This window comes from Hyperoodon ampullatus, assembly GCF_949752795.1.
Source record: "Hyperoodon ampullatus genome assembly, chromosome: 5".
Classification (NCBI taxonomy): Eukaryota; Metazoa; Chordata; class Mammalia; order Artiodactyla; family Ziphiidae; genus Hyperoodon; species Hyperoodon ampullatus.
This window is the reverse complement of record NC_136918.1, coordinates 36,061,707-36,193,379: the sequence shown is the minus strand read 5'-3', so window position 1 is coordinate 36,193,379 and position 131,673 is coordinate 36,061,707. Positions and strand designations below refer to the sequence as shown.

The following is a 131,673-nucleotide window of genomic DNA, read 5'->3' as shown; positions in this document are numbered from 1 at the left end:
GTGGCTTCTTTTGTTGCGGACCTTGGGCTCTAGGCGCTCGGGCTTCAGTAGCTGTGGCTTGCAGGCTCCAGAGCGCAGGCTCAGTAGTTGTGGTGCACCGGCATAGTTGCTCCGCAGCATGTGGGATCTTCCCGGACCAGGGCTTGAACCTGTGTCCCCTGCATTGGCAGGTGGATTCTTTTTTTTCTTTTTAATCAATTTATTTTATTTTATTTTTATTTGTGGCTGCGTTGGGTCTTCATTGCTGCATGTGGGCTTTTCTCTGGTTGCGGCGAGCGGGGGCTACTCTTTGTCGCGATGCGCAGACTTTTCATTGCAGTGGCTTCTCTTGTTTCAGAGCACGGGCTGTAGGTGCATGGGCTTCAGTAGTTGTGGCACGCAGGCTCAGTAGTTGTGGCTCACGGGCTTAGTTGCTCCGTGGCATGTGGGATCTTCCCAGACCAGGGCTCGAACCTGTGTCCGCTGTATTATCAGGCGGATTCTTAACCACTGCACCACCAGGAAAGTCCTCTCATCTCCCTTAATACAGGCTCTGTACCTTGAAGAGCAACAATCAGTTCATTGCCTTAGAACTCTACTCCTCAGGAACGACTGTAGGGTTCCTGAAAACTATTCTGCTTTTATTGCCTGGCCCCCAGCCTGTAGCTGAGTTCCTGGCATGGAACAGGGCCTCAGTAAGGGAATGATTGCTGAATGGAGACAATGCAGGGGGCAGTGAGCAGGAAGGGCAGGAGGGCAACAACTTTGCTTGTCAGAGCTGCATGTGTTCCCCAGGGATCTCCCCAGGCAGAGGTGTCCACAGCCCCCCTTGGCACCTCCCTGTCCTGGCCCCACCTCTGTTCCTAACCACAGGTCTTCCACTGCCCAGTGGATCTGACGTCACACCCTGAAGGCCCTGACCAGCCCCGGGGAAGAGAGAGGGTTCTCAGTGAGAGGAAGCTGGATGGCCACCTCCCTTCCTGAGTTCTTTCCCTCCAAGTTTACAACACCTGCACTGCCTCTTATGCCCTGTCAGCAGGAGCCCAACTCAGCGGTGATAATCCTGTTCTCAAGGGAGTACACAAAGCTTCCCTTCATGATGTAAATTACTGGGCAGATTTGCCTGGTTCCTGCTTGGGCCCAGCAGTCATCTCCCTGGACCTAACCATGACTGGGCTCTAAATTAAGTACTGTCTTGCCTTGAGACACTAATGAAAAGGGCTAGCAGAGTATGACATAATGTGTTTTATTACAGTTAATAAAATAAAAAGCATTGGAACAGGGAGTGGTAAAGAGTTCTCTGGAGAATTTTGAAAAAAAAATTTCCATCATCAAAAGTCAAACTGTTGCCACTTGTATTATTTTTTCCACTCCAAACACCACTAAAAGTGAATGTAGATGAAGAGGACTTTCTTAGTGTGTAAAAATACTAATGAAGCATTAGTTTGACTGCAAGATGAGTGCCAGTACAGCTTTTCTTTAAATTTTAGAATAATTGAACCACTTTACTCCTTAGTGTGGCCCAAAGGAGATTTCCAAATGCTTCTAAACAGAGCTCTCCTTCTACTGAGATACTCTCTTGTGGGAAGTCATCTGGACCAAACAGCCCAAGCACTGAATTTGGCTGCATTCGTGTTACATTTCCTGTGTGTTGAGGGTTTGGCTGCCAAGAGATGGATTGTGGATGGAATCTTCCATTCTTGTTTCAGTTTCTGAAGGTAGCTCTTGAGATCAAGACAAATCATGTATTTAAAAATATATACATGTTAGGGACTTCCCTCGTGGTGCAGTGGTTAAGAATCCGCCTGCCAATGCAGGGGACGTGGGTTTGATCCCTGGTCCGGGAAGATTCCACATGCCACGGAGCAACTAAGCCCGTGCACCGCAACTACTGAGCCTGTACTCTAGAGCCCATGAGCCACAACTACTGAGCCCGTGTGCCACAACCACCGAAGCCCGCATGCCTAGAGCCTGTGCTCTGCAAGAAGAGAAGCCACCACAGTGAGAAGCCCATGCACCGCAACGAGGAGTAGCCCCTGCTCGCCGCAACTAGAGAATGCCCATGTGCAGCAATGAAGACTCAATGCAGCCAAAAATAAAAATTAATTAATTAATTAAAAAAATATATATATACATGTTTAAGAATTATCTGACAATTACCAATATTTCTGCTCTCCTTTTGAAGACTTCATCATGGTTGCCTGATTCAATGCTATGTGTAGAGAGGAAGAGAGGAGACAGGTTGAATGTACCTCCTTACATGGCTGAGCCAGTTGGCTCTCATTGGAGTAGGCAACTGAGACCAACACCACTTGGTTTCTCACCAGAAACAGAATTCCAAAGCTATAAATGGCTTCTGTGACTGACCTGTCTAAGTCATCAGCCAGGGCTCACTGAGCAGAGAAGCAATAGTGCCCACCCCTAACCTCTGGAAAAATACCCAAGGGTTGGGACTTAATGACCACTGAGTCAGCAGCAGCTCTTTGCTTGTCAAGAATAGCTATTGTTCTTTTCCTTTTCAGGTAAGCTCTCCATGGGACAAGAAAAATCACAGATTTTATAGTGCATGGAAAAATTCATGGTAGCAGGGGCAAGATTATTTAAGCAAAAATACAAAAGTATTCAAAAGAGGGAGAGAAAGCCAAGGACAAATATTAATCATTTTTTGCTTAAAAAATGGCTTTGATTTGCAACTCTCCACTGTTTCTCTTCTCTTCAAAGATACCTACCAAAAGAATTCCTTACCCTCACCACAAAATACTGCCAAAATACTTTTCTGAGAAGACCCACACAGCATAGGTACACCTGTCAAGTATACAAAGGTTTCATTAGTTCCTAGATGTTTCCTGACCCATTAAAAACTAGTTAAATTGAGGAAATCCAGAGAAGTACCTACTTTTTTCAAAAACCTATAAGACAAAAAAAAATGGAAAGAAAAAAGAAGGCAGGATAAGAAGTGTGAAGATCCTTGGAATGGTAAGTAGGAAATGTGAATTATTTTCTTGGCTAAGCTACAAATTTATCCTGGGCCTGCCAGAAATCTCTCAACTTTTTATGACTGTAAATTTTCCGTAAGTGTCATTGAGTCTGGTTTGTAAATTACTGCAAATAGTAAGCAAGCAATGACGCATATTTTAATTCCATTGTGCTAATATTTCCAGATTCTTTTTTAAGTTTTTTTTTTCACTTTGACATCTAATGACTTTTTTATTTTTTTTTTTATTTTTGGCTGCATTGGGTCTTCGTTGCTGCGTGCAGGCTTTCTCTAGTTGTGGTGAGCGGGGGCTACTCTTTGTTGCAGTGCATGGGCTTCTCATTGCGGTGGCTTCTCTTGTTGCAGAGCATTGGCTTCTCTTGTTGCAGAGCATTGGCTTCTCTTGTTGCAGAGCATTGGCCCTAGGCGAGCGGGCTTCAGTAGCTGTGGCATGCGGGCTCAGTAGTTGTGGCTCGCAGGCTTAGTTGCTCCGTGGCATGTGAGATCCTCCTGGACCAGGGCTGGAACCCCTGTCCCCTGCGTTGGCAGGCAGATTCTTAACCACTGCACCACCAGGGAAGTCCATATTGCCAGATTCTATTGCATTTTATTATTCTGTGAACTCATAACAGAGTAAGGAGTATAGACTTTGATTCAGAATACATGTGATGTTGGTATAAATACTTCATGGAAAATCCTAAATATATTTTGAAGCCTATAGTCATTGTTTACAATGAGAAGACTTCTTATTTTAAAAACTGTATTTATGCTCACTTGCATTTGTTCTACTTTGATATTTCTCAACTATGTAACCTTATTATTTTTATTTGACTCTTGTAACAGTTCTAGATTGATCTAGCGACCAATCTCCATTTTTCCTTACTGTCCATTCATCTTCATACTGCTCTCATACTAAAAAAAAATAAATTGTGTTATGTAATGAAATGTAATTTATAAAATCAACTCTGCTTTTGGCATGGAGCAAACAATTGATTAGACCCTTACCCCACTTTCGTCTTTTACTCAAGGACCTCAGCCTTCAGTGACTGCTTATTGCATAGAATAAAGTCCAAACTCCTTGGGCCTTCACAATCTGGCCCTGTCTGTTTTTCTAGGCTCCCTGTCTTTTCCCATCCACTTTCTTTCTCCCCATGTTCTTCAGACCAATCTTACTACCATTCTCAAGGTGCCAGAAAGAAACCGTGGGCAATGAGTCAAATCCATTTCCCCTGCCTTCACTAATCAAGGTTGTTTTAAGACTGGTGTGTCCTCCACGCAGCATGTAGCCTAAGCAATAAGATGTTTGCTAGAGCTGTTTTCCAGGAACTTTGAGTCAGCTGTGTCTAGTTGGAGCTGAGCTGGTTGAGACTGGATAGGACCACTGACCCTCCAACCGGACATGAGTGAGCATCCACTCGGTGACCTTTTGACGTCACAGGGCCAAAAACTCCGCCCTCAAATGATGCTAAGTGCCTCCATTTTTGAATGCGCAGAGACCCATAGCTTATTTACACCTGCACGGAATGACAGTTACCACACCTTTTCCCAATCACCTTCCCCCACGCTCCTTACACCTCAAGACACCTTGCTGTTTTATGCCATAAATGCCCTGAGCCCCAAGCATTTGGTAGGCGGATTTGAGACTTGTTCCCCTCTCTTAGCTGCCTTGTGAATAAACTCTCTGTGCTGCAAACCTCATCGTCTCAGTGTTTGGGCTTGCTGCACGTCAGGCAAAACAAATGTGGTTCTGTAACAAGAGCACCCCATGTCCCTTCACTTTTTCGTGCTCTACTAGTTTGTGTGAAATGCTGTCCCCCATTCTTGCCCTGGAATCATCCCAGTTCAAAGGTCACCTCCTTCCCACTCCACTCAGGCAGAGTTAGTCTTTGCCTCTGTCGGGATCCTGAGGAACTGTTTGCATCCCTCTGTCTCGTGGTATCATAATTCTCTAAGTGTCTGTCTCTCCCACAGTGGCCTCTTTGGGAGCAGGTGCATTTCTCTTCTCAGCTTCCCAGCAGTATAACTTAATGAATGCAGTGTCTGTCCATGAGAAGCACCTGATGAGTATTGGTCGAATCAGTGAATAAATGAATAAACGCTTCTGAAATTCTTCCCCAATCAAACAATGGTTCCCTTAACAACATCAATTTCTTGGAAAACTATCTGATTACATATCTTGTTCTACATGGCAGAGTGAGTTATTAACCAGCTATAATGCTGGAAAGGGAATAGTAGAGATAAGAAAGCCTGCTGAATAAGGCAGAGAAGGCGTTAAAGGTGGGGGAGTGGTTGTCTGTCAACACAGTCTGTCAAAAATCTTTATCGAGGACTTATGTGCTGGGCCCTTTTCTAGGTGCCACCGATTGCTTGGTTTCATAAATTGAACTATGGCAGCTATTCTTTTTACATTTTAGGTTCAGAACCCTTTCTAAAAAAAATTCTTTGTTCTCTCTCTCTCTCTCTCTCTCTCTCACACACACACACACACACACATCCAGTTTTAATTAGTTCTCTCTGCGTTTCAGTCTGTGCTCTGTGAAAGCAGTGTTGCTGTTCTCACGAAGGTATGTCTTCCTATCTGCATCATCAGGCATTCTTATGAAGTGGGCCTGTGCTCTAGATGGGATTCCAGACCGTCTGTGTTCTCCTGTGGCTAAGGCAGGTTCCCCTCTAGGAACCACAAAGCTCTCACAGAAGCAACTGGTGCCTAGCTGTTTTCTCCCTCCTGGACTGGCAGTCAGGGGAAAGCAGGGGAGGGGAGACTGTGAGAAAAGCTCACACTTGGGAAACCAATGGCTGCGTAGGTGGGTGGTTTCAGGGTAAACATTCTCATCTGTGAAACATAAAGCAGGAAATGCTGAAGGTTTCCAATAATCTTTTTTTATAGCTCCTATCAAGAACATTCTAGGGCACGAAGGAATTTGCTCATCACATTTTCTCATATGTGGGGTTTTCTAGCCAGCATCTTGAACTGAATTGAACTCAAAATGAAGCCAAAGTGAATACTAGCTTTGTCCCTAGAAGTTTTTTTCTTTTTTGGCTGCACCACGTGGCATGTGGGATCTAACCCCCTCCAGGGATCGAACCCCCTCCAGGGATCGAACCCATGCCCTCTGCACTGGGAGCACAGAGTCTTAACTACTGGACCACCAGGGAAGTCCATCACTAGAATTTTTTTTTTAACTGTGGCACCTATACTGTTGTATTGTAGGTAACTAACTAGAATGTTCTTTCTAATTGCCTGTCATTAATGGTTTACCTACTTGGAAACCCAACTGTGTCCAAGATAGGCCCTCAGTAAACATTAATTTTATCTTAATTTTATGAAGGTCCACTGTACCCCTAATACTCCAGCATTCTTTTTTTTTTTTTTTTTTTTTGCAGTACCCGGGCCTCTCACTGTTGTGGCCTCTCCCGTTGCGGAGCACAGGCTCCGGACGCGCAGGCTCAGCGGCCATGGCTCACGGGCCCAGCCGCTCCGCGGCATGTGGGAGCTTCCCGGACCGGGGCACGAACCCACGTCCCCTGCATCAGCAGGCGGACTCTCAACCACTGCGCAACCAGGGAAGCCCCTCCAGCATTCTTAAATACACTGATCAGCTGTGCTTGTCAAAGGCAATGAATTGTATTTGCCACATCTCAGAGGAGAGTCCAGAAGCATATTTGATTCTGTGCTAAAATGGCTGCAGTGCAGGATTGTGGACCTTTATGGGTGACTATAGCTGAAACTCACTTTGATCTTGCTAAATCCCTCTGAATAGGAAACAATGAATTAAGGCTGCAGGATAAACTCCCTCCAACTCTTTCAAAGAGAACACATAAACACGTTAACTGCTTTTGTTTCATGTTTCTTCTCCTTCCATAGAGGGACATAGAAATAAAGAAAATTTATACAGAGTGGGCAGGAGTAAAGTCTTCTGGTTAATCACGTTAGCATACTTATTAAATACAAGATTATACTTCTTCAAGGATAAGAATGTAATAAAGTTGTCAATGCTAATTGACTTAAGTCAATAACTCTAAGTGGAATTTAGCATAAATGTCTTTTGCTCCCACCTCCCCTGCTCAGGCATCAAACTCCATTTCAATCTTTCCAGGCTCTGGGACCTGGCCAAGCCCTTTCTTCTGGGACAGCTGCTTCCAGGAGCCAAGTAGGCTAGCCATGCTTCTCTCCTAGTTCAGGCAGCTTTCAGAGAGTTCAAATGGCACCGTGGACCAGCCATTTCACACCCAAGGCCAGTTCTGCTCATTAGGCCCCCAACCCTGTCACCCTCAGCCTCCGTGGACATGTAACCTCTTCCCCACTGTCATCTTCAGGCATCTTAGTGCTCATTTTCTTCCTCAGCCCTTTCTGCTGGCACTCCAGCTTCCATTCCTCACAAACAAACTGCTCAGAATATTCGATAACCAAAACGGTGTGGGCTAGGTCCAAACAGTCAGAAAAATAGCCATGATGCAGGTGCGGGTTCATATAATTCATGGAGGCCTCTGCAGTACCAAGTGTTCCTCCTTTAGTTTCTGGGCTCACTGGGGGGCCCAAGGATGGCCAAGTGATGGGGAGTACTCTAGAGGCTCAGAAGAGTGGTTGCTTACCAAGTGGGACTGTTGTGATGGCCCACATACTGAGTATCAGCCTGAGACTCCAAATGACTTCCCAGAATGTTGCCTGCATTCCTCACCTTAGCAGAATTCTGGTTTTTCTCTCCCATGCAGCTCTTACAAATCATGGCTGGTAATTCATCCATGTGCCCTGGAGCCTGGGGTTAGGAAGTGGTGGGCCTTTCTCCTTTACTCTCAAGGCTGCTTCCTTCATCATCACTCCCCCTACCCTGACCCAGACCCCAAGATAAAAACTCCTGGAGGCTCATATCAGCTACTATGTATCCCTGTCTGCCCTTTCCAGCTGTGGCCATCTCACAAACTCCTGCCAATCTCTATATTTCCTCAAGAACTTTGGCTCATTTTTTTCTCATGTAAGAAATATTCGGGAATTCCCTGGAGGTCCAGTGGTTAGGACTCAGCACTTTCACTGTGGGGGGCCTGGGTTCAATCACTGGTCAGGGAACTTGGATCCTGCAGGCTGCGTGGCGTGGCCAGAAAGAAAAAAAAATTCATTATTAAGCATACATTGTGCCAGTGTGCAGTATGTACAGAGATGTGTAAGATGTGTAAGACTTCTTGTCCTTAAAGATAAGCTCATAGTTTAAAGAATAAATATAAAACAAAGACTCAGACTAGATGGTAAATGCCTGAGCAGTCGTAAAGCATTTATAGGTATGGAAACATGGGCACATGGAAATGGCTGGTATATTAGTTTTCTGTAGCTGCTGTAACAAAGTACCACCAAGCAGCTTAAAACAGCAGAAATTTATTCCCTCACAGTTCTAGAGGCTAGAAGTCTGAAATCAAGGTGTCAGCAGGGCTATGCTCCCTCTAAGACTCTGGGTGGAATCCTTCCTTGGCTCTTCCTAGCTTCTGGTGGTGGCCGGCAATCCTTAGACTTCCTTAATGGCCGCTGCGTCATTCTAATCTCTGCCTCTGTTGTCATGTGGTGTTCTCCCTGTGTATTTCTATCTTCACAGAGCATTTTCTTCTTCTTATAAGTACAGCAGTTGTATTGGATTAGGGTCTACCCTAATGGCCTCATCTTAATTTGATTAAATATGCAAAGACCTTATTTTCAAATAAAGTCACATTCACAGGTACTGATGGTTAGGATGTCAACATATCTTTTGGGTGGACACAATTCAACCCATAACAGCTGGGTAGGAAGGAAAGCAAGGGAAGGGCTGGAGAAGACTGGCTGGACAGAACTGGTGAGCTGGTAAGTTGGAGTCATCCAGGTAGAGCAGGAGAGTGAGATTGTGTCATGTCAGCTGGAGCAATGTGTACAAAGGGACTGAGGTCTGAGAGGATGGCACCTTTGGGAAACTGCAAGTGACCTAGTCTGGCAGGTGTAAAGGATCTATACTCAGTAGTGGCAAGAGATAATCCTAAAATGTGGCAGGAAGCAGGTCAGGAATCTCATTATCTTCCCACACAAACATGCCTTCACATCTTTACTCTCCCTCTTTGGCTCCTGGTAACCACTTATCTTAGACTCCTACTTCCCCATCACTTCCCACATCCAGTTGGTCCCTAAGTCCACCTGATCCTGCCTCCTAAGACTCTCCTAAATCTGTTTGTTTGTTTGTTTGTTTTTGCGGTACACGGGCCTCTCACTGCTGTGGCCTCTCCCGTTGCGGAGCACAGGCTCCAGACGCGCAGGCCCAGCGGCCATGGCTCACGGGCCCAGCCGCTCCGCCGCATATGGGATCTTCCCGGACCGGGGCAAGAACCCGTGTGCCCTGCATCGGCAGGCGGACTCTCAACCACTGCACCACCAGGGAAGCCCTCTCCTAAATCTCACTTGTCCTTTTCATCCCCACTGCCTTAGTTCAGTCCCTCATCATCACACACATTAGTACAACAGCCACCTCATGGATCTTCCTACTTTCAAGCTCACCTGTCCCTCACTATCTTCCTTTGCTGTCAGAGCCATCACTCAGCTCAGGACAGTGCCCTTCCCAGGAGGAAGGTGTCTGAGTAGGTGGTAGGTGGATGCCCAGTGTGTCATGAATGAGGTGGCCTTAGCCTGCTACCTGAGTTTCACCAACCCCTTCCTCATCAGACCCTGGCATCCTGTGCAGCCAACTGAAGGCAGAGCATTAGCTCCCAGAGGGCTCCAGCCTCTGATCTGCTCTTTAAGGACTTTTTTCACTGCAAGTTAAATTACTTCCTAGATTTAATCCTTCAGTCACTCCCCTTCACCTTCAAATTGACATCCGAACTCCTTGTCATGGTTTACAAGGCTGTGGGTAATCTGACCTTGGCTACTTAGCTAGCTTCATATTCCACTGCTCCTCCATAGACCCTGGACCCCACTTGCTACCGAATTCTTTGAGTTCTCTCATGTGACAGTCTTTCTTCTGCCTGGGATGCTGCCTCCTCACCCTTCTATTTCTGGCTAACTTCAACTTGTTCCTTCAAAGGCAGATCAGGATTTGCTCCTGAGAGAAACCTTCCCTGACTCTTCAGACTGGGGTCAGGTGCCCCTCCTTGGTGCTGCCCTAGTGCCCAATTCTAACCTAGATTCCAGCTCCTAATCCTTCGTGGCCTCTGAATCTTACATTGCAATGGTTGATCTTCTTGTTTATCTTTCTCTCTAGACTGTGAGCAACTCAAGCAGGCTCCAGATCTGTTCTCCAAAAGCAGTGTACTGTACCCACAGTACTGCCCTTTTGGCATCTGTGGAGGTATCTTGTGCTTTTTTTGCCTACTTTTTGTCGTTTTTATTTTGCCTTTTTTGATGGAATTCCTGGATTTACACAGACATTAGATGTGGACTCTAAAGCAACCCCCTTCAAACAGGTAATGTTGGCAGTTACCCATGATTGAGACTGAGCAGCAAAGCCCGAATGAGGTGGGGATGGAGCACACTGCAGGCAGCTGGAAGCATTGCTGCAGATGAGATGTGGAGATTATATGGAGACTCTGAAAACTGTTGTCTATGGGTGGATCCCAATTGTAAATTCTTGAAATAACTTGCTTTCAGTCACCCATAATATTTGGTACAAGTTAGTTTTTATAATTTATAGTATTTATAACTAGCATTTTAGAATCCAGAATATTATTTAGCGATTTTAAGGTCTTGATTCATAGTAAATAAAAGAAAAATAACAGCCACAAGGGAACTAACAACACCATCCTTCATAAATGTTGCAAATCTATTATAAGCTAATATGGAATACATAGTCTGAGGTGCTTTGTACGTCAAAATACTTTAAAAAGTCCTTCAAATGCCAAAAAGATAGGAAAAAAGAATAGAACAGATAAAATTATAAAAAATACTTTCAAGGGGATTGATTTTTGAGGCAGGCTCCACACCTACCCATGTATTAACTTCACTCCTCTGTACTAGAAGTGAGGGAAACAAAAATGAATGACAGCGTCCCTGCCCTAAGGCCCTCATCATCTAGTGGGAAAGGCAGGCTGGCCAACCAATAGCTAAGAATGAAGTAGATGGTTTAGGGTTGACACACTGGATTTGTCTTTGGAGGCAGTAATTCCAAGAACAAGAAGAGCTGCCTTCCTGCCAAAGGGAATATGTGAGCTGTTGGCATTCTTAGGCATAATTCAAATAATGAGTCAAACCAGTCCTCAGAGCAGAGAACTGAAAACATTGTGTGGGTTACCAGTCTTTGTCCCTCAGGCAGAAAACTATCACATTGTTTCTTGACCGTATTGAATTTGGTAGCCTCATATAATATTTTCTGGGATGTTCTGTGGATTCTGTTTTCACAGAGGTGCTCTACTACCTGAAGAGTTTCCTTTTAGTTTTCTTATATTACACTGAAATAAGAATTTTTCTTCATTTTAAATTGCTTTGTGATTTTTTTTTCAGTTTGTGTTTAGCATTTAGGGTACCATCATTCTGTACTGAAAATTGTCTCTCAACAAGCCATCCATTGGCTGTTCTTTGTGACTTTAAAGGGAGATGTCTTTCTTTAAGATGGTGGTAGAGGTGGTTGTTACGATACTATACATAATTAATAAACAATATCAGTTAATGGTGAGGTTTGTTTGAGAGCTAAGAAAGATTCTCTAAGTTAGGCTATTCTTTGGTAAAGCACACAACTTCATAGAGTCTCCCTTTACTGTGGTAATTCTTTTGCTGTCAGTTGGCAGTGAACTTACTTATAAGAAGATATGGTACCTCAGGGCTTTTATTTGTGTGCATGAAAAAAATTCTCCTTTCAATGACAGTCATACTTTTCTATCATAATTCAAAACGTTTCAGAATGGGTGACATTTTCAAAGAGAAAAAAGTAAGAAGGAAGGAATGAATGAGCTGGGGTATACTTTCTATAACACACAAAGGGACAACAAGAACTGGACACAGAGAAAGCATTCACACTTAGTAAGAAATTAGTAGTTTCTCAATTAACGTGTTAAGTACATGCAATCAGCATTTGTCCCTCAAATCAGAAGGAGGCAGCAGAGTCTCATGGGAGGAGGGGCGTTTGAAGCTCCTCTTCTTCATGCTTCCTGTGCTGTCCTTGTCCAGATGGCTCTAGATGCTGGGAAGGTCTCATAAAATCAGTCAGTCCCCTGCTTCCTGGTAGAGTTGCCCCTTAGCCATATGAAACCATATTCCTAATGCTAAAAATAACCAGAGTCTGAGTCCAAGATTTCCTTGTGACATCTCATGTGTCTGGTAGCCCTGGGGAGCAGGATGTCCTCCTCTCACTCATCTCTAATAACATAGAGTATCACCAAGCCTAGCCAAAATTACCTCCTTAGTAATTATTCCTTGACTATAGCCTCCTATGTAGAAGTTACTGACTTGCCAAATGTAACACTGACTTTGTACCATAGCTTTTTGTCTCATGGAGACAAAACTGAAACATTTTTCTCATAGGAGGTGTTTTGTTGTTGTTTGTGGGGAAAAGGAACAGGAAGAAGTAAAAAAATCCCAATTATCCCATGAGTAAATTACTTCTCTGATAGAAATTAGTGTCCAAGTTCAAGCCATCACTGTAACTAGCCAAATAGTTTTGTTCAAGTCATTTCACTTTGCTGGGCATCAGTTTCTCCATTTGGAGAATGCATATGCATATGAGGGGGATGATATTCCAGTGGTAAATTGTGGGAACGTAGCAAAAATAGCAAATTGGGAGGCAATCTTAGTTGAATATGTCGCGAAGCACATGAATATAGGATATTTACATTTATTTGCATTGTTTTCATTTCCACGACTGATTCTTTCTGGGCCCTAGGGCATTTATTCATTTGTTCATTCACTCATTCATTCTGTAAAAAATTATTGAGTGTCTGCTACATGTCAGGCATTATCCTAAGCTCTGAGGACACAAGAATGAACAAAACAAGTTTCCTGTCTTCAGAAAGCCTATATTCTAGTGGGACAAATAGACAATAAATACATAAGCAAATAAGTAAACAAGATAATTGCAGATTGTGAAAAGTGGTAAGAAAGAAATTTTAAAAAGTGTATGGGATAGGTGCTAATTGGGGCAATCAGTTTTAGGTAGATGCCTGTAGAGATGCCATCTGAGCTGAGAAATGAATGCCAAATGACATGCCAACAACCTTAGCCTCTACTTGCCAAGGTAGAGAGGCTGTTCATATCAGTAACTCATAGGTGCAAAAATGACCCATATAGACTGTTCCCCATGTACAGAACACTTTGTTGACATAATGCCCTTAGGCAGAATGCCAGAGATGTCAGTCCCAGTTTTGTAGATTTCCATAGCATCCAACAATAGGGCTGGTCCTGATCATTACCAACCACTCCCTCATTTGGGGAGGGAGTCCTCTGACTCTGTGTGCAGGCCCAGACCTCACCAGTCCTGCTCTGACCAGGCTGCAGGCAAGGAATGAACATGTGCTTAGTCACAGCTGAACTGTGCTGACGAAGGAGTGGGCACCTACTTTTCCAGTACTGCCCATTCTGGCTAGGGAGCTCCTGAGCCCATTTGTCACCTTCTGGGGACAGAGCAGATTCACAGAGCACTGGCAGCTCTTTTGACCTGGGAAGGGTTGGAGACAGAAGGCTTGGATTAAAAGCAGGTGAAGCTGGTGACTGCCTATGTAATATGACTGGAATTTTTCTCCTCTGACCTGTCCTCACCTCAATGCCTGAAATTCTACTGCTAGAAGTTAGCATCCAATCCACTCAGTTTTTGAAAGATTTTTGTTTGAAGACTAAATTTTGGGGGGAGGGGTCACTCTCTGAGCATTTTAATTTAACATCTTAAAAGAGACTCACAAATTTGTAGCAATTTGTTACAGCAGCTACAGGAAACTAATATAATTACCAATGCAATGGAAACTACCTATGTTACTGTATCCAATTGCAATCCCCGCTCTCCACCCTCTGGAGGTAACCTTGAATTTAGTGTTTAATATTCTCTGAATTTCATTATACTTTTATTGCATATGTATGTATCCTGGAATAATATGCCATTTTATATATAGAATCATACCGGGACTTCCCTGGTGGCACAGTGGTTAAGGATCTGCCTGCCAATGGAGGGGACATGGGTTTGATCCCTGGTCTGGGAAGATCTTACATGCCGTGGAGCAACTAAGCCCGTGTGCCACAACTACTGAGCCTGCGCATCACAACTACTGAAGCCCACGCACCTAGAGCCCGTGCTCTGCAACAAGAGAAGGCACCACAGTGAGAAGCCCACGCACCGCAACGAAGAGTAGTCCCCACTCGCCGCAACTAGAGAAAGCCCGCGTGCAGCAACAAAGACCCAACGCAGCTGAAGATAAATAATTTTTTTAAAAAAAGATTAAAAAAAAAATTCCATGAGCTATCACTCCCCTGGGTCTCTGAAGAGGCTGAAGAGTTGACTTAAGTTTGGCATTCTTATACTTGAGTTATAATTAGCAGCCTAGGAAAATTCAGGAAAGTTAAATATAATACTTCCAATGCATTTATAGAACATAACATGTTATGTGAGTAGTATGTGTTTATCCCTATGGAAAAATGTATACATCCAAATAATGTATAGTATGAAAAAAGATACACGTATTGATTAAAAAACAAAGTGTGTGTACGTGTGTGTGTGTGTGTGTATACACTGATAAGGATTAGGAAACAAAACAATTCAAAGAGTTGCTTATGTCTTTTAAGTTTATGGCTTCTTTTCTCTATAAAGGTACAGGTATCCCTTCCTTTGTAGAAAAAAAATTTAATTAATTTTGTACAAAACTATAATGCACAGAACTATAAACGTTTGACCTGGAAGAGTCCTTAGAGGTACCTCATCTAGTTCTTTTAATGACATAATGCGCAGGTGAGGAAACAGCCGGGAGGGGAGGGGAATGCTGGAGGACGCGGCTAAGTCGCTAAGTCGACTGAAGCAGGGACTGTCCTTGGATCCCATCCCAGTGTGCTTTCCACCACATCACCTCTCAGCACTCCCAACTAGTTCAGTTCACCTTGCTCTGCTGGAAAACCTTAGATCTGATGAACCTATTTTCATCTCATATTTGATATTTAGTCAAAATATTGATTTTAGCATAAAAGTTGGCCATATTTAACAAATATTCAAAATGTTAATAGTTTCTCATAATCACCAAGATTAAAGTGACTGCTTTGGGGGGAAACTTTTAAATAAAAGAACACAACGTTTAGACAACTGTGTAAACAAAAACTTTCTAAATTACTTATCTCCCTTCATGTCTCCTAGAAGTGTACAGAGGGCCTTGTTGGTAGTAAATAAAGATTGCTTTAATCACAGGTCCTATATTCACAAATCAAGCCACCATCTCAGGTGTAACGGAAATGCAGTGTGATAAGGGTAGAGTCCAGAAAGGTCTCGAAGCCTGAGGTAATTATTGGAAGAAGCCTGTTCCTTTGGGGTTTGGCACTCGACTTGCTCGAGGGCCAGGCTGAACTAGGAGGAAGATTTAGGGTCTAAAGTTTTAGGGCCTACATGACAAACACCAACAGCAAAAATAAAAAAGGAAAATAAATCATTCAGTAATTCCACCATTCTAACATATTAATTGTTTTCATTTCTCTGTTCACTTTTAGTCCTTGATTTTATGCCATCATTTTATGTAACTACAAGTACAACTTAGGTACAATGCTGCCTTCTTTCTTTCACTCAAAAAGTGAACACTTTTTTTTTTTTTTAAGATGTTGGGGGTAGGAATTTATTAATTAATTTATTTATTTTTGCTGTGTTGTGTCTTCGTTTCTGTGCGAGGGCTTTCTCCAGTTGTGGCAAGCGGGGGCCACTCTTCATCACGGTGCGTGGGCCTCTCACTATGGCGGCCTCTCTTGTTGCAGAGCACAGGCTCCAGACATGCAGGCTCAGCAGTTGTGGCTCACGGGCCTAGTTGCTCCGTGGCATGTGGGATCCTCCCAGACCAGGGCTCGAACCCGTGTCCCCTGCATTAGCAGGCAGATTCTCAACCACTGCGCCACCAGGGAAGCCCCAAAAGTGAACACTTTTGTCTTAGGGCTATTTGAGGTTGCAAGGAACATTCACTCAGTCAAGTTAAATTACCTCAAAAAAAAAGGTGTGTGTGTGTGTAGGTGTGTGTGTGAGCCTAATCTTAAAGAAATCCAAACTCAGGAACCTAAGACAGCTAAGCTCCACAGGAACTGGAGCTAGGACACAGACAGCAGTCAGCTACTGAAGCTGCTGGTGGGACTTTGGGTGGGGTCTGGGCTTATCTTTGCATTTCTGTTCTGCACTCTCATAACTTCAGTTGTGTGTCACCAAAAATGGCCACCCCAAACTACACGACCTTATGGTTATGACTTACAGAGTTTTCAGTTATCCTTTCTCTGGATCTCTTAAAGTCAGATTCTGATTAGATTGGCCTAATTTATCTTTTTCATCCAGGTAGGCCACAAAAATCAGAGGTTTCTGTTCAGCCTGTGGATTGGCTGTCATTAGCACTGGTGGACACACCTTGGTCTTATCGGATGTGGCTGGGTAAGCAGAGCACATGTTCCAGACTCTATCTCTGCAGGCAGCAAGGCCACATGTGGGACCCCTCCTCTTCCTCCCCTCCTCCACCTTTTTCCGCCCCCCCTACACACACACAAGTGGTAAGTGTGGGCCGGCAGGCACAGCTCCCATGTGGTCTTGTAGTCTTCATAACTATGAATTTTAATGAGTACACCACATTACAACACGTGTCTGTTCCATGATTTATGATCTCATTCCTCTGCTGTTTTAGTTTTAGTTTAGCTCATTTTAGTTTGGGGGCTGCTATGAGTAAAAGTATGATGAACATTTTTGTACATATATCTTCCCTTTCATCTGGATAATATAAAATAATCTTTAAATTACATATATTAAATTATATTCTCTGAGCACTTGCAGGATATAAAACGTAAACTTGTATTTTTTGTTGTTGTTTAAGAAATGTCTGTACCTGCCAGAGATTTATCCTTAGGTAGCTAACAGGCAAAATAATAGGATGTGCTCTTTAGGATTTGCTTCAAAACACTCTATGAAAAAAAATTGGGGGTGGGTGGGTGATAGCTGAAGCAAGATTGGTGGGATGTTGATGACTGTTGGAGCTGATGATGGTACATAGGCACAGGGGGATTTACTACTGTCTCTATTTTGCTGTTTACTTCCCATTTCCCTTCTCTTGCTCTCCCTTCTGGATTTTTTGTTGTTTTTCCCCATGTTTCCTCTAGATACGTGGTGCCCCCATGCTATCCTCTGAATTCCCCCCATTTTCTGAGGTTCAATCACCCCTGATACCTACACTGTAAAGGTGCAAAATGTAGCCATGTTCATTGTTTTAGATGCTACCAGACAGCTGTTAAGAGGAACACAATCAGCTTGTCTTGCACCATGAGTTAAGAGAGAGATAAGTAGCTTAACACTCTTGGGAAGAACTGTATTTTAGAAGAGGAGCCAGGTACCCTCTGGTGGGGTGGGCAGTGTGATAAACCACAGATGCAACAGCAGGCCGAGCTTGTGGGAAGAGGCTCTTCTTCAATACCTACCTCTCCATCGCCGCCTTTTTGTCCAGTGGTTTTCAGCCTTTAGGAATTTCAAATAGCAAGCTACATTTTATTTATTTATGTATTTTTTTTTTTTTTTTTTGCGGTATGCAGGCTTCTCACTGTTGTGGCCTCTCCCGTTGCGGCGCACAGGCTCCGGACGCGCAGGCTCAGCGGCCATGGTTCACGGGCGCAGCCGCTCCGCGGCATGTGGGATCCTCCCAGACTGGGGCACGAACCCGTGTCCCCTGCATCGGCAGGCGGACTCTCAACCACTTGCGCCACCAGGGAAGCCCGCAAGCTACATTTTGAGGTCATATTTATTTAGTAAAATTATACATATTAAGCTTTCTTGGAATTTTTATAACCTTTAATATAAAGCAGTGAAGCGTCTCAAGTGCTCAAGGAAATATTTTATATTCATGCTGAAAATGCAAAAAGCTAATCAAATGGCTATATTTTCTATTCATTTCCCAAAACATTAGTGGATTACAAATGTTATGTGACCTAAGAGTAATCGCAGGGTGATGATTTTGAGATTGTTCTGATTTTAATAGTAAAATGTGAAAAACAACAACAACAACAAACTCCTGGTTGTTCCTGACTCCTTGAAGCTGGGACACTCTGAGATGTGACTGTACAACCTTGTGGGTACCTATGCCTGGCAGGGGATGAGACCTCGGAGCTCCCATGGCTCCCTCCACATGCCTCTGCCTATGGACCCCTCAGCTTGGATTAAAATTGTGTCTTTACTTGTCAATCTCCCTCCCTAGTCTGTGAGCTGCTGTGGGAGGAGAGGGATTCTGTATTTTTCAATGCCTGGAATGCAGTTGGGTCCCAGTAAATATCAGTTGAATAAAAGGCCCAAAAATTATTTTCTTAAAAAAATTCCCATAGCTTCACCCTCATAGATTTTCTTCCTTGCACAGACCCAAGATGGTCCCATTCTTCACCTGACTCTGAAGACCTCCTGATAAGAAAGTAAATGCTTCCAGGAAACTGCCTGTCAGAGACTCAAAAACTCCAAATGATTCCCTGCTATGGACTGCCTACTGCAGGATGGGGCCACCTGGATTCAGGTCACCTGGTATGTGCCTTTGCCATCAGCTTTCCCTTTCTAGAAACAAGATTGTTACCTTTAAACTGTTCAGTGCTTCTTTTTTTTTTTTTCAACATAACTGCTTAAGGATTTCCAAACATAAGCTTAGAATTAAAAACTCCCAATAATTAGTCCAATTTGTAGTCTACTGTGAGCACAGCAGGTCAGCAGCAAGTTTATTATCAGGCTTGCAAGGTAACAGGATGGTGCATGGCTAAGTGTTTGGGCCAACTTGCCTTGAGTTCTCTCCACTAGCTTCTGCTGTCACATTTCCCTTCTGGTATTTGTAATAGTTTGCTGCGGTGGTTTGGTTTGTCTTTATGAGGGGTGGTGTAGGGGAAAAGCAAAGCAAAAGAAGGAACATGGAGTGAATGCAGCCTCCCTTTAGAGCCTGGTTATAGGAACTCGGGGCAGTTCACCTGATCTGTGACAGTTATTTTCTCAATGTCAATGTCATTAGCGGTCAGGATATCTTTGAGATAGGTCACTGTTTCTGGAGGGAGATAAGGGTTTCTTCCCAAGAGCCAAACATGATCCATGTGAAAAAGCCAGATGATTGTGGTACAGGAGTACACGAGGGCATAGTTCTCATAGTCGGTGGCCAGGACCCAGTATGGAGCTGATGGCATAACTGAAAACCAGAGAAAGGCAGTATTAGGAGGGGCCAGGGCAAGAGAAACCGTCACCTCTAGGACCCTGGAAGCCAGGCTCTGGGGTTCTAATTCTTCTACATCAGTGGTTCTTCATTGTGACTTCACATGGGAATCATGTGGGAACTTTGAAAAATACCAGGCCCACCTCCCCTCACCCTGGCTCCCAAATTCTGAACTGGAGGCTATTGGTACTTTGGAAAGCTCCCCAGTGATTCCAGTGTGCAGCCAGAGTTCAGAGTCATAATTCTGGATCCCCCCCACTCCCTGATTGCAGGTTGGTACCTGGAAGTCCATAATACCTGGGAGGTTTGGCTGTACCCCCTGGACCAACAGGCGGCATTTAGCACTAGTGCGTATGGAACAACCACTTAGCTAAACGGAGGCAAGAACATAAGGTCAGGGACGCCAGGCTGTCCAAGTTTGTACCACCCAGCTTCCTCTAGAACCCACCTACGGAAGGAGGTAGGGGCTAATGTTGGTCTGCTTGTTTTTCTTCTTGTGCGAACTTTGAAAATCCCACCATTCTTAAGAATACGGGGGCTTCCCTGGTGGCGCAGTGGTTGAGAATCTGCCTGCTAATGCAGGGGACACGGGTTCGAGCCTTGGTCTGGGAAGATCCCACATGCCACGGAGCAGCTGGGCCCGTGAGCCACAACTGCTGAGCCTGCGCGTCTGGAGCCTGTGCTCTGCAACAAGAGGCTGCCATAGTGAGAGGCCTGCGCACCGCGATGAAGAGTGGCCCCCGCTTGCCACAACTGGAGAAAGCCCTCGCACAGAAACGAAGATGCAACACAGCAAAAATAAATAAATTAAATTAATAAACTCCTACCCCCAACATCTTAAAAAAAAAAAAAAGAATACGGTAAATCAGGTGGTAACAGGTTATGAGTCACTGATTGACATCTGTATAGTGTTGAAAGCTCAACATTAAAATGGTCCTTAAGAGAGATGGAGGATTTACTTTCCCCATCTGAATCCAGAAACTTCCTCTGTGAACGTGACCTCCACAGCCAAGGTCCAAGTCAAGTGTGTGGCTGAACCACACTGGCTCCATTTTGTCAGCTCCATCTTAGGCCTGCGGTCCTACCCTCTCCCTTTTTTTGTGAGACTGAGTTTTAGCTTACTCAGGAATACACCCAAGCCAGATTAGTTCCCTATAAACTTCATCTGACATGAAAACTAGAAGAATGCCTTTTGCTGACACAGGTGGTTAATGGTCACGAGACCCCTGGGGTGAGAGTGCGGGGAGGAAAACCCCTCAGTTCCTGTCAATGTGGACATGCTTCTCTTTAGTAGTCATTCTATTTTTAGCTTTGGCTCCTTTAAGTGCCCCTGTACCCCTTTTAGCGGAATGCAGTGCAGCTGTGAATGCCTCTGAGGGTCGTCCACCTGATTCTACCCACAATAAACTTCTTAATTGTTCTTTATGGAGTTGTCTGCTTCGTTTCGAGTCTCAAAGTTCCTTTTCAGTTCAGAGGATATTATTCAGTAACTCCACTTCCAAACACCAAGGAAAACTCACTGCCCAGCCCAGCTTTTTAAAGTTAAGGGGAAGGTGGACCCAAATGAAACTCCAACAATTTGGCTAGAAAATGGCAGACGGAGCCAGGACTCCAACTTACCTTCACTCTTATCATCTCTTACCTCCAAGATTTCTCACATGTTAGTTGTTCTGCTAATAACTACTAATTTTTCAGTTATTAGTTTCCTCTGGGAAACAAGACTGGCTTGGGTCTCCTACGGCTCAAGCCCAGTGGCCTCCAATCTCTGCTTCCTCTGTTGACACACTTACTGTAGTTTTATAGTAAATCACCTGGGTGCTTGTCAGTATCCACACTGACATGTAAGCTTCTCAGGGATGAGGGCCAGCTCATCTTTGCATCTCCAGGGCCTAGCCCAGTGCATGATGGCAGGTAGGAGGTGCTCAACAAATAATTATGCATTGAATCAATATGGGTGACACTCAGATGTGACGGGAGTGCACTGACCCAGGGCTCTAGCCTTCCGTTTGCATATCTCCTGTCCCTGACACCTCCTGCGAGTGTATACTTACACCAGAAAAACTTAACTCCCAACTTGGCGGGCTCCGTGATGTTCTCCTGGGTGGCTTCACCTTCAATTTGATTCACAGTTCCATCAGCTCTGCAATGAGTTAAAAACCAAAACCAAAAAACCTGAACTCATTAAAAGCCCCAAATCAAGGAAAAGCAAGATTTGTGACACCAACAATCATGGTGGCCAACATTGCAAGTTCTGGGTAGGAGGTTCTTGAAAACAGGTTGGGTCCTAACTCCATTCCCTCCCCTTTGCTTTCTTGCTGTCTCTGAGATGGAGCAGAGGAAGACAGCTTTTGGGTGATAAGAATCAACACTTGCAATGCCCCCGGACTGGAAAATATGTGAGGCCCTGCTATTTCAACACTGTTTTTTGGAGCGTATGTAGTAGCCTGCAAGGCCATTTGCTGCTCCTGGGCTCCAAACCAAGAGGGAGGAAAAGGGAATGGAAAAACAAGCAAATAAAACAACCCAACACAGAACAAAGTTTCGTTTCTTTAAAACTGAGAAAGGAAAAAATAAAGACGGACTGGATTACTGAAAATCATGTAAAAAGTGGAATCTGGAGATCTGCAAAGTTTCCCCCTCTTTGGGCCTCACGTGATATCACGTGGCATCATTTGTCCCATAAAGGGGTTCATATGCCTGGGTTCATAGCTCTGAGATCCCATCCAGTTCAGCAAGCTTCTGATCGAGTGTGGGAGATTCTGACGTAGGCCAGGTCAAAGCAGACAGTGAGGAAACATTTACCTCACTTCAGGGATTCTACCAGGCATCCAGATCTCAGAGACATTAGATGTGAAGAAATGTGCGTCTTACAATTAATGCCACCTTACAATTGTTAGTGTCATTTCTTTTTTAGTGGTATATAAAATGGTGGTGTCTTAAAAGCGATGGTCTTTTTGCTTGGATGGATGAAATACTTTCACTCTTTTGAAGGGAGCTGGCCCCATTTCTGGATAACTTCCAATGACCCCCTGGATCTAAGGGAAAGGGGAAAGACCTAGGGATAGAGGCTATGAAGGAGGGTGCTCTTCCTAGCAGGCCAACAGAGGAGTTTCCTGTTCACCAGTTCTCAGAGGGGCAGACAAACTAAAATTGGAGCAATGGCATGTGTTAGAAAGTCAGTAGGCTATGGTTAGTGGGGATGGATATCCTAGAAACCAGACAATAAGCAGCAGGTAAGGGGGTTGGGGGTGCGAAATGTTCTCTGATGCTCCTGGATTGCATAGTCTGTTTATCACTGAGTAGGGCTGGAGACCATGCCCCGCTCTCACCTGGGAGTCAACCTGTAAGACGGAAGATGGTCCATTTCTATCTGCATGCAGTTGCTTAGCAACAAACCACTCTCTTCCCAACAGACTTTCTCCCTTTTCACCATCATTTATGTTTTGCTCCAGGACAGTTTTCAAAATACCAGTCTCTGATCATAAACTCACAATTTGTTCATAGGAAAAATGCATTTGTATTTTCAAGGGTAGCAGCATATTAGCAATAATAGGTACTATTAAATGATTACCACATGCTAAACACTGTTCTAAGTGCTTTACATGTGTTACCCCATTTAATGTTCACACAGCGTTATGGACAGATGTACTATGATTATTGCCAATTTACAGAGGAGGAAACTGAGGCCTAGAAAATTACCATAACTAACCTAAGATCACATCATTAGTAAGTAGTAGAACCAGGATTTGAAACTGGGCACCTAACCCCTTCAGCTCCCAGCCCTGAGCCAGCTGCTTTGGCCCCAGCATTCTGACACTGGCTAAGGGTATTTTGCTCAGGCTCCCTGCCATGCCCCCTGCTTGTTCTGCAGAATCTATATCATTTTTCTGACTAACAAACCTTTCTCCATATGCCTTTGCTCTTAAGTAGAAGTGACCCTAGAGGCAGAGTGACCTAATACTCCGGGTACAGTTAAAGATGATTCCTGGCCAACTCAGAAGGAGAGCTTGGGGCATCTGATGGGTTTTGGGATCTGTGTCATTGTCTGACTCTTGACCTTAGAATGGGACAAAATATTTCAAATAAAGTCATTGTTACTTTGGGACCTATAAAATTCCTGTGAGACCTTCTGGGGGTCTGCATCTCAATTCCTGTAGCCCTCACTGGGCTCTGAAATGAGTGGGATTTTTCTTTAGAGTTGCTCAAGATTCTTACTTTATTTCTTTGGTTTACGTGGGGTCAGAGAGTCAGCCCACTGTACTGTGGCTCACAGGAAGTTTAATGGGAATAGGATGGCCATGCAAAGCCTCTCTGAGCCTGAGTAACTTCCAGGCTGGGTGGTAGTTGTTTTCTTGCAGTTGAACACAGTTCTTAGACAACTTAGGAAACAGGAATGGCAACCATTCATGCCCCGCCTCTTTCATATATCTTCTGGTCTCTTCACCATTTCACTTCTCCCTGGTGTTGAATCTCAGCTTCATCACTTATAAGCTGTGTGACCTTTGGGCAAATTACTTTACCTCTCTGTACCTCATTTTCCTCATCCATAAAAAGAGGGTTAATAATAGTACCAACCTCAGGTTGCTATGGGGATTAAATGAATATCTATGCTCATTTACATGTACATACATAAATAGATGTATATATACACACATGTATATATACATACACATACAGAACAGTGCCTTGCACATAGGAAATGTTTAATTAATATTAGTTACCATTGTTTATTGTTATTCTTATCTTTGTTGATGGCAGGTAGGTAGGAGTTCTTCCTAGGTTTCTTTTTAAGTTTATATTTGCTTTCTAAAGGATGAATTTTGGGATCAAATATCAGTCTGTTAGAAGTAATAGAAAAATATCTTTCTGTAGGTTCTCCTGTTCACACAACCTAGAGTGTGACTATGTATGTATCTGATTCTTGCTTAATAAGAAAAGGAGTTTTCTAAGAGTTAAAGCTGTCTGGAGATGGGATAAATTGTCATGGAAGATGTTGAGCTCCCAGTTTCTGGAAGGATTCAAGCTATGCTGGATGCCCTCAATCAGCAGATGATATAGAAAGTGCTTCTCTCTTGGTTTGGAGGTCAGACAAGGGGGTCCTTTGCTGTCCTTTGCTACCAGAGGGTCTGTTTTGCAGTGAGAGCAGGAACCTTGCAGTTTGTGTTACCATTGAGTCCCTAGGACATCTCACAGGGTGTGGGACACAATAAGGTGCTCGGCAAGTGGTCATGGAAATGAATGAGTGACTTCTAGTCCCTAACATTCTGCCTGCCAAAAGCTTTCCTCTCAGGACCTGTCATGAGCAGGCAGCCCAGACCCAGCAATGTCTGCATCCTCCCCACACTAGACGGCAAGGACACCAGTCACCCCAGGACAGTCTCTGCAGGGCTCCCTCCCGGACGTGTGTTGCCTTTGAAAGCACAGCCTCTCACCTCAGCTCCTTGTTTATCACTTTGATGTTTCCATTTTCCATTAGTGAGTAGTTGGCTTGGATGCAACTTCCCTTCTCAAAGCTCACTGGGATCTTCTCAATTTCATACCATCTTCCAAGATACTGCAGAGACAATGACAAGCAGAGCAAACCCTGTGACTCTCTGGGGACCTGCAAACTCTTCCCCATTGTTGTCTTTCAGAGCAGAGCCCTTTCCTGGGGTAACCAGGCAAAATGGGCTGCATTGTTCCTAGTAGCCACTGAGCAAGATATTGACTCAAATGGTAATAAGTGAGTCGGATGTGTGGGCATTGGTTGAATGCCACAGTCCATTCCTAAAGTGCTTTTTATTTAGCTATGCTTTCGGTGTCCCCTTCAGTCAAAATCTATGTGAAATTCTAAACTCCGTAAAAGGAAGGCATTGGTTTAGATGATGTAAGGTGCCATCTCAAATATTTTATGATTCTTCAAGACATCTTTGAATTGTGTGCAAAGTCAGATGTGTTTACTGTGGGGAGCTGGGTCTCCAGAGTTGGTTAAATTCTCCTCATATAACCCCACACAGGGAGTTGGTCACAAAGGCTTTTGGCAGGTGGTCAAGATTTAGAAGACCTGTATCATTCCTCCCCTGGGGGCTTGCTCTCTGTCCATAATTTCAGTGCACAGAGTCATCTTTAAAGGAAGTGAGCAACTGCGTGGGTGAGGGTGAGGGGAGAGAGGCACGCTCCTGCTTCCATACATTGCTGGGCATAGAGACTGCTCCAATCTACAGCCTTCATGAGGGAGACTGCTCCAATCTACAGCCTTCATGAGGGCAACTTGGCAATATCTAGCAAAACTAAAACTACATATACTCTGGCCCAACAATTTCACCTCTGAGAAGGTATCCTCCTGAAATTAAGAAACGATGTATGCATAAGGTTATTCATTGCAATCCTATTTGTAATAACAAAAGACAGGAAATGGCGTAAGTGAGCATTAGTAGGGGACTGGGTAAATAAATGATGGCACATCCATACACTGGAATGTTATACACCCTCTTTTAAAAGAGCTATATGTAATTATCTCCAAGATACATTTAATGGAAAAAGAACCAGGTGCAAAATAGTGTACATATTAAACTAACTTTTATGTAAGAATGGGGGGAAAGGTTATTATTATCAGTTCTCTATTGCTGCTGTAACAAAGTACCACAAATTTAAAACACCACAAATTTATGGTCTCATAGTTTTGTACATCAGAAGTCCGACACGGGTCTCACTGGGTTAAAATCAAAGTGCTGGCAGTGCTACATTCCTTTCCAGAGGCTCTAGCGGAGAATCTGTCTTCTTGCCCTTTCCAGGATCTAGAGGCCGTTTGCGTTCCTTGGTTTGTGAATCCCTTCCTCCATCTTCAGAGGCAGCAAAAGCAGGTCAAATACCTCTCACACTGCATCTCTTTGACTCTTCTTCCATCATCACTTCTCTCTGATCACAGCTGGGTAAGGTCCTTTGCTTCTAATGATTATATTGGACCCACCTGATAATGCAGGATACTCTTGCCATCTCAAGCTCCATTACTTTAATCACATCTTCAAAATCCCCTTTTCCATGTAAAGAAACAATTTGCAGATTCTGGGGAATATGGCATGGACATCATTCTTCCTACTGCAGTTATGTATGTGCTTTTTTATATATGTACATATTATCTCCCAAAAGATACACCATAAGCTGTTTTTACTGGTTGCTACTGGGGAGGAAAACTGAGGCTGGGATATAGGGGTGGAAAGGAAAGTTTTCATTGTATGTCCTTTTGCATCTTTAGAATTTTGAACCATGTGAATATATTTACCTAGTCAAAATATTGATTGAAATTATTTTAGAAATTAAGAAATGTATTACTCTACAAAACAAAATCAAGGAGATGCAGTCACCTTCAAAAAAGTCAGAATTTGAAATGAGAGCATACTGCAAATAGGTAGCAGTATTGCTTCGGTCACCTGGCTCTCTGCTAAAATATCTACCCACATTTAGGGCATAAATTTTCCACTCATTTGTTAAAGGACATCTTTCAATTAAAAATCACTGAACTTAACAGGCATTTAAAGCACTGAAGAATAAGTTTAAAGGTCAGCTGGTTTCATAGGCATCCTCAGAAAATCTCCATTATATACAATGCATTTAAAATAGTTCTATTATTGCTAAGGTGACTTTAATGCTCCACAATTAAAAACGAGGACACACGATTTTCCAGAAAGGAAGAAACTCAGAGGTGGAAGGTTGCTTTTCATGTCATGTTCCCTCATGATCTCATAATATTTTTGTGAAGGTCTTTTTGTCTTTGGGGGTCTCTGTTTCTCTATCTCTATGAGGAGAATGCAGTGTTCAAAGATAATTATGAAAAGGAAGAAGTAAAACTATCTCCATTTCCAGATGACAGGGTTTTATATATAGAAAATCCTAAGGAATACACACACACACACACACACACACACACACAATTATTAGAACTAACAAATGAATTCAGCAAGGTTAAAGATACAAGAATTAATATATAGAAATAAAATGTATTTCTATACTTACAATGAGCAATCTGCAAATTAATTTAAGAAAATCCCATTTATAGTAGCATCAAAAGAACCAAATTCTTATGAAAAAATTTAACCAAAGAAGCATAAACATACTCTGAAAACTACAAAACATCGTTGAAATAAATTAAAGGAGACCTAAGTAAATGGAAAGACATCCTATGTTCATGGATAGGAAGACTTAAAATTGTTAAAATGGCAATACTCTCCAAATTGACCAACAGATTTAATACAGTCTCTATCAAAATTCCAACTTGCTTCTTTGCAGAAATTGACAAAATGAGCCTAAAATTTATACAGAAATACAAAGGGCCCAGAATAGCCAGAAGAACAAAGTTGAAGAACTCATACATTCTGAAGTCAAAACTTACTACAAAGCTACAGTAATCAAGACTATACTGTGCTGGTATAAGGATAGACATATAGATTAATAGAATAGAATTGAGGGTCCAAAAATAAACTCTTACACATACGGTCAACTGATTTTCAACAAGGGTATCAAGACTATCCAATGGCGAAAGAATAGTCTTCTCAACAAACCATCCTGGAACAACTGGATATCCTCATGCCAAAGAAAGAAGTTTGGCTCCTATATCACATGATATACAAAATTTAACTTAAAATGAATCAAAGACTTAAATGTAAGAACTACAACTGTAAATCGCTTAGAAGAAACTATAGTAGTAAATCTTTATAACCTTAGACTAGGCAATTTTTTTAGATATGCCACCAAAAGCACCAGCAACAAAAGAAAAAATAGATAAATTGGACGTCATTAATATTAAAAAGTTTTGTGCTCAAAAGACACATCAATAAGGTGAAAAGACAATCCTTACCATATATGGGGGAGTTGATTCTATCAATATCTTTTTAGTGCAGGTAACAAGAAAGCCCCTTGGGGGAGTGCTGCCCTCTCCTGGGCTCTGTTTGAGTAACCTGTGGGGGTCCTGCGCTCCTGGGAAGCCTAGTTTTGAATCCTACTCTGCATCTACTGGCTGTGTGAACTGAGTGGGTTGCAAGCTCTCTGATGTTCAGCTTCTTCAGCTGTAGAGTGAGGATAATATTTCTGCAGCAGCTACTGTCAATGCCCTGTCCCATGTCCTTTCAGCCCACCTCTGGGCTCACCTCCATCACAGCGGGCTTCCCTTACACACTGCCAGCTTCCCACCTGGAGCCCCTGGGTCTCCTTCTCTGCCACAGGCTTGGCCAGTGCCATGGGAGCTCCCACTGCCCACCTACATCCGTCCGTGGGACAACCTGAGGCACATTCTACATATTTCCTCAGAGGATCCCCAGCAGGATTGAACCCCATTGTTCACAGAGTAACCTGCTCATGAATTCACGCTTTACTGCTTTCCTGCCTTCTCTGTCTGTTTCCCCACATGCCCACTCAGGCTTCCTGGGCTCATCTTCTAAAACATCTCTGCTTCCCAGTTCTTGTCTCATGGTCTGCTTTGGGGGAGCTCCCAGTAAGATAAGTACCTACCCCAAGGCTTGCTGTGGCCATTAAAGCAGAAAAATAAAACCAAACTTGGTAGGATGCTTATGCAAACAGGAGACAGCAAAACAAGCGGGAGTTTAGCCTTTTACCACACCTTATTCACGTCGAAGTTCTCCTGCACTGGAGGATTTGGGCATTTCCCGAGATGGAAAGCTTGTCCCTCAGCTGCTCCGAAGAGTCCAGCCAGGGCAGGAAGCAGCAGCAGCAGAGCTGGGACCATCTTGGAGCTGGGTGGCTGGAGGTGGACCTGGAGTGGGGAGAACAAAGCAGCTGGAGGCGCTCAGATCTCCTGAGGGCACAGAGTCCCCAGAGGAAAATCTCTGGGCTGGCCGGTCCCTCTGTGCACAGCCTCCCACTCAGCCCAACTGAGCCCCTCATCCCCCAGGGTCACCTCAGTCATCAGTGTCACTGTGAGGCCCTCCACCCCTGTGAGCCTCTCTAGCAGCTTTTGTGCCACCATTAGAACACATTCTGCCTGGTATTAGAGTTTGTTGGATTTATTTTGCCAGCTCCCCCTGACCCTACACACCTAATTATGCATTTTCAAGGACGGGCATCGTTTTTGATTCTCCCTGGACTCACGCACAGAACCTCTCAGTGCCAGGTGCAGTAGGTACTTATTGTATGAACAGAAACAATGTGTGTGTATTGGGGATGGGTAGGCAAAGGAGGGAGAGTGAAGCCATCAAGTGAACCATGAGAGAAAAAACCAAAAACAAACCATTCGCTACATTTAGTGCCCTGTGAGATTCATCAAAGAAATGCCTCCCTGACTCCACTTCCCCACCCTGCCCCCATCTGCTTGGCTGTTTACCAACCCAAGAGTAGGCCTGGGAACTTTAACAGGGAGCAGCGTGCTGGGGACTCCAGGGTCACCCTGACTGGATTTGAATTCTGGCTCTACACATACTAAGTATAACTGTGTCCAATGGATGCTTTAGTTTCCTTGGCTATTAAGTGGGAATAATAATCATACCAACCTCATGAAGTTTCATGAGAATTAAATTAGAAAATATAAGGAGAGCATTTAGAGCAGTGTCTGACAGAGAAAATGCTCAATAAATGCTAGTTATTATTATGAAAAGCAGAAGCAAAATATTGTGTTTCCTGAATTTCTTTTCCTTCCTCCCTTCCTTCCTTCCTTCCTTCCTTTGACATGCTGTTGAGGGTATTTTTCATAGATGCTGTACATTTAACCAGAGAAGGACCCGTAGCTGACTTGTAATTGTGCAAAAAGCATTTGAGCCCAGCACCCTTGGGCGTGGAAGCTTCTTTGAGGAGGGGCAATGGGCAGGGGTGAGGGCTGCAGCGCTGTTGACAGGGTAGGAGCCTGGGCTGCTCCCTGCTTCTTTCACTGACTTGCTCTCAGTCTGTTCTCTTCCTTGCAACTCCCTGCCTGTAGCTGCACGGAGCTATTTCCAACGCTTTGACTTTCTCCCTGTGATGAAGAGGACTGAACCAATGCAAGCAAGATGTTCTCAGATCTGAATATTTAAAAGGATGTGTCATAACAGGAATAATTATAACCACTTTCTTATGAATCTCTAAACCTCCAAATAACCTTTAATAATCAATAGCTTTTCTTCTGGAAGTTTTGTTGCCCGTTTTTCAAAAGAACAGTTACCTAATGAGTAAAAGCTGATGCAAGGTTCGGGGGAGGAAGGGTGGTCCCTGAGTCCCTGCCTTGAGCACATCTGCTGTGGGGCCCTTTCCTTAGTCTCTGAGGCTCCACTTCCCGTCAGCCCCTACCACCAGGTAAACAACACTTGTCTTTTAACCTTTTGGGGGATGATGGATGCCAAAATCCAGCCTAAATCCACAAAAATTTGCATTTCTTTCCAAGAGGTTCTTAGAACCACTGAAGTTCTGCTCTTGGCCCCTAGTAGGCTCCAAGCTCAGTGCCTTGCCCAGGAATTGTAAGCCCAGAGGATGGCCACGCATTCTACACGTTCTACAGGCACCCCCTCCCGCAAACTGGACAGGACCTTAGAGGTCATTTATCCAACTCCACCCCTCAGGCGTACAGATGGGAAAGTTGAGGCCCAGAAGGGGCGGAGCGCTGGGACTCGGGGCCCCTTCTCCACTTGTCCATTCTGTCACACCCCTGAGCCATGCTTCCTTCTGTGCCCACCTTCGGTGGCTTCAATAAACACCTACCTCTGTACCTGATAAGTCTCATTTCACCACGTGACAGTCCCACCAAAAGTCAGCTCCCCGTCTTACTCTGACAAATATCTTGTTACAGAATGTTCTATTGTGGGCTGAAACATGTTCTTTAGCTCTGTAGGAGGATTTCAGAGCAAAACTAATTCCCCTTGCCTGCTACTCTTCTAAAGATGCCTCTTTATTGCAGTAGTTTTATTCCTATGATGAAAACTTTTTGTGAGAGAAAGAGTTGATAACATCCATCATTTCTTTGCAGTACCCCTCGCATTCTACTTCACCCAGTGCTTATTGAGCACCTTCTGAGGGTAAATCACATTATTAACATATATCTATGAACTTGGGTATGCATGACTTATTTTTGCATTGTCTCCTGATACTAATGGGAAGACTGTCCTAACGAAGAGAGTTTAAATACTTAAAAAAAGATATAATTTAAATATTATTTTATCTAAATATTAAATAATTAAAAAATAATTCTACTAAGTTATGGTGCATCCACACAGGGCCAGAATTGACTCTCTGGACCACTGCTCACACTCACTGAGCTTCTCCAGGGAGGAGCCCTGGCTTCAGTATTTTACATGTGCATTGAATCTTCACCACACCCTAACTGGAAGTGTCCTGTGCTGACAATTCTCTGTGTACTCAATGAGATTACTTCCTGACAAGCTGTGAAGCCAGAACTTAGGTCAGGTTTCCTAAGAGTCTACACACCTGCATGTTAGCCTGGGCCTGGTGCCTGGTCTCAAGGAGCTGCAGAATATTAAGGACTAGGCTTTTAGATTTCACATGACCAAGAAAAAAATACATTTCCACAAGTAAATGGGTCTTAAAAACCATTTCGCTATTGAATCTAACAAGAAAACGTATCTTCTGAAGAAAATATTTTTGCATTTTCTATTAATTTAATTTAATTTAATAATAATTAATTCTATTAATATTAAATGCATTTTCTATTCACATAGTGCATTCCAATTAACTTTTCGGTCAATTTTACTGTAATGCACAGTGGATAACAACCCCCTGAGAATTCATCTGTCACAGTATTGGTGTATGGAACAATTCCTCATTGTCTCATATAGTATAGAGGGGGGTGCGTAGTGCCAGCAGAACACTTTGAGGTGAGTCAGCACTGCGTTGGCACCCCAGTTCTGGCATTTGTTGGTGGTCTTACCTTAGGCCTGTTGCTTAGGATATCTGAACTTCAGTTTTCTCATCTGAAAAATGGCACTAACAATATCTTCTTTGTAAGGATGCTTATGGAAAAATGAGACTAAGTCTGCAAAGCAACTGGCCAAAGGCCCTCAGTTGTGTTAGTTACTATTTTTAGCTGAAAAGCGGCAATGAAAACTCAAGACGGTCTCTATTTTAAGCATTATTTATCATAAATGAAAATTAATACCACAGTACATACCTTTTTTATCAAGATGAAAGCAGTTTCCACATGCAAAATCATCCAATTTGAGATGCCTTCTCTTGGTGACTGGCTTCTCCCAAGCTATTTTATAAGCTTCTCAGGTCATTGATGTTTAATTTTAATGCATGCCACACCCCCTCCAGTTCAGGAAGGCTGGCCTAAAAGCTTCGCTCTGTATGAAACACAAAGATGGATGTTATGTTCATCTCCCTCCCCCAGTTTCCTTCACAGCTGCTCCCTGAAGAAGAAACAACGAGATATTGTTTGTGTGTGTGTGTGTGAGAGAGAGAGAAAGACAAAGTGCATTTCATTCAAAACATCTTTTTTGCTGTGTGGATTTTCTAATTTAATTTTCTCAGTCAGAATGCACTTTTAAGTTCCAGTAAGATGAGTTGCAACATGTATTCAAACATCTGTTATTTATTTTTCATTTTTGTGTAAATGAAAAAGCAACAGTCACATTTCCTGAAAATGGAGCCTGAATTCCACCCATGTGGTCCCTGGCCTGGAACACGACGCAGGCAACAGAGAGAAGGTTAGCAAACAGAGTTGGCTTTCTGTGTGATCCTGGGCAAGCCACCCACTTCTCTGAGCCTCATTCTCCCCACTGTGAAGGATAGACTGTCATTTCTGTCCCCACCAGAGTTGGGTGTGTAGGGGCTAAAAGCTGAGAACACCAACGGTGTCTTCTGGAGTTCCTCTCTCTTGAGTCTTGGATGACTCTCCCAGCTACATATTCTAGGCAGCTCGTTCTGCTTGGGGTGGGAGTGGGGACGGGGAGCAGATTTAAGCCCGGGGCACTTTTGGTTGGGCCTCGTCTCTCTCTGTGGAATGAACAACTTTGGAAAGACTCTTAGGCGTTGGATTCTGTGCCTTTGTGATAGGCAGAAGGTTTTTTAATTTTTAATTTTATTTTATTGAAGTATAGTTGATTTACAATGTTGTGTTAATTTCTGCTGTACAGCAACTTGGCTCAGTTATAAAAATATATATTCTTTTTCATATTCTTTTCCATTATGGTTTATCATGGATATTGAATATAGTTTCCCCTGCTATACAGTAGGACCTTGTTGTTTATCCATCCTGTATATAACAGTTTGCATCTGCTAATCCTGAACTCCCAGTCCTTCCCTCCTCCATCTCCCCTCCTCCTTGGCAACCCCAAGTCTGTTCTCTATGTCTGTGCGTCTATTTCTGTTTTGTAGATAAATTGGTATTTTAGATTCCACATATAAGTGATATCATATGGTATTTGTCTTTCTCTTTCTGACTTACTTCACTTAGTATGATAATCTCTAGGTCCATCCATGTTGCTGCAAATGGCAGTATTTCATTCTTTGTTATGGCTGAGTAATATTCCATTGTATATATATATACCACACTGGCAGAAGGTGACACATAGATAAGACAGTACTTTTGTACCAGACTTATATTCCTAAATAAAATTCATTCTCAAATTTGTAAGCAATAGAGAGAAATTTACAGCACTAGACCTTTAAACCTTATAACAACAGCAACAAGAGTGAAACCTTAACATACCAAACTTTGAGAGCTCTTTCTTTGGGATGTTCTTTACCTTTTCAGGAAAAGAAGGATTTCTTCTTCCTGTTCAGGGCACTGACTCTGACTGTACTCCTGTAATGCTTTCCCCTCAGAACTCTGCATGGCTCCCTCCTTCGTCCAGGTCTCTGATCTAATGTCCTTCCTTTAAGGGCCTTCCTGACCTTTCAAAAATAGCACTCTTGTCACTATCATTTTACTTGGTTCATTATATCCTCACTATATGTTTACCTGAAATTATATCCGTTATTTATGTTTTTTCTTGCTTGTGGTGTTTTCCCCACTGGGATCTAAGCTCCACAAGTACAGAGAATTTGTCTCATTTTCTTACTGCTGTACCCCTAGTGGCTAGAACACATCAGAAGTGCTCAGTAACTACTTTAAACTGAATGGAAGGGACCTATGTATTCAAAGAATTGACTGAGTATTCTAAGATATGCACAAGGACTAGAGGTAATATTCAAGAGACTTCTATTTGAATTGTTTTCTGGGGAAAGTACTGGCCTGTAACTATTACAATAACTTGTTGCACAGTTTTCCACAAAGCAATATTGCTAAGTTTCCAAATGTGTAAGTTAAGATTGATATATTTATATATTTGAATCCTCAGCATGAAATCAAGAACTGTGGAGCTGAAGGTAGTACTAGTCTAGGAGTCATAGTGTGAGAAAAATCACATTATCTTTCTGGGTCTCAGTTTATTTTTTTCTGCAAGTGTTAGCAAATGATATAATTTAGGGAAATCCTCTTTTTATATGTTCTGGAATGTAGAGACAAGCACAAGTTCGTAAGCATTATAAAACCAATCAGAACTGTGTTCTAAACAAGTCTTTATGTTTAAATTCCAAAATAGCGCAATTTGTTGTAAACAATTAAAATAGTACCAAAATATAGGCCTCAGAAAGTGTGTCTCATAATCCCACACCTCAGAGATTGTTACATTTGCACTTATTCTTCTTGGTAGTCCTAGACAGATCCCAACATAATAACAATAATAGCGACAATATCCAGTGTACTGAAGCTTTCTTGTCTTTATGTAATAATGTATCTCTTGATATCAATTCACATAGATCTACTTCATTCTTTCACTTGCTGTAAAACCTTGTTTTTACATGACAGCACATTTCTTCAAGGGGATGGCCTGTGGTTTTATAGGGAAGTAGTTCTTTAGTTGGGTAATCTTTCATCATGTAGGTAATTGCCTCAGTGGTTTTACCATAAGACCCTCAGGGAAGATGAAATTGTTTTGGTGGACTTTTTGTAGCAAGAAATAGAGAACTATCCCATCTTAAAAAAAAAGTTTCCCAGATGGAAATTTCTCTGTTTATTAATACGTGGTTCTTTCAACTACCAGAGTCATCCTGTATGCCTTTCTAAAGTGATTTTTCTTTTGTCAAGTAAAATGAAGGGGAAACACAACTGTACTTTTCATGTGAACACCCAGATTATGAGTTTTCGATAGCAGGTATTCACTCTTTAAGACTCAGTTCAAAAGTTCCACTCTCTGGTTGTCTTCCTGAATTCTTGCCCACTCCATGCAGTGTTCATCACTCTCTACTTTGTGTTTCCACAGCATCTGTTACTTTGTTCTCAGGCCCATCACACCATGTCAAGCACCACCACTAGGGCCACCGTCTCCTCCTGGAGACTGTCAGATCCTTCAGAGTATGTTTGTCTTTTTGTCCCTGGTAAATTGCCTAATGCCTGGTAGGTAATAAGTGTTTACTAAATGTAATTGGATGATTGAGTGTTTAATTCTCATTATTTTGGGGGATGACCACATACTTCATGATTTATTCAGATGCCCTCTTTCCTCTCCTTCCTGCTCCTTTGTGGCCATTTAGTTTATCACTAGGAGCTGGAACCAGCTGAGAGTTGAATGATGCCAAGCATCTGCTGAACAGCAAGAAAGCAATCAAACTGGTGAAAACTACAACTTGACATGGCATCAGGGAGGAATACGGAACTGGAAGGCAGGAGGCCTGGGTTCTTGTCCTAGCTCTGTTACTAACTCATTTATCCATTCATTCACTCTTTCGACAACAGATATCAAGCACTGCCATGTTCAGGCACTGTTCTAAGTCCTGCAGATATGTAATGGTGAAGAAGAAAGACAAGGTCCTAGCCCTTGTGGGACTTACCATCCAGAATAGAGTCAGACACACAGAGAGGAAAACATATATGAGAGAATAGGGTGATGTGATAGGGAGTGACTGGGTGGGCTACTTCAGTTTTGTGGTCAGGAAGGGCCTCTCTGAGTACTGACATTTCAGTGAGATGTTAATGACAGAAAGGAAACAGTCATTCAAGGATCAGGGGGAAGAGCATTCCAGGAAGAACAGCCAGTGCAAAGGTCCTAGGGTGGGAATAGATTTCAGGTTTTCAAGGGACAGAAAGACCAGTGTGGCTGGAGTGGAGAGATGAGGAGGAAAGTGATTCAAAGTGAGTTTGGAGAGGTAGGCAGAAGCCATGTTACATCTTGCTTTGAGGAATTTAGGTTTTATTTCAAGTACAATGGGAAGCCATGTACTTGTACATTCTACAAGAATTCTACATTCTACATTCTACAAGAATGTGACAAGATTTAGGCTTCCCTGTCAAGTGTGGATTGTAGAATGGTTCCAGATGGATCACCTGGGAAGCTATTGCAGTCATTCAGGTAATGGTGGCTTGGACCACAGTGACTGTGATGAAAATGGAGAGAAGTAGATGAATTTGGAATATGCTTTGGAGATAAAGTGGACAAGATTTGCTGATATATTGAATATAGATAATGAAGAAGAAAGGGAATCAAGACTGACTCCTAGATTTATAGATTGAACAACTGGGTGAATGTTCACGCTAATGACTAAAACTAGGAAGCCTGAGGAAGGAGAAAGTTTGGGAGGAAAACTCGAGCTCTTTCATGGATAAATTATATCTGAGTTGCCTGTTAGACACCCATGTGGAAATGTGAAGATGGAAGTTGGATAGTCAAGTCAAGATTTGGGGAAAAGTCAGGGCTGGAGGCAGAGATTTTGGAATCATAAGCACATAGATCAGTGGTCCCCAACCTTTTTGGCACCAGGGACTGGTTTCCTGGAAGGCAAGTTTTCCATGGACGGGAGGTTGGGGGGATGGTTCAGGCAGTAATACGAGTGATGGGGAGTGATGGGGAGCGATGGGGAGCAATGGGGAGCGGTGGAGAGCAATGGGGAGCAATGAGGAGCAATGGGGAGTGGTGGGGAGCAATGGGGAGCAGTGCAGAGCGATGAGGAGCAATGGGGAGCGGTGGGGAGTGATGGGGAGCGGCAGATGAAGCTTTACTCACTCACCCACCGCTCACCTCCTGCTGTGCGGCCCGGTTCCTAACAGGCTGCAGACCGGTAATGGTCCGAGACCGGGGGGTTGGGGATCCCAGAAGTAGATGGTCTTCAAAGTCATGGGACTCGATGGGGTTACAAAGGGAGAGCACACAGTAATGGGAGAAAAGGATGCTCAGGACAGATCCCTACTACGCTCTAACTTAGAGAGATTGACTAGAGGAGAAGGAGCCAATAAAGGAGACATAAGTAAAGGAGGACAGTGGGCTATCACAGAGCCAAGGGAAGAAAATGTTTTAAGAAGGAGGAAATATCAACTTTTACTGAAAGTTCAAAGAAGATAACGAAGAAGCGGCCCCTGGATTTAGCAAATGGTGGTCACTGGTGACCTTGACAATAGTAGTCTCTGTGGATAATGGGAATAGAAGTCCAATTTGAGTGTGTTGAGGAAGGGATGTGGAAACAGCAACTCAGTTTTGAAGTTGAAGGAAAATAGAGAAATGAGTTTAGTAGCTGACAGGAGACATGGAGGTTGAGGAAGATGCTCAGGGCATGCATATGGGGCTGATCCAGTAGAGGAGGAATATTGACTCTGTAGGAGAGGGAGGTGGAGACTGCAAGAGCAATCCTGAGCAGGAGAGAAGGAGTGGGATCCAGAGCACAGGTGGAGAGGCTGGCTTTTGAGAGGAGCAAGGGTTCTGGGCCCATAGAAACAGGAGGGGATGCAGAGGGGAGGCAACCAGATTCAGGGAGGCGTGTAGATCTGGTGGCAAGAAGATGTGGGGTTTTCTCTTTGTGTGCTGAGAAACTCAACAATTCTGCTCTGATCATGGTAAATGGGTTTCCTTGAACACAGTCACTCTGCTAATGACACCTGCCTTAACACCTGCTTCATTTATTAAGGGACAGAGTGGGGAAGGGGCAGGGTTCAACCTAGGATGAATTGTAATCATAGCTCCTGACTACTGAACACTGCAACACCAGGTCCTGTATAGGTGTTTTCCATATATTAGCTCTAATTGTTACATACCCTGCAAGGCAGGCATTAGTACTAGTCCCATTAGAGGGATGAAAAAACAGAGGTGGGAAGATGTGGTCCTTCAACTTTTCTAAAGTGATGAAGTGAGAATTTAAATCCTAACGTGTAACTCCAAACCCATACTTTTAACCATTATATTCTATTGCCCCAGCAACAGGAAGGGGTGAAAGGGTTCACTGAGAGATTGGCCAGGGGTTTAATACCTTCCAACCTTCTCATCAGAGAAGGATGATACCAACTGCTTACTAATTCCTGAGAAATGTTGAGGCAAGCAGGAGGGCAAGCACCAGGCTCAGAAACTAGTGTTCCAGACTCCTTGACAAAGCCCACCTGAAAGCAGAGGAATTGAACCCATCCATCTAGTCCATCATCCAACACTGTCACCCAACAAATTCCAGGAGCTGGGACATCTGCTACCAGTTACCTCAGTCAACTTACTGTGGCTTTAAGCTTTTCCAGATGTTTGCTGGGAAACAGTCTTTGTCGAGTTTTGTAATCCAAGATAGACTGAGGCCAGTTCTTATGAAGATATACAGGGCCGGCAGGGCCACCTCCAAGCCTTCCAATGGGACCAAAATTCAGGATTTTTTAATACAGAAGCAGTAAGAGCTCTGTTTTGATTTTTTAATTTTCTAAGATAATAAATAGATTGGTGGACAGAGCTCGGGTTTGGGAATAGGGCAATGGGATTCTTGCCTCGGCTCTCTTACCTCTTAGCTGGGTGACTTTGGAGAGTTTCCTGAGCTTTCAGTCCAGGGTTTGACTATCAGGTGTTTGTAATATGGAATCCATGGGTCTCCATGGGAGGTTGATAGAATCCCATTTCAATAAAATTGAATGCTTTTGCGATCCTGTTTTGTTTTACTCATTTATGGACATATTTGCTGAGTTGTCAGTGGGTCCATGGCACAAAAAGGGTAGGAACCTGAGAGAGGATGTCTGGGGTCCCTGCTTGATTCGACATAATTTCCATGAACATACCTTCTGGGAGAGAAATTTCTTTAATGAAGTCCAACTGAGTGTGCAGGAGTGAAGGGCAGTTTCCCAATGCTGGCGAGAGAGGTCAATAAATAGGAGGTGATGGAGCATCACATTTGGGCTGGGGCCCAGGTGACAGAGGGAGAGAGCCAGACTCCAGGCTCTCACATGCTATCTTCATCTGGGTAGAGGGGCTGAACCATCACACACTTAGATGTGTATTTGGGGCACGCCCCCGAGAGGCAGGAGCAGCCTGCAGACTTAGAGTCTCAGGTGCCACGTGCTGCCTTGAGGGAGAAGATAAGAGGGAGGGCGAGGGTGGCAGCAGGAGGAGAACCATGACCTGGCCCATCCTTCTACCTCTGTGTTACTTTTGCTCCTGTAACACAGTTTCCGATAATAAAGTGATGGTAGAACAAATAGAGAGTTTTCACTGACTGACAGCTCTCGGGTACTAGACACTTGTTATGCTGGGTACTCTACATATATTATCTCCTTTAAGCCAAGAGCAACCATGAAAGGTAGATATAATTATATCCATTTCGTGGAGCAGAGAACTTGCTCACAGGTTAGTACTTGCCCCACATGGTGCAGCGAGTGGCTGGACTGGGATTCATAACCACTTCTGAATTCATCTTCTCGTGAATGGGAGCTATTGGCCAGTCTCTTGGTCCAAGGAAGTCCCTCTTACAATGGGACATGCCCCAATTTGAAGAACAGGATTTCTATGTCTCCATCTAAGTCTTTAAGAAAATGACCATGTGATTTATTATGCACTTTGTCAAAAGTGTATTGTTGTACTGTGTCTGGAGTTTTGTGTTTGGCCTTGGAGCCTCCTTTTAAGTTTTCTGAAATACAAGTTGGTCCTCATTACAGCGATGAAGAGAGTATTATTGGATTTGAGAGCCACAGCATACTCCATTAAGAATGGCAAGTGGTTTTCCATGGGCTACATCTCCTGGAGGGAGCAAGTGGGTGTGGGGGAGAGGAGGTGACTGAGAACCACAGATTTCATTGGTTTCTGGATTTGGGTGGAGACTGTAGAGTAGATCTGTTACTGACTCGAGAATACATCAATGCATCCCTTGGTCTTACATGCTTTGCATGGGGTCTAAGAGCCTCTATTTTAGAATTATTGATGGAGTGAACTATTATAGTATTCTTTTGTGCTTTTTTCCCAAATGTCTTGTGTTAGTGACTCTTCCTTAGTCCAGTGGTCCTTAACTCTGGTCACATATACCTGGGGTGCATTTAATAAGACTGATTCCTGGGCCCTATCTCCAAAGATTCTGACTTAATAGATCTGTGTGAGGGCCTAGGCATCAGTAACTGTTAAAAGCTCTGCCAACATAGAAAACAAACTTATGTTACCAAAGGGGAAAGCAGCGGAGGAATAAATTAGGAGTTTGAGATTACCAGATACAAACTACCATATATAAAATAGATAAACAAGGTCCTACTGTGTAGCACAGGGAACTATATTCAATATCCTGTAATAAACCATAATAGAAAAGAATATGAAAAGGAATATATATATCTATATCTGAATCACTTTGCTGTACACCACAAACTAACACAACATGGTAAATCAACTATACTTCAATAAAAAATAAAAATAAGAAAATAAAAGCTCTGCCAACGATTTCAATGTGCAGGGAGGTGAGAACCACTGAGTCATTGTCTTGCTTGCCTTTGGCCATCCTGCTTGCTGCTCCCTTACCTGGAAGACCCCCCCTGCCCTCTTCACCTGGTCAACCCTTGCTGGTCCTCCAGGAACACTGAAACGCTGGTTGGGCTCTGTGGCCTCCTCTGTACTCCCAGGACTGTTTGCAAAATCTCTCTCTAACACATCCCCCAGTGTTCTAGTGTGTGGTTTGTCTGTCTTCCCTACAGGGCTGTACGTGGGAAGGGATGTGGCCTTATTTCTTTGAAGCTCCAGCTTCCAGCACGGTGCCTGGCACAAAGTAGGAGCTTGGTAAATGTTTGTTGAATAAGTGAGGGCATGAAAATATTTGGAGGGAAAGAATCAGAAATGTGGCCAGACATGTCTGGTCCTTTTCCGTTCTCTGGGGGCCCTGAAGACACATCAGGAGAGCTTAGGATGAGTGTGATTGGAGAGGCCTAAGGCTGCATGTGAACCTGACGTTCAGAAATACATGTATCTGGTTTTTAAAAAGGTCTCCCACACCTTGTCATAATATATACCACAACAAATATTGAAGTCTCAGGGGTTCAGCTCCAGCTACCCCTGTGTAGCTGTCACTCAGCCCATAGCGTCTGCTCGGCTTATGAGTCAAGCTGCCTCTTTGTCCTTTACAGAGATGTTGGTTCTATCTCAGAGCAACAAAGAAAACATTCTGACTGTGAGAGAATGGCTTTCAGGGTTTTCCTGACGCAGCCCTGGAGAGAAGACACTTTTATTTCTATCTGTTCAGTGGGGACCAGTAGAGGCACGGGTGTGTCCATGGCCTTCAGTCATGACATTCACATAAAGACACCGCTGGCAGAGCCTCCTTGGGGTGGGCACTCTGAGGTTTTCAGGTGGGATAGTCTGATCTTTAATGAAAATAGAGAGGGATGAGGAGGAGGAGAAAGCTCTTTCTATTAAGAACCTACCCAGGGCTTCCCTGGTGGTGCAGTAGTTGAGAGTCCGCCTGCGGATGCAGGGGACACGGGTTCGTGCCCTGGTCCAGGAAGATCCCACATGCCGCGGAGCGGCTGGGCCCGTGAACCATGGCCGCTGGACCTGCACGTCCGGAGCCTGTGCTCCGCAACAGGAGAGGCCACCACAGTGAGAGGCCCGCGTACCGCAAAAAAAAAAAAAAAAAAACCTACCCAGTGGCACTCAAATGCTATTCCAGAGACTCTGTGTGTTTATTCGTCTACTCCTTACAGTAACCCCATGAAGTAGATATTGTCTCTATATTATTTTTACCTTTGAGTCACTTTTCTTCAATACCTACATACTCTGTCTCCAAATATTCTCCACCCAGCCTCCTAAATTTCTATTTCATCCCTTCTCTGTTTCCCCAGTGGCAATACCTTACCTCAGGCTGCCATCTAATTTGACGTGAGAAGGTTCAAGTGTCACTAAGCTCATACCATATGTCACAACCATAGTGGGAGCTGCATTTGGACTTGGGTCTTGGAGTAAAGGGACTTCCTCTGTTGAGTCAATGATTCTGAGACTTACCAAGATTCCCTTGAGGTTTCTGACTAATCCCCTTAGACTTCCTTCTGTCTCCCCCACCCCAGGCCTAAATCTTTGACCTGTTCTCATAAATCAATAATTTATTAATTTAACAAATGTTTACGGAGCACGTCGTAAGGACTAGTCATTTTGCTAGGCACCAGGAAGATGAGGTGTACAAGATCAAATCCCTGTCCTTGTGGACTTTGCTATTCTGACTTCTTTCCCCTCTGAGTAGTTGCTCTGGTCACTTGTTTCTCAGCTTCCCTCACCTGGATTAGTGACCTTTGTAGCAGAAGCTGAACATGGCCATTAACCAGACAAACTCCTGAAGACTCAGGATCTCTGCACCCTGCTGTGAGGGGCCCTGGGCAGCTCTGTTCTGCCTGTCCAGGGGCTGCAAATTGTCTCTTACCTTCCCCTCCCACAGCCATATCCACTCGAGAGATGGGCAAAGCTTAGGTAATCTTAGCATCTCAGGGCTCAGCCTTGCAGGTACCACTCTGGGTAACTTGGGACCACAGGGGACCCTAGTCTCCAGGAAAAGAAGGCTGTTGACCTGTCAGCCAGAAATCCTTTTATCTTTGGTGTCATGAACTCTCAAGTAAACATGCCTTATATACATTTTGCCCTAAATGATCCAATGTCTGCTTTCCTAGCACATTCTATGTCTTTGGACTGGGCTGCTTTGATGTAGTTAGAATAACAAAAATTTAGGAAAACAAACTCAACTTTTAAAAGAAAAATATGTGAACGAAAGAGTTGGTTCATCAAATCTGCTTCAAATAGGGAGATTTCAATCATGACCAGAAGGCCCATGATTTTCTTAAAAGGGTCAAGGAAGGGCTCCCCTGAAGAAAGTCTGCTGGGCCTGAAGGAAGGTCCCACCTCACAACCCTAAGGGATGAACACACACACTTTGCCTTTTTTCTCTACATTTGGCCTGAGATGATCTTCAGGTTGTCATAACTATTCCAGGTTGAGAATTTCACTTCATTGAGATTCACCCTAACTCACTCAAAAGAACCCAACAGACGGTATAAAGATTTCGGCATCAACCTAATTCACCCCCTCCCCTTTTCTCCCACTAGCCAGGGCTCAGAGATGTGGAATTTTCCAGAAGCTGGTGCTTCCAGTTGAGGGGAAGTGACTGGATTTCCCAGGACCTTCCAACTTCAGGAGGGTTATTTGAAAAGATATCCATGGCCTGCTTAGGGAATAATTACAAGTTGTAGTGTGGGGATGTGCTTGGGCAGGGATGGCTTCAACTGAGGCCCTGAGGGACTGAGTTTGAAACAGGGTAGAAGGAAAAATTTAAAAAAACAACAACCAAAAAACAAAAAACCAAACAATGGTACAAAGGAAGCACTGTTCCCATGAACAGATGGAGTGGCGGGGTCAGCTGAGCCCAGGTCGCTGTACCAGGCCTCCCATAGCATTTGTGCTGGGCTGGGAGGAAGCACATCTCTGGTCCAGGGACAGAGTGGGCCAAGGAAATGGCCCAGGGGATAAATGGCTACATTAGGACGTCCTGCAGAGCAGAGGGATACCCTTAGGACTTTAGATTGGAAAACTGGATAAATGGAGGGGAATTTCTAGCTCTACTATAGGAGTCCTGCTGTGTAGACTGCCAAATAGAATAATGCAAGTGGCATAGTGAACATTCTGGCTTGAAATATACAGCTTAACTGCTACCTGTTCAGATTAACCAGATAACTGCCAGATCTTCAAGTCCCACAGGGATCGGTGGACACAGGCATAGGAGGCTGCCTTTAGACATGCAGCTGCTTCTAACATATGTGATACACGCAGACATGTGGTTATTCTGTATGCTCTTTAAGGCCTCTTCCTTTCCTGAGCATCTAAAATTTTAGAAACCTACAGCTAAACATGTTAGGGATGAGTCATGCTGTGAATGGTCACTGGGTGGACAGCAGAGGGAAGGAAGGATTCATGTGACCAACCTTGTCCTCCATGATACTAGACCCTACTCAGATCCCTGAGAGTGTCAGGGATGAGGGAGTTTGTAGTCTCCTCTCAATGATGTTGTAGCCAACTAAGGTTTATCCTATTTTGTGTATCTTGACAGGCCATTATTATTTACAGCCAAGAATCAGTGAGAATCTCCATAACAGCTCAGTTAAAGAATCCTCTTCACGTTAGGGCTTCTGGAAAAAGCACAGGTCTGTGAATCAAGACAGAAGGGTTCTAGGCCCAGCTTTGTCATCAATCTGTGGCTGACTTTGGCAAGGAACTTCCTCTGCCCAGATCAAAGTTCATCCTTTCTTGCCACTAACGTTCTATGACTGTGATTTGGTACCTAGTATGGGAAGAAGACAAGACCCCAGGCAGGTCAGGGGAGTCAGAAAGGGAAGTTGGGGGAAGGTTGTATTAGCTTAGGAACCATTAAAATCCTTGGATCCCTACATAACTCTGCTTGCATCTTTTAAGTCCACTGGCCTCACTCTACTTCCCAAAATGTCAGCTCTGATCAGGGCCTGTGGGCTTCCTCAGAAGCACCAAGACTCACGGGGTCCCCATTTCTTTTATGCACCCACCATGGGGGTAGAGAGTCAGAGAGATAGGCTGTGAGGTGAGAAAGGAGGCCATGTGGAGAGTGCAGATGGGGAAGATGCTTCCATTTTGAAACCATTTGCTGCAGGCCCTCCAGCTTCAGCACCAGGAGAGGACTATAGTCATGGATGAATAGCTTATGCTGTTGTCTTAGATGAAACTGTTTATATGAAACAGGAAATGCAAACACAGTTTCTGTTTTTCTGCACTGCATTTCTCTGATGGGGATAATAATAGTTGTGCAACCCAGAGTGTGGTTATTAAACCCATCCTATGGTCACAAAGAAGCTGTGAGAAAGCCAACAGGCACAGACTCCCCAAGGCAGGATTTGGAGATTTTGCAAATTTCAAACTATTTTCCTGATGAACTGTAGTAACCCACCACGAGACAGAAGAGATGGAGTCGAACTCCAAGTACATTTTGTCCTCACAGAGTTTGTTTTAACACCAGAATTTCTTCTGTGTGTTTTTCTCATGGTCTTACCTCTATGAACTTGTTTAGCACTCAGTCTAGTGGACACTTGGTGATTATGAAAGTCTCCAGCACAAAATAAGGGGTTGAGAATGGGAACATTCCAGGATTCCATGGGTTAGTTTATTTTCAGGACCCAAATGGTCTGGTTGGTTCTTCCACCAAATTGAAGAACTGATTATTTGAGGAGGGTTTATCATAGATATATTAATTATATATCTATGTGATTGTGTGTGGCTGAGAGCTGAGGTCCTTGGACTCCAGGAGAAAGGCAGACTCTTTATGATAAGTCTCTAGTGGTCAGATCAGAACCAGCCTTGCGAAGTTAGTGAGAGCCCTGAGCTGATCTGGAGAGCGTAGAACGAAGTGCCTGGCTGATTTTGGACAAGCGTTCTTTGTGGGAAAAAGAGGTCACTCTCTCATCTAGTGCAAACCAAACCTGGGACACAGACATGTACATACAGCGTTCCTGTAATTCTCTCCGTCCAAGAGGACTGCTCCTTTCCCTTCCACATGCTTCTCAGGCAGCCAGTTTCCCTTTGCTGACTCTCCCTCTGTCTCCATCCTTCACACCCTTCCCAAGACTGCCCTTGATGCTCATTTCACCCACTTTTGCCTGGATACAAATGATGGGAGATGGCAGTGAGCTTGTCCTCTATCCAATCCTTCAGTCCTCAGGAGGGCCCTGGGCCTTGCTTGGCTGAAGCACCAAACCTGGGGATAAAATAAGGAAGAAGTCTGAGAGAAGAGGAGAAGCAGAGGAAGACCAGGGCTGTGACCTGGGGACAGAAGTGAGTTTTCCTCTTATTGACTCACCTCTACCAAGAATTAGGGCAGAAGGAAACATAAAATTTAGCTCTCCAAAGTCTAGAATGATCTTAATCTTACATACCCACTTTACTGAGGACACCTCTAGTGATTTGTTTGGAGATATTTGGGTGAAGAAACTTTGATACTTTTTTATTGTCAATGGGTTTTAACCTGCTATGAAAATAGGGATGAATCATAAAACTTGGTCCTCAAATATGCCCCGGTTATAATTTTTTTAAAATAAATTTATTTTATTTTTGGCTGCGTTGGGTCTTCATTGCTGCGCGCGGACTTCTCATTGCAATGGCTTCTCTTCTTTTATTTTTTGCGGTACGCGGGCCTCTCACTGTTGTGGCCTCTCCCGCTGCGGAGCACAGGCTCTGGATGCGCAGGCTCAGTGGCCATGGCTCACGGGCCAAGCCGCTCCATGGCATGTGGGATCTTCCCAGACCGGGGCATGAACCCATGTCCCCTGCATCGGCAGGCGGATTCTTAACCACTGTGCCACCCGGGAAGCCCATGCCCTGGTTTGAATTTAAAGCCAAGTATTCAGTTCAGTTTACTTTTCTGTTTTTTTTTCTTTCATTATACTGCTTATTAAATCCATGACACAGTGGTAATGACATTTTTCATGTCCACTGACACCACTTATTGACATCTTTTCTTTTCTTTTTCTTAGAACATCTTAAAATTTTAATCCTATCTTTACAGGTTACCTAGACCACTTTTGATTATGAAAACTGTAGAAAATTAGTAACTGCCACAAGCGGATGCTGGGCGGTGGCATATGTCGATCTTCCACAGAGTCCTGCTTTTTGGGATATCTGAATGCACTGCTCAGGGTCTCTGCTCACACGCTGGAATCAGTTGTGGCAGATTTTAGTCCACAGGTCGCTTTTCCCCATATTTCTTTGTAAACTCTTCAACGTTCTTACAGAATTTTTTACTGTCCTTGTGCTGGGGGGTTCATTTGGTTGGTTTTGGTTGCTGGCTTCCAGTTTTCAGCACTAATTACCAGCAGACAGACCTGCCCCTTTTCATCCATGTCCCGGGTGATAGATCTTTGACTTAAATGTGATCTTTGGTAGCTTGAATGGGTAGTCTGCTGGAAAGTTGATTTCGATTCTGAAGGCCCCCTTATCAATATGGAGGGTTGTCAGGAACCATAAGCCCTTGCCAGGTCAACAAAGTAGCTTCATCAACGTAGATGTAAAGGAAGGTTTTCGTCTCACATTTGAGGATGTCTTCAAGCCCCTTCATAAGCCTCCTGCTGGCTGCCATCTTCAATCTGGTGCTGCTGCTGGCACCTTGACATCTTTTCTTTAATATTTAGGTCTGTAATTCTGCAGATACCACACATAATAAATGGAAAGTTATCTCATTTTCTTTATTTCATTTTTTGTGGACAAATAGAGAGTCTTTTAGTTTATATCAGGTATAAAGATCAAAGAAAGTCTAATTCAAGTTGAAAACCAACAACATTTGGCTGATCATAAACTTTCCCAGGGTGTTACATCTAGAAGAAATTCAGTACCAAGTACAAGTACCATATTGTTGCTATATCACAGGTATCTCACATATCAATGATATTGTAGCTTAGAAGCAGCATCTACACTTTAAGTTGCTCATGCTGAGATGTAAGATGCTGCTGGCAATATTTATTTTGAAAACATACAAACAATAGTTCTCTTTTTCATTGCTCCAGTTACCCTTAGTTATAGTACTTAAAAGTACTTTTATACTGTTTTGTGTGTGTGATTATAGAAGTAATTCATGTTCAAAAAAAGTGGAAAACACAGGAAAGCACAAAGAAGAAAAGCATATGAAAGCCAGTAATTCCACCAGCCAGAGAGAACCATGGTTACCATTTGGTATTTCTGATATATAGGGATAGGGTTGTAGAAGAGTTATAGAGAGGAGGCATGTATCTTTTGAAACAAAAATGAGATCATATGAGGGGCAGGGAGACAAAAAGGTGAAAGAGATGCTCCAATTGCATCAGAGTTCATGTGAGACCTTCCGACAGAGACCTTCCAACAGAGAAGTGGAATATTTGAGCTAAACCTTGAGCCCTCCCAGGACTAATTTCTAGGAGCCTGCCTAAGGGTATAGCCTGGTTGTAATTGAATGACTCTGGCCCTGGGGTATCTGTGGCCTGTCAGGCTTCACGGCAGGTCAAGGCCACTTCTAGGATTTACTCTGCTTTGTAGCTTCCCACCTGGACCTGGAGAAGGCTGTGAAGAAAATGTTTCTAACTCACTTTTCCTCTCCCCTCTCGTCGCCCTTAGCCAGGATCCTTGGCTCTTAGTAGCCAAGCTTCTCTACAACTGATATATCATTTATGATATTTGCTCCACTGTCACTACAACGATTTTATATTTTGCTCTCTTGAGATATGTTGTAAGAGAAGGAAATACGGTTTTGCCTTTGTTTCACATCATGCCCATTTATGCTAAATGTATAAAATGGCTCCTCATGCATTTCCCACACCCTGGACCAAAGAAAAATTTTCATTCTGTTGTGTCTTCTAGTGACTCCACACAAGTCCTTTTGACTTTGGGCCGGAACCATTCAATGTTCGTTCCACAAAATTTTCTCAAGCACCCACATGGGCCAGGTACCATTCCATGTATTGGGGATATAGCAATGAATGCAACCTGCAAAAATCCCATCCCTCACAGAGTGCTCATTCTGGTGAGACCAGATGGCCAAATGCCTCTTGCTGCCATGCCAGCTCATTCAATCATTCATTTGTTCAAGCATTCATTCATTCAGGCAGTCCTTCAACAAACAGTGAGTGCCTACTATAGTGGCTTTGTAATGTGTTAACTTGGCTAGGCTACATTACACTTTCCTTTCCTTCATGTTTTTGGATAGGGTGGGCCACCAGAAGGATTCTCATGTGAGATGTGGAGGGTGGAAGTGAAGCAGCAGTCATTTTGTAGCTCACACATATGGTCGTGTATCTGCTGGCCCACCTCCTCTGCATGAAGCAGTGACCAAGCCCATATCTGCCCTCACCTCCCCTAGGTCCTCCCTCAGCTTCCCTGACCCCTGGGCAGCTGTGGGCATTTACACCCACGATGACAGGTGCCTTTGTTTGACCCGTCAGCTCTGTTAGCTCCTATGTACTCTCCTCCACTCTCCAAAGACTCAATCCTGACAAAGCTGGCATTGCTTACCCTCCACTCTACTTCACCCTGCATTTCACTTTTAATTAGCTAAGGAAATTTATTTAAATTTGTTAAACTTATTTAAAATTAATTAGCTAAGTGATATATCACTTATTATGTACATTCTACTTTATTTATCCATTCAACAAATGTTCTAACAAGATTCTCCTACATGGCAGGCACTCTGCTAGGTGCTGGGGGTACATTGGAGAGCAGAACAGATGTGGTCTCTGCCCTCATAGAGCTTACAGCCCAGCAGGGGAGGACAGACCAAAAATTCAAGTAAACAAACAAAACTTGATTTTAAAAATGAGTGGGGCTGTATAAATAGAGAAAGGTAAGCCAGGGTGGACAGGAGGGTAGGACCTATTCCAGATAAGATAGATGGGGAAGGCCTTTGTATCCAAATGCATTTTTAAATATTAGAAAGTCAAAAGGATATGGACCCATCAAGAAAGCAGTTTTTGTTAGAAGTGTTCATCCGTTTGAAAAATACTCCACAGTGGTTAAATTTCTTAAGAAGAAATATGAGTAGAGATGGAAAGCTAGCAGTTTGAGAGACCCAGGTTCAGGAGGAAAGAGACAGTCATACAAGTTCACTGGGAGAACAGGAGATGGTGAGTCATCTTTTTCTTTCCTTTTCATCTGATGTTGAAAGGGGGAAATATATGGAAAGGAAGTCCTTCATTCTAACAGAGACGATTTACTAAGAATGAGTTATTGAGAGTGAGTCCAGGCTGTGGCATTAAAAACCTCTCCATTAAGATAGTAGTCAGGGGAAGGGATGGGACACAAGGTGGACCCTGAGAGAATATGCAGCACATGCTTGCAACAAACAACTGGGGTGTGTGTGTGTGTGTGTGTGTTTGTGTGTGTGTGTGTGATATGATGCACTTTTTCCTTGACAGAAAATCTTCTAGATTAGTCCATTCTGGGGAAACAAGTGGGGTGATGGCTCTGCATTTTCTTTGACGCTGCCCAAGAACCCAGGATGAAGCCACTCAGACTGGCTGTGAACACTAGGTATTACCTGAGTTGGAAATGCTACCCAGTTAGGGTCACTTCCCTGGTCAGGGCTTCCCAGTGATCCTGGAATAAGTCACATCTGTCACCAGAGGGTAAGGGTCATGACTTTAATCCTTTTGTATTCCCTCAGCGTGCTAAGCAATGTGCTATGCCCCCAGCAGGAGAATCGGTACTTATTGATGCCTTTATACAAAAGCTTCCCACCTGAGCCAAGTCAACTTTTAAAGCTTTTAGGGACTTCTCTGGTGGCACAGTGGTTAAGAATCCGCCTGTCAACGCGTGGGACATGGGTTCGAGCCCTGGTCCGGGAAGATCCCACATGCTGCGGAGCAGCTAAGCCCATGCGCTACAACTATTGAGCCTGCGCTCTAGAGCCCGTGAGCCAAACTACTGAGCCTGCGTGCCACAACTACTGAAGCCGGAGCGCCTAGAGCCCGTGCTCCACAACAAGAGGAGCCACCGCAGTGAGAAGCCCGCGCACTGCAACGAAGAGTAGCCCCCGCTCGCCGCAACTAGAGAAAGTCCGCGCACAGCAACAATGACCCAACGCAGCCAAAAATAAATAAATAAATAAATTTTAGAAAAAAAAAAAAAAAAGCTTTTAAAGGTTTGGGCCTGAAGTGTGGACTCAGGACACAGAGACCCCAGCAGGGAACTAGTGGTCTTCTAATGTTTCTCATGATGTTTCCAGGTAAAGTTACTGGTTTTGGATCCAGAGGAATGATGCTCCTCATGTTTGGAATTCTACAGAGGAGAGGAAGAACTCAAACAAAAAGCTAGGAGAGGAGCCAATGTGATGAGGAAGAGATTAAAGCCCCTTTCTTCTCAAATGAGGACATTGCTTTCAAAACAAGGATGAACACTGTGCTGGGAAATTTCAAGTTCTCCTTACTGTTTTGCTCTCAGGGCAATTTTAGTAAATAAAGCCCCACTGTTATTCACTGGATTTTCCAGATTTGCTTTAAGCTCCTTTAGCTTGGTGGTGGCAGGCTGATAGGTTATAAAGAAAACACAGCAAGAGAAATCCAGGTTACAATATTTATTTAAAAGTTAGTGCCTTTGAGGTTACCATTTGATTCAGCCTCTGCATATCTTTCCATATACTCTATTATTCCTGAACTCACTTTACCTATATGTCCTCAAAATACCCATGAATATCCACTCCTTCCTAGATGGCATTAAATTTCATTTTAGATTTTAAAAAAGAAAAAAAGTGCCTTGTCCTGGAATCTGACATTTTCTTCATGGGTCAGAATACCCAGAGTTTCTGTGGTTCATCAACACCAGGGAGACTAAGCACCAAACATTTCACAGATTTCTGTTATAAAGATTTTTACAAACATGGACCCGTGCAAAGGCTCAGTTGTCACCTCTAAAGACAATGGTGTTCCTCAGCCTTACTGTCTGGCCCTGATTAGCACATATGACATAAATAGTATAGCCTCTGGTGTGACCTTGTCACAAAATTCACTCACCTTGGCTATTCGTGGCCTTTACCTGACATAAAACAAATGACCTGTCACTGATCAAGTGAACAAAAGAAATCATAAAAATTCAAGCAAAAGGGGAAAAAATATATGCACATGTAAAGTTTTAACCTAAGGTCACCCAGCCTAAAGCTCTCAGCCAGAAAATGTGTCACCATCTTTCTTCCCACAAGGCATTACTGGGTGGAAAACACATAAGCATCATCAGTAGAGTCTGCCCTGGGATAGCCGTCTCACAGTTCTGATAGAGGAACAACAGCCTGAGACCCCGTCTCCAGCACCAGGCATGCCTGTGACCTGGCTTCCATCTTGCACTCAGAGGCCAAGGCCTGGATTCATCACCCCTCACTGCAGCAGGAGCTCAAGGAGGTTCTGCTCAAAATTCAATGTTTATTGCTTGAAGCACTTTTAAAGTCCTTTGTTATCCAAAGCCTTTCCCTTGAGCCTTGGAGAGGATTACAAAGTAATGTTTTCTTCCTTCAGCTTATTTCTTAGGAAATTGCCTTCAGACCTGCCAAAGTCACAAAGAGATGCAGGATTTCATTGGTGCCTTCATACATGGAACATTTGGTCATCCCTCATGATTTTTTCCCTCCTATTTCCTGAAGAGAAAACAGAAGATCTGGGAAAGAGGGGCTACCTGCCTCTGGTCTCTTGGCTGCCCTGGTAGGAAGAGTCCAAGTGACGGTTCCAGGAATGAGGCTGGGACTGTGGGCAGATCCATACCTGTTGCTTCACCTTCTCATTTCACAGTGTGTGGCCCGCTGTCAGGTGAGGGCCACACTCCTTCTGTCCAGGTGCTTTGCCTTCACCTTGTTTTGTTACCACATCTTCCCTTATTTTCTGCCTTTCTTCCATCCATATATCATAAATCCATTCACTATCCATCCATCCACCCATCCTTTTACCCATTCTTCCCAAACTGATGACTTCCTATGTGCCAGGCTTTGTGCTAGACGCTGACTCTGAAGAGGAGTGAGAATGATTCCTGCCCCCAATCTTGTGGGAGAGGCATATGCAAATATGTTATACATATTTAGCATATGTAAACAACTCTAATATGGTGCAGAGGTTGAGGTGTACATAAGACCAAGGGGCTGCCTGCATGCAAAGGAGAAGCATCACCTCCAGCTGTCACCTCCTGAGGTGGACTTTCTTTCAAAATGACCCCTCTGATCACACCTCCTGGTATTCACGCCCTGTGTGATCCCCTCCCGTTGAGTGTGGGTAGAACTTATGACTTGCTTGATTCTACCATAAGACAAAGGTGACAGGACGTGGGTGACTATGTGTATGTAATTACATTATTCTGTTACATAAAATTGTAGTGCCCATCTTGCTGGAGTTTCTGTTTCCCTTGCTATTGCTTTGAGGAAGCAAGTGACCACATTGGGGAATCCCACGTGCCAAGAAACTGCAGAAGGGCATTAGGAGCTAAGAACAGCCTCTGGCCAACAGCCAACAAGAAACTGAAGCTCTGTGTCACGTAGCCGCAGGAACTGGGCTCTGCCAACAACCTGAGGGAACTTTGGAAGTGGATCCTTCCTCAGCAGAGCCTCAGGTGAAACTCAGCCCCAGCTGACACCCTTTTCTTTTTTTAAATTGAAGTACAGTTGATTTACAATGTTGTGTTAATTTCTGCCGTACAGCAAAGTGACTCAGTTATACCAGCTGACACCTTGATTACAGTTTTAAAAGACCCTAAACAGCAGATCCAGATAAGCTTTGCTGGGATTCCTGACGCACAGCAACTGTGAGATAAAACACATGTGTTGTTTTAAACCCCTAAGTTTGTGGTAATTTGTTATGCAACACTAGAAAACTATCATACCTCCTGAGGAGCAGCTATCAGAAATGTAAAGTTCTGGGAAGAGGCTGACAGCTGGGGGAATGTCTCCAGCTCCCTTGTTCATCCATTCAGCAAATATTTATCAGGCATTTATGATGCACGACGCACTGGTTTAGATACATTAGTAAACAGAAGAAAATCCCTGGGACTTCCCTGGTGGCGCAGTGGTTGGGAATACGCCTGCCAACGCAGGGGACATGGTTTCGAGCCCTGGTTGGGGAAGATCCCACGTGCCGCGGAGCAACTAAGCCTGTGCACCGCAACTACTGAGCCTGTGCTCTAGAGCCCGCGAGCCACAACTACTGAGCCCATGTGACACAACTGCTGAAGCCCGTGTGCCTGGAGCTGGTGCTCTGCAACGAGAGAGGCCATCGCAGTGAGAAGCCCGCACACCATGACGAGGAGTGGCCCCCACTCGCTGCCACTAGAGAAGGCCCACACGCACCAACGAAGACCCAATGCAGCCAGAAATAAATAAATTAATTTTTTTAAAAAAGAAAGAAAATCCCTGCTCTCACGAAGCTTATATTCTAGTCAAGGAATAAAAACATTAAATTAATAAATAAATTATATATAACATGTTATTAGGTGATGAGTACTACAGAAAGATAGAGGGGCTGGGGATGCCAGGGGGTGGGGCTTGAAGTTTTTCATAGGGTCACTGGGGTAGGCCTCACTGAAAGGGCAAAAGCTGGAAAGAGGTGAGGAAATATTACACAAGAAACTCCAGGCATCCTCCACGTGTACAACTTCAAGCACGGATTCAAGGTCTAATCCTGCCCTGGGGGTTCATGCAGGTCATGACTGCCTTTTTCAACCTCCTTTCTCACCGCTACTCCTCCATGCCCAGGTTCACCCTGCATACTCACCTCCCAACCCTCTGCCATTCCCCAAACCCACCTACCAAGAATCCTCACTCCTCATTCTGTTCCCACAACAAAATGCTTCTCCTCCCTGTTCACCTCAGTGGTCGCTTCCCCCGAAGCCTCCCCCGGCGCTCCCACCTCACCCTCAGAACAAAGTGTGCCCCTCATCCACATTCCCTCCAGCTTTGCTTGTGACTTATTGTGAGCTTTCTACTTTCCACACTTGTTACAGCTGGTGGCCTTTGTCTCTTGGAGAGACTGTGGAATGCAGGGACCTGGACTTGTTATCACTGAGTTTCCAGGCTCGGGCATATTATAGGTGGGATTTGTTGAAAAAAAAAAATTAGTTGGAGATCAGTCCTCTGCGGGTTTTTTTCTCTCTCTTTCCGTCTACCTCTCGCCCGACTCCCTCACTATCTGTCTTTCTCTGCACACCTCTTTCTGCATTTCTAAGTGTCTTTTTCTGTTTCTCAGTCTGTCTTGGTTTCTCTCTCACACACATGTAGACACATGCACATGGACACTCGCACAATCATTATGCAGAAGTTTCTTTTGAGCATCTTGTTTTCCCATGGCACCAGGGGGACAGGTGGGAAGGAAATGAGAGTGGGATGGGGTAGGATTGGGGCGGAGGAGGAACCTTTACTTCAAGGAAAAACCTGAAGTATACAACTGGCCACTCTTAAATATAGGTTAAAACAACCACATTATTACCCACACATCCACCTATTCAGGAAACTCATTCCTCTTATCTTCACATCATCCAGGGTTTCTCAACAGTGGCACTACTGATTTCTTGGATCAGATAATTCTAATATGGAGCATGTCCTGTGGCTTGTAGGATGTTTAGCAGCATCTCTGGCCTCTAACCGCCAGGAGCAGCCCCCAGTCATGACAATCAAAAATACCTCAAGATGTTGCCAAATGTCCTTCGGGGGCAACCCCTTCCCCCTTCCTCCATTGAGAACTGCTGATGTAGCCCTTTTCTCTGATGTCACTCATGTGCAATCTCTCAGGCAGCCTCCTAAGCATATCATTTCTACAAGGTGCAATAGAACAGCAACCTGAGCCTGTTCTCATCCTTCCCTAAGCCCTGGGTCTGGCTCTCTGGGATCCAGCACTGACCCTGTGGGGGCCTCTGGTAGCTTACAGGGCACCTCTGTGCTGCCCCTTTTGGGAAGAGCCATCTCCAAGTCAGGACACTCAGCTTGGATTTCAGTCCCCATTCACAAGTTCTACTGGCCCTTTATGTGCAGTGCACCAACTACACAACTGTATACAGTGACCCTGTACAAACATTACCCTTCTGCTACTAAACACTGGGGTGGCTGCCAATGAGTTATTCTTCTGAAACCAGGACAGCCCTTTTCTTCTTGAATGTATCCATAGCTGAGGTGATGTGCATCAATGGGGGTGAGGTGTAGAGATGTACATTTTTTGCTTCTTAAAGCATCAGATTTTCCTTGCTAAATGTAGTACCTCGAGTTGTAAAATGTGGCCACCTGTGCAGGAGATGAGATCAGACTAGAAGGAGAAGGAGACTATACTGTGGGTAGAACTCAGAGAATATCCAGGATGAAAATACAGTCTACAGATGACCAGAGAAAATGATGACCCACACCGGCAAAAAAGTTTCTGAGATGATGTGTGACAGGATCCCAAGGACTCTCAAAGCGAAATCTGACTACACTTTTGACCTTACCCCTAGAATCTACCCCTAGAGGGTTTATGTAGCTTGATCCTGACGCTGCTTAACTTGTGCGGTCAGCCTGCAGTGGTCTAAGCACTGGCATTTTAGTATAATACCTAAAATGTTGTTTATAATTGTTAAAGTACGTAGAGGAGGTTTATATCATTTTTTATTTGGCTTGTTACTGAGAGAGTATTTGGACAGAGTATTATTCATTTTCCAAATTCTACTTTTGAGCCTACTTCTTCCACAGCATAGGCCTGACCTGCCTCACAGAATTGCACACATGTTCAAGACAGAGCCTTGGACTCTCAAACAGATAATTCATGCAGCCACATCTGCCTTTCCCAGAGAGGAGAAAGACAGAATAATGATGACTTTCCAATGTTATTAGCAAGGAGCAAACATCTTGAGAAAGGAATGGTTTCCCTTCTTGAGGACAGAGCCCCAAATATGATGTCTAAAAAGTCTGGCTGTTGCATTACTTGTTGCAATTAAAAAGAAAACAAACACTGTAGGAGCAAAAGCCCTACTGATGGAGGCTTCCTCCTGAAATTCAGGCACCTGCTAGCTCATGATACCACTCACCATGTAAGCCAATGACTGGTGGAAAGAATTAGTTTGCCTCTGATTACATCTGATTTTCATCAGTGATGACAATAAACAAGGCAGAAGGACCAAATGATACTTGTGGGAAGCTCAGAAAAGGGCCTGGGAAACACTTTCAATTGAGGATACACAAGAGAAGAAAATCAACTGGGAGTCACATAGATAAAAGGCACACTGACTTAATTCAGTCATCAGAACAGTACAAAGTAAAATAACAAAGTAATATCACTTTTTACCGATTAGACTGGCAGATGTTAGAAAGCTGAATAATGCCAAATGTTGCGGAGCTGTGGGTTAGAGGAAACCTGAGCTGCGGGTGGGAGGGGGCACGTGCAGCTATTCTGGAGAGAGTCAGGATTCAGTCAAATCATATTCTGGCCAAAAGCCTAGAAGAAAATGTAGGCCAAGATCTTTGCGAGCCTTGGTTAGATAATTTTTTTTAGGACACAAAACGTATGGGCCATAAAAGAGAAATTACCAACTGGACTTCATCAGTTTTTAAAAATTTACTCTTCAAAAGACATTGTCAAGCAGGACTGGGGGAAACAGAGACTCCACTCCTGGAGGGCACACACAAAGTAGTGTGCGCAGTGGGACCCAGGGGAAGGAGCACTGACCCCAGGGGAGACTGAACCAGACCTACCTGCTAGTGTTGGAGGGTCTCCTGCAGAGGCGGGGGGTGGCTGTGGCTCACTGTGGGGACAAGGACACTGGCAGCAGAAGTTCTGGGAAGTACTCCTTGGTGTGAGCCCTCCCAGAGTTTGCCATTAGCCCCACCAAAGAGCCCAGATAGGCCCCAGTGTTGGCTTGCCTCAGGCCAAACAACCAACAGGGAGGGAACTCAGCCCCACCCATCAGCAGTCAAGCGGATTAAAGTTTTACAGAGCTCTGCCCACCTGAGCAACAGTCAGCTCTACCCACCACCAGTCCCTCCCATCAGGAAACCTGCACAAGCCTCTTAGATAGCCTCATCCACCAGAGGGCAGACAGCAGAAGCAGAGAGAACTACGATCCTGCAGCCTGTGGAACAAAAACCACATTCACAGAAAGATAGACAAGATGAAAAGGCAGAGGGCTATGTACCAGATGAAGGAACAAGATAAAACCCCAGAAAAACAACTAAGTGAAGTGGAGATAGGCAACCTTCCAGAAAAAGAATTCAGAATAATGATAGTGAAGATGATCCAGGATCTTGGAAAAAGAATGGGGGCAAACATCGAGAAGATGCAAGAAATGTTTGACAAAGACCTAGAAGAATTAAAGAACAAACAAACAGAGATGAACAATACAATTACTGAAATGAAAACTACACTAGAAGGAATCAATAGAAGAATAACTCAGGCAGAAGAACAGATAAGTGACCTGGAAGACAGAATGGTGGAATTCACTGCTGCAGAACAGAATAAAGAAAAAAGAATGAAAAGAAATGAAGACAGCCTAAGAGACCTCTGGGACAACATTAAACGCAAAACCATGTGCATTATAGGGGTCCCAGAAGGAGAAGAGAGAGAGAAAGGACCAGAGAAAATATTTGCAGAGATTATAGTCGAAAACTTCCCTAACATGGGAAGGGAAATAGCCGGCCAAGTCCAAGAAGTGCAGTGAGTCCCATACAGGATAAACCCAAGGAGAAACACACCGAGACACATAGTAATCAAATTGGCAAAAATTAAAGACAAAGAAAAATTATTAAAAGCAGCAAGGGAAAAATAACAAATAACATACAAGGGAACTCCCATAAAGTTAACAGCTGATTTCGCAGCAGAAACTCTACAAGCCAGAAGGGAGTGGCATGATATACTTAAAGTGATGAAAGGGAAGAACCTACAACCAAGATTACTCTGCCCAGCAAGGATCTCATTCAGATTCAAGGGAGAAATCAAAAGCTTTACAGACAAGCAAAAGCTAAGAGAATTCAGCACCACCAAACCAGCTCTACAACAAATGCTAAAGGAACTTCTCTAAGTGGGAAACACAAGAGAAGAAAAGGACCTACATAAACAAACCCAAAACACTTAAGAAAATGGTCATAAGAACATACATATCAATAATTACCTTAAACATGAATGGATTAAATGCTCCAACCAAAAGACACAGGCTCACTGAATGGATACAAAAAACAAGACCCATATATATGCTGTCTACAAGAGACCCACTTCAGACCTAGGGACACATACAGACTGAAAGTGAGGGCATGGAAAAAGATATTCCATGCAAATGGAAATCAAAAGAAAGCTAGAGTAGCAATACTCATATCAGATAAAATAGACTTTAAAATAAAGGATGTTACAAGAGACAAGGAAGGACACTACATAATGAACAAGGGATCAATCCAAGAAGAAGATATAACAATTATAAATATATATGCACCCAACATAGGAGCACCTCAATACATAAGGTAACTGCTAACAGCTGTAAAAGAGGAGATCGACAGTAACACAGTAATAGTGGGGGACTTTAACACCTCACTTAAACCAATGGACAGATCATCCAAAGTGAAAATAGATAAGGAAACAGAAGCTCTAAATGACACAATAGACCAGATAGATTTAATGGATATTTATAGGACATTGCATCCAAAAACAGCAGATTACACTTTCTTCTCAAGTGTGCATGGAACATTATCCAGGATAGATCACATCTTGGGTCACAAATCAAGCCTCAGTAAACTTAAGAAAACTGAAATCATATCAAGCATCTTTTCTGACCACAACACTATGAGATTAGAAATGAATTACAGGTGAAAAAATGTAAAAAACACAAACATATGGAGGCTAAACACTACATTACTAAATAACCAAGAGATCACTGAAGAAATCAAAGAGGAAATCAGAAAACACCTAGAGACAAATGACAATGAAAACACGACAATCCAAAACCTATGGGATGCAGCAAAAGCAGTTCTAAGAGGGAAGTTTATAGCTATACAAGCCTACCTCAAGAAACAAGAAAAATCTCAAATAAACAATCTAACCTTACACCAAAATGAACTAGAGAAAGAAGAACAAACAAAACCCAAAGTTAGCAGAAGGAAAGAAATCATAAAGATCAGAGCAGAAATAAATGAAATAGAAACAAAGAAAACAATAGCAAAGATCAATAAAACTAAAAGCTGGTTCTTTGAGAAGATAAACAAAATTGATAAACCATTAGCCAGACTCATCAAGAAAAAGGGGGAGAGGACTCAAATCAATAAAATTAGAAATGAAAAAGGAGAAGTTACAACTGACACCACAGAAATACAAAGCATACTAAGAGACTACTACCAGCAACTCTATGCCAATAAAATGGACAACCTGGAAGAAAGGAACAAATTCTTAGAAAGGTATAACCTTCCAAGACTGAACCAGGAAGAAATAGAAAATATGAACAGACCAATCACAAGTAATGAAATTGAAACTGTGATTAAAAATCTTCCAACAAACAAAAGTCCAGGACCAGATGGCTTCACAGGTGAATTCTATCAAACATTCAGAGAAGAGCTAACACCCATCCTTCTCAAACTCTTCCAAAAAATTGCGGAGAAAGGAACACTCCCAAACTCATTCTATGAGGCCACCATCACCCTGATACCAAAACCAGACAAAGATACTACAAAAAAAGAAAATTATAGATAAATATCACTGATGAATATAGATGTAAAAATCCTCAACAAAATACTAGCAAACAGAATCCAACAACACATTAAAAGGATCATATACCATGCTCAAGTGGGATTTATCTCAGGGATGCAAGGATTCTTCAATATATGCAAATCAATCAATGTGATACACCATATTAACAAACTGAAGAATAAAAACCATATGATCATCTCAATAGATGCAGAAAAAGCTTTTGACAAAATTCAGCACCCATTTATGATAAAAACTCTCCAGAAAGTGGGCATAGAGGGAACCTACCTAAACATAATAAAGGCCATATACGACAAACCCACAGCAAACATCATTCTCAATGGTGAAAAACTGAAAGCATTTCCTCTAAGATCAGGAACAAGACAAGGATGTCCACTCTCACTGTTATTATTCAACATAGTTTTGGAAGTCCTAGCCTCGGCAATCAGAGAAGAAAAAGAAATAAAAGGAATACAAGTTGGAAAAGAAGAAGTAAAACTGTCATTGTTTGCAGATGACATGATACTATACATAGAGAATCCTAAAGATGCCACCAGAAAACTACTAGAGCTAATCAATGAATTTGGTAAAGTTGTAGGATACAAAATTAATGCACAGAAATCTCTTGCATTCCTATACACTAATGATGAAAAATCTGAAAGAGAAATTAAGGAAACACTCCCATTTACCATTGCAACAAAAAGAAATACTTAGGAATAAACCTTTCTAGGGAGACAAAGACCTGTATGCAGAAAACTATAAGACACTGAAGACACTGATGAAAGAAATTAAAGATGATACCAACAGATGGAGAGATATACCATGTTCTTGGATTGGAAGAATCAATATTGTGAAAATGACTATACTACCCAAAGCAAAGTACAGATTCAATGCAATCCCTATCAAATTACCAATGGCATTTTTTACAGAACTAGAATAAAAACTCTTAAAATTTGTATGGAGACACAAAAGACCCCAAATAGCCAAAGCAGTCTTGAGGGAAAAAAACGGAGCTGGAGTAATCAGACTCCCTGACTTCAGACCATACTACAAAGCTACAGTAATCAAGACAATACGGTACTAGTACAAAAACAGAAACATAGATCAATGGAACAAGATAGAAAGCCCAGAGGTAAACCCATGCACCTACGGTCAACTAATCTATGACAAAGGAGGCAAGGATATACAATAGAGAAAAGACAGTTCTTCAACAAGTGGTGCTGGGAAAACTGGACAGCTACTTGTAAAAGAATGAAATTAGAACACTCCCTAACACCATACACAAAAATAAACTCAAAATGGATTAGAGACCTAAATGTAAGACTGGACACTGTAACACTCTTAGAGGAAAACATAGGAAGAATACTCTTTGACATAAATCACAGCAAGATCTTTTTTGATCCACCTCCTAGAGTAATGGAAATAAAAATAAAAATAAACAAATGGGACCTAATGAAACTTAAAAGCTTTTGCACAGCAAAGGAAACCATAAACAAGATGAAAAGACGACCCTCAGAATGGGAGAAAATATTTGCAAATGAATCAATGGACAAAGGATTAATCTCCAAAATATATAAACAGCTCATGCAGCTCAATATTAAAAAAACAAACAACCCAGTCCAGAAATGAGCAGAAGACCTAAATAGACATTTCTCCAAAGAAGACATACAGATGGCCAAGAAGCACATGAAAAGCTGCTCAACAATAATTAGTGAATTATTAGAGAAATGCAACTCAAAACTACAATGAGGTATCACCTCACACCAGTTAGAATGGGCATCATCAGAAAATCTACAAACAACAAATGCTGGAGAGGGTGTGGAGAAAAGGGAACCCTCTTGCACTGTTAGTGGGAATGTAAACTGATACAGCCACTATGGAGAATAGTATGGAGGTTCCTTTAAAACTAAAAATAGAATTACCACATGACCTAGCAATCCCACTACTGGGCATATACCCAGAGAAAACCACAATTCAAAAAGACACATCACCCCAATGTTCATTGCAGCACTATTTACAATAGCCAGGTCATGGAAGCAACCTAAATGCCCATAGACAGACGAATGGATAAAGAAGGTATGGTACATATATACAATGGAATATTACTCAGCCATAAAAAGGAACGAAATTGGGTCATTTGTTGAGACATGGATGGATCTAGAGACTGTCACACAGAGTGAAGTTAAGTCAGAAAGAGAAAAACAAATATCGTATATTAACACATATATGTGGAACCTAGAAAAATGGTACAGATGAACTGGTTTGCAGGGCAGAAATAGAGGCACAGATGTAGAGAACAAACGTATGTACACCAAGGGGGGGAAAGCCGTGGGGTGGTGGTGGTGGTGGTGGGATTAAGTGGGAGATTGGGATTGACATGTATACACTGATGTGTATAAAATTGATGACTAATAAGAACCTGCTGTATAAAAATAAAATAAAATAAAAATATTTTTAAAAAAAGAGAACAGAAAAAAAAAGACATTGTCAAGAAAATGAAAGACAAGCCACAGACTGGGAGGTAAATATTGGCATATATATGTGATGAAGTTCTTATATGCTTTATACATAAAGAACTCTTACAATTTAGTAAGAAGAAGATAAACAACTCGATTAAAGAAATGGACAAAAGAATGAACAGACACCTCATCAAAAGTTATATGAAAAGCTAATAAGCATGTTCAACATCATTAGTCACTAGGAAAATACAAACTAAAACTGAAATGAGATGTCACCATAGACCCACTAGAATGGTTAAAATTAAAAAGACTTACCATACCAAGTGTTAGTGAGGATGTGGAGCAACAGAATGCCTCAGATATTGCTGGTAGGAATGCAAAATAGCACAGCCACTTTGGAAAGCACTTTGACAGTTTCTCATAAAGTTAAATACACACATATCATATGACCCAGCAATTCCACACCGAGGTATTTACCCAAGAGAAATAAAAACATATGTCCACATAAAGACCTGCTACATGAGTGTTCACAGCAACTTTATTCTTACTGACTCAAAGTGGAAACAACTCTAATATCCATCAACTTGTGAACAGATGAATATCAATGTGGTGAATACTGCAAACTGTGATAAATCCATACAGTGGGATACTACTCAGTAACAAAAAGGAATGAACTACAGATACATACAAGAACAGATGAATCTCAAAAGCATTATGCTAAGTGAAAGAAGCCAAGCACAAAAAGATACATATCATTTATATAACATTCTAGAAAAGGCAAAATAATATAACATTCTAGAAAAGGCAAAACAATAGTGACAGAAGCAAATCAGTGGTCACCAAGTGCCAGGGGATGGGGGAGGGGACCCACTGCAAAGGGCAGCAGGGAACATGAAATGCTCTGTCTTGGTGTGGTGGTGGCTTCCCGAATCGATACATTTGACAAAACTTAAAATGAGTGAATTTTATTACATGTTTAAATTTTACCTCAATAAAGTGAATTAAAATATATATACATGAGATAATGCTACTTGGAAAAAAGATGAGGTAGAGGAAGTTGAGTGTTGGTGGGTGAGGAGAGGGAAACAAAGAGAAAATAAGAGAGAGACACAGACAGACAGACAACCAGAAGGGGAAGACAAAGACACAAGAAATGCAGAGAGAGACATACAAACATAGGTACAAAACCACCAGCAACAGAGACATGCCCAGAGAAAAACAGAAGGAAAGAAAGGAAAAAAGAATAGAAACTCCTAGGGACTTCCCTGGTGGCGCAGTGGTTAAGAATCCGCCTCTCAATGCAAAGGATGTGGGTTCGATCCCTGGCCAGGCAACTAAATCCCACATGCATGTTGCAACTAAGAGTTCACAAGCCACAACTAAGGAGTCTGTGAGCCGCAACTAAGGAGCACATGTGCTGCAACTAAGGAGCCTGTGAGCCACAACTAGGGAGCCCACCTGCCACAACTAAAACCTGGCGCAACCGGGAAAAAAAAAGCTTAAAAAAAAAAAGAATAGAAACTCCTAGAAGATATGACAATAGAATAATATTCGTTATTGTTACCTTTTGGAATATCAGCACTAAAAAATAAATGTTGTATAGTTTTACAACTCATATAAATTTGAACTTGTAAGGATCTCAGCAGCAGAAAGGATCTTGTAGGTTCCCTAGCCAACCTCTGACACAGAGCAAGAATGCCCCCTGCAGCATCCCCAGAGCCTGGAAGATCAGCTCCTCGTCCTTATCACTGCTGGGCAAGGGTGCTCAGACTTTACCCAGCAGCTGGCATACAGAGTCCCACAGCTGTGGCTCTGAGGGTGAGTGGGATCTGCCCCTCTACCTCCCAGCTTCTACCCCACTTGCTCCTGTGGGACCACATCGGGTATGGAGGATGCTTTCTGCCCCACTTGAGATATTTGAAGACTGGGGTCCTATGTCCCTTTGAATCCTCTCTATTCCAAGTTAAACATTTCCTGTTCCTTTAACTTTCCTCACACTAGAAGGTTCCTGAGCCCTCCAGCATCCAACCCACCCCGCTCCCCACCCCTTGGGCTCTGATTTGTCAGTGTTCCCTGGGGAGTGTGGTGCCACCACATGGCAGAAGTGAGAGACTAATCCTGTGTCTAGTTTGGGGCACACTGCTTTTATTAGTGTAGCCTAACCTTCATTTAAAGCTCTCCCAACCCTTGTTGACAAAGGGGTTTTCAAGTTGTGAAATATATCAGGTATATAAGAAGCATTGAGTAAAATAATCACTTAATAACCCACCCCTCTGCTTTGGCAATATACTATGATGCTACATTTGCTGCAGACTTCAAAAGTCACCTTTTAAGCCACACTTACTTCAGATATTACAGCTACGATTGAAGCCTCACCCCTTTCACACTCCCTTCCCTGTCTCCCCTAGAGAAACCATTATCAGAACTCTGCGTTTAAATCAACTATATTTCAATAAAAATGAAAAAAAGAACTCTGTGATTAATCCTTCCCATGCATGCTTTCATGTGGTTAAATGTATGAATCAACAGTGCTTAGCATTGTTTTACATGTTTTCAGCTTCAAATAAATTGTGACACACTGTATGTATTTTTCTATACCTTAAGTTTTTGAGATTTGATTCATTTTAACTGTGATTCAGCAATCCATTGAATTTTCTAAAATTTGTTTATTCATGCCCCTGTCCGACAGGCATTTAGGTTGTTTCCATCACAGACAATGATGAGATGAACACTGTCGATCACGACTCCTTATGCTCATGTGTGGGAGTCTCTCTAGGGTCAGTAGCTGTGACTGGAATGGCTGCGTCATGGCATGTGTGCATTTTTTCCTTTACTAAATATTGTACACATACTTTTTTAACCATCTGATTCATGCAAAGCTTGTGACCAGCTAATGTTATCATATAAACACTTATCAAGCCCAATATGTTTTGTTTTTAAAAAGCCAATGTTGTACTCACTGAATGTCTCCTATATGTAAGACACTGTGCTAGGAACCATGGGCATACAGAAAAATGGTAGGTCCTTTGCCTTCCAGGAATTTACACATATATGAAGGCAAATCTAGGGCAGGATTGGGTCTGTATATGGAGCATCCTCACTGATGCTCCTAATTACTTATGAAAACCAACTGATGAGATGCATGCTCTTTTACTTGGGAAAGGAAGCAGAAAAGTGAAACACTATATGCTGCATGCCTTACAGTGCCTTTCCTTCAAGGATCACCTCCTTCATAATTGCATACACTTGTGTAGTGCTTCATAGTTTACATACACATTACCTAACTGCTTCCCATAATCTCTTCCCTGGGAATCTGATCGGGCACCTCTAATCACCCCACAGTAGAGATGGAGAAGCTGGGGCACAGAAGGGGAAGTGAACTGTCCCACATAATGAGGTCAGAAATGGCAGAGCCCAAGCTAGAACTCAGGTCTCCTGACTCCAAATCAGGGCCTTCTCCCAAGTATCACCAACTGCCCAGGAAAACCCTTTGGGGGCTCTCTCTCTCTGTCCTTGTATCAGACTGAAAGTTAGACATGTTACCAACAAAAGTTCACAATATTAAATCCAGGCTCCATGGCTGGTAAAATGCCCTTGACAGCCAGTCACAGGTGTTTCTAAGGTCTCCTTCCCCTCTTCCTCTCCAGGCCTGGGTACTCAAATTCCCATGGGAAAGCACAACCCTACCTGTGATTGGAAGCATCTATTTTCTAGGAAACACAGTCTTACTACATTTATAAAGCTAGGGTACAGACAAATGGAACTACTCACCATCCTCCAATGCATCTCCCCCTTCCCTCTATTGAGCCTTTGCTCAGTTCCCTCTCCTGAGTGCTCTCACCTCCATTTCTACCTATCAAAATCCTGTCCATACTCAGAATAGCCATCATGACATTGAAGAAGAACAAAGTCAGAGGATGGACACTATCTAACTTCAAGACTTACTATAAAGCTGCAATAATCAAGACAGTCTTGTATTGGTGAAAAAGTAGGCACATAGATCAATGGAACAAAATGTAGAGCCCAGAAATAAACCCACACTTAAGTCTTTAATCCATTTCAAGTTAATCTTTTTATATGGTGCAAGATAAGGGTCTGGTTTCATTCTTTGGCATGTGGATATCCAGTTTTCACGACACTATTGCAAAGACTATCTTTTCCCCATTTGTATTCTTGGTGCACTTCCCAAAGATTAGTTGACCACATATGCGAGGGTTTATTGCTGGGTTCTCTTGTCTGTTTTATTGGTCTATGTGCCTGTTTTTATCCCAATACCATGGTGTTTTGATTAGTATAGGTTTGTAATATAGTTTAAAATCAGGACGTGTGATTCTTCCAGCTTTCTTAAGATTGCTTTGGCTAGCCAGCAATCCCACTTCTGAGTATACACCCAAAAGAAATAAAATCAGTATCTCAAAGAAATATCTGCACTCCATGTTTATTACAGCATTATTCACAATAGCCAAGATATGGAAACAACCTAAGTGTCTGTTGACAGATGAATGGATAAAAAAAAATGTGATATATATATATATATATATATATGCAATGGAATATTATTCAGGCATGAAAAAAGAAATTCTGCCATTTGTGACAATATGGATGAACCTGGAGGACATTACACTAAGTGAAGTAAGCCAAACACAGAAAGACATGTGTTCTCATTTATATGTAGAATCTGAAAGAGTTGAATTCATAGAACCAGAAAGTAGAATGGTGGTTGCCAGGGGCTGGGGCTGGGGGTAGGATGGGGGGAAATGGAGAGATGTTGGTCAAAGTGTACAAACTTTTAGTTATAAGATGAATAATTTCTGGGGATCTAATGTATAGCATGGTGATTATAGTTAATACTGTATTATATATACTTGAAATTTGCTAAGAGAGTAAATCTTAAGTGTTCTCACCACACACACACACACACACACACACAAGTAATTATGGGAGGTGATGGATGTGTTAGTTAACTTGATTGTGGTAATCATTTCACAATGTATACATATATTAAATCATCACATTGTACACCTTAAAAAATCACATTGTACAACCTAAATATATAGAATATTTATTTGTTAATCATACTCCAGTAAAGCTAGAAAAAAATAATAAAAGCAAGTGAGATGATAAAAAAGAAGTGGGTCCACATAAATGTAGTCAATTGATCTTTGACAAATTGAATTGCAAAGGCAATTCAATGGAGAAAGGATAGTCTTTTCAATAAGTGATGTTGGAATAACTGGACATTCACTTATAAAAAAATGAATCTAGACACAGACGTTACACTTTTCATAAAAATTAACTCAAAATGGATCACGGATGTAAATGTAAAATGCAAAACTTTAAAACTTTGAGAAGATAACACAGGAGAAAATCTAAGTGATCTTGGGTTTGGCAATGACTTTTTAGGTACAACATGAAAGAGAAATTTGATAAGTTGAACTTCATTAAAATGAAAAACTTCTGCTTCGTGAAAGACACTGTTCGGAGGATGACAAGTCACAGAATGGGAGAAAATATTTCCCCCAAATATACAAAGAATGCTTAAAATTCAACAATAAGAAAACAGCCAACCTGATTTTAAAATGGGCTAAAGATCTGAACAGAGAACTCACCAATGATATACAGTTGGCAAATAAGCATATGAAAAGATGAAGGTGACAGCACGGTTGGCTTCTTCTGAAGTCTCTCTGGCTTGGCTTCTCCCTGTGTCTTCACATAGTCTTTTCTCTATACTCATCTGTGTCCAAACTTTTTCCAATAAGGACAGGTCATGTCGGATTAGGGTCCACTCATATGACCTCATTTTACCTTAATTACCTCTTTCAAGGTCTTATTTCCAAATACAGTCACATTCTCAGGTACTAGAGGTTAGGACTTCAACATATGAATTTTGTGGGGGACACAACTCAGCACATAATGGCCACTTTGGAAGACAGGTTGGCAGTTTCTTACAAAATTAAACATATTCTTACCATATGATTAAGCAATCATGCCACTTGGTATATACACAAATGAATTGAAAACTTATGTCCACACAAGAACCTATACAGAAAGGTTTATAGCAACATTATTCATAACTGCCAAAACTTGGAAGCAACCAAGATGTCTTTTGGTAGGTGAGTGGCTGAACAAAACCATGATATATCCAAACAATGGAATATTATTTGGTTATAAAAAGAAATGAGTAATCAAGACATAAAAAGACACAGAAGAGTCTTAAATACATATTACTGAGTGAAATAAGCCATTCTGAAAAGGCTACATACTGCATGATTCCAACTATACGAATTCTGGAAAAAGCAAAACTATAGAGATGGTAAAAAGATTAGTAGTTACCAAGGGTTGGGGGCAGGGGATAAATAGGCAGAGCACAGAGGATTTTTAGGGCAGTGGAACTATTCTGTATGATACTGTATGGTGGATATATATTATATATATATATATATATAGAATGTACAACACCAAGAGTGAGCCCTAATATAAACTATGGACTTTAGTTAACAAGAACGTATCAATACTGATTCATCAATTGCAACAAAAGTACTACATGATTGTGAGATGTTGATAATAGAGGAAACTGTGTGCTTGGGGGTGGTAAGGGGGTATATAGGAAGTCTCTAAATTTCAGCCTTCTTACCTGCAAAGTGAGGATAAAAGTACCTAGGGGGTTCTTGTGAGGATTAAATGAGATAATGCATGAAAAACACCTGGAGCACAAAGTGCCTCTCTTCCAGCACCTGCCATGCTCAGCCTTGTAGAACAGAGAGAGCCTGCAGACTCAGGGTTTTTTACTTTTACCCCCAAGTGCCTGGAGGGTAGAAAAACACCTGAATATCTGTGTGCCCTGCAGGTGGGTGGGCTCCCCTTGGTGATATAGTGGAGCAGGCCAGTGGGCATCTTCTGTATAAGGCTGCTGGGCTGCCTGTCCCTTGACATCAGGGCAGTGGGCTGTGAGGTCCAGGCAAGCCTGGAAAATGAAGCCCAGGGCCTCCTAAGGCCACATAGTTAGAAAGTGGCAAACCAGGAGGAGAGTTCAGGTTTCTACACTCAAGGCTCTTTCCATGAAAACGGGAAGGGGAAGATAGAAGAGGAATGGGAGGGGGGATTGGAGGGTGCAGCAAGGGAAGGAGAAGGAAGTGCAGACACTGTAGGAGTGGTGCAGAAGGAGCTTGTTCAAAGAGCAGGATGTCTGGCCAGGAGGTCCAGCCCCTCCCCCAGGCCTCACCCAACCATGTGACTCAGTGTCATAGGATGATGCCTGTTCTGTGAGGTTGAAATGAGGTAATGGAATGGATGCCAGGCTATCTTAAAAATGACATACCGTGTAAATGTAAGAGATTCCTGCCTCCAGTCCTCAGAGCTCTGACACTTGCAGGTGTATAACCCTCTTTCTGCATGATAGGACCTTTGGGTCTCAGTGAGTTATCAGGAGGGCTAAATGAGATCAAACACCTAGCCAATGTTGTCTCAATGTTGTCTGTCTTTTTTTTTTTTTTTTTTTTTTGCAGTAGGCGGGCCTCTCACTGTTGTGGCCTCTCCCCTTGCGGAGCACAGGCTCCGGACGCGCAGGCTCAGCACCATGGCTCACAGGCCTAGCCGCTCTGCGGCATGTGGGATCTTCCCAGATCGGGGCACGAACCCGTGTCCCCTGCATCGGCAGGCGGACTCTTAACCACTGCGCCACCAGGGAAGCCCGATGTTGTCTGTCTTTTCCTCCTGTCTCACCTAGGGCCAGGGTGGGCCAGGGGCATCCAACAGTTCCTGCCTAACCTCTCCATAGGTCCCTGAAAATTAAGGGCCAGTGATCCTAGGAGGGTTGTATTCAGCTCCTAAGTGAGTTTGCTGATAACAAGCCAGCCTGCCTGCAACTGGAACTATTCTTGAGTCTAAGAAGGATCAGGAAACGGCCCTCTCTGGCCCCCCAAATCCTTGCTGTTGTGGAAAACGCTTCACGTGCATGGCTTCCACATGGTCAGGATGACTACTGCCGCCACCTGAGTCTTAGGACAACCCACCTGGGACCAATTTTTGCATCAGAATTGTGAAGCCAAAAAGATTTATTTTTGACAACCCTCCCAGTGTGTGCTTCACTGTAAAGTAGGCATAATATCATTAGCTACTTCATGGGATTGTTATGAGGCTTAAATGAAATAATACATGTACAACGTTTAGTATAGCACCTGGCACATAGCAAGTACTTAATGAACATTAGTGATTAATACTTCTATTATCAGGGCATGAGACTAGGTTTGGGGGGAGACTGTTGTGTGTCTAGAATTATTACATTATTCTCAGTTAGAAATGGCTGGTCCAGATGGTCCCCTTTGTTTTTGTAAGGAAAGGCTGGGGGAAAATACCCTAACATGAGAGGGGTCTCTGTGTTTCCCCTAAGGCAAATGCCTCTAATCCACGGGCACATGTATCACCAACCCCAAGGCTCTATCAGTTCCCTTGGGATAGCAGCCTGATCAGTCTAAGAACTAAGAAAGAACAAAGAGACATCCAGGAGAGCCTCTTGCCTCTGAAACAGAGGGACTCAGACACTGGCAGGTGGGATGACAATCATGCCCTTCCCACTGGTGGGGAAGAGAAACAATTGTCAGTGACAACCTTCTCCTTGAAAAGGTTCATGACAAAAGATAAAGATTTCTGAGGCAGAGAAAAATGATTAGGTTCGAACTAACCATAACCCACCCACAGAGATGCAAATCCTATTTCGAGCAGGCAAGAGGGGGAAACAACAGGAAAGAGAGGTAGATTTTTTCCCCTGGCAACTGTACCAAATCTAAGCATTCTCTGCAGGCTTAATTGCCATGTAACCTTCAACTTTATAAACATGTTTTAAAAATAATAACTGTGGCCAGAGTGAGAGTTTTGAAAAGCAGCAGCCAGCAGGTTGTAAGCCTAGGTTAAATCGTTTAAAGAGATTGAAAGTGGCCTGGGACAAGGATGGATAGCCCAGTTCCAAGGAAATGAGGCCTGGTTATCACGCTGATGTCATGCATAGGATCACTTATTTGAATGAATCATTTCATCATCAAATAATCATCTCACACTAACAGATCTTGGAAGAAAATGAAAAATTCAATCAATTGTAATAGAAAGCAAAAGAGAAGAAAGAAAATTTACCCTAGATTCTATCTCCTCCAAATTTAACTCATTTTCTGTGTTCCCCATATATAATCTTACTCAGTTAAGATTATGCAGTTAAATGGTTAAACTCCTTTTTTTCCAGGCAAAGTCTCAGAAAGGGGTCATTTGGGGGTTATGTTTATTTTGTTGCAGAACTGATTTAGCAGAGTGGTCATGCCTGGTGAATCCTTTCTGGGATCTGTCTGGTTGGGTGATGAAGCCAGAAAGCCATGAAGCCCTGGGGCAGGAGCGTGAACAGTGGCTGGAGGGCAGTGTGTGAGGGAGCTGACCTTGAACAGGTCTACCACTCAGGGGATTCCCAGAAATGAGTGGGGGTGTTGGGAGATGCTGCCGGGGTGGGCTGAGATCCTCAATCAGGTGGGTGTAGGTGACAGAAAATTAAAATGTGACTTTTATGTTAACATGACCTTCCTTGTAGCCACAGGCTGGAGCTTGGGGACATTTTGGCAATACGTAGAAGAAATCTTACTTATATCCACCAGCAAGGAAAACACATAAAAATCTCAGGGATATTTTGTCTTATTCCCTGACAGTTTAAAGATAAGTCAAGTCAAAGTCGAGAAGAGTGGAATAACAGCCTGTTCTCAAGGATTCCCTCCCTTCTGGCACAATCCGGTTTCTCAAGGGTAGTGAAACACATTGAGGAAGGCACTCTCTTGGGGAAAAAATTTTTTTTTTGGTTCTTGAGAGAGAAACAGAGAAGAAATATGACAACATGTGCTCTTGGTAGACACTCAGAACCGTTTATGAAGGGCTCTTTCTTTAGGAGTTAATTAAAAATAATAATAAACAGATGCCTTTTGATGGTTTTTGTGTTTCAAAATGTTGACTTGTTACATTCAAGGATCCTCCCTGTATTCCGGAATAACAATTTCTCCCAAGAGAAGTAGCTTAATTCAGTTCTGCAGTGAGGTTAAGAAGTGGTTGGACTGGAAGAGTACTCCCTAAAGCACCCATCTGCCTTGTGTCCAGGCTTGTGGGAGAGACACATATAAGTGAATTGCCACACTGAGTGAATCATCCTCAAGACGCTCACACTCTAGCAGTAGAGAGAGCTAGTGCTCAGCTGGGTGAGTAAATTCCCATGTACATTAAACACTGGCTCTGCCACTACATAGACCTTCATTATGTGCCACAAATCAGCATGACTCGTAGCCCCTGAGGATGCCTGGCTTGGATGGTCTGTCGAGGGAGGACCTCTAGGTCACTTTACATGTGGGCAATGGATTGTGCTGTTCCTCCCAACGGGAAGAGGAGGGGCTGCCATGTGCCATATATGTGGACCTGCCGGGCTCCCTTGGGCTTTATGTGGAAACATCTCCTATCTCTTCTCCAACTGAAGACACAAACTGCACTTCGCTTGGGACGCACGGAGCACTGGTGGTGCATAACCACCCCAGCTGAGCTCTGCCATATGGTCTGGAGGAAGAATCACTTGGGGTGCTATAGCACTCTACAGTATAAAGGCAGGCAGCTGAACTTTTTGTCCATCCCGAAGCCTCAAGTCGAGGGCTGGTGGATGTTAGTTTGGCACTGCCTCAGGGACTGAGGGACCGCTCACAGGGCCCAGAGGTATGCTTGCTTCTGTTCGTTTTCTGTTTTGTTTTTGTTTTTGTTTTGAGGCCCTTGCCGAGTTTAAAGTTTTTCAGCCCAGGCAGTCTTCTTCTCAGCTCTAGTAGCTCTCCGGTGAGAAGAGGCAGCCGGGGCAGTGAGGGAGTGCTGCTTCGGAGTGAGCAGGTGGGAGTTCTAGTCTGGTCCCAGCAAAGTATTTAAACTCCCTGAACCTCAGTTCTCAACTGCTCACAGAAACAGCCCTTCCGGCTTCCAGCTAAAAACGGCTGGGACCAGAAAACTAAAGATTGTAGAATTGCCTTTTGGAAGCTACCCTCCCTTTTTACACAGAAAACTAGGTCTCTGAGAAAACCTTGGCCAAGAAGAGCACAAGGGGGAGAGAACCACAGGCAAGCCAGGCTGGGGGCCTTCCTGTGAGCCCTGGCCCAAGACGGCCTTTATGGGACACGTGGGCCTCCCTTACACAGTGTCCATATCTGCAGAGAATAACAGGCAACTTAAAAGGGTGTGGGTAGCACTTGACAATTCACACACATACTTTATCTCATGGGCTCTTCAGACTGCACAGGCTTTTGTTGCTCCTGGACGTTTCATCTCTTGTGCAAAGTATTTCTACCCGGATTTGGTCTTTACCAGTCCTGCCACCAGGCAACTCCTTAGATTCCCAAGGCACTGGACTCCCCGCAGAGCACAGCATCCTGCCCACCAGGGAATGGCCGGGACAGGGGAAAGGACTATGAACATGGGTCCTTTTCCTCACCGGCTCACACATCACTGTTCAACCCAGCGCTGCCTCTCCTCAGAGCTTTGTGGCTCAGCCTCCTCTTCAGGCCAGAACCGCGCCTTCCCACTTGGGACGCAGGCCGTCCAGGAACTGGCCCGTAATCAGGGCCACTGGGCCCGCTCACCAACGTGCAATTTAAGCAGAAGCTGAACCGTCTCCTTCCGCGTCAACTTGCCTGACGCTGGAGAAGGGCGACCTCTAGTGTTGGTTCTTGGAAGGGACGCAGCGGCTTTCCGCAACCGAGGTGAGGCTCCTGGGGCCAGTCCAGCAGTGAACCGAGAGGGGCAGAGTTTAACTGGACTGGTTAGAGAGATGGGGAGGAAGGACAGAGGGGACTCTTGAGGTCCAGGAAGCCCAACCGTGCACACTTGGCCTCTGAGGCCTGCTCACTGTCCAAACACACCTGCCCCTCTTGTAACATCTTCCCCTTTTGTAACACCCAAGACTCAGCCCGCCCCTCACCCCTGACTCACCTGGCTGAAACAAGCTCACCTGCCTCTGCTACCAGACCAAACGTGGGTCAGCTCACCTGTGCACAGTAAAGCCAATCCACTGACGCCTGGTTGTGGTGAAGGAAACTGCAGTGTTTATTGCAGGACACCAAGCAAGGAGTCCAGGCTGTTTATGCTTAAAAGCCCCGAACTCCTCAAAAGCTTTTAGGGAAAGGTTTTTAAAGACAGGGTGAGGGAGAGGGGTTGGGGGTGTGTGATCAGCTCGTGGACGTTCTTCTGATTGGTCGGTGGTGAGGTAATTGAGAGTCAACATCACCAACCTCCTGATTCCAATTGGTCTGGGGTCTAGGTGCTTGTGGTCAGCATGCAGTTAACTTCTTCCACCTGATGGGGGTTTTAGTAGCTGTCAAACAGCTCAAAGGATATAGCTCAGGATATTATCTATAGCCCTTGAGGAGGAACTAACTGTCCTTGACTTTGTTTAATAGCTAAACTATTATTATTTTGTCTTGCTTGACTGTTTTCCTTTCTTTCTGCATTTTCTCACTTCTCGGATTAAATTTATTCTTTGGAATTCGGGGAAGGCCTAGGAGGCTAAGGTTTTTTTTACAGACAAGAGGCAGACAGAGGACATGGTTGGGGGTGTGTTCTGTTTGTGGAAGACCTGTTCAGTTACACCTCTGTGACTGGAGAAGGGGAAGGTGGGAAAGGCATCAAGCAATGTGTCTGGGTATGAACCAGGGCACCTGGTTGAACGCACCAATCCTTGGGTGACCTCCATCTATGTCTCCGTGGTCCTGCCATGACCAATCGGTCAGTCCTGTCTTTGGCAGGGGGTTGCGGTGGGGAGTGTGTGAGCAGGCAAATACTGGGTAGCGTGCCCTTGTGAGGCAGTGGGACTGCCTGGTGACTGTGACTTTTCAGGGCTCCACCACCTTCATCAACACCACCCCATTCTTTGAGATGGAAAATCCACAATCTTCAGTAAAGTGCTACACTGTTCGGCTTAAAGCCCTCCTTCCCCCTTTCCCTTCTAAACAGATGGCCTTGCTTAAGCCCCTCCTATAAGGAATTGTAGAGCTGCCACCGGCCACAGGATGTGATGCCCATGGGGCTTAGGAGGCAGAGGTTTTAGGAAATGTAGGGTTTGGGGATGCTTGAAGGGAGAAGTGTCCATCCTCAGCACTACGCCCTCTCTCTTCCCAGTCTCACAAGTATATTCAGAACCTATTTGTTGCTGTTCTTTCTTATGAGTTGTAATCTATTTTCATTTTTATGTGACTTTATTGAGTTTAATGAGACCCCAAAATGCCACACTTACAAGGTCAAATTGAGTGTTTTTTGTATATAATTTTTGCCAAGTCTATTTCCAACCATAGGTAGGGTGACCACCCATCCTACTTTGCCTGAAACAGTCCTGGTTTACATCTGTCACCTGGGCATAATTATTCATGGTGTTCTCTTTCACTCCAAAAAGGGCCCCACTTACATGGTGAATTACACTGTCATGCTAATCACAGATAATCTATGTAAGAAAACATTTAGGCATTAGGATTTAGAGGATGTGAGAGATAATGTTACCAGGAATTTGAGATTTAAATGGTTATTACAATCTTGGCATAATTAGCTCTAAGCTTTCTGGCAGCTGAAACAGAAGAAAAATATGAAGAGTTAGGAAGTTGATTCTGTCCTGTAAAATGATGCATATTATGTCTTTTGGAGGGACATATTTATCAGGCACTTAATTTTAGGAGGAATTTTTCACATAAATTTTTACATAAGGGACACTGAGTAACATAAGGGACTATGTCTTCCATGTTAGTTTTTGCAGAATTTTCTATGTGGCCATTTTTAATATTGGTCCTTAAAATTATTGTGCTTTTCCAATTCTCTTTCTCTGTGAAAAATGGGGAGGGAATAAAAATTATTTCACAGGGGTTAACTGAGATAATATGTATGCAAGTACCAAGTAAACTATAAATATCAAAATACTGTCATTTTCATTCTTATTACCTTGTTGAAAACCCTCCTTTTATTGATGGGGAAGCCAAGGCCCAGAGAGAGAGAAGTAATGTGGCTACTTAGTGACAAAACAGGGGTTAAGGTTCCTGTTTATCCCTCAGTGCTAGTAAAACCTCACAGAGCTGTTCACCAAGACATTATGAGGTTCTGTCAGGCCGCCAGTGTGGGCTGGAGGTGGGGTGGGAAGATGAGGCAGAAAGGCTTTGGACAGTAGTGGCCCAGATGGTGATGCTAGAAATGGTGTTTTAAGTCATCATCATAAAGAGATGTTATTAACCTAATTTTCTTTTAGCAAGACAGAAAGCTTCTCATGGCGATTGTTTGAGTCACTCTCAGGTGAAAGAATAAGCCATCTATTTTTTGCAAGTTAAGAAAAATGTTGCTCCCAGTCTGGTTTCCAGGGGCACAGCCTTTTGGGACTAGTTCCAGCAGGGGTTTTTCCAGCATTATGGCACGAACTTCTTTTCAGCTTCTCCTCCTCCCAGCCAGTAAGTCTCAAAGTGTGGTCCCAGACCAGCAGCATCTCCATCACCCAGAAACATGTTAGATATGCAAGTTCTCAGGCCTCACCCCAGACCCACTGAATCAGAAATTGGGGGTGATTCTGTTGCACACTAAGGGTTGAGATCACTGCTCCAGGCTGTTCTTAGGGCCCTGTCTGGCTTCCTAGAGAGAAGAGAAACAAAATTGTGGCAATTCTCCCCCTTGCTGCTCTCCCTACCCCGCAGGCAGGCTGTCCTTTCTAAACTCCTAATAACAATTGATTTTTCAGGTATGGCCCTCGCACTTGCTCAAAAATGAAGTTGCATGGCCTCTGTTTGATGGTTTGCCTAGCCAATACCAGATCTGGATAATACACACTACCTTTATCAAGCATTTCATGTGTGCCAGATTTGAGAGCACTATGATCTGATGGCCCAATTTCATTTTGTTTTAAAGAAAAAACACTTAAGTCTTCCGCCTCTGGTATCTATGGCTGATTTCTAGTTGGGATCAATTAAAAAGGATCCCATTTATTATTTTTTTAAAGGTGAATCAGGTCTCCAGGAAGTGAAAGCTATAGCCTTTTACTTTTCACTAGAATGTAGAATTCTGTAGAAACTGCTATTCCCCTTCCAAAAGAGTTTTTCACTTTTCCAAATGGGTCTCAGCAGAAATAGTCTGTCCTAACCTGAAAGAATATTGATTCACTTTTCAAGACAGCTACCAAAACCCCCATCAGGTGGAAGAAGTTAACTGCATGCTGACCACAAGCATGTAGGCCCCAGACTGCTTCGAACCTTAAGGTTGATGATGTTGACTCTCAATTACCTCACCACCAACCAATCAGAAGAATGTCCATGAGCTGATCATGCACCTCCCAAACCCCCCTTCCTCACCCTGTCTTTAAAAACCTTTCCCTGAAAGCCATGGGGGAGTTCAGGTCTTTTAAGCACTGTTTGGACTCATTGCTTGGTGACCTGCAATAAACACTGCAGTTTCCTTCACCACAACCCTATGTCAGTAGACTGGCTTTACTGTGCGTGGGCCAGCTGACCCAAGTTTGGCTTGGTAATGGGGGAGAGTAACAGATGGAGACAAGTAAACAGAATCAAGAACAGAAGTATCTTTCCTCCAGAACACTGGTTCTCAGCCTTGAGCTGACATTAGAATCAACTTGGGAAGCTATTAGCATTTCTGACAACCAGGCCATACCCTAGACCAATTAAATTAGAATCTCTGGGAGTGGGAACCAGACAACAGCATTTTTTTTAAAGGTCCCTGGGTGGTTCCAATATGCAGCCAGGTTTGAGAGACATCTTTCTAGCATTCACTTCCTCCGGTAACTGCTGTTTTCCTGCCTTCTCTCAGGGCATGGGCCCCTTCTCATTTGTCTTGCTTGTATTTCTTCATTCTTCTGGCCTTGAGGACCATGATGTAGAGTCAGGGACATCTTATGCTAAGCGAAAGTTTAATCTGAATTTCTTTTGCTTGGACCCCTTGTTTCCCTTTGAATCTTTTACCTTTTTCAAACAGAGTTGAGTCCCAGTAGAAATGATTGGTTTCAAGATTCAGGAATGAGACATAAAGACAATTTATCATTTGATTTTGGACTTCTGGTCACTTCTGGTTGAGTATGATGAACAAATGAGCCTCTCCATAATGAGACATTGCTTCATGGTAGTAGTTGAAGAAAAGGAGAGCCTCATCAACAGGATAGACTCTTAATGTTTTCCTGGACAAATATAGTGATGTTTTCAAAGGTATGTCACCAGAGACCCTCCAAACAGCCATGTTAAAGTTTGCCAATTTATGACCACACGATCTACCTCTCTCTCCCCTGCCGGGCATGATGGGGTCTTATCTCCTTTACAAGTCCTCTCCTCCCTTACTGACTACAAAAACATTCTTGGAAAAGGTCTTGGGTTGAATTTGTATGCAAAATAAAGCCTGTGATTTTGGACTCTTAAGGAACCTGGGTGTGGCGGTCACCAGTTTTTGTCTAACGAACCCTCCCCTCCTTCTTTCTTGCCATGCAGCTCTTCTAAACACTAAAACCTTTTAAAAATTCTGAAACAGGTTCCTATACTCCCTCCCCCACCTCCCGATCCTCCCCAACACACTGATTCGCCATACTTCTGTCAGGATCTGGAGCATCATGGACCATGAGAAAAGGAGAAATACACTACAGGTTGTGAACCAAGTAAGCATATCGTACTCTCTCCCCCTCTCCTTTACTCCCCTCTGCTGCCTGGGGATGCCTTGGCTAAGTACCATCCTCAAGCTGTTTTTCTTTTTTTTTTTTTTTTTTTTTTTTTGCGGTACGCGGACCTCTCACTGTGGTGACCTCTCCCGTTGCGGAGCACAGGCTCCGGACGCGCAGGCTCAGCGGCCATGGCTCACGGGCCCAGCCGCTCCGCGGCATGTGGGATCTTCCCGGACCGGGGCACGAACCCGTGTCCCCTGCATCGGCAGGCGGACTCCCAACCACTGTGCCACCAGGGAAGCCCCTCAAGCTGTTTTCAATGAAAAAATGCTGTGTCATTAGAGAGAGCGACTAAACTTTGAAACTGTTAAATGTCTATTTAGCCTTTATGTTACCCTTCCTAACGTTTTATATCTTTCCATGAAAGTTGGGTTTTCTGCTTTCATCCCTAGGCTAGATGGACTTGCTCTGGGAACTCCCCAGGGCAAGGGCCAGGAAGAAAACCTCTCCTCTTCTCAGAACAGGTGAATCCACGAAGATCCTGGCCTCAGCCCAGTTTCCCCAGAAAAAGGAGCCTGAGGCAAAGCTTGCATGGTAAATCTCTACTGGGGAAAGGTACTGAGTTCCAAGGAAGTAAGAATAAGGGGAAAAGGGAAGTGAGGAGACAATGGAAATACAAGGTAGCTCATTACCAAATGGGCCTCAGCTTCTTTTTTTTCAAAAATTTATTTATTTTTGGCTACGTTGGGTCTTTGTTGCTGCGCATGGGCCTTCTCTAGTTGTGGCGAGCAGGGGCTACTCTTCGTTGCAGTGCACAGGCCTCTCTTGTTGTGGAGCACGGGCTCTAGGTGCACGGGCTTCAGTAGTTGTGGCTCACGGGCTTACTTGCTCCGCGACATGTGGGATCTTCCCAGACCAGGGCTCGAACCCATGTCCCCTGCATTGGCAGGCAGATTCTTAACCACTGCACCACCAAGGAAGTCCAGGGTCTCAGCTTCTTAAGCAAACACAGCTGGTTGCTTAGGAAACAGTGCTTGATCCAGGGGGCTGGGATATAAGACCGGCTAAGCAAGAGCTGACTTGGGGGCACTTTCTCAGGATGATGGGTTTAACACCCTGGCAAGGACCCCAGGGGATGAGGCAGGCTGTGGGCTGGCTCCTAGAAGCCTGGAGACAGTGATAACCAATGCTGAGTGCTGCAGTGGACACACCTGAGTCGCCCCGGCAGATGTTAGTGAGGGAATAAAAATGCTGAGGAAAGTGGGCACCTGGAATGGATATATAATATGAAGCCAGGCAATCCACAAGGGGAGTATGTTCCACGGAGGTTTCTGTTGGAGCAGGAAGGTAGAGGGAAATATAATTTTAATCTCATTTGACTAGTAATTTTTATTTTCTAAATTTTCTAGAATAAACTGTCATATTAAAGCAAGCAAATCATCAAGAGTTCCTCCCTTGGTGAGTTTTCCCAGAGGCACAGTGCAGCTTCCTCAGGAGCATGGCCCACCTTTAGGAGTTGAGCTCCAAAACCAAAGGAATGAAGCTCAGGAACAGTCAACTCTTTGGAGAGGAGGTATGATGTGGCGGGAGAGGGGATAGGCCTGACATCAATTCAGCAAACATTTGTACGGCATCATCTATGTGCCTGTGGTACAGAGATTAATCCAATCTGGTCTCTGTGGTCCAGGAGCTCCCAAATCAATAATCAAGAGCTAGCCATTGGGCTTCCCTGGTGGCGCAGTGGTTGAGAGTCCGCCTGCCGATGCAGGGGACACGGATTCGTGCCCCAGTCCGGGAAGATCCCACATGCCGCGGAGTGGCTGGGCCCGTGAGCGGCTGGGCCCATGAGCCATGGCTGCTGAGCCTGCGTGTCTGGAGCCTGTGCTCCGCAACGGGAGAGGTCACAACAGTGAGAGGCCCACGTAAAGCAAAAAAAAAAAAAAAAAAAAAAAAAAAAAAGAGCTAGCCATGGAGGACTTCATGCCTAGGTAGAGATCATCTCTTTGGGCCTCTCTCAGAATTGGGGGTGTTGATGTTTACTTAGCGCTGGGAAGGGTTGATTTTAAGTTGTTTTCCTAGTAACAGAAAAGCCCTCTGATCCACTGCCCACGTCAATGAGACTAGGCCAGGTCAGGGCCAGAGTTTGTTCCTAAACCTGCAGGGCCTTTTGCATGAACCAGGGGCTGCTGACCCATTGCTGCCCAGCTGGCAGACTTCTAGGGAAATCTACAAAGGAAGCACCTATGTGACATATTTTCTCCAGGGTTTCTGTAGGGTTCCTGCCACCTTAGAAATGAAGAAGGAGAAAAATCTGGCAGCAAATGGCTGAACAAAATTCCACTGAACTGGAGAGAAGATTCTTGGTTGTGTTGCCCAGTGCCTACACACTGCCTGCATGTGACGGATTCTCAGTTGCTGTCACTGATTGAGGCAAGGTTGTTATTGGATGCATCTGAGAAATTTTACAGAGTACCATTTTTGTTATCGTTTTAATTATGAAAGTACTAAATGCACTGACAACAAAGTAAGAGGTGTAAAAACTGCCCCCCATCAATCCTTTCCCTTCTAATCGGAGGTAGTTACTTGTAATAGTTTCTTGTAATTCCTTCTGGAAAAATTTTTAACAAATGTAAGCATAACACACACACAGTTGGTCACACTACATAAATATTAATTTGCTTTTCTCACTTAAAAATATATATTGAAGATCTTTCACACCACCCTAACCTATTTAATGGCTGCAGAATATATTTCAGTGCATGAGTGTACCATAATTTAGTTACCCATTTGCTGTTAGATATTTATATTGTTTGCAGCCTTTTGATTTTATAGTGTTATAGTGAAGATAATTGTGCATACGCCATTGGGCACTTCCACAAATAACTCTAGATGATTCATTACTAGAAATGGAACTGCCAGGTTGAATTTTAGAGGATACTGCCAAATTGCTCTCTCCCTCAAATTTATTTGAAACAACTATTGTATGAATCTGCCTATTTCCCTATATCTAGCACCTCCCTAGGACCAGGGCCAGAGGATCCCTGCCATGGGCCCCAAGCTGTAGAAAGCTCCATTCTGGCTCTCCTCTGGTGGTGACCTTCGCACAGGGCATGGGCTCTATTGGGTCAAGGGGGTGTGCCCACCTAAAGCCCACACACACACCCCTTCTTGACCATGCTCTGGGTATCTGAGACCCTAGAATTTCTTTCCCAAAGAGCCCTAAGCCTCTGGGGACTGCATAGGCCTCTTCCCAGATCCATCTTCCAGAATGCATATGGCTGATACACTCATCCTTAGGCCCTAAGGTGGCCAAGGGGTAACCATATATGGAGTGTAGAGGGAGCTTGGATGTGTGGGCTGGGTGTACACACACACACACACACACACACACACACACACAGCTTAAGGCATCTCACAGTGGAGGATGGAGCTGGGGTGGGAAAAGAAGGGGCAACTATGAACTAGGGGCTGGGTGCCATCTTGGTGCAAAAGTCTGAGGAGTGTAAGAAGTCTAAACTTGAACCTGGCCTTTCAGATTATGAATGAGATATATTAGTTAAGAGAAAAACAATATTTGATGGTTTACTTGTAGTTTGTTTGTTGCATTTGTATTGTTGCTTTAACCCTGCAAATGTTAAGGGTGGATCACTTCCAAGTTTTTAATCTCTGCCAAGCTTTTGGGGTGGGGCGGGGGGGAATGGTATATGCAATGGGCATGTCTTTAAAATTAGTAATGATGAGCACATTTACATGTTTCTCAGCCATTTTTCTCTGTGAACTACCATTCTATATCTTTGTTCCTTTCTTCTTTTTTCTTTTCTTTCTTCCTTTTTCTTTCTATCTTTATCTTATTTATTTGTAAATGTTCTCTTGTGTATTAAGGTAATTAGCTCTTTGTTACCTGTGTTGCACATGTGTTCTCTCTTTTTGTCATTTATCTTTTGATTTTGTTTAGGGTATTTTCTCTTTTTTTGCCAGTGTTTAAACATTTTCTGCTTTCATATCTTTCTATCATTTTTCTTCTTTTCTCCTCTTTCTTTTTAATGGCTGTTGTTTACATGCTATTTATATGTTTTCCCAAAACCTATCTTACTCTAAGATCTTTTTTTCCACAAAATGCTTTATTTACAAAACATATATACTGAATATTATACACCAGGCCCTATCACCATGGAAACAACTCCAAAGCAAAGGCAGGGAGGGCTAGCGAAAGTGATGCCCATGGAAAGAGCAGAGCTCTGTCTCTTGGCCAACCTTCCACTTCAGAAGGAAAACTTCCCATTAGCGCCTGGGAGCGTGTGGTGGGCTTACAGCCCACAAAGACTGAAGGCCTAGAGGGGAGTGAGGTGAAGGGGGGGACTGGTTGCTCTGGGGGGCTTACGAAACAGATGCTGCTGGGAACGGGTGGGAGGAGGAATGGACACCCAGTATCCGGCAGGGGGCGCTGGACGAGTGCAAGCTGGAGGGGGAAGCAGCAGCTCACAGGGTCTTGGGCGCTCCAGGCCCAGAAAGTTCTGAAAATCAGGGTAAGGGGGTCAGGTCGTGTCTTGACACCAGCAAGAGCATTTGCTTGAGCTGGTAGCCACTCTGCCAGCCATGTACCATCTTTCCCACACCAAAGAGGAGCTCCTACTCAACCTTGTGTAGCTTCTCAGCAGGGCTGTAGCTGCACACGGGGAGCAGGTGATGATGAAGCCGATCCACCTGCTTTTTCTTCTGGACGTACATTACCACAGCCCCTACTGCCCCAACCAGAGTGATGAGGAAGAAAGGCTCCCACACACGGCCCCCCATGGAGTCACTGTTGACCTGGGTGGGCATTGGGACTGCGGTGTTACTCATGACATCAATAGCCAGAGGACTGGGTAGTCAGCCTGGGAAATAGTGCCTCGGGAGGGCGCCCCCACTGGGCTCCCTTCCGCCACTGCAGCCCCAACAAGAATGCCCTGGGTTGGCTCCTGGACCTAAGATAAACAAAACAAAAAACTACATATGCTTTTTCCCCCAGCAAATTTGGACACATACACTGCCTCCTGAGCCAGTCAAAGATCAGCCTCAGAGAGGAGAGATGGAAGGCAGAACAGAAAAAAATATTTGAAGAATAATGGCCAAAATTTCCCCAAATTTGATAAAAGCTATAAACTCACAGATCCAATAAGTTCAATCAACTCCAAAGCATAAGAAACATGAAGAAAACTACACCAAGGAACATCATAATCAAATTGCTCAAAATCAATGATAAAGAGAAAATCTTAAAAGTGGCCAAAGGGAGAATGAATACAGGATGACAGCAAATTTCCCACCAAAAAAAATGCAAGCAAGACAGCAGGGGAGCATCTTTAAACACTGCAAGAAAAAAAAATCAAACCTGTTAACTAGAATTCCATAACCAGCACAAGTATCCTTCTAAACAGAGGTGAAATAAAGGTTTTGTTTTCAGACATACGAAAGCGGCAGGAATTCATTACCAGCAGACCTGCACTACAGGAAAGGTTAAAAGAGGTCCTTTAGGCAGAAGGAAAATGATACCAGGTGGAAATATGGATCGACACAGAGAAATGAAGAGCAGCCACATGGGTAAATATCGAAAATCTTTTTCCTTATTATCTAAATCTCTTTAAAAGACAATTGAGTGTTTAAATAAAAATAAGAACAATGTAGCGTAGGTTTTACAGCGTATGTAGAGGAAAATGTAAACAACACAGCAGAAAGTTCAGGAGGGGAGAAATTAAAATAGACTACTGTATGGTTCTTATATGTGTATTATATCACTTGAAGGTAAATCGTGCTAAGTTAAAGATATATGCTATCAACCTTAAAGCAGCCTCTCCTTAGCCTTTCAGTTTACTTTCTACAAACTACGCATGTTAATTTAGTGATCACCTATTTTTACTTGGAAAAAAAAAAGAACTTTTGTAAACAGGTAAATGTAATGTTTGAGCTATCTTCCCACCAACTTGCACTGTCATTGGGGTCATCGATACAGTCCTGTAACAGCTAACTCACAATGTAAAGGCAGTGTTTATTTACTGACATCAGGAACTAAAAATGGGCAACTCATTTTGCTTCAGGTTTAATTCTTTTTATCTGCTTGTTTCTCTTGTTTTTTTTCTGTCTGTTTTTCCCACATAGGGGATTATAGAATCTCAGCCCTCTGGGAGATCAGTGGTTTCCAGTAGGTGAAGTGTTGCCTCAGGTGTCTGAGTTCTATTTGTGGGGTTGGAGAGACCCTGGAGGCAGGAACAGCCTGAAAGTCATGGGTGAAGGTAGAAGGTCCCAGGGAACGGACCAGGTGGTGTGAACTGCTCACTGGGGCTAACGGCAGAACAGCCAGACATATCAGGCTGAAGATTTAATTGTGGTTTGGATTCTCACTAATATGCCTCCTGCTCTTGTCAAGATCACCAATGATCTCCATGTGTTACATTCAGTGGTCAACTCCCAGCCTCATGTTTTGACGTATCAGCAGCCTTTGAAGGCTGATCCCTTCTGCCTCTTTAACGCATTTCGTTCACCTGGCTTGCAAGGGATCGCTCTTTCTTGGCTCTTCTCCTACCTCCTGCCTGTTCTTTCTTCGTCTCCTCTGCCGGTTCCTTCTCTCCTCCCTGGCTTTTAAATATCAGAGGGTCTCAGGGTTCAAATCTAGGGCCACTTCTTTTCTCTATCCACATTCACTCCCTTAGTGATCTAACCCAGCTTCAGGAATTTATTTTTTCCAGCCCAGATTTCTTCCAGACTGCATTCCACACTCCACCTCTCCCTTTGGGTATGTAAGCATCTCAATATTCGCATGTTCAAAACTGAACTCTAATCTTCCACTTAAAATCTGCTCTCAAATTTCCCCCCTCATCTCAGTTAATGAAACTACATCCTTCCAATTATTCAGGACAAAATCCTCAGAGTCATCTTTGACATCTTTCTCTCTCTTACCCTTACATCCCATCTGGTAGCAAATCCTGCAGACTTTATCTTCAAAACATTCAGGATCAGGCCACTCCTCACACCTCTGCCGCTACCAGCCTGGTCCGAGCCACCATCATCTCTCCTAAATCATTCCAGCTGGCTCCTAACTGGTCTCCCTGCTTCCATCCTTGACCGACTTCAGTCTATTCTCAAATGGCAGTCAGGAATTCTCTCAAAATCCAGGATAAGTCATGTTACTCCTCTTCTCAAAACCTTCCAGTGGCTCGCATCCCAACCGATAAAGCCAAAGTCCAACGTCCCTGGTAACCTGGCCCCAGCTCCCTCTGACTGCAACCCCACCCGCTTCTCTTCCTCTCATTGGCTCTGCTCCAGCTACCCCGGCCTCCTCGACCTCCCTGTGCGCCCCGAACTCACTGCGCATGCTCACGCCTCTCTTGCCCTTGCCGTTCTCTGTGCAGTCGCTATTCCCCCAGCAAGGCAGAGTTAGTTACTCTTGAGCTAATGGAGCGGAAGCTTCCCGCCCTTCACTTCCACAGGCCTCTCTAAGGCCTGCACCTACTTTTATACTGATAAATTTATATTGTTTTTCTTAAAAAGGGTCTCAAAATTGTATAAACATCAGGTCCACAAACCTTGGATCTATTCCCGTTCCCCAGACATCTGCATGGATTGCTCCTTTACCTACTTCAAGTCTTCGTTCAAATATCACCTTTGGAATGAAACTATTTAAATTGTACCTCCCTCTCTTCCTGTCTGGCAACTACCCATCCTCTTTTCCTACTTTATGTTTTCCCTTAGCACTTATCCCCCTTGGCAATACTAAAATTTGTTTATCTTGTTTATTATCTGTGTCCCTCACTAGGATTTAAGCTCCATGAGAGCAGGGATTTTTATGTGCTTTGTTCCCAGGCATATCTCTGGTGCCTAGAGCAAATGGTAAGCACTCACACATTTTTTTTGTTGAATGAATAAAGCTCAGTTTTTGGAATGAGGGAGTGGAATAAACTAATTTGTATTTGTGGACTCAGAATGAAAGGCAGCAGCACCCTGGGAGGAGGACAGAGGTAGGAGGAATGGAAAGACAGGTGGCTCTGCATTCATCCAGGGCCTGACACTACAAGACTGGTCTTTGGTCTGGATGTGCTGGGGCCAATAGGGTGTGGATATTCTGTGAGGGGCAGATACCTAAAGGCAGGAAGAGGCTTGAGGGCCCACTTCTGCTCCATTGCCTCTAAGGCACCTCCCCATGGAAAGATGCTCCACTTCTGAGTCCCTCTGCTTCAGAGACTTCTCCCATGATAAGAAGTCCCTCTTGGGCTTCCCTGGTGGCACAGTGGTTGAGAGATGCAGGGGACGCGGGTTCGTGCCCTGGTATGAGAAGATCCCACATGCCGCGGAGTGGCTAGGCCCGTGAGCCATGGCCACTGAGCCTGCGTGTCCAGAGCCTGTGCTCCGCAACGGGAGAGGCTACAACAGTGAGAGGCCCGTGTACCGCAAAAAAAAAAAAAAAAAAGAGAGAGAGAGAGAGAGAGAGACACAGAGAGAGATTGGTTTTAAGGAGTTGGCTCACGTGTAGAGACTAGGCAAGTCCAAAATCTAGGTTATGCTGGTAAGGTAGAGACACAGGGAAGAGTTGCAATTTGAGCCAGAGGTAGTCTGCCAGCAGAATTCCTTCTCCTTCTGAGGAGGTCAGTCTTTTTCTACTAAGGCCTTCATTTGGTTGGATGAGGCCCACCCACATTATGGAGGGTAATTTGCTTTACTCAAAGTCCACCAATTTAAATGTTAGTCTCATTCAAAAACAATTTCACAGAGACATTTGGGATAATGTTTGACCAAATATATGGGCACTGTGGCCTAGCCAAGTTGACACATAAAATTAACCATCACAGGGCTTCCCTGGTGGTGCAGTGGTTAAGAATCTGCCTGCCAATGCAAGGGACACGTTCGATCCCTGGTCTGGGAAGATCCCAAATGCCGCGGAGCAACTAATCCCATGCGCCACAACTACTGAGCCTGCGCTCTAGAGCCTGTGAGCCACAATTACTGAGCCCGCGTTCCACAGCTACTGAAGCCCACGTGCCTAGAGCCCGTGCTCCGCAACAAGAGAAGCCACTGCAATGAGAAGCCTGCATACCGCAACGAAGAGTAGCCCCTGCTCGCCGCAACTAGAGAAAGCCCGTGAACAGCAATGGAGACCCAACACAGCGATAAATTTTTTTTAAATTAAGTAATTAATTAATTTAAAAAAATAATAAAATAACCATCACAGTTCACTCCCTGTCAACTTGGCACCCATATACATCTCCTTAGACCATACTTACTCTCCAAATAAAGACAATAACAAGGTCATGATTTAAACTACATGATACAACTCTCCTGTATACAACTAAAAATGCACTAACACTTTCCCCGAAAGAGGACACAGAGTCCTTGGGTGATGTTCACTCTTCTTGATGTCCCATTACTTAAATACTATGATGTGAAGTTAACAATAGTATGATATATGAGTCAAAGTATCTCATGTTACATGATAAGGGGATAAGAGAGAAAAGAAAGATATTACACACACATATTCATAACAAAATAAGGAAGAAATACTCATGACAATTACAGTCCTTGTTCTGCAACTGGTCACATGGTTGTACCTGGTATTTATAATTACTATTTGCCACTGCCCATTCCATATTCCCTTTGCCCTCAGCAGGTCATGGTTCTTTACCATGTTTGGGTGGGGTGACCCAAACTGTATTTATGAAGAGTCTAGACCATTAGTAGTACTGCCTGAATTCAGTTGTTGTAATTTTCCATTGACTTTAATTACAAGGTATGGTAATACTAAGAAACACCCTGAAGGGATCTCCTGTGTTGCATACATACTCTTCCTCACCTGATTGTGATGTTTAAGAGGTATGTTTTGGTCCTACCTTCTTGCAGCTGACCCTGTCCAAAGCAATCTTACAATCTTTCTCAGGTCCTGATTCTGGGTTATGCTCAGGTCACTCTCTGGATAGTTCTCATTCTGTTCAGGCCAGTTCCTATGCTCATTTATGCCCACACATCCTGGCAGGGAGAGCTCACTGTGGAGTCAGCTGGAGCTGCCCTTTGGCATCATTTTTTCTTATGCATCCCTAGGCAGTGGCATCCACCCTTGATTCTCCACTTGTCAGAGGGCCAAACTCACAGACATTTTAAGCTTAAAACAAACAGTTATGAAGCTGAACTTTGCCTATTCAGCGACAAACACACAAACATCAGAACTCTAAATATTGTATTTTATCATTAGTTGGCCTTGCTTATCATATGAATGTGAGAGTTTCCCTTCCCAGCTAAAGACAAGCATTGAAATAATACACATAAAGCCTGGAAGAGGTTTCCAGGGGTGTCTATTACATTTTATCAACTGAGAATTAAGAGGATTCCAGGTGTATCTGCCTTGTATCTTGCCTGGGCCTGCGTGCTGATAGTGCTGAGGGAGCCTTGCTACAGCTGGCCAAGGTGAGCAAATGCTGAGCGTGAAGACTATCCACAGAAGGAAACCCTTCCAGTCTTGGGAGGAGCCTGGTGTGAGAGGAGGGCGTTGGGGAGGCACAAATAGGTCTTTTTCTTTTTTTTTTTGGTGAGCTTTTAAAATTAATTTATTTCAGAACAAAGGTAATTATAAAGTGAAATCCTCTAGTGAGCAACATAGAAATATTGTTCTGTGTTCATTAATTTCTAGATATTAGATATTGGTCTTGTCTCACAATTTACTGTTAGAGAAATTGCTAGCAAGAGAATATCCTTGTGCCATTTGTGTTGAAAAGAAAATAAGACTAGCAAAGTGAATCGGAAGTATAACCTTCTTAACAAATAGGCCTTTGGAAAGAGGTACTGGAAACCCCAAAATGGGAAGCAGCAGCTTTGTAATTTGATTTCCCTTTTGAAATAATAGGCTCTGTCCCTGGTAGCAACAAGCAGAAAATATAAATAATACACATTCATTGGGGAAAAAAATGAAAAGATATTAATCAAAATAAGCATATAGTTTTAAAAACATTTATTATAACATATTAACTATTAGTTAAAAAATAGATTTGAAGTTCAGAAAATTAAATCAGCATTAAGGGTTGAGAATTTTAACCCATATTTTTGTCTTTCAAAGTTTATATGTTCAATTAGGACCTATAATTTCTTTCCCTAGTTGAGTGCATCAGATCTTGGCTTCTGTACTGTACTCACTGAAAGGAACTTCAATGTAACAAAGCAATTCCAGCTTCTGTTAAGATTACTCACAAAACAATGCCCAACTGGTTATAAAAAATTCTGGACTCCAAATAGCCTTATAAACTGGGATTTTTACCCGTTTTGTCAAAGCAAGAACCTTAGAACAGTTGGTGGTGTGCTAAAAGAAAGTCTTTGGAGTGGGACAGACTTGTGTACACTCTGTCTCTGCTACTTCCTAGCTGTGTTGCTATGGACAATTATTTGACCTCTCTGGGCCTCAACTTCCTCAGATGGAAAATGGGGATAATCTTAGGTCACTTTTAGGACTGCTGCAGAGATTAAGTGAAAAAATGCACACAAAGCACTTGGCATGGTGTTTGGTATGCAGCGATCAGTCGTTAGCTGCTAAATTGTATTACTAGAAGACAGGGACCCCACACTGGGTTGTCACTGCATCCTCAACACAAAGCACAATGCCTGGGATCTAAGGGCTTGATCAAGCTAAGCTGCATGAAGGAAAGGGTTTCATGCAGTGCTGTAGCTTGGGGTGGATGGGCAGAGGTGGGGACACAGTTGTTTTTTTATTTCCTCATACTTTTCCCTCTTCAAAGGTCCCAATTACCTCAAAATAACTTTGGTTAAATTTCCAAACTACTCCCCCCTCTGCAATACACACACAGAAAGAAAAAAACTCACAACTCTGTGGCTTAAACAAACAATCATTTTAGTTAAATACATTAAAGTCAAGAGACAGAAAGGGAGTGGGGATGTGGGTGTCTGATACACCCCTTTTTTTCCCCATAAGGTCCAAGCCCTCGTTCTACTTGCTTATTCACTGCAGGGAGAAGGTTGGGCCTCCACTTCTCATCCATGGGCAGAATTCAGTGTTATAGTCATGTTAGGATCCAGGGTTCTTCAGCACACTAGATTCTGAGCATCAGTTTGTTTAGAATAGTACATTGGGCTTTTTCGTTCCTTCACTGTTAACTATAGAAAAAGCTACTTGACACTTCTAAAATTCTGCAGATTAAGGACATGATTTCTAGCCAAAAAAAAAAAATTTTTTTTTTAAAAAGAAAATTCAGTTGCATTAAACAAATGGAAGACCTGTAATGTTTGGGATAGTAAATGGTGTTGTGATTCTCTATCCCCCAGTAGAACTCAGCACAGAGCGCTGCACTCGTGGGCTCCTGGAGGGTTCCCACGTGGCTGGCTAAGGGCAGGATTTAACTTGTACCATCTGGTGTTGGACACAACACTGAAGACAGAGAAGAGCAGGGGCATTCAGAGATGAGGCAGGGCCAGATCTAGCAGGGGAGGGCTGGGGCCTAGGAAGATGAATGATTAGTCTGAGCTGGGATTCAAGAAGGCTGTGAGTTAGGAGGCAATTAGGAGCTGATAGACGGACAGGAGCAAACACTGTGGCTCTCTGCATAGGGGTCTATTTCAAGGGGGAACCCAGACTAAGCCAATGGTTAATCCAAAAGAGGCATCTCAGCCCACCTTTCAAGGTCCTTCTCAGCAAACCTTTCCCAAGTCTGCTAACGAGGAATCCATTAGGAGGGGGATCTTTTGAGGGGACTTCATTCTGAGAGTCTTTCAGGATGCTACCTTTCTACAGATCCTGTCCTGAAGCCTCACCAGAACTCCCACTACACTTACAAGTCCCTCTTTTAGAAGACTTACAGGGCTTCTAAGGATTCATTTAGCTTATGTACATGTCTCATTTCCCTTCTTGAAGGCTGGGACTAAGGGCTCTTTCCTCCCAAACCTAGCTTAGTAATTTGCAACAGCACCCTCTTGGTATTGAAATGAGATGAAGTGTGCTAGGTGCCAAAGACCCTGGCCTGAGACCTTGTATCTGGGCAGAGGAACTGCTTTTACAGCGGGGGCAAGGGGGAGAGGGAGGGCAAAAAAGAGACGTAATCTGGGCACATGCTGTGTTGGGAGTGACCTGGGTCCCACCCTGTCTCTGCTTCCATGTTCAACCCCAGGGCTGAAAGTTTCTCGTTTCAAGGTCGGCAAACAGGACCTACCTTGGAAGGAGGGAAAACGTTTAAGGTAAGGCCGAGAATGGCTTTGTCCAATGCTAACCTAGACCCAGCCCTTTAGCTGGCCGTGTCTCCTGGGAGTCTCTGATACTTCCAGCCTGCCCCTGAGAGTTTATGAATGATGCCCTAAAGGGCAGGGCAGCAGGGCAAAAAAAGAGCAACAGCTCAAACAGAACACATGGATTCCTCATTAGCAGACTTGGGAAAGGTCTGCTGAGAATGACCCCGAAAGTTGGGCTGAGATGCCTCTTTGGGGTTTTTTGGGGGTTTTTGGGGTCTTCTTTGTGTGTTTTTTTAAAAATTTATTTTATTCAAGTATAGTTGATTTACAATGTTGTTAATTTCTACTGTTCAGCAAAGTGATTCAGTTGTACATATATATACATTCTTTTTCATATTCTTTTCCATTATGGTTTATCACAGAATATTGAATATAGTTCCCTGTTGAGATGACTCTTGGATTAACCATTGGCTTAGTCTGGGTTCCCCCCCCACCAAAACAAACTCTGAACAAGAACTTGTTCAGAGTGCATCCTACCTTCATGATACAGGTAGTTTATTTTGGGAACGAATCCCGAGGAACAGGAGTGGAAGATTTGGAAGAGTCAAACAGTCAAGGCAGGAAAGCGAAAGGCAATCCAAGGGTGCATTATTGAGCTGATCAAGTTGGGCACACTGTGGGCAGCCAGGGGTCTATCATCTTAGGTGCTGTACAAAACGTACCTCAGAACTGCCCACTGGAAGAACGGAAGAGTGTAATAGTTCTCCACCAGCTCCTGTCTGCCTTGGTCAAACGTTGTCCTAGGACGTGTTAATTCCTTTGCACTTCCAAGTTTATGCATGTGTCAAAATGGGCTTGGGCTTCCTGTAGGGGGCCCAGGCTGCAGTGACAGAGAAGCCCCGAGAGGGCAAGATACCAGGTACAGCTGAGGCAAGGTGCTCTCAGGTTTCACCTGTATGCAGCTGGTTGCCAGAGCAAAACTGGAATAAAAAGTGGGGCTGGGAAGGTGTGAGGTCAGCCACAGGTGGGGTCGGATATAACCGTAGACAGATCAACTGTCTTGTCCTTGTCTTTCATGAATAGAACTTTATTTCCATTAATTCTCAGTCCAAAGTCAGGATCTATGGTTTTCCTAGGTGGAAATATTAACTCTTCCTTTAGTTAACTGCTTTTCTAGCAAAGCATAACCCTCAAAGTGTAACCTGGTGACCCAATATAAGGATTTATGTCATGGCTATGGCATGCTGTAACAGTGACTATTCTGAAACACAGCACTGATGCAAGCTTGAGTCTGTCTGTGAAATGGGTACAGAGAACCAAGTGCATCCTACCTTCATGATTCTCCTGGTCTTCAAAGCTCTACATGCCAGGAGCCAGAGATAGGGAAGATACAGCCTCAGCCTTCAAGAAGCTCATGTAACGGAGCTGACAGGTTTCTTTAAATCCCCACCAGGCCCTTCTTTCCTTCCTGTTTTCATCTGCCTGGTCCCTTTCCAATCAGCCCTTCTCTATAATTTGACCTAAACATAGCTCTGCCACTAATTTGCCCTGATAGGTTCCTTCTCCTCAGCTGGTTTCTCATCCTGGAAACTTGGCAGGGGAGCCTGATCTGTGGCAGATTGGCCTCCGATGTTCCGTTGTTGAAACTCTGGGAAGCTGTGCTATTCTTAAATTATTTTTTTAAATCGTAGGAAGAAAATTTTAAATAAATTTCATCTGATCAAAAGACAAATTTAAAAACAAACCAACAAACCAACCCACCCCAATGAGCTCCAAAGACAGCAAGTAGGCGTAGGACCTGGAAAGGCGTCTCAACCTCACCGGGTTTCCTCACTTCCTGGAGCGGCACCTCCACCTCCCTACCCGCAACCCGAGGGGTGAAATCGTTCCCCGCTCGTTCCAGAACCAGGATGGCGGTGGAGGAGATCGGAGCGCGGTTTAGACCTAAAATGGGCGGCAGTGGGTTAATCCCGTGCTGGGCGCCTAGCGAAAAGTAGTACCCTCTGCGGGAGGAGGGCCAGGCCTGACGCCGCAAGGCGAAAGAGGCGGCGCAGAGGCTCCCCGCCCCTGCGCCGCCCGCCGTCGGGCTCCGCCCCGCGCGGCCCTACAGAGCAAAGCCCCTGTGCGCAGGCGCACCCCGGCAGCTGAGGCTGGAGGCCGCAGGAGTGGGAGCCAGTAAGGCGCTTCGAGAAGGAAACGGCGGTAGCGCCCGGTGGTACAAGACGCGAGCGCGGGTACCTGCGAAGCGCCAGGTTCCGGCGAACACACCAGCTGAGCCCTCAGCAGCTGGAGCCCCCGCGCCAGTTTGGTTTGGGGTAAGAGGAGGGGTCCGCATCTCTACAGCTCCGGCGTGATGAGCCGGCGCCCCTAAACCGGGGTGATGCTCGGTTCGGTTTGGACTTGCGCTGCCCTTTACTCGGGTCTCGGGGATGCGAGTGGAAAAGGGGGCACCAAGTCCTGTAGGCTGGGCCCTGCGGCCGCGGCCGAAGTAACGGTGTAAAGATGGACCGATCCCGCCCAGAGCCGTCTCAACCCCAGGTGATCCTCATCCTCCGCCCTCCCGGGCCTTCCGTCCGTGCTCCGGGAGCCCAGCCTGACGTTTATTATTCAGAAAATGTGATTGTCAGGGGGAGGCCTAGGTTGAACACGCGGCCCCGAGTCTCCCAGGTGAAACCCTCGACACTTATCCTTCTCTGACGCCGCATTTTACAGAAGACGAGCCCAGCCCCGAGAAGGGAAGAAACCGGCCGAGCCAGAGGCCGAGTCAGGGCCGAAGCCAGTAGTCCTACCTTCTAGCCTGAGATCTAGGCACTGCTTCCTTCCTCACCGCATCTCTCTGGGTCTGCCCGCATCCCTTGTCCTCCTGCCGCGTCCTCCACGGGGCTCTGTTCTCGGGGGCTTGGTTGTGGGGGGAGGGGGAGTGCTTCCTCCCCTCAAGCTGCGCCCTCGGGAAGGATGCTGGACAGCAGTCAGGCCGCCGGTCCAGTTTCCTCGAGCACGAGCTGAGCCGGCTGTTACTGGAGGACCGCAGAGGCCGCAGGACCGGGGGAGGAGGAGGACCGAGCAAGTTGGAGGCGCCGCGGGAGCAGGCGGGAGATACTGGGTTGGTGGTGGGCCCGCGGCCGGGGAAGGCCGGGAGCCTCTGCCGCTCACAGGTGCGGGAACAGCTCAACTTGGTCTGGGCCGTGCGGTCTCAGCCAATGGGAGCGTGGCTCGGGACGAGCCCCCTCGACTCCCAGCCTCTGGTCTGCCGGAAGGGGCTGCGGCCCTGCGATTGGCCCGGACGCGGGGCTGCCAGCACACTTGGCGAGTTGGCGCCGGCGGGTCTCGGGCGTCCCGCGCTCTGCCTGCCCGCTGGGGCGACGCGTCAGAGACAGGGACCCGGGCGGTCTGCGCCCTGCTGGGGGAGGGTTTGGAGCCGCGCGGGACGTTGAGCTCATTTGAGCTCTGCGTGTTTTTTTCCAACCAGTCTGCCAAAATCTGCCCAGAGTCAGCTGATGCAAAGTCCCCGTCTAACCCTGCCAGTGGTTACAGAGGCACACGTTTCGTTACGGTGGGCTTCCGGCTGCCAGGATCCTTTAAAATGCATCAAATAGCCTAGCACTTTCCTCCAGAGCGTTGCAGCCCGGCCGTGCCCAGGGCATATACCCGTGGCGGGCGAGGAAGCTGAACTTTGAAATGAGTGTAGCTCGCATAGTCTCTCTCTACACATTTACAGAGTGGCTGCTTCCTGTCAGACACCAGAGTAGTCATTCTGGATGAGCCAGAGGTCAATGAAACAATCCAGGTTGAGACTGGTGGTCAGATGGCGGAGCGGGGTGCTGTGAATGGTTATAAGCAGAAATACCTCTAATACTACCCGGCCTAGGTTAAGTGCTATTTCAGAGGCACATAAGGAAGCAGTGAAAATGCAAATATGGAGCGCGGCGTCTTAACCACTTACCTGCTAGGGAAGTCCCGCAACAAGAGATTGATTTTTGATTTAGGGAATCAGGAAAGGTTTCTTGAAGGAGGTTATTTGAATCAGGGCTTAGTGGATAAAGGAGACCTCAGATTTGGTATAGGATGAGCAAGGCACAAAAATTGGAAAGTACAGGGCTTATTGAGAGATGGTGTAGCAAATGGTATAATGAGTAGATGAGAGAAGTATTGTTGGAGATATGATTTGGAGGGGCCCGGTGAGGACCAGGATGCTGGGCTTGTATGCTCTGATTTGAAATGTGGTAAGCGCTTATGAATAGGATGGCTCCTTAAACTGTCAGTTGTACTAATGTCATTTTTTTACATCTGCATGAAAAATCTTGGAAATATCTTTGATTCTTCCTTCTTTCATAGCCTACATTTAATTGGTCAGTAAATCACAGTGGGCTTTACCTTCAAAACACAGCCAGACTCTGACCACGTCTAATTAGCTCCATGGTTTCCACCGGGGCTGGCAGCCCTTTTATATATGTCCAGGGAGTACCTCTTCACATTCTGCTGGAGTTCTGCAGTGCACAGCCTGCGTGGCTGTACATTATGGTCCTAGGTTACTGCCATAGCTTCTAAATGGTCTCCCTGCTCCTGCCCTTGTCCATCCTCAGTCTATTCTTGACCCAGTGAGAGTTATCATTTTAAAATAGAAGCCTGATATGGTATTCCTCTGCTGAAAACTCTCTTAAGTCACTCAAATATTATGTGCCTACTGTGTACAGGTCTGACTTGAATTTGGTAGGCAAGCCCTGTTCTCCTAGGGATGGGATGCCTGCTTAACCTGGTGGTTGTAATTATGGCCATTTTGATAGCTCTGGTAACACTTGGGGAAGGACAGATGTTTCCTTGACAGAAGTGGAGAGGGAGAGGCTTCTGTTCCTGTTATCATTATGAGGTCTACAGTGTGGCATTCTCAGAATATCAGGCAAGCTTAAGAATTAATGATAATGATCTGCAGAAAGAACCTGCTTTCAGTGTGTTTTCACCAATATTGTTTTGGCTGCAACTAACAGAAACATTAAGCATGCCTAAATCAACACAGAATAAAGACATCACGTGCCTTACAGAGCTGAAGACAGGAGGGCAGCTGGGTCTCAGGAGCAGGAGGCTCTGTTGTTTTTTTCTCTCTTCTTCACTTCCATCTCAGCTTCTTTCTACATGTGTGCCTGACTCCTTTCTCTCTTTGCAGATTGGCTTTCTCCATCTCTCTCTCTGGCTTCAGGCTCAAATGTCGCACAGCTGCCCACCCCCCTCCCCCCAACTCCAGCAACTAGATCACTTGTCTCTACCCCACACAGGCTGCTTTGCATACTTTCACAGTGCCAGGGGACAGAATGATGGATTCATCTGGGGTCAGGTGTCTCTCCCTGACCCACTCTTCCATGGCCAGAGGGTGGGGGTGGGGGGGTCTCACTGTACAACTACAGCTGCAGAGGCCAAATCCTGTGGGCAATAGGCAAGTCTGAAAGGGACAGGGATCAGCTGAGCAAGACAGACACACGAAAGATGGCAACTGCTGAGAGTGTGATGTGTTCTCTGAAGAGAAATGGCCATCACCTAAGTCTAATCTGGTGGCTGGTGGCTAGTGTCTAGTGTCAGACTAATCCAAGTGTCTGCATTAGGTTTGCCTTCGCTGAACTGGGCTATAAAGTTAAATCCTTGGCTTTTATTGAAGGTCTCTGTTAGAGGCAGCCATATAAAAGTCAATTCTGCATTTATGATAAAATGGTAGTGGGAACGTCACCTACAATATCATTTGGTGTTCCTGTATAATGTCTTTAGACTTTCGTTTCAGAATAGTTCTCTCTCTAAGGGATAATAGGCATCTTATCTGAATAAAGACTTTAAAACTTGTCAGGTTTCCTTTTTGCCTCAAGGAAGCCTCCAAAAACTGTAGTTAACACGTATAGCTGAGCTGAGCTGAGCTGGAACTTCTAGGCAAGATTATGCTAAGTGATCAGAAGGGAAATAGCCAAAGGATAATAGACATCTATTTGGTAAGAGATCTCAAACCCTAATGCCCACAGTGTCCAGGCAGTTAATAGAGGTGATGTGGGTAGGCTTGAGATAGTAAGTGAAAACGTTTTGTTATTGTGTTCAAGCATAACATAGCTGCCTCGTTACATTGCCTTTTAAAACACTAGGCAGGCCAAACAAAATAGCCAAGTAGAGTATGTTGGAAACTGGCTGCCAGTTGTCAGACCTTGGAGTCTCACACAGGTTACGGGCTTTGAGCGCCTCAGTGTGGTGTCCCTACACAGGATGGTTCTTAGCTTAAACCCAGCTCACCCTCCCCGGTGAAACAGGACCTCCCTCTCCCACTTGGTAGTACCAAGGCCCTTCCAGACTTCATGTCCAGAAACTTGAGTTCTCTTTCTGGCCTAAGTCCTGCCTCCTGAATTCCTATTTGCTGCTGATGCCCTGCCTCTTCTGAGGATGTCAGTACTGGGAATGTTTGCCACTTACAGGGGAGACCTTGACCCTGACCCACAGGAATGCAGCCAGCTGTGTCTTCTGCAAGATAGTATTGTCAGAATGCAGCAAGTGAGCCCAGCATCAAGACAAGGGTGCACACAGGTTGTTTTTTTTTTCTTTTGGAGAGGGAGTGCTTTCTGTGGGCTACACGTGGGGTTTGCATTGACAATGGAAAGGAGGTGCCCTTGAGAGCAGACCTAAATGTTCTCAGAGTTAGAAAAGTTTCTCCCAGATTCCAGAATAATACGTGAACATCTTGATTTTGTGATAGTATCATATAAATTTGGTCACCCTGGAGCAGCTGATTGAATCCAAAGCTAAAGAGGTGGTCCCCGCCCTCACAGGGGCTCTGCCTGTCCCCTTGCAGCGCCCGCCTCCCACCGCCATTTCTGTTTGCAAACCAAAAGGCAACTGAGTGGCATTTCAAGTTTGAGAAACTAATGTTTACAGAGACTAAAGCCCAGCACAAAACATTGAGATGACAAACAGCCCTGATGAGTACAGGAATTCCACTGCCTATAGCATTGTGTTTGGGGTGAAAATAGCAACATATTTAAGGAATGTAAAAAAGTAGTAGAAGAAAAAGATATCTAAAATTCTAGCTTATTTTTTTTTTTTTTGCGGTACGCGGGCCTCTCACTGTTGTGGGCTCTCCCGCTGCGGAGCACAGGCTCCGGACGCGCAGGCTCAGTGGCCATGGCTCACGGGCCCAGCCGCTCCGCGGCATGTGGGATCTTCCCGGACCGGGGCACGAGCCTGTGTCCCCTGCATCGGCAGGCGGACTCTCAACCACTGCGCCACCAGGGAAGCCCTCTAGCATTTTTTATATGAGAGATTACATTGTGAACAGTGCATTATTAAAGGGGCTGAGTTTTCATGCAATTTAGGCTATTTTGACGCCAGTGCTTTTAGATATTGCTGACTCAAAGGAAAATAAAATTAAAAGCAGCTCTCTGGAGAGACATCGAGGCAAACACTGAGGCATTCTGTGCCACAGGCATTGAGCAGAAAGGATGGAAAGCGATTGAATTACAGACGACTGGATTTTAAATCACCCAGTGGTGGTGACCTCGGACTCCAGTCCTGGAGGGAGGAGGCAGAGATGTCTGTGCTCAGCCAGCCGGTCAGTACTTGGGAGGGGTGCGGGGCACCCACATCATGGGCCTGTGCCTTCCATGAAGGGCCAGTCTGTGTGGGGATGGGGGTGAGGTTCGAGCACACAGCTCACCCCCACTCAGCAGGGACTCACTGAGTGCCTCCTTCGTGTCAGGGTCTTCCCGGCATGGGGGATTCAGTGGTGACTAAGATGGACAAGGTGCCTGGCCTCACTGAGCTTATGATCTAGAAGGGGGAGATAAGTAAAGAAACAAGAGAATCTTGGATTGAAGGGCAATCTTATGGAGAGCAACCCCTGTGTGTTGCATGGGGCGTTGGGCAGCCTCTCTGAAGTCAGAAGGGTCCGAAGGACTCAGCCCTCTAGAGAGAGGAAAGGCAAGGTCCACGGCCCTAGGGTGAGAAAGAGCTCCGTGTATGTTCAGAAGGTCAGCGTGGCTACAGAGCGGTGAGCACAGGGGAGGGGATACCAGATAGGAAGGGAGGCAGAGGCCAGCTCCAAAAAGGCATGGAGAGGAGGCTTTTAGTCAAGGGAGTCACGTACCTGACTGTTGTTGGAAAGACCTTTCTGGCTGCAGCGCTGAGACTGGAGTGTGGCGAGTAGGGGCCGGAGCAGAAGCAAGAGCCTACTGCACAGTCCAGGAAGGATCACGCAAGACACAAGAGCCCTATCTGTTTTCCTCTCCTGAAGATTAAACAGATGAAACACCGCCACCTGCCTTCTGCAGTAAATACTGTGGTTGTTGGCTAGTTAGTGAACTTATCACAGACGCACTGGCTGATCAGATTAGGGGCGGCAGCAAAATGGCAGGGGAGGAGCTGCCTCAGGCACAACCTTGTTACTGTTAAGGGCAGTATAACAAACCACAGGCAGGTGTGCAAAGAGAGACTTGGACGGTTCCCCAGGAAAAGAGCAACAGCTCCCAGGGCTGGGATTGCCTTGCTCAGCTCCCTCCCTACCTCCTTTTCCTTCCCTTAGGCCAGGAGGAATCACTAGAGGGGAATTAACCAGAACAGGAGGACAACTAATGCACACACCCATCTACAACTCATAATAGGAAGCTAGTCACTGTGCTGAGTAGCCTTACTGACACATGGCCTTGCTGCAACAAGTTTGATTTAATGTGGAAAGGGAGTGGTAGGGTGGTGGGAGAGACTGTGTGGGTGTGGGTGTTTTAATTTAGGTTGATTAGAGTGTGTCTCACTTTGTAGCTTCAGTCTCCATGCTATGATGAGTTACTGATGAATTCAGCCCCAGAGCTGGACCCTGTGCGTGGTGGGGTGGAGAAAGGTGGAGAGCTGAATCAAAAGATACCTGGCCCAGGACTGAAAAAGCTGCCTGGAGGCATGTGGGCAAATTGAGATGGACGTTTTGCTGGATATGGGGAACACTGAGAATGGGACTCATGGAGCTGGAATCCCTGAGGAGGCGGGACCCTGGGCACCCCAGTGGTTGCTGCACAGCCTAGTTTGAGGGTCACTGGTCACTGGTGCTACACCCTCCTCATGCTACAAAAGGGTGATGCCTCACCCAGGGTTACCCCATGAGTTGGTGGCACAGCTGGAACCAGAACCCAGGTTTCTAGATGTCCCAGCCTCCTGACTCTTTTCATCACATGAGGCTGTAGCTTGAGAGGAGGGTGGCAGGTGGGGACTGCCTGGTGCCTTGACTGAACCTTGGTCAAACAGAGCCCACTTTAACTTTCACAACCTGGAAGGAAAATGGCCCCTTCTGCCTAAACTCCTGAAGGCAGCAACACAATGCTGAGGACACATTTTGTGTTTCAGAACCCACCCGGAGGAGCCTGGCCATTCTGCCTCTTGTGGCCACTATGCTGACTGCCCGCTTTTCCAGACCCCTGTCACAGCTCCTGAGGAAAACCCTGAATTTCTCTGATAGAGTAAATGGAGCAAGGTAAGAAAATGAAGGGTGGAGGTGACCTTGAGGGTTACACTTTCTGGGCAAAGCAGAGCTCTTCACACATAATAAGGCTTGACTCTCAAAGGTGTCCCTCAATACCCACTGTCCACCAGCAAAGGACACTCAAAGGTGTTGTCGGAAGACAGAGACCTTCCCATGTCACACAAGGCACAGAAGAATATCTTTCATCAGATTTTTTTTTAAACTTTTTATTTTGAAGTAACTCTACACTTATACAAAAGTTGTAAAAATAGTCCAAAAGTTTCCCGTAACCCCTTCACCTAACTTCCGCAAGTGTTAACATCTTACAAAACCATAGTGCAGTCATCCAAACCAGGAAATTACCACTGATATAATACTATTAACTAATCTGCAGACTTGATTCATATTTCACCAGATGGCCCACGAATGGACATTTTCCTGGTCCAGGATACAAACCAGGGTTCCCAGTACATTTAGTTTTCATGTCTCCTTACTCTCTTCCTGTCAGGGGCAGTTCCTCAGTCTTTGTTGTTCATGACCTTAACACCTTGGAAGAATGTCTCTCAGTGTGGGCTGTGGGATATCCTCGTGTTTAGATTCAGGTTTGTGTGTTTGGAAGAATCCCACTCAGGTGAGGTGGTGCCCTTCTTAGTGCATCACATCAGGAGGCACAGATCTCATTACTTTAATCACCTGGTTAATGGCTCTTTTAAAATCTCGCACGTGAAACTATGGTTAACTAAAATGTCATGAGACTTCACTGAACTGGGTGATTTAGAGAAAGCATTAAGTACAAAGTAAACAAGCAACTCTTCTTCTTTGAGAGCTTCTGGAAATTGCCTTTTCCAAGGGAATTTAGTGTGCTCTGCTACCTCATTTTCTTCTTTTGCAGCTAGAGCAAGGAAAAAAATAATGCCCTTTCCTTTATATTTGAGAGGAGTGAAATCAAGTGGCAGGTTAAATTCAAAGACCCAGCAGCTAGAAAATTGATGGTTATTTTCTGTGCCAATAAATATATCTAGAAGAACATGCATTGAAGTTTTTAGCAGCATTTGCTTAAAAGCATTTCCACAGGATACAGAAGCTTGGTTGGAGGTGAGGCTTCAACTGCTGGAGGACACCATATAAGAAGAGTTGATATCCCATCAAAGAGGGAATGGAGCTTGGTTCTGTTAAAGGGCTTTTGAAAGAAGATTTGCTGTAATTTTTTTCAGTGACTGACTCACAGAAATGGTAAAATCTGTCTCAAAAATGGCTTTCAGAGTTTTCTGAAGATTTTTTATGGAGGAGAAAATAATCCCAAAGGAAGTTTAAATACTTTTACAAAGATTTTATCCTCAGAGGGATAAAATGTTGTACCCATACAAACATTCTTTTTTTCACTTTAGTACAGTATTCAATAAATCACATGAAATATTCAACGCTTTATTATTTTAAAAAATTAAAGGGAAGTAAGGCATTAGTCAAGCTTCTGGCTCATTTGAAGGGACAGAAAGGCTATCCCAGGAGACTCTGAGTCTTCTGGAAGGATTGTAGAAATCACCTGGTTAGGCTAAGGCGTTGGGCACAGGGTGGTCAGGGGCAGAGCTGAGTCAGAGTGCATTAGCTGTCCTCCAGGAAAAGTTATTGGCAGAGGTCAGGGAGGGAGACCCAGATGTGTGAGGTGGAAGGAATGGTGGGTGATCACTGTACCTGGATCAGACAGGAGGTCTTTGGGTGGCCTGATCATTTTGCTTGAATTTCAGTTGGAAGGGGCCTCATGCTCCAGTCCCCACCTGTGGGTGATCCTTTGATCTCATCCTTAACAAGTGACCTCACAGCCTCTATTTGAATATCTCCAGCCATGGGGCAGTCAGTACCTCTCACAGCAGACCTGTCTTTGGACAGTGCTATTATAAAGTCCTTCTTCATACTGGGCAGAAATCTTTCCTCTGTAAATGCCACCCCTTGTTCCTGGGTCTGCCTTCTGTATTCACACTGAACAAGTTAGTCTCTTATCCCTGGGGATACTATGCCACCCTAATACCCCTGCATGTTTTTTCATTGCTCATCTCCCATGGTTTTCCCACTCAGCATCCAGGTTTCCCACCTGAATGATGCCCATTTGACCTGTGCTCTTTCTTGAGATGTGGTGCCCCAAACAGAACACCACCCTCCCCTACCCTACATGGCCCAGAGCAGCAGTCACCCGGTACACAGCACCTGTCCAGATGAAACCTCCCCAGAAGTGGCCGGATGCGGTCCCTGCCCTGACAACTTGCTCTGCTTCCTGGCTCTATACAGCCCTCAGATTTTGGATTTCTGAAGGCTCTGGCTCTGCCCAGGACACTACTTCCCGGATTCTGGTTACACACACCAGCTGGATCAGCCCCAGTGCTCAGCCCTGGCATGGCATGTAATACTCCAGGGCAGCCTGACCTGGGCAGAATGGAGAGTGGCCCTTGCCTCCCTATTCCTGTCTAGCCTAGGCTCACATAGCTTCTTTTGGCGGCCACATCACTTGTGATTCGTAGTTGATCAGACTAATTTTTTTCACAGGTGCTATTGTGTGAGACCTCATTCCTCCCCAGCTGCCTTTGTGTCATCAACATTTGTCCTTCCTAAACCCATCTTGTTAGATTCAGGCTGTCAAGCTGACTCCTGACTCCTCTCAGCAGAGAGCTGGGTAACTGGTTATTGTTGCTGATTCGTGATGAAAGGAACAAAAGGGATAGAGACATAGACTGGAAGGAAGGAAAAGAAGCCAGCATTAATGCCTTGGCCAGCACAGGGTGGTGTCTCGAATGTGGCCCGGTGAGTTCCTGGATGCCAGTGCTCTGGGGACCAGCTGGTTCTTCCACAGGCCTGTGGGGAAATGCCGATTGCAACCTCTCCACCCCATCTGATTGCTCTTCTAGGTTAGGATGGAAATCAGCAAGCTCTCCTCCTCTGAATCTGGAGGCCACCTCTTTGGGATTCACCCCTCGGCAAGTTTACTGACTATCCTGAGTTTAACTTGTACCACCTGTGAGACTGGCATAGCCATTAGAGTAAGTGGTTTGGGTGACCGGCAGTTTGCTGCCACCACAAGACCCTCCTGGGGAGAGGTGACCCTCCAGGGCAATGCTCACTATTTTATATTATGGGATTCAGACTTAACCCCTCAGGGGCATTCTTAGCCTTGATAAGCTAATGTATCAGGACTGCATCACAATTAGAAGGGCAAAGACTTCCAGAAGGCCAGGGCTGGAGAGGTATCAGTAGACCCAGCCTTCTTGTCTCTTTCTGCTCTGTCATCCTGATGGTGGCCCTCACCTCAGAATGCCGCGATGTTCCTCCACCTCCAGCCTCAGTCCAGGCAGGAAGAAGCAAAGCAACATGGAAGAAGGAAAGAGCTGCCCCTGCATCAGGAGAGAAAACTCTCCCAGCAGTCATTGCAGACTTCTGCTTGCACCTTATGGGCCAGGGGTAGGTCACATGATTGCTGGGTAGGCGATAGTCTGGAAAGAATTGGGCACATTGGTACGCCAGACAACATTTTGGTAGTGAGACAGATGAGAAGAATAGATATTAGCAGCAAACAGTAGTGTCTGCCTTGGCTGGGCTGTGGCCTAGAGCTGATTTTGTCCCCGGAGATGTTAGGACTTGGCAGTCAAGAGGCTTGAAAAGGAAACCCCATGGGGAAAAAGTCCGTTTTCTCTTTTCCTAAGGCAGCAGTTACAAACTCTGGTTGCAGGTTAGAATCACCTAGAGCGCAGTGAGGAAAAAAATCCTCATGTCCCATCCCTGGGGACTCGGATTTCATTCATTAGGGGTGAGGCCAACCATGGGAATAGTTTAAAAAGCTTCCTTGGTTGCTTAGTTCTTCTTCAACTATTTTGGGAAGAATTTCAATCGCATACAAAAGTAGATAGTAGTAAATTGATCCCTGGTGTACCTGGGCTTCAACAGTTATCAGCTCATGACCAATCTTGTTTCATCTGTGTTCCCACCCACTTTCCTCCCCCTCCCTCTACTGGATTGTTTCAAAGCAAATCCTGGACATCATGTTGGTGTTTAGGTATCTATTGCTAAATGGTAAGATCTCTTTTTAACAATGTAAGCACATAATCAGCATCGTTTTACCAAGTGATTCTAATAAACAATCAGGGAGGAGAACCTAAGAACAGCTGCTCTGGACCTACATCAACCAGGCCTTTCCCAGTACTGCCTGTACTGGAATCAGGTGTTGGTTTAACATGCAGATTTCCAGGGGCCACCCCATCCTACTGAATCAGAATGTCAATCAGGGATTTGGGAGCCTGCATTTTAACAAGCTTCCCAGGTGCTTGTTAACTAAAGTTAAAGAATTGGGGTGCTAAGGCCTTCCTAGCCCCAAGGCCCCTCTGAACTGAGAAGTAGCCCCAAGCCAGGGATCCCATGGCACCTGCAGGAGCTGCAAAGTGAGAGAAGAAATAAGAGCAGGTTGAGGCAGTCCCAGCAGTGGCCAAAGGGAAAGGCTGAGAAACCAAGTGGTGTCCAGGAGGGCACTCCTGTGTCAGCTGGAGCTCCCCAGCAGTGTTCTTGGCCCTTGCCTTATCAGGGTTCTGCCTCTTGGGGATTGGGTGTGGAGGGATGGAGCCTTGTGCTCTCTGGAGAAGTAGAAATATGCCATTGATAGCTGGGTATGAGCAGTAACGCCTGGTATAATATATCCAGAGATAGTCAAGTTTGAGTGGATATATTTGAATATGGGGAGGTGGGTTAGAGGAAATCTGGCAACAAATCAGTTTGAAATAATTTTTTTCTTGCTGTGACCTTTTTGTTACTTTTAAAAATATCAAATAGTGCAAAAGGATGGCAGGGACAAGGACAGTTCTGCCAGAGACACCTTGTTCTTTTTGTACAGCAAATCCTGGGGTTATGGTAAAACAGTGATTGATTTTAGATAAAGTCATTTAACTAGTTTTGGGTGTAGTGACCATACCACTCGGCTCACTTGTGACCAATGCCCCCACCAGGGGTAGTGTCAGAGAAAGCCAAGTAGGGGCCAGGACTTACATTCTCACCCAGTAGTAATAAGGAACCCTGCCTGCTTGGGGTGGGGGGCGGGTAGAGGAGTGTCAGAGGACACCTAGTAGAGATGGAGAGCTAGGACTTCCTCCACCTCTCAGCAGTAATGAGACCACGCACCCCCATACAGTGGAGAGTAGTAGTGAGGCACTCCGACCCCTCACCAATAGCCAGGGAGGTATTGGTGAAGACCCAGTGGGAAGCCAGAACTCCCATCCGTACCCAGCAGTAACTCCTTCCAATTTACTTTATGAAGCTAGTATTAGCTGATTCTAAAACCAGAAAAAGACCGTACAAAACAGAGGACTGCAGACCAATACCCCTCATGAATATAGGTGCCAAAATCCTTAAAATATTAGCCAGTAGAATTCAGCAAGATATGAAAAGAATTGTAAGCCATGAAAAAGTGAATTTGTTCCAGGGCTGCAAAGATGGCTCGTTGCTAAAAATCAGTGAATGTAATCCAGCAAACTGAAAGCCAAAGAAGAAAAATGCCATGAATCTATTATTGCAGAAAGAGCAAAATTTAACACTCATTTGTGATAAACACTCTCAGAAAAATAGGCATAGATGGAAACTTCCTAAACTTGATAAAGAGCATCTATGAAAACCATGCAGCTAACATTATATTTCCTGGTTAAAGACTGAATGCCTTCTCCCTACGATGGGAGCAGGGCAAGAACGTCCACTCTCACCACCGACTCGCCATAGTGCAATAAGGAAGTGCAATAAAGCAAGAAAAGGAAATAAAAGTCATACAGGTTGTAAAAGAAGAAATAAAACTGTCCCTATTTGCAGATTACATGATTGACTACATAGAAAATCCCAAGGAGTCCTCAGAGCACCCCTAGAACTAATGAATGAGTTCAGCAGGACACAGGATACAAGATAACACGCACAAGTCAGTGTATTTCTATATGCTAGCAGTGAACTTGTGGATATCAACATCTAAAATAATACCATTTACAATTGCTCTAAAGAATGAGTTACTTAGGTATAAATACAACAAATTATACAAGATTTGTACATTGAAAATGATACAATACTGATGAAAGAAATCAAAGATCTAAATAAATGGAGACCCACACTATGTTCAGGGATTGAAAGACTCAACAAAGTAAAGATGTTGACTTTCCCTAAATTGATATACAAGTTTAGCACAATTTCTATCAAAATCCCAGTCAGATTTTTATAGAAAAAGACAAGATTGTTCTAAAACTTATATGAAAAGGCAAAGGAAATAGAATAGCAAAAACAATTTTGAAAAAGAAAAATAAGGTGGGAGTGCATAACTCAGTGAAACAGAGAATCCAGAAATAAAACCACATGGATATGCCCAACCAATATTTGACAAAGGTGCAAAAGCAATTCAATGGAGGAAAGATAACATTTTCAAAAAATGGTGCTGGAGCATGGATATTCATAGGCAAAAACAAAAACAACCAACTTTGACTTATCTCACATTTTATACAAAAGTTAACTCACAATGGATCATGGACTTAAATTATAAAACACAAGACTAGGGACTTCCCTGGCAGTCCAGTGGTTAAGACTCCGACCTTCCAATGCAAGGGACACGGGTTCAATCCTCGGTTGGGGAATTAAGATCCCACATGCCTCGTGGTATGGCCAAAAAATGAAAAAACAGAAAACAAAAAAAACAAAAAAAACAAGACTATAAATCTTTTAGAAAAAAACAGGAGAAAATCTTTGGGTTGGGGCATAGGCAAAGAGTTCTGAAACTTGACACCAAAATATGATCCATAAAAGGAAAAATTGAATAATCAGACTTCATCAAAATGAAACACTGTTTCTCTATGTAAAGATCCTGTTAAGAGGATGAAAAGACAAGTTATAGACTAGGAGAAAATATTTGCATACCACATATGCAACAAAGGACTAGCATCTAGAACATATAAAGAACTCTCAAAACTCAATAGTGAAAGAACAAACACTCCAATTACAATAGAATATACACAAAAGACATAAAGAGACATTTTAATCAAAGGGGATATACTGATGGCAAATAAGCACATGAAAAGATTTGCAACATCATTAGCCATTAGAGAAATGCAAATTAAGACCACAGTGGATATCTTTACACAGTTACCAGCATGGTTAAAATAAAAAATAGTGATACCACCAAATGCTGGCAAGGATATGGGGAAACTGGATCACTCATACATCACTGCTGGGAATGTAGAATGCCACAGCCACCCTGGAAAACAGTTTTAAAGTTTCTTAAAAAACTAAATATGCAACTACCGTATGACCCAGCAATTGCTCTTCTGGGCATTTACCCAAGAGAAAAACAGGTTCATACAAAACCTGTACAAGAATGTTCCTGGCTGCTTTATTTGTAATAGCCCTAAATTGGAAGCAACCCAGATGACCTTCAATAGTTGAATGGTTAAACGAACTGTGGTACAGGATACCATAGAATACAATTTAGCAATAAAAAGGAACAAATTATTGATACATGCAACAATAGACAATCAGATGTATCTCTAGGGAATTATGTTGCGTGAAAAAAGCCAATCCCAAAAGGTTAATATTCTATGACTCCATTCTTGAAATGAAAGAATTATAGACATGGAGAACTGATTAGTGGTTAAAGAGTATGTGGGAGTGGGTGTGGCTATAAAAGGATAACACAAAGGATCCTTGCGGTGGTGGCACTGTTCTGTATTTTCACTGCATATGTCAATATCCTGGTTGTGATATTGTACTAGAGTTTTGCACGATGTTACCATTAGGGGAAATTGGGTAAAAGGTACAGGGCATCTCTCTGTATTCTGAACTTCATGTGAATCTAGAATTATTTCAAAATAAAAAAACTATCAGGAAACCACGTAAAACCTAAGGGTTAAGACATTGCATTTGCAGAAGGCTTTGTTGACAAAGGTCTATCACTGGAAGGCTCTTCCTACACAGTGGCAAAAATGTCCACTGCAACTGCTGGCCCACTTTGTCCCAGACTAGTAACCTGGAGGAAACAGGCCCTCCTCCTCAGTGGTACCAGCAGGTTGTCCTCAGGGGTTTGGGGTGGGAGTAGTGAGTAGGGTGGGTCCTGGTGCCTGAGGGCCTGTTGAGTTGCTTCCACCCCAGAACAAGGTCTGGTGTGACCACAGCCTCTGCTCATGGCTTTCTTTTCTCTTGCAGAGGCTCGCTGCTGTTTCACTCTGCCTCCTTTGTCCCTGACGACCGTCGGACTTAACGCTGCTTCGGTGAACCCAGTGAGTGGCAGCCCGGCTACCTGGGAGCCAGCCAGGTGGTCAGAGCCCTCCTCCCTGGGCTCCCAGGCCCTGACCCACCCTCAGAGTAAGGGCTTCAGTGCTTCGAGGGCACTCAGAGCCACTCTCTCACTCGCTGAACAACCCCTGCCTCATCAAATGAAGTTAGGGGTTAAGAGTTTAGACTCCGAAATCTTTCAGTCCTTCTTTCAGTTTCAGGTCTATCGCTAATTATGTTGGGCATTTTAAAATGTCTATTTCCTCACTTGTAACGTGATATAATAATCATACTTATTATATGGAGTTATTGTGAGAATTAAAATAATGCATGCACAGTGCCTTGCCCATGGTAGGTACTCAGTACTTGACGATGAAGATGACAGTGGTGATGGTGATGGTGATGATGGTGATTGTAGATGAGGAAACTGAGGTCCAGAAAGAGGAGGTAACTTCCCCAAGCAATATTGCTAGTTGGTGGTAGAGTCTGGGTTAGAACCTGGTCTCTTGATTCTGAGTCCAAGCATTTCTACTATACCAGGGTGCTTCTCCAAACAGCAAGAGACAAGTGGGGAGGGCCAGGCCTGGGCCACTTAGGAAGCCCTAATTTTTACTGCCCAGAGGAGGCCTGGTCATTCAGCCCTCAGGATCCTGGGTTCCTAACGTGGGGTCTGACCTTTTAAAACAGGTTGCCAGCAAAGCTGTCTTGGTCACAGGCTGTGACTCTGGATTTGGGTTCTCCTTGGCCAAGCATCTGCATTCAAAAGGCTTCGTTGTATTTGCTGGCTACTTGATGAAGGTAAGAGATGGGTCATCTTCATAATCATTGTCCTTTTTTTTTTTTTTTTTTTGCGGTACACAGGCCTCTCACTGTTGTGGCCTCTCCCCTTGTGGAGCACAGTCTCCGGACATGCAGGCTCAGTGGCCATGGCTCACGGGCCTAGCTGCTCTGCGATATGTGGGATCTTCCCGGACCAGGGCATGAACCCATGTCCCCTGCATCAGCAAGCGGACTCTCAACCACTGCGCCACCAGGGAAGCCCATCATTGTCCTTTTATACATAGTTATTGTTTGGTAGGGTTTTAAAATTGCAATCAAATACACATAAAATAAAATATACCATCTTAACCACTTTTAAGAGTACTGTTCAGCAGTGTTAAATATATTCACATTGTTGTACAACCATCACCTCCATCCATCCCCATAACACTTTTCGTCTTGCAAAACTGAAAGTCTATACCTAATATAAACAATAACTGCCCATTCTCCCCTCCCCTCCAGTCCCTGGCAACCACCATTACAATTTCTGTCTTTATGAATTTGACTACTCTAAGTACCTAACATAAGTGGACTTGTGCAGTGTTTGTCTTTTTGTGACTGGCTTATTTCATCTGGCATAATGTCCTCAAGGTTCATCCATGCTGTAGCATATTACAGAATTTCCTTCCTTTTCAAGGCTGCGTAATATTCCACTGTGTGTATATGCTGTATATTGCTTATCCATTCATCTGTCAATGGACATTTGGGTTTCTTCTACATTTTGGCTATTGTGAATAATGCTGTTATGAACATGGGTGTACAAATATCTCTTCAAGATCCTGCTTTCGATTCTTCAGGGTATATACCCACAAGTAGAATTACTGGATCATATGATGATTTTATCTTAAATTGTTTGAGGAACTGCCATACTGTTTTCCACAGTGATTGTACCATTCTACATTCCTACCAGCAGTGCACAAGGGTTCCAATTTCTCTACATCCTTGCCAATACTTGTTGTTTTATGGGTTTTTTTCTGATAATAGTCATCATAATGAGTGTGAGGTGATATCTCATTGTAGTTTTGATTTGCATTTCCCTCATAATTTTTGATGTTGAGAACCTTTTCATGTGCTTACTGGCCATTCATAGATCTTCCTTGGAGAAATGTCTGTTGAAGTCCTTTGCCCTTTTTTTTTTTTTTCGTGGTATGCGGGCCTCTCACTGTTGTGGCCTCTCCCGTTGCGGGACGCGCAGGCTCGGCGGCCATGGCTCACGGGCCCAGCCGCTCCGCGGCATGTGGGATCTTCCCGGACCGGGGCACGAACCCGCGTCCCCTGCATCGGCAGGCGGACTCTCAGCCACTGCGCCACCAGGGAAGCCCCCCTGTGCCCATTTTTTAACGGTATGTGTTTGTTGTTGTTTGTTGAGTTTTAGGAATTCTCTATATATTCTGGATATTAAATCCTTATCAGATATGTGATTTGCAAATATTTTCTCCCACTCTGTGTGTTGCCTTTTTACTCTGGGGATAGTGTCTATGATATACAAAATTAAAAAAATTTTATGAAGTCTAATTTGCCTATTTTTAATTTTGTTACTTGCGCCTTTGGTGTCATATCCAAGAAATCATTGCCAAATCCAATGTCATGAAGTTTTGCCCTATGTTTCTTCTAAGAGTTTTATTGTTTTGGTCTTACATGTAGGTTCTTGATCCATTTTGAGTTAATTTTTGTGTGTGGTATTAGGTAAGGGTCCAACTTCATTCTTTTACATGTGGATATCCACTTTTCCCAGCACCACTTGTTGAAAAGACTGTCCTTTCCCCAGTGAGTGGTCAAGGTACACTTGTCAAAAATCATTTGACCATATATATGAGGGTTTATTTCTGGGCTCTCAATTCTATTCCATTGGTCTGTCTTTATGCCAATACTAGACTATTTTGATTATTGTAGCTTTGTAGTAAGTTTCGAAATCAATAAGTCTGAGTCCTCCAGTTTTGTTCTTCTTTTTCAAGTTTGTTTTGGCTATTTGGAGTCCCTTGAGATTCCATATGAATTTTAGGATAGGTTTCTCTTTCTCTAAAAAAACATCATTAAGATTTTGACAGGTATTGGATTAAATCTGTGGATTGCTTTGGGTAGTACTGACATTTTAACAGTATTAAGTCATCCGATCCATGAACACAGGATGTGTTTCCATTTATTTCTTTCACCTTTAATTTCTTTCAGAAATGTTTTGTGGTTTTCATTGTGCAAGTCTTTCACTTTCTTGGTTAAGCTAATTCCTAAGTATTTTATTGTTTTTTGATGGTATTGTCAATGGAATTGTTTTTGTCATTTCCTTTTCAGACTGTTCATTGTTTGTTTGTAGAAATGTGCCTGATTTTTGTGTGTTGACTTTTATTCTGCCACTGTGCTGAATTCACTTGTTATTTCTAACAGGGTTTTACTTTTGTGGAATCTTTAGCGTTTTCTACATGTAAGATCATATCATCTGCAAGCAGATAGTTTTACTTCTTCCTTTCCAGTTTGGATATCTTTCTTTTTCTTGCCTAATTGCTCTGGCTACAACTTCCAGTAATATGTTGAATAGAAGTGGTTAGACTGGCCAAAATCAACCGCAATTTACTATCTATACAGTCTCCTGGAAGTTGCAAGCCTTCAACAGATCCTAGAATTCCAAAATAGTTACATTAGACAGATTCTGCCAGTGCACTTATTGTCTAGGTGGGGAGACAGATTCCTGGTGGTTCCTAGTCTGCCATCTTCCCAGAATCTTACTTCAAGCTGAGTATTTAATATCAGTACTGTCCAGAACCTGGGCCAGTGTTTGTAGTTGTTTTTTAATTGCCTTCCCAACAACTGGCTCATCTGTTGCTTACAACAGCTGATACCTTTTCCATTCACTTCAGTGTCTCTTGTTCTTCATAGCTTCATTCATTCATTCATTCATTTGTTCATTTGCCAAATGCTAATGATGTTCCTGACACTTTGCTAGGTGCTGAAGAAGAGTAAGACCTGATCCCTGTCCCCAAGGAGCATTGTCCAGTGGTGATGGGACAGCCATGCACAGACACAGCTGGAAGAATTAGAGTGGAGAGTGTTCTCAGGGTTGTGCAAAGAATGTTTAATGAGAATGCACAGAAGGAAGGGATTGACTCTGGCATGACAAAAGGGGTGACGTTTGTTCTGGGCCATGGAGAATGAATAATGCTGTCATAGGTGGAGACTGGGAGGAATGACCTGTCAGACAGAAGGAGTAACCTAACCATAGGCTTGGAAGTATGAGGCTCCACTGGGACTCATAAAATGGAATTTAGGATGCATGAAAGGAAGCATTGGGATGTGAAGCTGCAAAAGGAATTAGGAGACAATTCCCCTAATTTAGCAAGTTCTTCTACATTTACCACAATCCATTTTTAGAACATTTCCAACTTTCAAAAATTTCCCTCTTGATCATTTGCACACCGACCCACACCTACCTCTAGTTCTAGGTAGCCACTGATTTCTGCCTCTTTAGATTTGCCTTTCTGGACTATTCAAATAAATGGAATCATACAATGAGTAGTCTTATGTGCCAGGTTTATTTTACTTAGCATAAAGTGTTTGAGATTCATCCATATTGTAGAATGTATCAGTAGTTCATTCCTTTTTACTACTGGTTGCTGTTTTATTGTATGGATATGCTACATTAAAAAATTCACTAGTTGATAGATATTTGGATTAAAATGTTTGGATTTTTGGCCATTTTTGGCCATTTGGTGCTTCTTTTACTGTTCTTTAAAGGCATGATCCAGAAGTTGCACATATAGCACCCATGCTGTCACTTTATTGGCCAGAGCTTAGTCACATGGCCTACCTGACTGCTAGGGATGCTGGGAAATGTAATTGGTATTCTGAAACAATATGTACCCTGCTTTAAGTCAGGGGTTTTACTGCTATAGAAGAAGGGAAGAATGGGTATTCAGGACAACTTGCTGTCTCTGCTCAGTGGATGAGACATTTTTCTTTATTTTGAAGGCAGTAGGACCCCTGGGAAGGAATTTTTTTTTTTACTAGGTTTAATATCTATAAAACAGCATCTGTTCAATGTAAAAAAATTCAAGAATATGAACAAGTACAAATAGTAAAGTAATTTGCATTGTCATGGTCTGAACATATTTCTAGATCAGAGAAGAGTTTATTTGTCCTTTTAATTTTTACTTATTTTGCATTATGAAAGTAGTACATACTCCTAATAGATTCAAACAATACAGAAATATGTGGTGTAAAAAAGTGAAGTCTTTTCATTTCAGTCTCTTGCCCCAAAGTAACTGCAATTCATCTGTGCACTGTATTTCTTACTTTCGTTATTATAAACAAAGCCACAGTGAATAATCTTGCACCTATCTTTTTTTTTTTTTTTTTTTTGCGGTACGCGGGCCTCTCACTGTTGTGGCCTCTCCCGTTGCGGAGCACAGGCTCCGGACGCGCAGGCTCAGCGGCCATGGCTCACGGGCCCAGCCGCTCCACGGCATGTGGGATCTTCCCGGAGCGGGGCACGAACCCGTGTCCCCTGCATCGGCAGGCGGACTCTCAACCACTGCGCCACCAGGGAAGCCCTTGCACCTATCTTTCATTAGTAATTCTTAGGAAAAATTTCTAGATGTGAAAGTGCTAGGTGGAAAGGTGTGCAGATTTTAGAATTTATTCAAATCTGCCAGAGTGCTCCCCTCAAAAGCTATACCAGTGCCTACTCCCTCTAATGGTGAAAGGATCTGGGGGGAAATGGGTGTGGCTATGCTTAAGGTTGGGTTCTCTGTACAATGTGGACCTGCCTTAACAGGTCCTGGCAGGAGTTGTGGTGCCTCAAAACACATTGTGCCTTTAAAATTCCTCATTCATATATTCAGCACCTGTGCCATTGTGCTGGCCTGTCCAGGGACAAGGCGGGAGCGCACCTGGACTTAATGCTGCAGAGGAGCTTTCGAGAGGGAGTCAGGGCCTTGGGTGCTAGTCCTAGATCAGCCACTAACCCGGGAACTGGGCAAGCACTTCGCCTCCCCGAGCCCCACTCTGCTCTTACTTAAATGAGAGGGTCCAATTGGGTGATCTTAGGTCCTTCCACTCCTGCAGCGGTGATTTTATGAGTTAGTGACACGTTCTTTGAGGAGAGTACCAGGCAAATCACTGCCAGGTTATGTCTGGTGGTGTCTACCTCTTGACTATTACGGTGTCATGGTCTGTCTGTTCTGGTTAAGAGCTAGAGGGGGCAGAAGTCACTAGGTCTGAATTAGTTATGCAAACCAGAAGATGGTCAGAGCCATTAGGGACTATGGATAAAGTGCTGCAGGAGTTGAAAATGGGAGATTAGTCTTCCAAGCTGGTTCTGAGACGTTAAGCCACATGATAGATTCTAGCTACATCTGCCAAACACTCTGCCTGCTCGTATTTAGTTACCCCTCCTCTTGTGCTTCAGATCTCAGTGCCTCAGGCCAACTCAGGGACTTGGCTCCACCAGATAGGTGTCTCCGCCCTCCCACATCATTAACCCCTCACTCTCTACCAAATCATTTTGGCACATGTACATGCGTGTGCGCACACACACACCATGACACAACTCCACTTCCTGTGTGTGCTACTACCCCATTTCTCTGCTTCCCTTTGTAGAAAAGCACCCCAAGAGGGTTTCTTGTACTAGATATTTTCATTTACTTTCTATTTTTTTCCCCAACCTAGTTAGATGGGGCTTTTGCTCCTACCACTCTGTTTATTTGTTTATTCACAAAAGATGTTTATTGAGCACCTGCTATGATCCAACAACATTCTCTGTTGGAGCTACAGCATGTACCAATTCAGTGACAGGTTCTTGCCCTGTGGAGTTTACGTGGGGGGAGGAGATAGACAAGGAATACAGTAAGTAAGTAAATTGCTTCTCTGTGGGATGATAAAAGCTATGGAGGAAAATAAAGCAGGAAAAGAAGATGGAGGGTGAATGTGGTGGAAGGGGTGCCCGGTTTTAAAGAGGGAAGAAGGACTTCACTGAGAAGTGAGGGAGCGAGTCACGCAGATGCGTGTGGGAAAAGGGGATGGCCAAGCCAAAACCCCCAAGGAGAGCGTGTGCCTGGGGGGCTAGAGAAACAGCAGGAGGCCTCTGTGGCTGAAGCCCAATAAGTGAGAGGGGCGTAGTGTGAATGAGCATGGGGGGTGGTAGTGGGAAGATTTGTATCGGAGGAGGAAAAGATTGCCTCTCTGGGAGCGCAGGGAAGGCTTGGTGGGCCAAGATGGCATTTCATCACCATCTGGAAGGACGAACAGGAGTTCCCTGTGATGGGCGGAGGTGGCATATCCAGACATCACTGGTACTTTGAGGTAGCTGAAGCCTGGTGCCCTTTGTGGAGGAAGAGGAAGCTGAGAAAGGAAGGCAGGACCAGACCAGGAGGGGCTCTGAATGCCTCTGATACGGCTTTTATCAAGGATGCCAGCAGTCCCTATTTTGTCAGATCCATTGGCTACTTCTCAGGCCATTTTCATACGCAACCTGTCAGCAGCTTTGACCAAACAAACCGCTCTCGCTTGTAACACTTTGTTTCTTGACTTTGTGGACACCCTGCACTCTTGGTTTTTCTCCATCTCCTTTGCTGGCTCCTCCTTTTTGGCTCATCCTGTAATATTACAACACCCCAGACTTGTTCCTCTTGTCACCATATTTCTAATACATGTGGTAGATGCTCACATATAATATGTGCTGAGTGTCCTCACATTCTGCCTTGAGGTGCTAGACAGCCTAACAATAAATGCTGAGAGGCTGTGAAAGTCTTCTGCCGGGACTAGCCTATGACCTGCCTCGATGTTGTAATAAATTGAGGTAGAAGAGGTTGAAAGGTTGGAAAGGGTAGTTAGGGTGCTGTGCTATTTTCCCTCTGGTCTCAACTAAAATGAGGTGGGCTTCAAGAGAACTTACTTGGAGAACTTAAATTTTGTGCCTTGGAGTTTGGAGGTCACAAAATGGTGTGTTAGTGTTTACCAAAAGAAGTCTAAAAGCCCCCAAATGAGGGTGGAGTGGCTCATCTGGAAGCAGAGCAAAGAGAGCCCCTAGAGAGGGGGCTGTCCTTCTACCCAGGCAGGACACTGCCGCCTGGACCTGATATGCACAATGGGAGAGCTGCCTGGAGTCATCTTAAGGGCACCTGTGCAGTGAGACTTCTAAGAGGGTGCATGTGACTCAGCCAGAAGGGTGTCCCACTGAAGCCCAGGCTGAGGGAGGAGATGCCCAGGTAGAGGAGGGAATGGTCCAGTGGAAGGATCTCTGCAGAAACCACAAAAGTGTCCCAAGAAAGGAGGACCAGCTCTTGAGCACCTGCTTTCCCAGGGCTCCAAGAGCAGACAACAGTGGAACCACCCTCAGAAGACTACATCTTGCCCTTTCATTAGCCAGCCCCTGCATCCAGCCCTGGAAGGGTCAGAGATTAAGGAATAGGAGAGGAGGACGAACCTGAAAATAGTGAGAAGGCCAGCCTCCAGCCCTGCTACCTGGTACCCCACTCCCACTTCCCACAGCCCCGCCAGGCCTGGGTCAGGGCAGCCTCTAAACTGGATATAAGTTGTTGGGTTTTTTTGAATTTAATTTAATTTTTTTTTTTTATACAGCAGGTTCTTATTAGTCATCCATTTTATACATATCAGTGTATACATGTCAATCCCAATCTCCCAATTCATCACACCCCCACCCCCTGCCACGTTCCCCGCTTGGTGTCCATACGTTTGTTCTCTACATCTGTGTCTCTATTTCTGCCCTGCAAACCGGTTCATCTGTACCATTTTTCTAGGTTCCACATATATGCGTTAATATACGATATTTGTTTTTCTCTTTCTGACTTACTTCCCTCTGTATGACAGTCTCTAGATCCAAACTGGATTTCTAAACTGGATATAAGTTTGAGAGTTTGGGTATTCAAGCCAGACTGGACAGGAGTTGTTTGATTAGTAGACTGAACTGGACTCCCTGCCAAAACAAAAAGGTTCTCTGTTATCTGAGAATGAGCGGAAAAGCTACAAGACTTGCCTGAAATTTCATCCAGGGGTGGTAAAATAGTTTACAGACGAAGTTTAAAGGGATAGTGAAAGAAGTGGGTTTATCAATATATAGTTACACAGGCACCAACACAGTAGGACCGAATGCTTGTCCCTGAGCAGCAAGACAGACATGGACAAAGACAGAAACCCTGGAGCCAGGGAGGCAGTGTGGCCCGGGCAGTGCAGCCTGGGCCCCGGGACAGGTGGATCCAGAAGGGGACAGACTGCCATAGTCTGCAGGCTGGGGGCTGAGGGGGGTTGGGAAAAGTTTCTTTTGAACAGCTGGAGGCAAACTGACAGCAGGACATGCAGGCTGCTCAGAGGCAGATGAGGACTCCTGGGAGGTCTGTCAGGAGAAGGTAAGAGGGTGGGGTTTCTCTCCTGGGGCCTGAATGCTGAGCCTGAAGCTGTGGGCTGTGAGATTAACCCCTGGTTTTCTCTGTGAGAAGGCTCTCAGCTGCCAAGCTGCCAAACTAAGTTCCTGCCAGTACCCTGGCCTAGAGTGAGGGGCTTCCCCCTGGAGCTGCAGGGGCATTGGCTTGATGCTGGCTAGAGGCACAGGAGAGGTCTGGCGTGGGGCCCGAGAGCTGCTGCCAGATGGCAGCAGGGTTGACAAAGTCCAGAGGAGGAAATGTCACTCAGCTCTCGACAGCAGTTGGAATCCATGCTATCGGGAGTAGACATCAGCATCCCTCGGAGACTCAGGCCACGCGGGCTCTACCCCAAGGGGCATTTGAGGAACCACGATATGAAGACTGAATTAAAACAAGATATGTATTTTCCTAATGTCCACGTGCTGTCTGTGGGAAAGAGAGGTGTCTGTGGGCACCAGCCCCTCCAGCCTCTGGACTTGAAGATGGCGTCCAGGGAGCTCTTCTCTGGTGCAGCCCTCTGTGGGGACGGCAGCAGGACCTCCAGGCTTGTCTGCTCCCCCGTGGCTGGAACACCATGTCGTTTGGGAAGACTGGTATACCAGGGGGGTTCAGCGTGGACTGAGCCTCACACCTGGCTGCTCTGTGCAGAGGTGACTCTGGATGTGGCTGGCATTCCTGGTGCCACACTGTGCTGCTACTTCCAGGGCCACTGGGGAGGCTCCCTGGAGAACCTGGGGTTAGGGTCCTCCTGGTTCAAACCACTGACACTCAGCCCAACCTGCAGAGAACTTTCCAATGCTGATGTATGCTGACCATCCTCGTGCTTCCCGCTCTGGCCTTACTGGGGATGTTTGTTTCAGTACCAGATGTAGCCCAGGCAAGCCCTCGGCTGAGAGTAGGCATTTCTCCATCACTTCATCCTCTGGCAGTTACTCCTTTCCTCTCATAAGATGCATCACTGTTCTGTAGACCACTGAGAAAAGTCACTACCAATTAAATTATGACTGACAGTGTTTAATTTTCACATCGATCGTAGCTCATCCCTATGGTGAAAAAAGTATGTGTCATAGAATACAGGAAATATGGTAATACAACCTGCTTAGGGCGTGAGGACTAATGAGATAATGCAAATCAAATGCTTAGCAGTGTGAAGCACAGTAAACAATAAATGATGTCTAGTTTATTCACATCCTCCAGCAGCTCACCCCTGCCCCCAAGCAGACCCCTGCCCACCTCTCCTGCCTCATGTCCCACCACTTCCTCTGCCTCTGCTCTGCCCTCAGTGGCTTACGGCAGGACCGTAGTGCCCCTCCTCCTGAAGTGCCCCATCCCCAGGCCCCCTCTGGTTCATGTCCTCAGCTGGCACTGCCTTTGGAGGCTCTTCCCTGCCCACCCCACCTTCTGCGCAGCCTCCCACCTCCCACAAGCCTTCATACAGCAAAGTCACCCCGTATTCTCTGCTTACCCATCTGCCTCCTTCCCTAAAACTTGACTCTTTGAGAACAGAGGCTGAGTTATTTATTTTTGTGTCTGTGTTCTTAGCACAGTGCTGGAACATGACAGAGGCCCAAGAAATGTTTGCTGAGTGAATGACACTTGTCTCCTGTTTAATAAGACCTGAATTTGCATAGAACTTTGTCATATAACAGGTTTTTGTAAAAAGCAGTTTCCTCATTGCATTAACCTGAGCAGGTCAGGACAGGTGGTGATGCCCTTATTTCCAACTGTAGCTGGAACAACCGGGCACCTCTTAAGGGATGCACCTGAGTACACAGACCCTGGTCCTTGTTGTCCTCTGCCACCAGGGCAGAATCACCTCCATTCCCTGTACTAGTCTGGCCAGTTAGCCTAATCGGGCAAGGTGGGGAGGACCCTGGGTTGCAGGGGGAAGCACTCACCCCCTGCCCTTGGATGGGGCTCAAACCCCAGCACCACCCTGACACACAAACCTTTCCCTGCTGCTTTTTTCCACTCGATGCATTTCAGGAAGGGTTGTTAAACCACTCACCATGACCTTACTTAACCAATACTGCATTTTTGGGAAGAAAGATGTGAAGATTTTTAGGTCTGAAAAAGAAAATAAATCTGTCAGATACGTGGTTGCACATGTCTCTCTCTCCCTCTTTGTCTCCCTTCCTGCCCCCCTCCCAACTGTCTTTTTCCTGGTAAAACAGTGCAAATTCCTGCCTTCTCAGGCAATACTGTCTTTGACCTCCAGGTGGTGCCCTCCCTGAGCTTTCAGACCAGATGCCTTTCCTAAGCTGGTGGCCGCTCTGACTCGTACTCCACCCATCGACCCCAGCAGGAACCTTCCGGGAGACAAGTGCATTCTCCCCACTCCCATTGCCCGCACCGTGGAGGGCACATTTTGATGGCGAGTTTGATGCCTTTCACCCTGGCTTTGTGGAACAGTTGCTGCCAAAGCCAGGGGAGCCAGCCGTGGTGGTGAGATGAGGGGCATTGTCCGATTAGAGCCGGTGAGCCATCTGCCATGAGCCCCTTTGCTCCCCAGCAGGGCTCTGAGGGACTGGACATCCAGAGCCTGTAACCAGCCCTCTCCTCCCCACTGCAGGGAAAGGCCAAGTGAGTAGACCAACCAGCAGGCTGTGGGCCTGGCCTGATCTTGAAACCATCCCTTATCTTGCATTCAGTAAACATTTATTGAGTGCCTATTGTATACTTGGTAGTGTGCTGAGCACCCGAAGGGGTATGAGCGGGGAGGAGAAGTTTGTAGTTGGGCACCAGCCAAGTGGAAGTCAGTGGCTTCACGGTGGGACCTATGAGGAATAGTTATAGCACTGGAGACATTATGCCATGGACAGGGAAGACCCTACATCTGGGGCACTCTTGGTCTGGGAGTGAGAAGACTGGAGTTACTCTGGGCTTAGCCTCTTACTAGAAGTGTGATCTTGGGCTTGTCCCTTCACCTGTGAGGGTCTCAGCTTGTCCATCTGTGAGGCTCACATGTCAATCTGACCATGGCAGGGGCATTTCAACTAAAGCTGCTCTCAGGCTGAGGGGCAGGGGAGCTGAGCGGAGCCAGGAAGCAGCGGAGGCAGGAGAGGCCGCGATGTCAGAGGAGTGGCAGGCTGTTCAGGCTCAGAGAGGGCAGAGTCCTTGGTGGGGAGTGGGTGAGAAGCATGGCAAAGGAGGCCTTGCACGCCCCACTCCGGAAGGGAAGCATAGGAGCAGGAAGTGGTTGACCGAGGAGGAGAGTCTGCCGTAGGCCGTCAGATCAGGATGGAGGAGGAGGAAAGAGACTGTGACAGGGAGACCTGGGAGGGCTTCTCCAACAACATAGGAGGGAGGCAACAGGGACCCAAACTAATGCTGTAGACGCAGGAAAGAAGGCACCGATTCTAAGGACGCAGCAAAGGAAGGCAACAGCAGCACAGGGTTAAGTGCCAGGGCTGTGTCCTCACACAGACCTGGGTCCTAATGCCCTCCTGTCCAATGGTTAGCTGGGTGACACTGAGCAAGGTGCTTAACCTCTCTGAGCCTCAGTTGCCTCATCCAGATATGGAACAATTTAGTATCTATTGTACTTTTTTTGTTTTTTGTTTTTTTTGAGGTACACAGGCCTCTCACTGCTGTGGCCTCTCCCATTGCGGAGCACAGGCTCCGGACGCGCAGGCTCAGCGGCCATGGCTCACGGGCCTAGCCACTCCGTGGCATGTGGGATCCTCCCGGACCGGGGCACGAACCTGTGTCCCCTGCATTGGCAGGCGGACTCTCAACAACTGCGCCACCAGGGAAGCCCTATCGTACTTTTTTATAGGTTGATTGTGAGGATCAGGCGAATGAATGCATGCAAAGTGCTTAGTTCAGGGCCTGGCAGCTGTCCTTTCGATCTTTCTCAGTAATATTAATTGTACTCTTGACTCATTAGATGGGGAAGAGATGAAGGGGCTGGAGGAGTTGAAGATGACAGTGAAACTATTAGCAAGGAAGAGGAGCAGGCTTGGGCCACTGGGCACTTGGTGTGTTGGTTGGTTAGGATGAGTTGGGGACCTGTGGGACATGCAGGTAAGAGCGATGGTCTGGAGGAGCAGGTGGGGTTGGGAGACAGCCATGACTCCCCGGGGGTACATTGGAACAGTTCCTCAGAGGTGGCGACGGGGCCGTTGCAGGAAAACAGCTGTCACCCAGACCAGCAGGAATGTCATGAGTTTATTCAGGATGCTGGCTGAGGACTCCAGCGAGCTCCTTCGTCCACAGACTGTTGTTACTTATCATGTCGTCAGAGCTGTGATCCAGGAACAGTGTGCTTCCACAGGTCAAGTTCCGTTAAACTTTTTTCGTTATCGGTGTCAGATGTAATTAATTTTTAGCTGGATAAAAGGGCTGTTTGTATTTTATGTTGTGTGATACTGTGCCATATGAATCAAACACAAAGCAGCTGGAAATTTCCATGAACATAAAGAAGATGAGGCTGCCTAAGCGTTGAGTATCATTTGAGGGAAGGTGCACTAGGACAGGACACGGGGGGACCGGTGGAAGAAAGGGGTCAGGGAAGATGGAGGAGATGCTTGGGTATCATTAATGCGAAGGGAGGAGTGAGGGTCAGGATCCATAAGTGGTGTAAGCACACCAGGTGCAGGGGGAGAGGTTGAGGCCAGTGAAGGTGGGGGGTGGTGAGGGATGAGGGAGGCGTCCTTAGCATGGGCCGCCCTGGACACCCTGGAGCAGCATGGGGCCGGGACCCAGAATGGCAGGGAAATGGGAGGCTGGAGAGTGTAGCTTGTGTTCTCAGAAGCCTGGCCGTGGAGGGAAGGAGAGCAAGACGGTGGTGTGAGGGGGTAGCATGATTAAGAAAAAGTTCTTTAGGATATGGGGACATGGTATTTACAGACAGTCATTCACCTGACAAACATTTATTGAGCATCTGCTGTGTACAATGTTGAACGTTGAAGGAAGGGAGCCGGGGCAAGGGAGGAGTGGAAGTTGCATAAGAGAGAAAATGGATGGCTGATGGTGTGGAAGGTGGAGGTTGACGTGGCAGCCTTGACAATTGGTGAGAGGCCTCCTGCTTCTCCTGGTGCCAGGAGTGGGGCAAAGACTTCCAGGGGAAAGTCTGCAGTGGGGGGAGAGGGAGTGGCTGCATGAGGTCAGCCCTGAGAGCTGAGCGGCGGGGGGAGGCTTCGGCTTGGCCGCCATGGGGAGTGGGGGTGAGAGCGTCATGAGCACTTTGTTAACCGGCCATTTCCTTCCTCTAATAAATGACCTTAATTCTCCATAATTGAAGGAGAAGGCACCAGAGGTCAGTTGACGAAGCTTTAATTTGGGTAACACGAAGGAAAGAAGCTAGAGACCAATTACTCTGTCATTTACACAAACTCATTTCCATGATTAAGTAGGGGTGAAGCAGGGCCAGAGTTCCCACAGGCAGGGGTCAGCCCCCCAGGAGGCAGCCCTGCCCTGAGGCTACACCTTGGCAAGGAGCACTTTCATGGCCACGGGAGACTAAATCCTGAGGGGTTCCACAAAGAAGAGACAGGGCCCCGCCGTCCTGAGGCTCCAGCCCATCCAGTCCTTACACCCAAAAGACAGCTCAGAGGGGGCCCTGCAGCACAAGGCTGCCTCCTCATTGCCCCGTCGCCCAGTTCAGCTCCGCCTCTGCCTCAGCCTCACTGGTCACACCGGAGCCAGGCTCCCCGCTTGGGTCCTCTGTTTCCCTAGCTGTGAGAGTAGTAATCAGGCTAAACGGACTCCAGTGATCCTGCTAGCACCCAGTCCTCTGAGTCTACTTATCTGGCCCTTAGCTGGCCTTGCAGGAAACAGTCAACCCAAGTACACTCAGTGTATGTTTGCTCTGACCCTGTACTAAGCCCCATGGGACCACATAAAGCTGAGGGGTGTTCGCTACCTGCAAAGAGCAGGTGTGTCCATTGTTCATATTGATGAACAGCTTACCAGGTGCCAGGGGCTCACCACATGACACCCAGCCAACAGCGCGTGGTTCACAGAGGATGGAGTAGTGGTTAGGAGGGTCTTGGAGGGGAGCTGGACTGGGGGCCCCACCCGACATCAAGGCTTGGCTGAGCCTCTAACTTGCTGTGTGACCTCGGACGCCGCGTCCCGTCTCTGGTCCTCCAGAGAGGGCTTGGCCTGGAAGACTCCTGAGGTTCCCCTGGTTTCTGGCAAGAGGGAGAATACAAGTGAAGGCTCAGAGGCAGGAATGAATAAACAGGAGCTCAGGTGCAGGGAGTGGGATGAGACTGGAGGGAATAGGATTGAAATGAGTGAGGTGAGGTCGGGCTCCAGGCTGGAGGTGGGCTGGGTCATGATGCATCAGAGAGTCGCTGCAGGCAGAAGTGAGATGAGAATTGGACACGAGACTGAAGGGAGGGTCACAGCCAGCAGCTTAGGCCTCTCCATCTCCTGTCATTCCTGGGTGACTCTAGAACGTGTCCCGAGAGCCTTGGACAAGAAGCTGGCAAGTTATGGGGAAAAGGAATGAAAGTGAGGAGGGGAATGGCCTGCAGGCTGATGGGTGATATCCGGAGGCCGAGCCCTGTGATGAGTGCGGTTCTGTCCCCTCCTGTCCAGGCTTGTAGGGCCTGGTTAACAATGCGGGCATCTCAATGTCTGGGGGATGTGGAGTTCTCCAGCATGGAGACCTACAAGGAGGTGGTGCAAGTAAACCTCTGGGGCACAGTGCGGGGGACAAAACCCTTTCTCTCCCTCATCCAGAGGGCCACAGGTGAGTTGGAAAGGGACCTTCTTTCTGCCCCCTGGGCCTGCTCTACCTTTTCATCTTTGCTCAGAATGGAAATAGGTCTCAGCAGACTCAACATCCACTGCCCTCACTGGCTGAGTGCATGACCCCCAGGGGCCACACGGGGCCGTGGATGGTGGCCAGCGGGGGTGCCCTGGACCGGGGAGCAGAAAGGGATGTGTGATTTTCAGAAAGTAGAGCAGGTAAGAGGTCAGCAGTCTGCACCAAAGGCTAAAAGATTACAGTTGTAATCCCAGTCTGGGAACCTGGTCTAGACAAATAACCACCTTTGTGCACAGAGCTGTGTGTACACATCAGGTATGGAGAGGGGTGTGGTTAAGTAAATGTTGGTATATCCATTCTGTGGGTTACTATGCCATAGTTAACCAATGAGACAATTGTGGTAGTAGGTGAAAATAATAATAGTAATAATCAAGATTAGAAATTGCCAAAACAAACGCCCAAACCACGTTAGGTGGCCAAATGTAAGCAAACCACCTAAGAAGTCACTGACTCAGATTTTCTCCCGATAGTAGCAAACAATTATGGCAAAAAGGGGAAGATCCATACCATCCATCCCACTGTCCCAGCAATGACAGGAGGAACCCAGAGAGCATCTGTAGGGTTTTGGAAGAAATCCCCAATCCTTCAGCAACTTCCAACATAGCGGTTTCTGAAAGGTGTCTCCTCACAGTGTCCAGGTGGGGCTGTGCCTTAACTTCCTGGGTGCACACCCAGGGCGAGTGGGTCTCAAGTCTGCCTGGGCTTACTGGGCAGGCTGGATGGCTCCTTCTCCATCCACTGCCCCACGGCTGGGAGAGGCTGTGGTCAGCTCCTAGCACCCCCAGGCTGGGCCTATGGGAGAGCTTCTCCAGCTCCCCACTCTCTCCCAGTGCCTGAGACTCTGTCCACATGTCTTAGATCTGCAGTCAGGTTCAGAACCCTGCCCCTGCCTGCTTGGCGACAGAGCCCGACCAGGTGATAACAATTTGGGGTTACTGGCAATAGGAGAATGTGGCAGGCTAGACAGAGCTTGTTGTGTGTTGCTCATTTTACTGCACCCTCCCGCTATGTAGGCCTGCTTTCCACTCTTTCCTCCTCCCCTGTCCTGCCTAGGAACTGCCAGCTACCCAGGAAATACCAGAGATGCTGATGCTGATGTGTGGGGCTGAGCTGGCCTTCATTATAAACGAGGGGGCCCCCTGACCCTGGCTGGTTCAGAAGGTGGAGCCCCAGCCTGACAGGCTGCAAAATAGCTGTCAGGAGCCAGGAGGCCGGGTTCTGGCCAGACCTCCAGAAACACGCCAGGCCCCAGACCCTCTGCAGGTATTGTTCCGTGAGCAGGAGTTTGCTGTCTTCCTCCGCAGGCTGCGTGGTCAACATCAGCAGCATGCTGGGCCGCATGGCCCACACGGCCGGCCCCCCGTACTGCATCACCAGGTTTGGGGTGGAGGCTTTCTCCGACTGCCTGCGCTACGAGGTGCACCCACTGGGAGTGAAGGTCGGCGTGGTGGAACCCGGCAACTTCATTGCCACCACCAGCCTCCACGGCGCTGAGCGCATCCAGGCCATCACCAGTAAGATGTGGGACGAGCTGCCTGAGGGGGTGCGCAAGGACTACGGCAGGAAGTACTTTGACGAGAGGGTCGCGAAGATGGAGACCTACTGCAACAGCGGCTCCACGGACACGTCCCCCGTCATCAGCGCTGTCACCCACACCCTGACCTCCGGCTACCCCCTACACTCACTACCACCCCATGGACTACTACTGTTGGGTGCGAATGCGGATCACGACCCACTTGACCGGCGCGATCTCCGACAGGATCTACATACACTGAGGAGTTTTGCACTGGCCTCTGTTGGGGAGCCCTGGGGGGAGCGAAGAGGATGGGGGGGGAGGGGCTTGTGTCATTACCTCTTGACTACCCACTTGTGGATTATCCCAGTCCCAGGAGGACCCACTACCAGTTTGAGTGTTAACCAGAGCAGGCAGCCCAGCTCAACTCGTGTGCCCAGTGAATGGCTCGGGCCTCCTCAACTGGGGTGCAGAGTGGTGGGCAGGGTCCACAAACCTCAGGGCAAACATGGTGTATCTGTCTTTCTGGAATTGATTTTATACGATTTTAGGTAGACATCTTTATATTAAAAACAGATTTATTATAAAATAGAATCCAAATCCTTTATATTTTAAAGCCAAAGCATCAGTTCAAAAAATTTATCTCAGGACTCCCCTGGCAGTCCAGTGGTTAAGACTTCACCTTCCAATTTAGGGGGTGCAGGTTCAATCCCTGGTCAGCTAAGATCCCACATGCCTCGGGGCCAAAAAACCAAAACATAAAGCAGAAGCAATATTGTAACAAATTTAGTAAAGACTTTAAAGAAATGGTCCACATCAAAAAATTTTATCTCATTTGATCCTTAAACCAGCCTCATGAGTAAAAAGGGCAGTTTTTTTTTTTCTTTTGTACATGAAGAATCTTTGGCTCAGAGAGGATACATGAATTACCCTTTTATTGCTTATAAATCAATTTTGCTTATATTGCTTTATATAAAATATAAAGGTCCAAGTCGTGTGTTCCTGCCACTGCTGTAGAAACATTTCACATTTTATGTTCCGGGGCTGCTCTGGATCCAGTTATCTGAGGATCCTGTGACGAGCTCTGTACCCTCACCTGGGCCACATAATCATGTGCCCACCATGCATCTCTTTGCATGTCCTTGGTGCTGCTGTGCAGCCTGCAGCCAGTGATTCAGAGCTGAGTGGAGGGGGTGGCAACGTTCTGGAGGTTTCCTTTTGAGGTTTCTCCAGCTTATCTTAGGACAAACTTGTGTGGAGGTGCTCATTGGCTAAGAGGTAATTTGTTTCTGGTTTCGGTCTGCTTGGTCTTGCCTGGGGTGGGACCCATGTTGATGGGACATTCTTGGCAGGAGCCGTGATACATAGGATGGGCACTGTGGCCTCTCCTCCCCCAGGGGTGGGTCCAGGTTCCCTGTCTGTCTCACCTGGTGCTTATACACACACACGCACACACACACACACACACACCTGTTCTATGGTGCTCAGGGTGGCCTTCATTGATGGCTCACCTTCCTAATATGGACTTATTTTTAATTAAACCAGGTCACTGATCAGCAGAGCCTGTTATCACTTCTTGGGTTTGTTATCACTTTCTTTGGTTTTTTTTTTTTTAATAAATGTATTTATTTTACTTGTTTTAATTTTTGGCTGCGTTGGGTCTTCGTTGCTGCTCGCAGGCTTTCTCTAGTTGTGGCGAGCGGGGGCTACTGTTCATTGCCGTGCGCGGGCTTCTCATTGCGGTGGCTTCTCTTGTTGTGGAGCACGGGCTTTAGGCCTGCAGGCTTCAGTAGTTGTGGCTCGTGGGCTCTAGAGCACATGCTCAGTAGTTGTGGCACACGGGCTTAGTTGCTCCGTGGCATGTGGGATCTTCCTGGACCAGGGCTTGAATCCATGTACCCTGCGTTGGCAGGCAGATTCTTAACCACTGCACCACCAGGGAAGCCCTTGGGTTTGGGTTTGAAGGCTAATATCCCTGCAATTGCCCAGAGCCTGCATGTTTGGACAAAAACCAGGCAACACCCTCCTCCAGGTATCTGCAGGCCTTGGGACAGGTTCCTGAGTACCAGCCCTTCTGCCTCGCCCTGGAAGGGCCAGGCCTGCCACTAGAGGGTGCCCTATCTCCTTTGCAGCCGGAGTGGCCTCAGCTCCTGATTTGGGAGCTCCCACCCAAGCCTGAGGTCTTGAAGGGTTGGTGATTCCCCACCTTGGAAGTGGTCCAGGCACAAAGACACAAGGCCCCTTTAGAAACAACTCTTCCTTCTCTTCTAGTAGCTGCCTGGCTTAATCGTGGAGCCTAGTGCCAGGAGTAGGCAGAACCTGGAGAGCTGGAACCAGCCACGGGGCTCAGGCAGTGCCAAAGAAGCGGGGGTCTCACAACGAGAAAATTCAGCCTGCCTTTTGGGCCTTGATCCCCTCTGTCATCAAGCAGGGATGCCCTGCCCAGCTCCCTATCTGCACAGTGAGGCCCAGAGGGCCTGTGTGGATGACAGGGTGGGCAGGGAGACTGAAACCCTCCAGAGCCCAGGGAGGGACACTTGATGGTCATTGTCTTTACATAACAAGAAGAGCTTTTTGAATCGCAAGGCTTGCCTTTCAGAATCTCATTTTTATATCTTGGGAGATTTTGTTTCCATGCTTAATTTTATTAAAGGAAAATGTATGCAGAACTTGAAGTTACTCGTGTGCATGGGTGCCTGGGAACTGGCAGGAAAGGGAGATGGTCATACGCTCTGGGTCAGGATCAGCAGTAAACCGAACGCTGGAGAAGACGCATCTGCGTTAAGTCAGGACTGCTAGGCTGGCCTGCAGGCTGCCCTGATTTTTAATTTTTATCCCAGTGATTGGAAAGCCCAGAGCAACTTTCCCCAGATCATCTCAATGCTAATGAAAACCTCACAATTACTATTCACCTTTTGGCAGCTGAGAGCCTCCTTGGGGGCAGGTCTCGTTTTGATCCTTACAAGAGACAGCTGAGGTGGGCAGAATAGAGGTGGTTGTTCCCATTTTATAAATGGCATAGCTGAGACCCAGAGAGGGGAAGTGACTCACCCAGCATCACAGTGGGTCTGAGCAGATCCAGGGCCAGCACGAAAGTCTCCTGAGTGGTGCTGTACACCATCACCTCACTCTGTGGCCCCAGGAGCCCTGGGAACCAGGTGGATGGGTCAGGGTCGCCTGGTACCTAGACCCTCACTGCCTGTCAGCAGAGCTGCCCCTGCTTGTGGGGGTGAGGGGAGGCTGCCACCTGCGCCCGCTGTCTGGGGCTGCTGGGGACCAATGGTGTCCACCAGCACCACCTTGGGTGGGGAGCATTGTCTCCAGCACCCTCCCCTTGGAAGGATTCGCTCAGTCGGTGAGGCCTGAGGACCCATCTCCTGTTGTCTATTCAGGCCTGCAGCTCTGGGCCTGGGTCCCTTGACGTATAACCCCATCTTCCAAGCAGCAGGTACCAGTCAGCTATGCAGGGCAGGGCACTAGTGAGCAGGCACCTGCACAGGGCCCTGGGCCAGGAACCAGGCATTCACTGTACCATTGGATCCTCCTCAAGGCCTCTGAGATGGGGGGAGAGTCCTACACCCCAA

General features: G+C 45.0%; 2 protein-coding genes and 1 pseudogene across 4 annotated transcripts; 1 reads left to right on the top strand and 2 right to left on the bottom strand.

Moving 5' to 3' along the window:
• Positions 1-17,897: 17,897 nt before the first annotated feature.
• Positions 17,898-101,147, bottom strand: APOD (apolipoprotein D). 2 transcript variants are annotated; one of them, XM_079704288.1, is made up of 7 exons: positions 100,987-101,147; positions 46,065-46,168; positions 32,337-32,511; positions 28,851-29,003; positions 24,691-24,812; positions 21,310-21,398; positions 17,898-19,234 (listed from the first exon to the last, which is right to left on the bottom strand). In XM_079704288.1, the coding sequence occupies exons 3-7, from the start codon at positions 32,376-32,378 to the stop codon at positions 18,999-19,001; spliced, it is 642 nt and encodes a 213-aa protein (XP_079560414.1). In that variant the 5' UTR covers positions 32,379-32,511; positions 46,065-46,168; positions 100,987-101,147; the 3' UTR covers positions 17,898-18,998. The 2 variants fall into 2 exon arrangements, with proteins under 2 accessions (XP_079560414.1, XP_079560415.1); XM_079704289.1 differs by lacking the exon at positions 100,987-101,147 and adding an exon at positions 86,631-86,675.
• On the bottom strand, positions 46,293-86,691 carry LOC307053046 (ubiquitin-conjugating enzyme E2 L3-like; annotated as a pseudogene). The gene is made up of 2 exons (XR_013811543.1): positions 86,631-86,691; positions 46,293-47,607 (listed from the first exon to the last, which is right to left on the bottom strand). The product of XR_013811543.1 is annotated as a ubiquitin-conjugating enzyme E2 L3-like (transcript).
• BDH1 (3-hydroxybutyrate dehydrogenase 1) lies at positions 95,088-128,351 on the top strand (the record flags this gene model as incomplete). Its single annotated transcript, XM_079705208.1, is given in 9 exon segments — positions 95,088-95,197; positions 102,231-102,357; positions 110,539-110,590; positions 110,592-110,612; positions 111,295-111,405; positions 126,353-126,379; positions 126,381-126,498; positions 127,881-128,242; positions 128,244-128,351. Coding segments are annotated over 8 exon segments (882 nt in total). The 5' UTR covers positions 95,088-95,197; positions 102,231-102,274.
• Between the last annotated feature and the right edge of the window lie 3,322 nt (positions 128,352-131,673).

Bases quoted from the DNA above. Each gene is read 5' to 3' on its own strand.
- APOD (XM_079704288.1), bottom strand. From the start codon at position 32,378: ATGATTTTGCATGTGGAAACTGCTTTCATCTTGATAAAAAAG. The intron at 29,004-32,336 runs GTATGTACTGTG...TCCCCACTCCAG, and splicing joins CTTTCATCTTGATAAAAAAG to GTCCACCTCCAGCCACCCAG. The intron at 19,235-21,309 runs GTAAGTATACAC...TCTGGTTTTCAG, and splicing joins GGGAGTTAAGTTTTTCTGGT to TTATGCCATCAGCTCCATAC.